Source organism: Lytechinus pictus, chromosome 4 (assembly GCF_037042905.1).
Source record: "Lytechinus pictus isolate F3 Inbred chromosome 4, Lp3.0, whole genome shotgun sequence".
Classification (NCBI taxonomy): Eukaryota; Metazoa; Echinodermata; class Echinoidea; order Temnopleuroida; family Toxopneustidae; genus Lytechinus; species Lytechinus pictus.
The window spans coordinates 27,175,855-27,297,750 of NC_087248.1; the positions used below are offsets into that span (position 1 = coordinate 27,175,855).

Below are 121,896 nucleotides of genomic sequence, written 5' to 3' on the forward strand. Positions count from 1 at the left end.
TGACTTTATCCCCAAGGAATCATACTGTCGTTACAATTATCCAAGATTACTGTTATCCCATGTATACAATTATTCTACTCTTCTCCTTTCTTGAATTTCAACATATAACATTTAGTTTATTACTTTTACATGTCATTTTATATAGTCATTGTTATTGCATATATTTTGTATTTTACCTTGTACAGAATTTCGCAATTCAGCCTTCGGCTGCGATGAAGTTTTCTTAATAAACCATTTCAATTTCAATGATTGCTGTTTTCTATGGTTATTTCTAATGTTGTGGTAAAAGTATTCTTTAAAAAAGACAATGTTTGCATTGACATAGTAACGCACGTTGCTCATTGCCTAAGCCATTGAACGTGATATTATTTTTCTTTGGAGCATGCACCCCCACCCCCCCCCCTATCCTCCCTGAGTTATTGCCGTCATAAGTTGCAGTAATCTGAAATCGGATTCATCATTCTGTACAGTCTACTATTCACACTCTACTGCAATCTGTCATTCAACCGTTGCGATTGTGTGCAACATAATATATTATGACCAAAAAAAGATGATTGTAAACGATGTCACGAGCCATTGTGAAAGAAGACCCCTGACTGAGCATTATTAAATCACTTTGCGGAGAAAGATTACGGCACTGCGGGTTTGAATGAAATTGTCTTGTTTACACTCATCCAAATCATATGAATATACTTTTATACTCGTAAAAAAATAATACAATAGGATAACCAGAAAGAGACAAATTCCTTGAGCTCTATATCAGAATTCGTCGTAAATAGACAGGCTACTTACCATAGTAATAATGAGACGACACGGTGGCTGAGATTGTTTTCGATTTCGATCTCCCGTTCCTCCAATCTGCTCACGCACAAAATGAACTCCGAATGGTGGATTTATTGATGATCCTCTGCTGGGTCCACTCTGTGTGTGTGTGTGTGTGTGCCACGGGGCGTGGGCGTTCGTTTCTTGTTTTTGTATTTAAGCGAACATCTCTCCCCCTCTCCCTCTTTCTCTCTTTGACATCGATATCCAAATCCTGTCAATGGTAATATTTTTGCAGGCAATTTTGCGATCTCATTACGACGAGAATGATTATCAAGGTCGGCGCAGAACGTTGAAACCGCCATGGTCATGAACATCCGTATCTATAGTAGTCAACAAATCGCAGTTTGAGGAAATATGGGGTAATTCACCGAAAAGCGACTTTTCATATGTCGCTTTGACAATAAGTATATTAGGGGAGACCGGGGACAATTGTAACAAAGGGCAAATGTAACAGAGGCTCCCATTGCTAGCAGAAACAAGATAGAAGAAGAAGACTTTTACAGAGCATGCGCATTTCATTGCTCCACATGCTAAGCAAATTATAACGGTTGGTGGAACTAAAATCTGCAGCAAAATAACTGTTTATCTTCTGGACAAATATGTAAATGAGCTATAGCTGTCATCTTTATATGTTTAGAAAGTAACTATGTTTTTAGGCATGTATTTGAGTATAGGTCCATGATTTGACTAACATTTCAACGACGAATAAACCTGCTACACTGTAAAAACTGTGGTGTTAAAACTGACACCAATTGGTGTTAATAGAGGACCACACCCTGAGGTGTTAAAATAACACCCTAGAGATTGAACATAACACCAAAGAGTGTAAATGTAACAACCATGGGTGTTGTAATAACACCTATAGGTGTAGAACTAACACCACCAATTTAACACCGGTGTAAAATAACTGGTGTGGTCCTCTATGTACACCGGTTAACACCACAGTTTTTGCAGTGTAAGATTGAAAAAGAATCTGTCCACTAATGTGGCCATCCTCCTCGGGGACAGGTGTAACACCACGTCACGATTGCCTCTAGCTCTTTATAAATTGTTAAACTAAAGCTCGGAAAAGCAAATTGCATAATTCGAAACGTATCTGTCAATCATTTATTTTGTTTACAGGGAAAAGCTCGCTTTCATTAATGCAGATCCACTGCGTGTACCAGGGGGGGGGGGCGTGTGTGTTCGTTTCTTGCTTTTGTATTTAAAGGTCAAGTCCACCCCAAAAAGAAGTTGATTCAAATATATAGAGAAAAATCAAACATGAACAACGCTGAAAACTTCATCGAAATCGGATTTAGAATAAGAAAGTTATGACTTCTATAATTTTCGCTTATTTTTCACAAAACAGTTCTACGCTCAACTCAGTTATATGCAAATGAGAGAGTTGATGATGTCACCCACTCACTTTTTCTTTTTCTTATTGTTTTAATTATACAATATTTCAATTTTGACGAATTTGACAAAATAGGACCCCCCTTGCTTGAACCACAAAATGTTCAAAAAATGGAATTCCATGTGTTCAGGGAAGAATGAAACTTTGTTTCACATGACAATGACGAGAAAATCAAAATATTTCATATTTCATGTAATAAAATACAAAAGAAATAGTGAGTGGGTAACGTCATCGGTCCCTGTATTTGCATACCGAACAGGATGTGCATATAACTGTCTTGAGAAATTAAGCGAAACTTTAAAATGTTATAACTTTCTTAGTTTACATCCGATTCTGATGAAATTATGTTTGTTTGATTGTTCTCTTTCTATTCAAATCAGTTGAGGTCCCCCCCCCCGGGGGTCCCCCCCCCCCCTGTCTCTCTCTCTCTCTCTGACATCAATATTCATGGTTAATCCTGTCAATGGTAATATTTTGCAGGCAGTTTTCATGGTTTTGCGAATTTGAGAATTATCAAGGTCGGCGCAGAACGTGGAAACCGCCGTGGTCATGATGAACATCCGTATCTAGTCAACAAATCGCCGTTTCGAGGAAACATGGGGTTCATCGAAAAGCGACTTTTCGTTATGTCGCATTGACAATAAGTAGGGGATACCGAGGACAATTGCAACACGGGGTAACTGTAACAGAGGCTCCCATTGCTAGCAGAAACAAACTAGAAGAATAACACTTTTACAGAGCATGCGCATTTTATCGATTCACATGCTAAATTATAACGGTTGGTGGAACTTTCTGCAGCAAAATAACTGGGTTTTTTTCTCACCTGCATAGCAGAGTGAGACTATATAGGCGCCGCTTTTCCGACGGCGACGGCGGCGGCGGCGTCAGCACCAAATCTCAACCTAAGGTTAAGTTTTTGAAATTACAGTATAACTTAGAAAGTATATGGGCATAGTTCATGAAACTTGGCCATGAGGTTTATCAAGTATTACTGAACATCTTGCCTGAGTTTCACGTCACATGACCAAGGTCAAAGGTCATTTAGGGTCAATGAACTTAGACCATGTTGGGGGAATCAACATCAAAATCTTAACCTAAGATTAAGTTTTTTGAATGTCATCATAACTTAAAAAATATATGGACCTAGTTCATGAAACTTGGACATAAGGGTAATCAAGTATTACTGAACATCCTGCTTGAGTTTCACGTCACATGGCCAAGGTCAAAAGTCATTTAAGTTCAATGAATTTTGGCCAAATCTGTTGAATTACCATCATAACTTTGAAAGGTTATGGATCTGATTCATGAAACTTGGACATAATAGTAATCAAGTATCACTGAACATCATGTGCGAATTTCAGGTCACATGACCAGCATGACCAGCATCAAAGGTCAATGAACTTTGGCCATGATGGGGTATCTGTTGAATAACCTTCATAACTTTGAAAGTTTGTGATCTGATTTATGAAACCTGGCCATAAGAGTTATCAAGTATCTTTGAACATCCCGTCCAAGTTTCAGGTCACATGACCAAGGTCAGAGGTCATATAGGTCAATGAACTATGGCCATGTTAGGGGTATTTGTTGAATTGCCATATCTCTGTAAGTGTATTGGTCTAGTTCATAAAACATGGACATAAGAATAACCAAGTATCACTGAACATCTTGTGCGAGTTTCAGGTCACATGACCAAGGTCAAAGGTCAATGGACTTTGGCCATGTTGTGGGTATTTGTTGAATTGCCATATCTCTGTAAGTATATTGGTCTAGTTCATAAAACTTGGACATAGGAGTCATCGAGTATTACTGAACATCTCATTCGAGTTTCAGGTCACATGACCAATGTCAAAGGTCATTTATATCTTGGTCACATTTGCTCTACGGCGACCGTACGGCGGCCGTAGATACCTGAAATCGAGAGATTTCTGCGGCGGCCGCAGAAAATCTGCAGTGGCCGCAGGGTCGACGTACGGCGAATTCCTACTTTTTACAGGCCGTAGAATTTTAACTCGGAGTTATAACATTTTTTCTTTTCTACGCTCGCCGTAGAAATTAGACTAGCCGTAGGCATGGCGTAGAACGGTCTACGGCGGCCGTACGTCGAGCGTACGGTGGCCGTGCGGCTGCCCTCGTGTTTTTCTTCCCTCCTTTCCCCTTCTCCTTTTGTGTTATCTGCTCGGGAGCCACCAGGCGCGTATTTAGAATTTTGCACCTCGGGGCCCGACCTATAATTTTGGCCAATATGCATGTGTACTTTTCAGAAAAAAAATGGCGACCCTTCCTCGTCAGGCAAACAGGTGCCTTAAATACTAGTTGAATTATCTTATTTGATAATCACATGAAAAAGGGCAACTGCAGACCACTTTTTTAATGACTTGATAAAAAGTAATCTATCCACGAATATGATGTAATACGACTTTTTTAAAAAGAACAAATGTGTCCAGGAAGCACAGATATTGCCCTTTCACCAGCGGCTAACTTGGGTAAAATATGACGTTATTATTATTATTATTAGTATTATCATTGGGAGTTAAATGCTGATTTTTGTTGTTTCCTAGGGTGCAGTTCTTACTTAAGACTAACGCGTTTCTTAACATCTTAACTTTATTCATACAAACAAGTTAACATGGTTAAGGGAGATTTATTTCATAAGTCCAAATAAATAATGCGAACGCGATTTTGATAGCTTGTGTATAAACCTGAAAATAGAATATTCTGAGAAGTTTTGTAAGCATGAGCAGGATTGGTATCTCTCTATCTGTCAGGGCGAGCTGAAAATTGTCTATATTCCAAAATGACCCAAAGTTTGGAGATTCTAAGCATTATTGGTAATCATGAACAGGATGGGCACTTAAAAATTATTCGATCCGAACGCGAAGCGCGAGCTGGACCTTTTTTATATTCCGTTCCAAAACTAGACATTCTACGCAATTTAGGTAATCATTATGTAATCATTAACAGGATGTCCATCTAACTAATCATTCGATGCGAGCGCGAAGCACAAATCACCCCCAAAGGTTGATTTGCCCCCCCCCCCTTCCTAGATCGAACATTACTGATCGTATAATATTCAGATCAGTGTCTAACATTAATTTGGCGACCCCCCCCCTTCCTAGGTCGAACATCAATTTGCCCCCCCCCCCCCACACTTTTATTACTCCCCCTTTTCTCTTCTCTCCTTTTCTCTTCTTGTTTCCTTCTCTCTTTCTTTTCTCCCTTTTCTCTTTCTCTTCTTTCCCCCTCATTTCTTATCTCACTTTTCTTTCCCTTTCTTTCCTCCCTCTTTTTTGCGCCCCCTTTTCGCCTACCCGGGGGCCCGGGCCCCGAACCCCCCCCCCTCCCTCCCACCCAGAATACGCGCATGGGCATGGTGCGACACTTTGAAAACTTTCTGAAATGAAATGTCTAATGTAAAATATCATGAGTGTGACAAGCAATTCATGGTATACTCACTGTATAGTCCCCCTGCGGCCGCCGTGAGGGCGCCTTGCGACCACCTCGCGTCTGCCGTAGTATTTGTCAAAAACCTACGGCCAGCGCAGGGTCGCCCTAGGGCGACCGTACGTCATGATTTCAAGGACATCCGTCAGCCGCAGATTTTTTTTCTCCATAAATTAAAAAATACGCCGTGCGGCAACCGTAACATACGTGACCGCTAGAGTAAGTGGCCGTGGAAATTCTGAGGCGACCGTAGAATTGCTACTCGCCGTAGAAATTTTAGAATCTACGGCGGCCGTAGCAAATGTGACCAAGGTATTAAGGTCATTCAACTTTTGCAATTTTAGAGGTAATTATCATATTGCTGTCATAACTTTCAAAGTTTATAGATATAGTGTATAAAATGTGGATATAGGGGTAATCAAGTATCACTGACAAGTTTTAGGTCGCATGATCAAGGTTAAATGTCAATGAAAGCAGTATTGTATCATTATATGAATGGTGTTTTTTGTGAATAATTATTTTATAGTAGTCTTCAAAGTCAACACTGCTGCTATATTGAATCGCGTGATGCAGGTGAGACAGCCAGAGGCATTCCACTTGTTTAGTATTTCACTAACATTTCAAAGACGAATACCCATGCTAAGATTGAAAAAAAAATCTTTCCAAATGTGGCCACCCTCCTCGGGGCAGATGTAACACCATGTTAAGATTGCCCTTAGCACTTTATGAACTTTTAAATGCTCGGAAAAGAGAATTGCATAATTTGAAACGTATCTATCAATCATTTATTTTATTTACAGGAAAAAGCTAGACTTCATGGTTAACATAATTTATATAAGTTCAGAAATAAGGTCTACATAACAACATAATATCTGTCAAATCTGTTTTGTTACGATGCAAAATATCATTTTTTAATAAAGTTTGTGTATCATTAATTGTTTAATTGTAATCAGACTGACCTCAATCTGTTTTGTGTTTTTCTCAGGCTGTTTTTAGTAATCTATCATCACTGTACTAGGAAAGAAGAAGTTAAAAACACCAACAGAGTGTACTATTATTAGTTATTTTAATGTCAAAATTGTAAATCATTCTGTGCACCTGAATCTGAGTATACACTTTTAAAAAGGTTGGGCAAAACGGCTCAATTTTTAACCATCCCTTGGCAACATACCTGCATACTGTCCACACAACTATTGATTAAACTATGTCCAAGTTGGTTAATAAAAAATGATAATTGGGTAATACATTTGCTCAATTGGTTAATAATTGCCCATAATGTATATATATGTTTTACTAACATACATTACCCATCACAGTGAACAGCATGTTGCCCAACATTTAAGTGTGTAATCGAGCACAGAGTAGCCTCGTCGATAAGCTAAAACATTAGAACGTTTCGTCAATCATAATGCTTTGTTTACTAATCTTTCCGATTAGCTCAGACATGAGAAACAATTTTGAACACTTCTATTCATAGATATGGATAAACATATTTAATAATGAAATCAAATTCGAAGCGAAAGCCTGAATTACATTGATTTTTACAGATTAAAATTCAGTAAATAAACAAACGGGTAATAAGAATGCCTAATATCCTCATGTGAGGCATTGATATATTTTTTATTAATACATATAAGATATACAGAGAGGGTAACCTAAAGGGAGTAAATTGAAAGAGGGAACATGTCTTTCGTACAAATGATATCTGAATCAAACAGTAATTCGAATTTGATATACGTTTGTTATTAAACAAGGTAAAGAAATATCGATTTTGTCCAGAAAGGTGGCGTATGTATATTTTGGATTGACTTCAGAACAAGCTATCATATCCTGGTCATATTTTAAGAAATTAGATATCCCTGTATTAGGAATAGAATACATAAAAGCTTAAATGCACAACACTATCATGTCTTACCACAGTCGTCCATTTGAGATGCTGAGTAGGAACACTGTAAAAACTGTGGTTTTAAAACTGACACCAATTGGTGTTAATAGAGGACCACACCCTGGCGTGTTAAAATAACACCCTAGAGATTGAACATAACACCAAAGAGTGTAAATGTAACAACCATAGGTGTTGTAATAACACCTACAGGTGTAAAACTAACACCACCAATTTAACACCGGTGTAAAATAACTGGTGTGGTCCTCTATGTACACCGGTTGACACCACAGTTTTTGCTGTGTACATATTAATTATTCAAAGTAGATAGAACCCAAATAGAAATTGATGTGAAGTTCTACAGTTAGGGTGAAGCCGCAACAACCTTTAAAAAGTCGAAACGTTCCCCATAAATACTAAGTGGAAATCATAATGTAAATGAGTCAAGCACTGTCATGTTTTATTTACGTATGGGACTAGTGTTGTTTGAAATTAAATGTTAAAAATCTTGCATCTGTCAAATGCATGAACTTTGATGTAGAACAACAAATTGTTGCAATTTCATGTGTTACAATGGCCCCATAGATGTGTTACAATTACCCCGTGTTGTGGGGCAATTGTGACACTAGTTGACCTCTTAGCTTCTAAATTGATTAACTAACATGACTAAATCCAAACCTATTTATATTTCAAGCCAAGATGTGCATTTTTTTGTATTTAGCTTAAATAAGGTGATACACCGTTCATTCCTATGTAATAATAATTCTTATCAAAATATATGAATCTTTGTTCATTTTACTTCAAATGTTCATCTAATTCATTCCAATGTGGTATATACACATGTTTGCATACTAACAACCGGTGTGTTGGCTCAGTTGGTAGCAGCTTTCGTCTCACAACCGGGAGGTTGGGGGGTTCAAACCCCGGCTGCGTCAGACCAAAAGACGTTAAAAGATGGGAGTTGCTGCTACCCTGTTTGGCGTTCAACAATTAAAGGATAGAGCCTCGTCGATCTGGCGCTGCACAGCGGCTACCAGGCACTTGATCAATTGGGCAAAACAAATTTTCGGAGTATTTCATTTCTTGTGTCTATTTCGAACAATAAAATATGGATGGACTTGTCTGACTTCTTCATTCATCCACGCAGTCTCTCAAATCACTTTATTTTATGGCTATTGACAATTCAATGTATATTTGCAATTCTCTGACATTAAAATAAACAAATGGAAAAAACATTTGAATTAATACAACCATTTAATAGGAATAACAGAACAATTAGATAAATATATCATACACAACTTTTTTCAATTATAAAGATTTATTCATCTTGTTGATACAAGGATAAAATTGGTTTGAGAAATAAGTGTATTTCATAAGAGTCGCCCAGTTTCTGAAATATGTGTAATGTCAGACACTGGGTCTTATCTAAAGGCTAGATGGCAAATAATCAATGACGTAGGCTATTGAATTGAAGGTATCACAGGCCTAATTCAACCCCCATAGACTCGTGTGTTAAAGTGGTACCTAAAAAAAATTCCTTAAAAATAAGGAGGAAATTCGAGGGTTGAATGTTTACTATCAGTGGATAGGATAAATGTCTGACATTCCATATCTGACCAGAAAAGGGTACCTCGACTGGCTCATTTTAAAAATAAATCAGCATTTATGAAGACTACACCTGACGGGATCAACTTCATCACTTGAGAGAGTCAAATGGCCCTATTTCTTCCGCCAGTAAAAATTTAGTTCCATAGTGGTGATATATCTTTCCAATTTGGAAAAAAGAAGTTCAGTAGGTACCCTCCCTAGAATCAGTGTTAGATTGTCAATCATATTCATTCATTTTTGTCAATCAGCAATATCAAATTATCGCGCTCGGAATCGCGCTCGGAATCTTATGATCAGGAATAGGAAACGACTGAGAGGAAAGAGAAAAGGTATTGAAGAAGATCTCACAGCGGCGAATCGACTGTTACTGAAGGAAGCCAAAAAGGAAGTTGAACAAAATGAAAGATTGGATGCTGCTTGGTCATCAGATGGACGGATAATAATTCTTGTCAAAGCCACAAACGGAAGGACAATTCGTAAAAGGATTCAGTCTGCAAGTGATTTGAGGAAATTGTGATGTCTGAACTATAAATAAACTCAATCTTGACATGGAACTGTATTGTTCTCTCTCGATGATAATGTATATATTATTGCCAATGCCCATTACTTACAATTCTCATATTTGTATTATCTTTTACCCCCATTTTATAGAGTGATTGTTTTATTGAACTATAGGATTTATTTTGTGTGAATGAGTGTGTGTGTTCATTGTGAGAGCTCTACTCTTTTCTCTACTCAGTCATGGCTATGTCAGTATTGTTGTGCTACTATTTTTCCATTCAATCATGTTGAAGATGATAGTGAATTTCATTGGACCTTATTTGATTATTTCAATTTAAACAAGACGATTGATATCGAGCATTTGTTGAAATTGAAATTAAATCCCTTTTCAATGAACAAAACTGATACTAATGAATTTTCTGATCCAGACATTCGTCTTGACAGTGCATGTGAATATATATTTTGTGAAGAATTCAGTAGACAGTTTAGCAATGTTAAGTCAAAACTTTCTATCTTTCACTTAAATGCTCGAAGCCTAAATAAAAATTTCGATGAAATGGAAATTGTTTTATCATCTTTAAACTTTGAATTTGATATAATTGCTGTTACTGAAACTTGGTTTAGTACTTCTACAAATATAGAAATGTATAAATTAGATGGTTATTCACTTGTTTCTAAATGTAGACCTTCCAAGACTGGTGGTGGAGTTGCTCTATACTTGAAAGATAATCTTACTTATACTTTGTTGTCTGAATATACTTGTTCTGAACCTAATTATGAAATGGTATTTGTTGAAATTGCCAACAACCCCAAACCTACCGTTATTGCTTGTGTTTATCGTCCACCAGACTCTGATATATCTTGCTTTAATGACAAATTACAGAATGTTCTAGAAACACTGGGGAGAGAAAGAAATGATATCTATATTTGTGGTGACTTTAATATAAACTTATTGAACTATGGTTCCCACAATAAAACAAATGAATTTTTAGATACTATGTTTTCATTTAATCTATATCCTTTAATATCAAAACCATCTCGAATTACTGACAAAAAAGCATCAATGATCGATAATATTTTTACAAATACTATACAAGATGAAAAACACAAAGGTCTTATTTATAGTGAAATTTCGGATCACTTTCCAGTGTTTTCGATATCATGTGATAATCATGCAAAGCCTGTTGTAAAAAATATTAAGAAGCGTGTTATTAATGATTCAACTTTGTCAATATTTGAAGAATGTTTATCATGTACTGATTGGAGTGATGTTTATATTTGTGAAAATGCCAATGAATCATATGACTTGTTTTTTGATAGATTTAATGCAATGTATAACAAATGTTTTCCTATTAAATCAATGAATCAAAATAGAAAATCACATAAACCTTGGATTACACAAGGGATATTGAAATCGGTTAAGCATAAACATAGATTATATGTAAAAAGTATAAAGAGACCTAGTTCTAGTCATAAAAACAAATATTTAGAGTATAAAAATAAGTTAACAAATATCATCAGAACATCAAAAATGAAATATTATGAGTCTTTATTTTGTAACTTAAAAAATTATATGAAAAAAACATGGTCTCAAATTAATATAATACTTGGTCGAAATAAACATAATAAACTACCTCAAACCATGTATGATAGAAATGTGAAAATAAGTGGTAAGAAAAATATTGCACAACATTTTAACAACTTTTTTATTAGTGTAGGTAAAAAACTTACCTCATCGTTTCAAAATCAAAGTTACTCTTTTGAAAAATACCTGTCAAAACCAAACTTAAGTTCATTTTTTGCTAGGTCAACAACTACTCATGAAATTGTCCAATTATCTCATCTTTTAAACATTGATAAATCAAGTGGACCTGATTCTTTTTCCCCTAAAGTTGTTAAAAAATGTATAAATAGCTTTGTTAATCCACTATGTGACATATTTAATAAGTCTTTGTATAGTGGAATAGTCCCAAACAGACTAAAGGTGGCAAAGATTGTACCCCTTCACAAGAAAAATGATATTAATGATGTAGAAAATTACAGACCCATTGCCCTTTTATCAGTTTTTGCAAAATTATTAGAAAAGGTTATGCATAAAAGACTATATGATTTTTTACTTAAATGTGACATTTTGACTTCAAAACAATTTGGCTTTCGTCGAAACTATAGTACTGATTTGAGCCTAATTAATTTTACAAATGATATCCTCCGTGAAATTTCTAATGATATGTTTTGCTATGGAGTATTTATGGACTTATCCAAAGCATTTGACACCATCGACCACCATATTTTACTTAAAAAATTATATCATTATGGTATTCGTGGCGTTCCACACCAATGGTTTTCTGATTATTTACTTAACAGAAAACAGTATGTGGTGGTCGATGGTGTTGAATCTGATTATATGAATGTTGACATTGGAGTACCACAGGGATCAGTACTTGGACCGCTTCTTTTTATTATTTATATTAATGATATTGTCAATTCGTCTAAATTACTTAATTGTTCATTATTTGCAGATGACACTGTCGTGTATCATTCAAATTCTAACATACTACAACTGGTTTCCCTTTTAAATGAAGAATTAGATAAATTGAATGTTTGGTTTAAATGTAATAAGCTGTTTTTAAATAATGATAAGACAAAATATGTTATTTTTCATAAGAAGAAAAAAAAAATACCTAATTCAATTGAATCTGTTAAAATAGACAACGTTTTTATTGAACGTAAGCAAAATATATTTTTCTTGGGTATTTACATCGAGGAGTGTCTTGATTGGAAATGTCATATTGATTATGTCTGTTCTAAAATTTCTCGTAGTACTGGTGTCTTGTATAAATTAAAAAATATTCTCCCAAGGAACATATTAATGAAAATTTATAATTCAACAATCCTTCCACATTTAAATTATTGCAATGTTATTTGGGGAAATACATACAAAACAAAACTAGACAAAATTTACAAGTTACAGAAACGCATAGCTCGGTTAATTACAAATAGTCATCATTTATCCTCAAGTTTGCCACTGTTTTTAAAAATGAAAATTATTCCTGTAACTTACTTAATAAAGCTTAATACATCCATGTTCATGTTCAAATTTCACAAAAACCTTTTACCGCCTGTTTTTATTGGTATGTTCCAACAAAATTCTGCATTTCATAATTATCCAACTCGTCAAAGCAAAAACTTACACATTCCTCTTTGCCATTCAACATTACTCTATAATTCTTTATCTTCTGTTGGGGTACGTGAATGGAATAATCTAAATTTCGATATAAGATCCAGTACTACGATAAATCGATTTAAGTGTCTGTATAAGAAACTTATATTTAGTAAAATGTTTTCCATGGCTGAGTAGGATACTTATCTATTTCATCTTCTAAAGTTTTTTGTTAATTTATTTATTTTTACTTGCTTGTATCACTCTCTTTCCTTTCCTACTTTTCTCTATGATCTCGAGCTATGTGTTTGCTGTGTTTGGATTGATGCGTGGATGTACATGTATTAGGATGGGTATGTACGTGAGTGTATGGGTGCATGGGTGTGTGTATGTGTACAGACTAATATTTTACATGTATTTTTATGTAGGGCCCAGTTTACAAGCAGTTTTGCTTCTTTTGGGTCCTGGCCATTTTTGAATTGTTATCTTGTTTGTCAATGATTGATTTGTATGATACTTATTTTATGATGTTCATGTATTATGTTGATTTTAAATGGTCAAATAAATGAAATGAAATGAAATGAAAAAAAAAAAAAAAAATTACAAAATTTAGAATGGGTTGGGTCGAATGAATATTTTTTGCCTGCCAGTTGTAATTAGGCCCGTGTGACCTGAACCGTCAGTATTGAGGGGGCCACAAATAGCACTTTGGACAAAAGTTTTGAACTTTTTAATACACAAATCTAGTACCGTGATTGATTTTGACAAAAATATTCAGAAAAATATCATATTTCACCCCTTTTCCCTTCCAGTTTCTTCATTTTTTTCTTCGCAATTATTATTTTTTATTTATTTATTTGGGGGGGAGGTGGGGTCCATGGCCTCCATCTTTACATCAAAGGTAATTACAAGTAAAACCACGCAATTGAACATTAACAAGGATAATTAATCAAAGTTTTTTTACAACACGAATCTGAAACACATCGTTGTATAACTATTGAGCAGGCGGCTGCGATTTGATTTGATTTTCCAAGTACCGTTTTCATTCTTTTTTTACCTTAACAACGGACAAAATTCCTTAAAGGTCAAGTCCACCTCAGAAAAATGTTGATTTTAATCAATAGAGAAAAATCAGACAAGCACTATGCTGAAAATTTCATCAAAATCGGATGTAAAATAAGAAAGTTATGACATCTCAAAGTTTCGCTTATTTTCAACAAAATAGTTATATGAACGAGCCAGTTACATCCAAATGAGAGAGTCGATGATGTCACTCACTCACTATTTCTTTTGTTTTTTATTGTTTGAATTACACAATATTTCAATTTTTACGAATTTGACAATTAGGACCTCCTTGCCTGAACCACAAAATGTTAAAATGATGGAATTCCACGTGTTCAGGGAATGAAAACTTCATTTCACATGACAATGACGAGAAAATCAAAATATTTCATATTTCATATAATAAAATCCAAAAGAAATAGTGAGTGAGTGATGTCATCAGTTCCCTCATCTGCATACTGACCGAGATGTGCATATAACTGTTTTGTGAAATGAAGCGAAACTTTAAAATTTCATAACTTTCTTATTTTACATCCGATTTTGATGAATTTTTCAGTGTTATGCTTGTTGAATTTTTCTCTTTTTATTCGAATTTTGTTGGGGTGGACTTGTCCTTTAAGAGATCTGTTGAATATAAAGGTACCAATTTATATAATGCCCTACCTTTGGACTTAAAAGTGTCTCCTACTGTAAACTATGGAAGCTTAAAAGTGCCTACGAGATGTTGAGATAATTATCTTGGGAAGTCGACATCATGATAGCAAAAGATCAGATGACGAGATCCTGGATCTCATCATGTCGACATCTTTTAGAAGAGATGATCAGATGACAAGATCCCGGATCTCGTCATGTCGAAATCTGTTAGAAGAGATGATCAGATGACAAGATCCCGGATCTCGTCATGTCGACATCTTTTAGAAGAGATGATCAGATGACAAGATCCCGGATCTCGTCATGTCGACATCTTTTAGAAGAGATGATCAGATGACAAGATCTTCGATCGATGATCTTGTCATCTGATCATCTCTTCTAAAAGATGTCGACATGACGAGATCCGGGATCTCGTCATCTGATCTTTTGCTATCATGATGTCGACTTCCCAAGATACTTATCTCAACATCTCGGTGGCACTTTTAAGCTTCCATAGTAAACAGTATCAAAACCAGATTATGACCTCACCTGCTTACCTTGTCATAAAGTCGATATTGTATGCTTTCTTTTCCCCTTTCTTCTCCTGTTTCCTTAACCATGTTAACAGACTTTAAATTACAAAACGATTCTGATCTAATTCGTCTGAATAGTTCCACAATGCATTCTCTTTTTTATTGTTTTACTCCTTATATTATATGAATCCAATCAGTTTATATACCGGTACATGTTTCTACATATTTATTACGACGTTGTCTCAATGCAATGTGTATTTTTATACTGAACCCTCTTCAATATTTTTACCCTCTTACTTTAGTTGTCCTCTTAAAGTCGTATGCGTAAACCAAAATCTTGTGTGACAGTTTACAATCATCCTTACCCACAACAGACGTTTGTTCCTTGTGTGGAGTGTTGTGGCCCAGTGGATTAGTCTTCTGACTTTGAAACAGAGAGTCGAGGGTTCGAATCCCAGCCATGGCATAATTTCCTTCAGCAAGAAATTTATCCACATTGTGCTGCACTCAACTAAGGTGAGGTGAATGGGTACCCGGTAGGAAGAAATTCCTTGAATGCTTTGAGCACCTAGGCAGCCCAGCTAAAGCTGGTGTAATAATAATAGCAGGGCCCGCTGGTAGAACAGTTTTCGAAACTGAAGTGGCTACCCTGGGTAAATATTCCTATATTATTATTATTAAACTTATTTCAATAATTATGGCATCCTAATTCATTCATTCTTAAATTCTTGCCAAACTAATAAATTTTATAATCTTGTCCTATAGTAACAGATTATATTATTTCACTTTTGCTATTTTGTTTGTTTTACTGTATAGGCCTATGTTGTGCTTCTTTCATATGTGTTTATTATTTTATTGTTAATGGACCCTATGGAAGAACATGTTGACAAAACTGAATATGGGCTATCCATCCATTTTGTATTTTTATACGGAAAATAAATACTATACGATACTATACTATTTACACTTCACATAATTTTACGTACATGATAAACAACGAACAAAGAATTATAATTCATAATATTAATAATGATGAATAACAAAAATAATTGGATTACAATATAAAGTTAAAAAACACTAACAAAGTATTCAAAGGCCAAGCACAATAAGTTGGAAAAGAGGTTTTTTTCTGATGAATGTGAATATTGACAGTCCGAATTTTGAATTCAAATCTCAATCTTACACGATTTGAATGCAAAGTTGTTAATTTATGTATAAAATATTGAATATTGACACGCAACCACTGGCGAATAGATGGGGGCCATGACCACACCTCCCCCTCCCCCCATAAAAGTTTCATGATCAAGAACAAAAAAGGGAAACGAAAATAATGAAACATAACATTTTTGTAAAGTCAAACTCTCTCACAAGCGTCGAAATTTATGAAAATCTTGTACCATAGACCATGACTGGTCCCCTTCAATTTTGGAGCTCATTATGCGCTACTGCATAGAAAAATCAAAGGGATTTGTTTCGGAATGGGGATTTTGTTTCCGTTATGCGAATAATCCTTTTCGTCCTATATTTGTCACGGTGTTTGAAATTAGAATTTTCAAGGTCATCTATATAGAGTGTTTCATAGCTCTCTCTGGACCCAACGTAAATAAGGATAAAATAAAAAAAAATTGTCGGAATCCTACAAGGTAAATCTTATCCAATGTCCGTATGTCCACAAGTAGATTTTATGAAGATAATAATAATAATAATAATAGTAGTCAGTTCTTGTATAGCGCATAACACATTATAAATAACGTCTCTATGTGCTTCCAAAGGACTTTGGATCCCGGGGGGGGCACTCAGTATATAATGCATAGTGGGTATGTGCCGCGGAGGGGACCCCCATTTTTACACTCAAATTTCCGTTCCAAGGCATAGCATTTTTTTCTTTTTGAGAAAAAGAACAAAGAAAGCCGCTCCAAGGCATAGCATTTCCTTCTTATCGAGAAAAAAGAAGAAAGGAATCCGTTCCAAAGCTTCGCATATTTTTCGTTACGCCGTTCCGGTCGCATTGATCTGCTATAAGGAGCTGCAATTTTGGTGAAAAGCGGCCGTAGAGCGCTTTTCGCCCATCGCCTAAGCGCGAGCGCACCCGGCGGAGGCCGCGCTAGCTGCGTCATGCACGATTGCCCGTTCCATAGGGATGTATACGCACTCACAGAGATACGGAGATCCGTTCCGAGGACCCCCGTTTTCACAAACATTTGTAGTTCCGAAGCCCGTTCCGAGGACCCTCCTTTTTACAATAAGCCCGCTCCAAGGCCCCCGTTTTTTGCCTCGCCCGCGGCACACCCCTACCACTTTTTTGGTCGAGTGCCCCCCCCCCCCCCGGCTTTGGATATTAATACCCCGGCTGTAGCTCAAGCAGCTAGCTTCCAGCGCTCGGCATTTCAAGGAATAAATTCCTGCCAGGTACCCATTCACCTCACCTGGGTTGAGTGCAGCACAATGTGGATAAATTTTCGATGTGGATCAATATAGGGATGGAGTTTACCTTAAATGAATAGAAGTAAACCGAAATAAACAGAATCTTATTATTTTTTGTTTGCGTTTATGCACATTTTTATTTATTCAGATAAGTAAGACCATGGAGTTAATGTTTGATCTGGGTCCTGTCTTATAAAGAGTTGCGATTGATCCGATCAACTACAACTCTGGAAAGCCAGCAACTTAACACTGTAAAAACTGTGGTGTTAAAACTGACACCAATTGGTGTTAATAGAGGACCACACCCTGAGGTGTTAAAATAACACCCTAGAGATTGAACATAACACAACAGAGTGTAAATGTAACAACCTTATGTGTTGTAATAACACCTATAGGTGTAAAACTAACACCACCAATTTAACACCGGTGTAAAATAACTGGTGTGGTCCTCTATGTACACCGGTTAACACCACAGTTTTTGCTGTGTTTAACTTCTAAAATGCATGTTTACTCATGCATTCATCATTTACTGTACAATTCAGTGTGCTTTCTCTTTGTTCACAAATGATATTGTGCGAATTTATTTTGGAAAAATATGACAATAATATATATTCTCATGCACAGCAAAAACTGTGGTTGTCACCGGTGTACATCGGAGGACCACCCCAGTTATTTTACACCGGTGTTGAATTGGTGGTGTTAGTTTTACACCTGTAGGTGTTATTACAACACATATGGTTGTTACATTTACACTCTTTGGTGTTATGTTCAATCTCTAGGGTGTTATTTAAACACCTCAGGGTGTGGTCCTCTATTAACACCAATTGGTGTCAGTTTTAACACCACAGTTCTTACAGTGTGTAGTTGAGGTTGATCGGATCAATTACAACTCTTTGTAAGACGGGACCCCGATGATAACTTTTTGGTAAAACATGTCAAGCAAAACATGACATTATTTTTTCATCGATCAAAACAGAAATACTTTCCAGACTTGGTCACATTTAGATCCTGGCAATCCATTATAAGGGGACACTTTTAAGATACCAATTATTATTGCTGTGTTCTTGGACGAAAATTAATTATCTACTTCATTGGGGTACAGATGGGAGCTTGGGGGCGTTTGCCCCCCCCCCCCCAAAAAAAATAATAATAATAATAAAAATAATAAAATTACATAAAATAAAATAAAAAATCACGATGAAAAACAAAAAAGGAAAGAAAATGAAAGAGAAAAGGTGAAATATGATATCATTTTCTGAATATTATTGGATTTTTGTATTAAAAACGTGTCTTAATTTTTGTTCACTTGCTTCGCTCACTCGCAGCTTTCCATTTATTTAACCCGCTACGCCATGTCTAGCCTCCTCAAGATTCTTGGCTCATTATACGCCTCAGCTGCGCTCCATCTACTCACCAGACATCCGTTAATCTAATTTGTCCGTAATTACTACAGAAGATAATTGCCATCCAAAACTCGACTATTTTCCTGTATTGTTTGTTTGTTGTTGAATATCAGATGGCGCTCTTCAATCTCTCCAGATTATACGCGCCAGTCGCTTTCGTAAGTAGGACGTCGTCGGCAAAGGAGATCCATACGACGTCAAACCATTGGTGACGATTATATGACATATTAATGTAGATTAGTCACCCATCCGGTGTGTTGTGTGTTGGCTCAGGTTGGCTCAGGTGGTAGAGCGTCCGTCTCACAACCGGGAGGTCGGGGGTTCAAAACCCGGCCGCGTCAGACCAAAAGACGTTAAAAGATGGGAGTTGCTGCTACCCTGTTTGGCGTTCAACGATTAAAGGGATAGAGCCTCGTCGATCTGGCGCTGCACAGCGGCTGCCGGGCCCACGATCAAATGGGCAAAGCAAATTTTCGGAGTATTTCATTTCATGTCTATTTCGAACAATAAATTATGGATTTTCATTTTCATCCACCTATTATATTAGTAGGTCCTACAAAATTAAACATCTTCGGGGAATAACAGTTTAATCCAAATAGAGAAATTAAATATCGCGCGTGCTGAATGATTGTTCGTGGAAAAGGGGACACCAGTTTACCAATCGGCTACTAGTTATATATTTATTGAATTTCTTACTAATTTCGTTAAGAAAAAAAAATCACGTCCTTCTTATTCTTTTGTTTTTTTTTTTTCTTAGTTTCTTATTGATAAGAATTATAAGATCGTGTCTTGTGTTTGAAAAAAAAAAAACACACACACACCACACCTAACTGTCAAAACGGTTAGTGGCATATATAAAACATAGTAGTTCCCGTGTATAATCGGGATTAATTAACAAATGTTTAAGATTCGGGTCATTCATCTTAAGTTTATTAAACATAATGCGTCTCTCCTTTACATATTTTGAACAAAATAAAACATAATGTTCAATAGTCTCAAATACATTGCACACCTCACATAGGCCTGAAAGAGTGCTGTTTAATTTGAAACATATAATAGTTCAATTTGCACTTACCTACTGTGATTTGATGAAGGAGGCATTCCTCTTTCCGAGAAAAACCTTTTCTATATACCTGCTTAAAAACATTATCATGAATAGCATATAAAAATCTACCCTTTCTAGACGCATTCCAATCAGCTTGCCAGATAACTTTATAAAATGTCATGTGTGAGCATGTAAGTTCATTTATAGTGTTTGGTAAAACGATGTCTCTAACAATTTTCGCAGCTCCTTTCTTGGCAGCTTTATCAACGATCTCATTGCCGTTAACATCACAATGTGAGGAAATCCATTCAAAATTAATACAGATATCTTTCAAACTGAGTTTATGAATTTTAAATAAAATTTCATTAACAATAGTGCATTTTATGAAATATGAATCAATCATATTCAGTGCTGACAAAGAGTCGCAAAAAATTACAACTGAACATGGTTTATCAAAGGAGTCTAAACACTCAAGTGCCATTAAAATGGCCATGAGTTCCGCTCTCATGATACTTACATTGGATAACCTGAAATACTTATTTGTTTTATATTGAGGAACATAAAATGCTGCCCCCGTTCTAAAATTTTCCTGTTTGGATCCATCAGTATATATATATGTAAATAACTATTCCACACAATTCCAATTTTTTCTAGAACGATAGATTTCATATCGGCCGTTAGCATATCCTTTTTTTCTAATTATCCGATGAGCATAAAACGACACAGGAGGGCGGGACAAACGCCATTCCGGGATTTTTGTCTTGCTTCTCTACAAGTACCTCATCACTATAGGCTCGAAGTTTGAAAGGTCTTTCCCCTTCCTTCCATTCGTGTCTGTTCGTATGTTCAATGAAAATTTCTCTACTTGGATGGCATGAAGTGCTAAACAACAAATAATATCTAAATTTATCTTTAAACAGTTTTCTCCGAAGATACAACGGTAATTCACCGGTCAAAACTTGTAGAGACTCTAATGATACATTGTATATCGTTCCTGTAATGATTTTCAAAGCTCTATACTGTATAGAGTCAAGCTTTTTCTTAAGAGATGTACAGGCAGCATCATACATTTCACTTCCATAGTCTAAAACAGATAAAATAAGACCTTTGTATATCATCAAAATTTCATACCTATTCCTCCAGGATGTACCCGAAACGCAACGTAATAAATTTAATCTTTTCTTACATTTATCAATAATCGCATTAATGTGGCTAGACCAAGTTAGTTTCGAGTCTAACCATATACCAAGAAATTCGAACTGCTCACAATGAGGCAAAACATGCCCATTTATTTTCAAAGTAATATCTTTCTTTTGTTTATTGGTAAAAACTAAAACTACAGACTTTGTGTGAGAAATATTTAATTTCCATCTCCAGCACCAGATTTCGATTTCATGGAGGGCTTCTTGCAGCTTTTGGCGAACCAGATCTAAGTTTGAGCTAGTAAACCAAATCGCGATATCATCTGCATAACATGATAGTTTTACTCCACTTTCTTTAATCTTTAAGTCATTTAACATCAATGTAAAAATGACAGGACTTAATGAGCTCCTTTGCGGGATTCCGTGCTCTAATACATACTTTTCTGACATACTATTGTTAACTTTCACGTTACAATATCTATTTCTTAAGAAAGCTCTAATAAAGAAAAATAATTTTCCACTAATATCTAACATTGACATTTTTTTCATGAGACCTCCTTTCCATAACGAATCATACGCCTTTTCCAGGTCTAGAAAAACTGCCACGGTATATTTTTTCTCCTTCAATGCTAAATGAACATCTGTTTCAAGCCTGACTAAATGATCTTTGACACTACGATATTTGCGGAATCCTGATTGAAGTGGGTTTAACGTTTTCTTATTATCTAAAAACTAATTCAGACGGTTTTTAATCATTTTCTCCATGACTTTAAACAGGGTTGATAATAAAGAAATAGGTCTATAGGACGACACTAAACTAGGATCCTTTCCAGGTTTCGAAATAGGTACTAGTATTTGAACAACTTCATACCACTGGCTGATGTGGTTTACGGTACACCATGTGAAGTGTTTTAGAAACAGTGGATAGGAGAAGAGAAGAAATGGATAGGCGAGAAAGTGGAGATTTGAGAGTAGAGTATTCTTTCTTGAAAGTAGTCCTGAAAAGGACTGTAAACCAGGAAAGATTGATGAGTTGAGAACAGCTTGAGTAGTAGAGCTAGTGAGGAGATGCTGGCTTGAGTCGGCGAGTAGAGATGATGAGTAGTAGAGAGACATCAGGAAAGAATACTCTACTCTAAAATCTCCACTTTCTCGCCTATCCATTTCTTCTCTTCTCATATCCACTGTTTCTACAACACTTCACATGGTGTACCGTAAACCACATCAGCGATTGTACATACCACCATGCAAACCTTCAAACAACTTCATACCACTGATAAGGGAAATGTGAAGTTTTCCATATGTCGTTGTACAGATCTAATATGACATCAAGCGCTTTTTGGGGTAAGTTTTTAACATAATCGCATGAATATCATCCTTACCTGGCGCTGAGTTTTTCAAATCTTGGAAAACACTTTTCATTTCATTCCTGTTAAAATCGTCATTAATACAGTCATCATTCGACATTTCTTTACATAAATTATCTTCATTTTCACCATCATTATTATAAAAAGATCTGTCTATAGACTTGAAAAAACGGGCAACCGCATTAGCCTTATCTTTAGATTCACTAACGATATTGCCGTCAACGATTAAATTGTGGAAAATATGAGTGTTCATTGCGCTATTTCGCATTCCTTTTACTTGTTTCCATACTTTTCCGATGTCTGTAAATCTATTCATTTTACCGCAGTATTTAGACCAATAGTCATATCGTGCTCGCCGTTGCACCTTCTGAGCAAACGCTTTCTTTTTCAAGTATAGTTGAACATCATTTACATCATAATATCTTCGTAATCTGTTTTTAATATGATTTCTCTCCGCCACCGCTTTTTGACATGCTTCGTTCCACCAGGGAGTTATTTTACCTCTGTTCTCTCCTCCTATTCGCACTCGACGAATACACCTCTTCGAAGCATTCAAGATTACCTTAACTATCATATCATATCGTCCTTGAATATCCAAATTGCATGCCGAGTGATGTCTCTTGTAATTTAGATTAAGTGTTTCATTTTTAATTGCTTTTCTATACTCTTCCCAGTTTACGTTTCTAAAACTCCATCTACAACCTATATCTGCGTTTTCTTTAATATTTGCGTTATTTGTCTGTATTAATTTCATCACGATTGCATTGTGGTCGCTGCCAAAGTTATTTGTCAATACTCGCCACTCCATACTACAAGCTAGTTCCTTGGAGACAAAAGATAAATCCAACATGGAATAAGAACCAAAGTGTGGGTCTAGTCTTGTTGGTGATCCGTCATATGCTAGATCATTAACCTCCATGAAAGATTCAACAGTTCTTCCGTTCGAATCAAGCTTGCTGCTCCCCCATAGAGGATTGTGGCTATTAAAGTCACCTAAAATAATAAGCTTCCCTGGCACATTTCTAATCATGAAGTTTGATTCTTCTCGTTCAATCTTTTTACAGGGATTATAATAATTGATAATGGAAATAATTCCTTTCTTTGAAAAAATATCTACCCTTTGATATTCGATAAACTCTTGAACTTTCATAACCTGGAAAGCGATGTCCTTTTTAAAATACATAGCCAGACCACCTCTCCTACCATCATGTCTGTTTCTACAAACACAAAAGTAATTAGGAATGAACGACACATTAAAATAATTAAATCATGTTTCCTGAATACAAATAATGTCTGGGTTGGAACCCAATAAATTATTATCAACAAGAGAAGTTAGAAAGTCCGACCCATGCGAAATCATGCCTTGAGCATTCCACTGGACTATTACTAGATCAGAGACAGACTGTTTTATTTAAGGTGGCACTTGACCATTTCCATGGTTATGTCTGTCTTTAAGCAATTACGACTAGCTTGTACAACAGATTCCAAAAAATGATCATCGTTTTCAGACTGTTGTAACTTACGTATCACAAATAGAATAAACATAATGAAATCCAGGGGTGCTACACTCATTAATGTGTTGACAGTATCTTTCTTTTACGTATCACAAATAGAATATACATAATGAAATCCAGGGGTGCTACACTCATTAATGTGTTGACAGTATCTTTCTTTTTGTTATTCGAATCCTTTCCTTGCCTTGACTCCTTATCTCTTTCCCGCCTTCCTTCATTGTTCCTTTGTACTCGGATTGGGCGCGGAATCTTTGATTGTTGGATTGATTCGTGGTCAGATGCCATTGAATTTGAAATGGGACCAACATTCTTTAGTTTCTTTTGAGCGTTTTCTTTAGTGTCGCTAGTACTAATGGTCTTACTTGCTTCTTCTACTATTTCATTGTTTTGAGTGCGATACACCCTAGTCGCTTGTGCGTATGTTATGTTTTCCTTCAATTTAACCTTTTGTATTTGTTTTGCCTCTATGTAAATTTTGCAACCTTGATACGCAGCCGAGTGTTTATCTCCACATCTAAAGCATTTTCGATTTTCCTTTTGTGTGCACTCTTCAAAATCATGTTCCCCTCCACATCTCACACAGCGCAGTTTACCCTTGCAATTTTCCTTCATGTGCCCACAAGGTTGACATTTGTGACACCTTGGCACCGGTGGACTAAAGTTGTCCACAGTCACGTTTAAGCTCATACAAAAAGTTTACTGTCTCGGGTTTATTCTTGCCTTTGAAGGTGATGAGAACTGATGGGGTTGGTACTATTTCACCATTGATCTTCCTCATAAAACGCTTAGCATGAATTACCTTCTGATCTTTCAATACTTCTGCTATTTCCTCATTACTTATCTGTGTATCTATTCTATGAATAACACATTTCGTTGTGAAATCATGATTATCTTCATAACGCGTTGCTTTAACGTCTATACCAGCAAGCTTGGTTAGTTCCAACAATTTCATGACTTGTATGTCATTCTCACATTTCAAAATCATCATATTTTTCACTTTCTCTTTCCCATTCAGATTGCCTACGATATTATGAATTTCTTTGAACACCTGTACTGGGTTTGCTCTGCAAATATTCTTATTTTCCAGGCCAACAATGACTACCCTCCTGTTTGAATGCGTGGGAGTAGAGAATTTAGGCATTTTACTAGCTGTTCTTCGTATTTTAGTACTATCGCTATTGCTCCTAACCCTTGCCCTTTTCTTAGCCGATCGGATAGAATTTCTATTGATCGCCGTTTTCCAAGAACAATTCGATTCATCATACCTGTCCCCATCATGGACAGTATGATCATCGGAAGATACCACTAATTCATCTGGCGCTTGCCTAAATCTATTACTCGCTGCTGCTAAATAATCCTCTTCGCCCGAGGACATCGAAGAGGTATTCGCCATAATTACTTATTTTACAAGAACATTATAATCTGTAGGCATATTGATAAATTGAAATTAGTCTCTTACCCGTTAACGTAGTGTTAATAATGTGAGTATATGAATGAAAATGAGTGCATATCACCATGGGAACGACTATGATGGTTACCCAAGCCTCCAACTCCGCTCACTATGGCAACTGGGCTGTTCAATCCTCGATCTACTACAACTGGAAAGTCAGTCAGAAATCAATTCCATTCCACGGAAAAGGGAGAGCAGGCCGATGGACTGGAGGTGGCTAGGAAGCGGCACAGATGCCGGTGAGGAGTAGGGTGTAGCCGACTTGAATTTCCCGCCAAAACGTCTATCACATCTGTAGAATAACTGAACGTCTGTAGAATAACTGAACGGAGTAATCGTTGAGGGCACCATACAGATCACGAGGGAATAACATTGAGCTCTTGTACCCTTTTTACACAGGATTTTCTTAGCCCCGGACTATCGCTAACGGCTTATTATATTCACTCGCGTTCGTAATCACTCGCGTCGGGTTGGTAATCACACGCGTTTTTTATTTTTGGCGATTTTTTTTTTTTCGGTGCGATTTTTTTTCTAACGGTGTCTTCAATGGGACAAACGTACTGGAAAAATAAAATGAAATTGAAATTCGAGTTTCGTTTTATTTTAAGCTGGTAAGTGCCTTAAATAAAACGTTCTCGACCACTGTTTTAAGATAACAAACAAATTTTGACTACTGTTTTAACATAATCACATTCCACATCTTAAATCTTAGAGCCATAGGCGGCGGAAGCGGGGGGGGGGCTCCCCCTAAAAAAAGAGAGAGGGGGAGAAAGGAAGGGAAAGAGGGAGAAAAGAGAAAGAAAAAAAAGACAGACAGAAAGAAAGAAGCAAGGAAAAAAGGAGAAAGAAAGGAGAAAAGGAATAAAGAAGAAAAAGGAGGAAAGGCTACTCTCGATTTAGCTTTGCCTTTGGAGGATTTTCCTGAAGTCTGTGGTATTCTTTATAAAGCATAGCGAGGTGCTACAATTTCATAATATCACTATTTATTTGCTTCTCCCTTTCTTTGTGAATTATTCTACACTAACGTAAAAATCAGGGAGGAAAAAAGTGCTGAAGAAGAAAAGCAAGAAGGAAGGAGGAGGAGAAGTAGAAGAAGAAAAAAGAAGATGGAGGACATAAGGGGGTAAAAATGAAACTAAAAAGAGAAAATTGAGGGGAGGATGTAGAAGAAGAGAAAGAGAAGATAAAATAAGGGGAAGACTGAGAAGAGAAAAGGAAGAAGTGAGAAGGGAGATGAACAATAAGGAGAAAGGGAAGAAATGGAGAAGTAGAAGAACAGGGAGAAGAATAAGATGACATAATAATGGGAATAAAAAGAAGACTGAGAAGAAAGAGAAGTAGGAGGGGGAGTAAAGTGCACTCTGGTTATAAAGAAGTCCGAGGGACCAACAAAATTGTTCCTTTATACAAATAATCGTGTGTGTGTGTGTGATATAAGTTTTTTTTATATAATGATGGTGCACTGAACAAAATTTAAAAATGGTAAAATGGATTTTCATTAATCTTGCAGGACGTTGCAGGGTGAAAAATATGAAAAAAATTGGGGGTTATCAAGGACAAGAAATCTACACTGTATTGTAATTTGTATTGTAATGTATTTACAAGTGTATATTTGTTGTTGATCACAATGTTTTATTTATGTTTATGTATCCAGCCTACTGTGACTCCCTGAAGCCATGTCTTCTGTTTTCCAATCCATTATTTCTGACTCAATCTGAGTTACCTCGGTTGTTTAAGGGGATAAATGACGTAGCCGACAACTTCTGTTTTTAGGAAGGCACCGGGACGGTACGGTACCTTGGCTTTGATCGTCGCGCGAATTTTTACCGTGAGAGCGCGCACAGCCACAGGGGCGGATCTTGACCAAAAGCTTCGGTCTTTGTGTCTATTAATTATTATGTTGGTTGTTCCGCTGAACTCCGTTGGCTCCACTCACCAAATACAGAGAAATTTATAAAAAAAAAAAAATGTTTGAAAAAAACTCCTCGAAACAGACTGCTGCCAGCTGTCTGGGGCGGATCAAGCATGTTTTCTATTCTTTAATTGCCGGCTTAAAACGAAACTCAAATTTCCCTGCATGTCTGTCCCATTGAAGACACCGTTAAAAAAAAATCGCACCGAAATAAAAAAAAATCGCCAAAAATTCAAAACGCGAGTGATTACGAACCAGAACGCGACGCGAGTGATTATAAACTGCCATCGCTAACCCCGTACTATCCTTAACCCCGTACTATTTGTTTTCCTTTTCACACATGACAAATTGTTATTGCTAACCCCGGATAAGAAATGCTTGCTGTTCACACACGAAACTCGCTAACCCCGGACTAGTGGTTTTTGTCGATCATTCGTAGTACAAGTACTTCACTCGTACCTTTTTTACACACGCTAAATTTAGCCCCACCTTATGGTTATGGAAATTTTAGCGTGTGTAAAATGGGTACAATTGGTGAACTAAGTTGGTTCACTCGCGGCTGGTGCTACTATAGTAATCGCTGCGGAAAGTGAATTCCAAGGTTATTGCACAAATCCCATAAAAAAACATAAATACTTGCCGCGTTATGCAGCTGTCCGGAAAAAATAACAGGCGAATACTATTGAACGAATACAATATTCCAGAAATATATAAAATCCAAAGACAAGCCTTAGAAGTAACGTTTGAACTCCAAAAGTATGAATCCAAATCAGATGTAGGCCTTCAAATATAAGAATCCAAGATAAAATCCCATGAAGTGTTTAGCAAAAAGATATTTAAAGCTCAAGTCCACCCCAGGAAAATGCTGACTTGAATAAATAGAGAAAAATTGAACTAGCATAGTGCTGAAAATTTCATCAAAATCGGATGTAAAATAAAAAAGTTATGACATTTCAAAGTTTCGCTTATTTTTAACAAAATAGTTATATGAACGAGCCAGTAACATCCAAATGAGAGAGTCGATGATGTCACTCACTCACTATTTCTTTTGTTTTTTATTGTTTGAATTATACAATATTTCATTTTTTATAGATTTGACAATAAAGACCAACTTGACTGAACCATATAGTATTAAACAATGCTAATTCCACATGTTCAGGGAGGAATCAATCGTTGTATCACTTGACAATGAGGAGAAAATGAGAATATTTCATATTTTAAATAATAAAATACAAAAGAAATAGTGAGTGGATGACATCATCAGTCTCCTCATTTGCATACCAGCCAGGATGTGCATATAACTGTTTTGTGAAATTAAGCGAAACTTTAAAATGTCATAACTTTCTTATTTTACATCCGATTTTGATGAAATTTTCAGTGTTTTGCTTGTTGGATTTTTCTCTTTTTATTCAAATCAACTTTTTGTTGGGGTGGACTTGTCCTTTAATGTGGATATTATGTCGAAATCTATCAGAAAAGTTAGATTATATGTCAAAACAACAAGGTCAATTTCTCCATCCGCCATATATCTGCCCCCTCAAAAGTGTTTCCTCATCACGTCACTCCATGCTGTATGAAACATTCCTTTCTTAATACCAAAAAAGAAAAATGATTTGCAATCAACATTTTTTTGGTTTTTTATTGTTTGAATTGTACAACACTAATGCTTTACAGATTTGGCAATAAGGACAAACTTAATTGAACCATAACAAGTTGCATAAATAGTAATGATCAGGGGGAATAAAACTATGATTCATATGACAATGAGAAGAACATTTGAATATTTCATATTTCATATATCACAAAAGAACTAGCGAGAGGGTGATGTCATCAGTGTCCTAATTTGCATACCGATCGGGATGTGAATATAATTGTTTTATGAAATTAAGCGAAATTTCAAAATGTCATAACTTTATTTATTTTATATGCGATTTTGATAAAATTTGTCAGTGTTTTCAGTTATGCTTGTTTGAATTGTCTCTTTTTATTCAAATCAACTTTTTGTTGGGGTGAACTTGTCCTTTAAGACTACAGTTTTACATACAATTCAATCAATGCGAGTGTAAAGCGCGAGCTGTTTTATTTTAACAGACATGGAAATGAGCCATTTTGATGAATTTGTGTCGGTTTTCATGGTTACTTCCCTTCTATACACTCTTTTAAATCAAAATTCTCATTTCATATGTTCTCCATTTATTTTACATCGTAAATCGGGATGAAAAAAACTGACAAAAAATAAAGTTACATTCTAAAGGGTGCTGAAATAAACGGACATGGGCAAAGGGCTTGATTTAGTGGGGGGTAATTAGATAAAGGATAATATCATGTATACAAACATTAATATGCTATTTTATTTCATACTGGAGTTTTTTAATCCATCTGTTTCTAAATATATATGAAAGGAATGGTTTAATTTACTAACAATGTAAATAAGTAAATTTAAAGAGAGAGAGGGAGAGAGAGGGAAATTGTCCTCAAGCGTATGTATTTTCGACAATCAATGTTACCATTGATAACACGTACAGCTGTTCCTACACCTGAAATGGGGAGATATACCCCCCCCCCCCCATCCCGTGATTGATGCCCATTAATGAGTTTATTAGACCTATAGGCCTATGGGTATTGCTAATAATATCAATAATAATAATGATAATAATAAAAATAATAGTAGTAGTATTGATATTAGTATTATGATCACACTGATTCATAGTATCAAAATATGATGTTCGACCTTAAATTATGGGGTATAACCATAACACAGGCCACCCCACCTGAAATATAGGGGGTAGGTCTACCCCATCCCCCGGGATCGACACCCATTTGATGTTGTAAGCCTAATTGTAGATTTTTGTATCGAACGGAACGGAAGTGAAACATATGACACCACCTGCCGTTCGTGCAAATGGGGATTCCCACGTCTCTGTGTCGCAATACCGTTGACGTTGAAAGCTTCGTGTTGCATATAGGATGACGTGTCACTTGTATCAGTTGTTAGGTTGTTTACATCTCAGCGTCAAATATGGCAACAACGTCATAGCTTGTTTTGCAGTTGTGATTCCTACATAATATTTATCACTGCTCAGCCGAACGTTCATCGGTAAGTTGATGGTTGTCAGTATACTTGATATTAAAAAGTAATTAAGAGTCTACATGTATATAATCTGCTTGTTAATGGCATTTAGTTATCGAGCCCGATTACCACCATGCAGGCCTGAGTTTATCCCTCCTGGTGGGTGTTTCACCCTTTCTTGTGGTAGATGGTATATTGAATTGGCGATGGTTTAGCGCGTAAGATGGGTTCACCAGTCGTTCGTAAAGTCGCTCTTAACTTACGAACAGCTTTATGAAACGGCCCTCAGAACTCACAAGGTTAGGAGCAATATTAGACAAGCGGACCCGATCCTGATCAATGTGTTTACTGATCTTAATCATGTTCATGAATGCTATATCTTTGTGATAACATATATAATTGTCAATAGTGACAAATCTAATTTTGAAATAAAAGGGGTGCAGATGACATTTTTAAATGTAGCCAAGGATTCGTGATTCTCACTGATTCATGCAGGCCGGCGCACCGCCACTGCATGGTGCTATAGTATAATTAACATGTATATGTTATTTTCAAATAATTTATGAAATGCATTTGAATGTATGTTATAACCTCATGAATTAACATTAAAAAATTGATATTTGATGGATCATTGACGAAAGGGCTGTTCTTGACAGAGACGGCACCACAAATTTAGGGAGCCAGAAATGACCGTCCTGTGAGCAGGGGCGGAAATCTCTCGCAAAGGGTAGGGGGACACAGGGGCGGATCCAGCCTTCGCCAATAGGGGGGACGGAAATTTGTTTCAGCCATATTTTCCCGATCGGCAGCTCGAAGATGATTTTTGTTTGTTTCTTTGAAGGGGTAGTCCTCATTAGTCACTTCTGAGCTTCATTCTTATAAAATTAATATACAATATCATAATCCTTATTTATATGGTGTGAGCGCGAAGCGCGAGCAAATTTTTTGGAAATTTTATGTATTTTTTCCTAAAATTTGAACTGATTCTGGGAAATGTTTTTTATCCTGAAAAAGATGTGTATCCAACTTAATAATTACCACGAACGCAAAGTGCGAGCAGAAATGAACTGATGGAAAAGATACCTGTTAAAGTAGCATTTAACATTCAAATAATGCGAGCGCGAAGCGCGAGCTGATTTTTTTTTTACATTTTCACCTAAAGAATGGAAATTCTAAGCACTTTTTGTAACTCAAGCAGAAAAGGTATATAAATAAGCAATTAATGCGAACGCGAAGCGCGAGCGGAAAATTTCGAGATTTAGTCCAATAATATTTACTGAACGAGACACTCTATTCATGTTTTGTAAATCCTGAAAAGGATGAGTATCAATAATGCGAGCGCAAAGTGCGAGCAGAAAATGTTTATATACGTTTTGAACTGGTACCTGTTGAAAAGGTACGTGGTAAGTACTGCTTGCACTTAGCCATGAAGGCGTTACATATTTCAACAATCAAAAAATGCGAGCGCGAAGCGCGAGCTGAAAATTTTTGAACTTTCTAAAGAAAGAATGGAAAATTTTAATCAGTTTTTGTAATCGTGAACAGGATAGCTATATAATTTAACGATTGATGCGAGCGCGAAGCGCGAGCAGAAAAAAAATCGAGATTTAGACCTAAAAATTGGCCACTCTATTCATGTTTTGTAAATCATCAAAAGGATGAGTAATATGGGGTCTTCCTACATTAATAATGCGTGCACAAAGCGCGAGCAGAAAATTTTTGATATTGTGATCGGAAACTGGATAATGATTTAAATTAGAGAACAAGTTGAGTATCTGAATAAACATGCGCGAGCGTGTTTCATATTTAGACCTAGAATCTAGGCATTTTAAATACAACTTTAATGATGAAAATCATGAAACTTTGATATTCCGATCTGAAAAAAGAGTCAATTTCAGCTTTATATTTCACGCACTTTGTAGAAAAATTTTAAGGTGGATATGGATCGCACTTAAAAATTATTATTACTTTGAGTTTTGACATAGGACCGGGACATCCTTACGACATGTCATCATATGAAAATGATGACTATCTTCCTATTCCTCTTGTTAAGCGCGAGATGAAACAAAAGGGACAATTTAATTATTAAATTAATATATTTATTAATGCCTAATGAGGGCGCGAAATCTGATGATATCATGGCATAAAAACTGGACATTTCACTTTTGTGATTATGAATAGGATGCATCAGTAAATATATTTTTAACCATTAATGCGAGCGCAAATCGCGAGCTAAAATTTTTGATAAACTGTCATGAAAGGGGATTTTAAGTATTTTGTTGTATAATCAATATTGAAACATTCATATCACTCGCCAATCAAAATGCGGGCGTGCAGCGCGCTAGCTGATACGTCTTGACAATCAGACCTGAAGAAGGGATATTTTGAAAACTTTACCCTTACAAAAAATTCCTGTAGTACTCTGTGATATGTACTGCAGGAAGTATCGCAGGAAAGTACTGCAGGAATTACGTGCACGTAATTTGGGACGGTACTACAGAAATGTACAACAGGAGTACAACAGGTCCGTGTCCTGTGATACTTCCTGTGGTAATAACCGCATAAGTATGGCAGGAAGTATGACAGGACACGATCACCACAACCGCTACAACCGCTACAACCACTACCACACTACTATTAGTACTACAGGACAGTATCACAGGATAGTATCACAGGATAGTATCACATGATAGTATGACAGGACAGTATGACAGGATAGTATGACAGGACAGTATGACAGGACAGTACTACAGGAATACCGCAGACCAGTATCACAGGGAAGTACTACAGAACAGTATCGCAGGACAGTACTACAGGAGTACCGCAGGCTTCTGGTACTGTGTCCTGTAGTACTGTCCTGTGATACTGGTCTGGTATTCCTGTAGTACTGTCCTGTGATACTGGTCTGGTATTCCTGTAGTACTGTCCTGTGATACTGGTCTGGTATTCCTGTAGTACTGTCCTGTGATACTGGTCTGGTATTCCTGTAGTACTGTCCTGTGATACTGGTCTCGTATTCCTGTAGTACTGTCCTGTGATACTGGTCTGGTATTCCTGTAGTACTGTCCTGTGATACTATCCTGTGGTGATAAATAGTATCACAGGACAGTATGACAGGACAGTACTTTAGGAATTCCGCAGACCAGTATCACAGGAAAGTACTACAGAACAGTACTACAGGACAGTACTGCAGGAATACCAAGAGACCTTACCGCAGGACAATTCCTGCAGTACTGTCCTGTGGTATTCCTGTGATACTGATCTTTGATATCTTCTGTGGCATTATTGGTCTCATCCTGCAGCCTTCTTGTGATACTTTACTGTGGTAATCCTGCAGGGGTATTCTTGTTGATTTCCTGTGACAATCCTATGGTATTGTCCTGTAGTAGTCTGTGCGATTTTCTCACGACACCGTCCTGCACTGGTTTGTTAGGCGTAGTAGTTTGTAAGAATTTCCTGTGATCCAGCACAACAACTTTGACATCTTGACTAATGAAAAGAGGCGTGAAAAAACCCACAAATTTGCAAAGACGTTAAAAGCATATTCACATACCTTTATTATGTATGAGCTGTACTATGCACAGTATAGAACATCTTTGATATCATAAATGACTGCTAGAATAATGCAGTAACATTTCATCTTTAGGATAAGACATGTACAAAGATTTATATCCATGAACATTGAGATGCCACATGAACTACTTTCACTATTCATACATTGCTGCCATTTTGAGATCACATAAAGAAAGCTAGATTCGACCCAGAATCCTTCCCTCTAACACAACAATAAGCGATTATTATTAATACCTTGGTCACATTCCTTGACCGGTTGCCTTACGGCGAGACAAAATCAGCAGTTTTAGGTATTCCTGTACAAACCACCCACGTGTAGCTGGTAGTAGCTGGTACAAGGATGATTAAGACTGTTAATTTTGACTCGACGTAAGGCCACGAGCCGGCGAATGTAACCAAGGCTTAACCAGTATTATGGTTGCAAAAAAAACTGTAATAGCTGAGCAATTGCATTTTCCCCTTCTTGTCAACACCCGATTGGCTTAATACTAAAAGCAGAACATCCTTTACTCAACCATGTTATGAAACAATGGATAACCACTTCTGCATGTACAGATAATGCATGGTGCACATACAGTAAGGGATGAAATTATGATGTGTTGATCACCAGTATAAACTTAAAGTACATGAACGTAATCATAATCACTTCATTTTGCTCAGAATTCACTTAAGTCCATAAATACTGAAAGATATTTTTGAATGAATTTCACATGATTTAGAACGTTCACCATAGGTTAGAAAAAATATGAACATAAGATTACTTTGCCAAAACGTAGATCAAATCTATTGAGACATTAACCTTTTTGACATTGAATAGGCATATCATTTTACACAGTCTTCTTGTCTAAGAATTGCTCCAACTACGTATTGAAGGGTTATATATGAATGTAAGCATGAGCCCATCATAAACACGAAATTGCGGCATGTAATTTGATTTGCTACATGTCATAATTGATAACTAAATGACGTTCAATACTTGATGTTGCTACATAAAATAATTAAGGTCATGTGGCAATGTGAATTCATACCTACTCGAGTCATTTAGTAATTTCAATTAGTATATGACCTAATTAATTATGACATATAGCTCAAAATTGACTTGAATAATTATGACCAATTTGATTGACCTCAATTATTTGAAGTAGCAACATCAATTATTTAACATAAGCACTCTCAATCGAGGTGGAGTAACTCTTCTTTAGGTCATGTTACTATTCGAATTGGAACATGTCATTGTTTAGGTCATGCAGCAATTCAAATTACTTGCTCAAGTAAACAATTACAATTGTAATATCACGCAAAATGAATTAGCTGTACATGACATAATTCTGTTCTTTGATGGGCTTATGCTTCCATATATCAAGTAAATGGCTTTAATTCTTAATGATTATCCAAAAATTCATATACATAAAATAAACCAATATGAAGAGCATCATATCCAAAGTGATCACCAGTTCACCCAATGTTACAGTACAAAAATAAAAAGCTGATTTTCTTATGTACTTTCACACATGTTATACATGTGCACTGTATGTCACTTGACCCTGGCAGACAATAGAATTGACAAGCAGTGAGTCCTACATGTACATGTAGCTGCCTGGTTTGCATACTTTAATGTTATATGAATTTCAATCATGGCCATGTGCTGTTTATACACTAAATGGAGGGATCTTGTCATAATGTTATGTCAATTAAAAACTGAATAAAATCCCAATTATCCTGAATAGCTAGACTAGCCCCCTTGCAATGGACATTGTAATCTTGTTTTCTTTTACCTTTCATTATTTTTGAAAATTTTCATACAACTAGGGCTGGGACTAAAACCCGGGTACCCGAGTAGAAAAATCAATACCCGATACCCGAAAATTGCTCACCAGTATAATGTACATGTATTTGATTTGTATTGCGTAGTGTAAGACATGATTGTAACTCATTACAAAAGTACACAAGCCTCATTTTGAATTTCACCAATTACCCTCTAAATATCCATAAATATACAAGTTTTCAAGTGATGATGATGTGACCGAGATCGTTCAATCATCGCCATGTTTCTTTTGCAGCGCAGTGACGTCATCCAGCCACTGCGACGCAAACCAATTTATGAATGAAAATATAGTAAGCATGCGCATTGCAAGCCTCAGCCCCACGCAGTATTACGTCAAAACAAGTCTGCAATACTCTGTCACCTCATACCAAAATCGACCTACGAAGCACCAGCCAATCACGTTCTTGTTACCATTTTTAGTTCATCATAAACCGAAAATGGGAACACGATCGTGATTGGCTGGCGCATTTGACGCTCCGAAACCCGGAAATCAATTGACTTTGTTCACGTAGCGATACAAACTCACAAACACGATGTAATATCGATGCTACTTCGTAAGATTTTGACGGAAAAGCAAGAATAAAAATTTGCTTACCTGTGCAGTATCGGTAAGAAAACCTTTTATAATTCATATGATATATAGGAAAGTGGAATTCTAGGTCGATTTTGGTACGAGGTGACAGAGTATTGAAACTTGTTTCGATGGAATACTGCGTGGGGCACGGGAGGCTTGCAATGCGCATGCTTACTATATTTTCATTCATAAATTGGCTTGCATCGCATTGGCTTGATGACGTCACCTATGGGGTTTTTCCACCAGTCATATTTCAAGTGACATGATTTTCAGGTACCCGAAAATTACCACGGGTACCCGAAGAGAAAAAACCCGAAAGTCCCAGGCCTACATACAACTCTTTGTTTTTTTTTTATACTTTATCAAAGCTTTTATGATTATAAATGTGATTAAATAATTTGACTTGATAAATGTATATTACTGGTATACTAATTGTGAATTTTTAGCAAGAAACAGTATTTGTGTTGGATTAATACATAAAAATGTTGCGAAATTTCGGAACAGCGTACCCAGGCATCACAAATTTGGTCTCAAAAGATGTGCAAGACTTGAAAGTAAAAAGGCAGCTAACAGCCTCCCAGTTATTAACCCTTAGTTAAATTGGACCAATTTGACCCCCCCCCCTTCCAAAAATTTTGCGACCATGCTGTCGCACAATTTTTTTAAAACATGCCTCTTTCTAGTCTTGTGCATCTTTTGAGACCAATCTTGTGTCACCCGGTACGTGGTTCTGTAATAACGTGACATTATGTAAGTACATGTCATACCAAAAATTGCTCAAAAACGTGATTTTGTGTACAAAGTCAATGCAATAGAGGAAAAAGTATGATTTTGTATTCTAATTACGCATAAATTAGTATTATCACTTACTAACAATTTGCGTGAAATAATTTACAATTTAATTTTGTAAATTATGCCCTAGACAACCCATGTGCCAATGTTAGACGCGATTGTGCGGTCAAGATCTCAAGGAAGGGGGGGCCCTGGAAACCCCCCCTCCCCCCTTCCCCAGCCATATCAACTCCCAAAATACCCTGGCTTTAGTTGACTTTCTGGCTCCTCTTGAGTAGTCACCATTCATTGGACAGCTTGTTTTTATCCAAGTCTGTATAGCACGAGGCAGCTTAATCTGTAGAAAAAAAAACACATACCATTACGATAACATGAACAACATAAAAATACAAGAAATAAGGTGTTTTGCCCCCATCTAGATCTCTTTTCACAAGTACATATCTATCGGATAATGAGGTCCTTGCGGCTATCTCTCTTAGCATATTCTTGCTTATAAAAGCAAACTAAGCCGAAGAGTGACAAACAATTTATAATGCAAACAAATTGTCATAAGCACATATTGAAACTCTTTAATAAAACAATGAAGAATAAATCTACATCTTCTAACAAGGATTACACTGTATGCCACTGCATGAATACAATCTGCTTAATTTTGTAATTATAATATCTACTGAAGTGAATGCCTATATAATCACCTTTTATGAATTCCAACCGTGTCTTGTACAAGAACATGGCCTTTTCTGTGTACACCTGTAGTATCTTTCCCACATAATGCTGGACTTGCTGCTCGATCATCCAGAGATCCCTCTTTGAATCTTTAATGAAATGAAATGAATTTGAGTGACATAGTAAAATTTTATTTGCAGGTTAATACAAATACATGATGTAATAAAAATACATGATAAAACTTCTTCATTTCCATATTTCAGTGTTACAATTCAGGTGCAAAGAGTCATATTCTTTAATAATATTCAACATAAAATCAATGAAAACTAGTGCTGTTGTCGATAGGCCTCATATCGACATTGATGTCGACATACGAAGGATTTTCAAAATTCCGACATGTCGACATGCACGCACCCACATCGACATGTAAACATAAAATAAAAAGGGGTCTAGCCTACAATCACGAGTGTAAAGATTAGCTGAAAAGTTAGAAGCATTTATCCACAGTAATTGGCGCGATTAAAAGGTTTATTCAGCTTAGCAGCGCATTAAATGAAAAAAGAATATCTGCGAGCTGTGCGGCAGTAGAAATACGTCAGTACAGGGCCGGCCTGCCCGATCGAGCCGCCCTCGATATCCCGTTATAGCGAGAGTAGCATTCACCGTACCCATCCACGGAAATATGTACCCATCGCGCGCTATTCACCGTGCTTGATAATACGTTGCTCCTCAATGCATTATTTTTCACATAAACGTGAGCAGCAGCGAACACGTGTTTTTGTCAAAGTTGTGACTGCCGCAATTGAGCGCTTACTTCATATCACGAAGTCACAGAAAACTTCCCTTCATTCGTTTGGAGATCGTTGCACGGATCGCCGCGGAAGTGATACTGAAATTATCGGTCGATTTTCATTACTTTTCATTGTCAAATTGAGGAGCTTGTGTTTGCAGCAATGATCACTGTTGTAATTGGTGATTCTCAAATTGGCTACGAGTGTTATTGAGCAATGCTTTCGAAACCGGATCCTGGTACAAAAACTTGATTCTCCAGAAAAAAAATGTGGATTAAATCGGTGATTTTGGAAGCTCAATTCCCGAACTGAGCCTGTATTGTATAGATCTAGTGTGGGGATATCACTCGTGTCAAGGTGAATATATTTGATTGAGAGTGTTGTTCCACGATCGAATGCTTTTTTTTTATGTTAGGGAGCCCAGGCTAAATTACGGTCCCTTTTTCATGTCGACATTGTCGATGTCGGGATTAATTTTTAAGCGACATGTCGACATGGATTTTTGTTCCCGACAACAGCACTAATGAAAACATTAAAAGTAGAGGAGCATTTTAACCTTACTCACAGTCTGTTATTGTCGCTAAAGTCTTTACAATAAGAAGATTGGGCACTTTGCCGACATCGCGTAATGCTTTGCATCGATTTACATGTATAATAGTCTTTGTGCCTAGTCTTTTCTATGTAGTGTCTTTAATATGTAGATAAAACATGCGTCCTTTAGCTAGTTAGACGAACAATTTTGGAAATTAAAGACGGATCCATATTTTATCAACCGGAAGAGAAATTAGTGCTTAAATGAAGCTATTTGAGGGATATTGATGATATTTAGGGTGAATTGACTTCACATCTTTTCGTAAGTTTGTCATGTTCATAGAAGGCCGGACTTGATTTTATAGAAACCTCTTTTAAATTTGTGGGATTGCCTACCTCGAGTGAAGTTTGTGCAGGCTCCACTCCACTTCACTATTGCTACACTACGCTCCACCTACCCAAACTTTGAGACCGTGAACTGGATCTGTCGATCTGATATTCCGAGTGACAAAAAGTGGGATCTTATGGGGGGGGGGGATATCAAATTCATGCAACATCACGCTCTTTAAAAAAATTAAAACTAATATTCTTCCTGCACACAAAGTTTCAGTTCTTCTCCATGCCTCTATCCGTCTCAAAATTGATGATTTAGAGCCAACATGAAGTTTCTCACATAGATGGCGGCGTAAACATCGGGCAAGTCTCTTCCGTCTAATCATGATACTTTTCACATTTTTTGGAATGAATTTCTTCTTCAAAAATAACGACGAGAGCGTAGAAATGTTGGAAATTAAGTTTTATCCCATGTACATGATTTAGGTCTAACGTTAGGCTAGATCTTTTAGAAGGAAAGTAGAAATCTCGGGGCCGGGGGTGAAAGTTTCAAGTTTTGGCTTCCTCTGTGTGGGTATATGAGAAAGGATCCCTGGCTTCATATGAGAGTGACCTTACGAAGTTACGTTAGTAAATGATTTTCACTCTCTAGAAGCCGCCTGGCTAGGCCTACAGCCATTCCCGATCACGATATTTTGAAAAGTGGTGGATATTATTGACTTCAAATGTGACTGAGAGACTTGTCATGACATTTGGGAACAAATATTGGTGATGAGGTATGCTGGTATTAATCGGCCGGTGCGAAACTGCATTAGCGCCCACCCCTGACCTGGCTACAATCATGACAATACAAACATCCTCACCGCCGCCATCAATATACTACTAACTTAGCCAGCCGTTGGCCGTCCCCGGCCGCGCACACCGCAGATCAGCCCCCACCCGATAAGCGATCGGGAACAACGGCAGTGCAGTGGCCGTACGGTAATGATTAAAAAGTCGAAGAAATTTAAGTGCATGCCGCGCCAAACTACGAAAAATGGATCTAACTTACTGTTTAGCCTGTTGTGTGAATGTCTTAAGAAGTCGTTGTCCGAATCTGATCCATATTCTGTTAGTTTTTGTTGAAATATTGACGGCCTTCTTCATCAAGCTTCGGGTTCAGCTGAGCAGTTACGAACGTTTTTTTTCAAATGGCGGAACCGGAAACACGTATACGGTACAGTCCGTGCGTTTGTACTGTACGTTTGTACGGGGAGCTCGGAGGGGGGGGGGGGTCTTACTTTTTACTTGGAAACCAGACAATTTGACTATTTTCGCCATCATTTATATATCATATTATTAACGTAAAGGAATTGAATAAAGTAAAATTCAAATATTTATTTCTTCTTCCTTTCTTTTTCTTTTCTATGTCTTTTAATTTTTTTCTTTCTCTTTATTCTTTTTTTTAATATAAGGATAGGATTTAAAAACATGTCTCACAATTTTACTGAAAATATGTTATATAGGCCTACTAGTATGCAAGTAGGATGACAAAGAAAGCAATGAGGAAAATCACAGCTCCAATCCTATGTATTTTTAATTTTATTTCTTTTCAAAAACACACATTTTATCCTTTCTTGCGATCGAAGGAAAGATCCCTTTATAAGGTTCAAGTATAGTAAAAGAAAATAATCTTAGATCAAGTGCCGGCAGGGTATTTTGATAAGGGGTGGAGGAGCAAGACAAGCAAATATAAAGATACCATTTTGAAGCGAAACATAAGAAAAGATAATAACTTTGCCAACGAGGTAAAAAATAATATGATATCGGTTTTGACACTTTAAGGATGGAAAATAGTTTGAAAATATATAGATACAAACTTCATACAAATTAGAAAAAAAGAAGCAAAATAAACTGCCATCATATGTGAACAGAGATACAAGATTGTTCTTGCAATTAAAAAACATATTTACAAACTATATATAGCTTCGCATCATAAAAATAGATTGAAAATATCCAAATTTATTTGATTTAAAAAGAAATAGATATAAACCAGCCTGGCTAACATATTGCAAGGTGGCAAAGATATAAACCGGGGATATAAAGCAAAAAATAGGCCTTAAAATGGAAATTAAATATCCTATTTTTAGTTTATCCTATTCCACCTGTAAAAAATATTGTGAATAGGAGAACAAATATTGAAGTAATTTTATTTATAATAATATATTTGTAAGAAAATAGGTCCTTTTTACTAAAAAAAAATAAATAAAAAAATAGATGGGAAACTTGGAAAAATGTATTTTCTCGCAATAAAAACTTTAAGGGGCCAGAATCGCATTAAAACTTGGTTATGAAACGTGTAAAACAAAATCTTAGATAGCATTTTAACTGAGATTTATTTTTTAATCAACATTCAATGCTGAACTTTCTTATGTTAATTGTTTATCAATATTTTGTGAAAACAGATAGTGTGCACATCGTCATGAATATTCATTTGGTGGGCTGATGATGTGACATTCCCATTTTTCTTTTTTAATGTTAGATATGAAATTATGATTATCTATTTTTTCAATACATGTGTAAATAATGTGTCCCCATTGTAAAGTTGCTGCATTAAATAACTAATGCGGTTAATTAGTCGTCATTCCAATTGTTTAAGTTCTTGGTAGAAATATGTTGAATAAATCTAATTTCATATATTGTACAAAAGAACATGGGATATGACATCATCAGCCCACCTAATGAATATTCATGAGACATGCCTAAATAAAACTGTTTCATGGGAATATTGCAAATCCTTAAAATTCAACTTAACTTCGTTATTTGTCATCCGATTTTGAATAAATTTTAAGCATTTTGTTTTGTGAATTTTACTCTATTTATTGATTATCTCTAGCGTTGACCTCCCCTTCAATTATTTTCTTGTATTGTTAGAAAGAGATGGATGAAGTAGAATAATACGTTCATGCTTATATTTTTATTCATTACAATATCTCTTTGAAATTCAACCCGGCTTCCTCACAACCATTAAGCTCTAAGAGTGTTAGGTGTGTCCTGTATATTTCAACACGTACCCTTTTAAATATAGTCATTTTTTTATTATTCATCCTGTTTTTTATGAAAAAAAGGTGGCGAACAAACAAAACAAAAATGATAATTGAAATTTAAAAGAGCGCATGAAAAAGAAATAACCCTGAAAACGAACAATAGTCCTCAAAATATAAGTTGCCCATTTTGGGGTCAATAATTTTTCGCATTTTTCAGTTCGCGCTTTGCTCCTAGTTTTGATCTAGTACGTATAGTACCCTTTCTCGTAGAAATAGAAGCTATCAAACTTAAAACCTCTGAGTCTCAGTAGGCATAACCCCCCCCTCGCTGATATAGACCTACACAATGGGACAGGGTGAAATATAATTTTGAAATAGGGCCTATATGTCACAATCTAGCTATCACAAAATTAAATTTTCATATAAAAAATTGTACTTTTTAAAATGAATGGTGCCCTTTTAAGCCATATGGCCTTCTAAAAATATAAGACTCAATACGCTACTGACCTCTCCCGAAACTGAAAAAAAAGATAAATCCCTCACTGGAAATAAAAAAATTAGTCTGTGGTACAAACAGGGCTTCCATACAAGTACTGAAGGAAACTAATTTTTTCATGTACTGTACCACAGAAAATACACCAGTAGCGTCTGTGATACAGTTTCAGTCATATTTCTGGGGTGGCTGCATGAGAAGTACCGCAGGAAATTTTGAAAGTATAGCACTGGGGTTGCCATAGAATTTTAGAAGTGCCTATATTGAGTCCTGCAGGAAATTTCAAAATTTTCATTTACCACAGAAGTATCACAGGGTTTTCATAGAAGTGTCTTTAATAGGATCGAGTACTGCAGGAAATTTCAAAATGTTCATGTACCACAGAAGTATCACAGGGTTTCCATAGAAGTGCTTAGTAATAGGAGTACTGCAGGAAATTTAAAAAATGTTCATATACAACAGAAGTATCGCAGGGTTGTCATAGAAGTACTGCAGGATATTTTAGAATTTTCATGTACAACAGAAGTACGACATAACTATCACAGAGTGATATTGTATACAGTTATGTACAACAGAAGTATTACACAGGTACGACAGAGTACCATTAAGGTATTGCATGAAATTTTCATATTTTTATGTACCACAGAAGTAGAACTATCACAGAGTGATACCACAGGAGTCCTGTAGTAATTCCTTATACAGTTTTGTACAACAGAAGTATCACACAGGTACGACAGAGTACCATTAAGGTATTGCATGAAATTTTCATATTTTTATGTACCACAGAAGTATGACAGAACTATCACAGAGTGATACCACAGAAGTCCTGTTGTAATTCTATATACAGTTTTGTACAACAGCAGTATCACACAGGTACGACAGAGTACCATTAAGGTATTGCATGAAATTTTCATATTTTCCTGTACCACAGAAGTATGACAGAACTATCACAGAGTGATACCACAGAAGTCCTGTTGTAATTCTATATACAGTTTTGTACAACAGAAGTATCACACAGGTACGACAGAGTACCATTAAGGTATTGCAGGAAATTTTCATATTTTCCTGTACCACAGAAGTATGACAGAACTATCACAGAGTGATACCACAGAAGTCCTGTGGTAATTCTGAGGTACCGTTGTGTATGACAGAAGTATCACACAGGTACAACAGAGTACCACTAAAGTACTGCAGGAATTTTTTGTAAGGGTATGGAATACACGAAAATAATAGGTACCTGATAAATCAAAATTTGCGAGCGCGCAGCGCAAGCAGCAAATGTTAACATTCAGACCATAACACTGACATTTTACAGAGCACTTTTTAAAAACCAATTTGTAAATTGCACAAAATAATGAAAGTTTGATTTCCGAGGTGAAATATGTTTTGTATATTGACTTCCAAACTTGATATTCGAACTCCATATTGAACAAGATATGTAAATCACCTAACTGGCAATGCGAGCGCGAAGCGCGATCGAAAATTTTATATAGTGGCACGATAGATTCTTTTTATTTTCCAAGTCTTCCCCTCATCTGATTTTATGCACTCGTCGTCCTTCTCTTCTTTTTCTCCTTTCCCCTCCTTTTTTCCTTCTTTCTTTCCCTTTTTTCTTTTTTTGCTCCGCCAAGAGGGGGGGGGGGGGGGGCGGGCCCCTCGGCCCCCTGGATCCGCCTATGGGGACAAGGGGTGGGAAAATTTGACAAGCAAAAAAAAGGTTATCATCGCCAAAGTAAGGTCATCTCGTCCCAAAATTCATGTTTTATTTCGATTTAGAATGATGTATTTCTTACCATCATATAAAAAGACCAAAATAGTACGGGGGACATTTGATATTGTGTCCCCCCTACTATGTTGAGTAGGGGGGACACGTCCCCCCTGTCCCCCCTGGGATTTCCGCCCATGCATGTGAGATCTCTAAGGAAGGAATGAAAAAAACAGACAAATATACTGAAAGTGACCTTTAAAAATGGAAAAGAAATGGTGAAAGAAGAGTAGGCCCTATTGAAGACAGACGGAGGTCTTGCGGTCATGTAACTCTGTAATAACCCCTATCATCATCCAATTAAAGGTCATTACGGTCGCTTTGCCTGCCCCACCCTAATTAAAACACTCTGGAACAGGGCTGGTTCCATTCTGAAACGGCTGCTCTTAAAGTGAGGACATACACTAGTACCATAGGTTCCCCGAGTTAGTACTCATTAATTTTCTATTTAATACTAATAATGGCAAAGATTCAATCTTGAAAGATTGAAATCTCACTCAATCAGGACTGGTCCCTCATCTCACTCTGAGAGGAGTGGAATTAGGAACCTTTGCATATAGAGGGGGCATTTTTTTAAAGAGGAAAGTACTTGTTTTGTTAATTTGTAACGAAATTAGTGTGGTATGAAATGAATGTATTGAATGGTGAATTGGAATTTTATCATTCAAGTTGGCTTATTTCAAAAGACTAAGTTCAGAATGTTGCATTATGCTGGCCAGATATGAGTATACGGTAGTTGATGACTTGAGTTTCTCTTGGATCTTGTAAAATCTTATTATTTTATCTTATGTTTCTTTGTTTTTGATGATGATCCTTAAATGTCAGGATTTTATATCAATAAACTTTTGAATTGAATTGTAAAACTAAACGGCCAAAAATCTGGGAGCTTTTTAATTTTTAAGGGGATGCATACGAAACATGGTCAACAGTGCCCTGGGAACGATTTTTTTGAGTGGGGGTAAATCATTTGACAAAGCCAAAAAAACACAAAACAATAGTTTCACTATAAACGAAGGTCATTTTCAATACATTTCTCCAATTTTACACACCTACCAGAATTCCAGGGGGTGCAGCCTATGGAAAATAATACACGCAGCTAGCACCCCCGCTTCCCATGGCCATGTTGGTCAGTATACTATTTGGGCTTTGAGAGAGCGTATCATTTGAGCTGTTATAATAATAATGAAAATAGGCCAACTCAATTTTATAGCTCAAATTAAATCTCATCTCGCGCTCTAAAAATGTAGAAATAGAAAAACAATCATATTGAATCTAAATACATCATTGTATAGATCTGAGACTGAATTTAGAGTTATGGTCGGACTCTGACTATAATAATCTGGGGTGTGAAATGACTCCATGTAACAATGTTATTAAAGCTTATTTTTAATATTCAAAAGGTGTATCAAGATTCTCATTAGAAAATAAGAACTTTCTGAATATAAAATGAGTCACCAAAAGTATGCACGAGTTATTAAAGCTGTATTAAAGCATTAGCTGATTTAAGAAAAGAAAAAGAAAATGCGTTTTTCTAATGTAAATGATCGATTGAGTGATGAAATTACCTGCAACAACAGCAAATAATTATTTAAAACAAATGGTCAAGAATATCTCTTCTATCCTGTTGTTTTTCTTGTTGCTATCAGTTGCCATCACAAGCATCGGGACATTCATCTTTTAAGAGGCTTCTCTCTGCATTTGTGGTGCTCATTTGTTCATCCAACTGCTTCTAGAAAGAAAAACGCTCAATATGGCATCATCATTTGACAATTCTGTGGCGCCCTCTACGTGTGACCAGTGCGGCAACCCTGCAGAGGACATCGTGCAATGCTCTGTTCGAGACAACAAGAACTTGTGCCGGCCTTGCTTCCGGGATCTGCCAGGCCGAGAAGATATCGGAGAGCCAGAATGGGTTTGCGACATCCACGCTACCCGGAAGGTGGATTTTTTTTGCGAACGCTGCAAGATTGGTTGCTGCAAAGAATGCGCGGGCGATGTCCACAATGATCATAAGGTGGTGGATGTTGTAAAGCTTACAGTAGAAATCCGACAGAAACTGCAAGCGCAGCTGGAAGAGGTTAACACCAGTGCAGAGGTGTTGTCAGAACTGCGAAATAAGGTAAACGATACAATGAATAAGATCAAAGAAGCTCCTATGGTAGTCGAGAAAGTTGTACGTGAAATCAAGGAAGAAGTGCAAAGTAACTTAGATGAAGAAATACACCGAATCATAGCCGAGGCACATGAAAAGTTGAAAAATAGGAAAGAAAAGGCAGATTGCGCTATCCAGAGAATTCTCGCAATTCGGCATGATATATATACCGATCCCTATATGCTTGGCAAAGTCGCAGAATGGTCAAATAAGATGGAGAAGACAGAATCGACACTACTGGAGAGAGAGCAGGCTTGCGAAAGCGCAAATGAAGAGATTAAATCAATGTTTGATGCATGTCCAGAAAAAGTTATTCGACGGGGAAGGCAACTAAGCAGCTTGGTAAAGACGTCATCGGCGTTAAGAAATGGTCATATGGATATCATTGCCACCTGCAAAGCAGCTGTCAAGGCTGAAATCCCGGAATTCAAAATGGAAAAAGACATTTTTTTTCACATTAATTCTTTTTTTATCTTCGAACCATTTTTGGTATATCTTAGGATCGCTTTAACACTCTGTCTTGTATTTGACTCTGCGTGGGTAGCGAGAGAGAATTACATAAATGAATACAACCAGACTTTGCTTTCATCTGAATCAATGTCTAGCCTGTCTAGCTTGATTTGGTCATGTTTATCATTTCCTAAATACAATTTTCTGAATTTTTTCTTGTTGGTTGCAGTTTTCGTCCCCTACAGTTTAGACTATCCTATCAAAATTAAATTTGGAAAATTGCATGTATGCAGAGTTATATTACGCATGATTCTAGAATTTTGGCTTTTAACCACTCTTTTTGTCTTTATTGTGAGTTCTCCTATTTATATCTTCCAAGTAAAGAATGTTAGTAAAGATGTGTTATTTGTCATGTCAGTCTTGCAGTCATGTTTGTGTATTTATAGCATCCATTATTCAACGTCTTTCAAAACCTTTTATAGTTATACGAAGGGTACTAAGTTTGAAGATTATAGAAGTGCATATTTATTCATGTACATCATGTACGCGACGTACAAAACATTTTTAATAGATTATGTTCGATAGACCAGAACATGATAGAGTATTCTGTATCTATGACCGCGTATCTGGTTACAACATCTGTCACAGATGTCTATAAACCTCATTGTACTCATTGCAACTATTGAAGTTTGAAATGCATTGTTTATCTTTACTTGCTGTCAATTTTCTAAACGATTTAACCTAATAAACCCGGGCGCATCCCGACATTTTTTTTAATAAATCGACAGCTTAGGAGTTTCCCGCCACGTTGTTTCATGACCAATTCCTTTCAAGTCTTTCATGATTTTTTAGACTAAATTTACGATGTCCGGGTACTCTCTAAAAATCAAGGATTTAAGATAAATCCAGATCGGCTGTGAATAGTGACCAGTCGAATATTAGATTAAGCCTTAAACCTTGTAGATTTAAATATGAATCTAAAAGATTTTAATTGAAATCTTTCGAGATTTAATAGTTAATCCTAAAGAATTAAAATAAATCAAAAGTTTTGCTGGCCACTATCCACACAGTCAATCTGGATTTATTCTGAATCCTTTATTTAGAGTGTATACGGTTACGAAATTACTGAACATTATGTAAGTCACCTGTCACTCTCAGAACCCAAATTGATCACCCCCCCCCCTCAAAAAAAACGTAAGAAAAATAAGGCCCTGTTTTGAAAATGAAATGCCCTTTTTGATGTAAAACATAATACATTATATGTTATAAAATCATATCTTTTTTTTTGCCCGCGCTTCGCATCAATTATTGTTTAATAAGGTATTCATTTTGTTCCTGATTACAAAAATGCTTAGAATGCCCAGTATTCAGGTTGGGACATCACATTTTTGAAGCTCGCGATTCCCCCTCACATTATTCGATTGGTGAGATATGTAACCACCTATCTGGTCAGAATATTAAACATTTCAGCTCGCAGTTCGAGCTCGCGTTAATTTATTTTTAGTTAGATACAAATCTATTTCATGATTACAACAAACTGCTCGGAATGTTTAATTCTTGTGTTACAATGAAATGTCAAAAAACTTGAGCTCGCATGTCGCGCTCGCAACTTTTTACGAGGATATGCCCGTTTAACAGTAAGTAACGCAATAATTGATCAAAAAGCAAGTTTAACAACTTCAGATTTGATATTTTTCCAAACCTCTCGTTCGCTACGCTCCCTCCCAGAAAAAAAATTATTCATAGATTATGATAGATATATATTTCATCAATCAGAAATCACTCTAAAAGGGCTTTTTGCTCAACTAAATTACTACATTAACACAACTACTTCACGCAGATAATAATCTTATGGAGAAACTGTCCGTTTGCACCAAAATTCCCATTTTAAGTGTCCTTTTTTGGCAGAAAAAAAAACGAACATATGTTCCGCCGCCCTGGCTCAAAACGTGATGTACGAATGCAATGCCAATTTCTGTTTCACTCCAGAACTTGTATCTGTACCATTCTTTTAAATAGGAATAAGCAGCTAAAGGGCTTTATTTATAGAAATGTATACAAATTTTGGATAATGTGATTAATACTTTGTATTTCCACTTGTTTGATATGGTATCTGGAGGAGATTTCTTATTGAAATATATAGGCTTATTACTACGGCTCATTGCTTTTATGTACAATGTTATTAATAAATTGTGTATTCAGTATAAAATCCAATGCATTATGCTTTCGTTTTGTTTAAGTGATAATTAGATGTAAAAAAATGGAGAATGCTATGTATATTCCTTAGTTGAAGAAAGAAAACAATTTTTGTAAACCTAAATTCCTTATATTGCTTGTTAAAATGTTGGCCGTACATGATCGTATTGAGGCCTGTGATTTGTAGAGCACTTGCCAGGGCCCTATGGGATTGGGAACTATTTATTTTACAGTGGGTGCTGAATAGATGTTAATTTGACAAGCAAAAAGAAACAAAAAAGGGGGTTTACTACAAAATGTAGGCTATTTTGGTCACATTCATCCATTTTTGGCACAACTATAGAATTCCAGTGGGTGCTGCCTATATACGGAAAATAACACACGCATCACCCCCAGGGAATTGCTGGGGGTGATATATCCCCACTTCTCATGGCGGCCATGGCACTTGCGTTGTCTTTTCGTACATTATGATTTTTATTATGAAGAGCTTGATTCCAAAAGGAGCTAAATCCACTTTTGACCAAAATTGATTTTTTGATAGAAATATATGTATCTTAGACGTGGGAATCAAATGCAACATACCGCATTTGAAAAAAAAATTGGAAAGGTTGGTGAAAATTGATTGCAAATTTGAGCTTTGTTCCAAAAGGAGCTAAGTCGAAAACAGTTTTGTTCCAAAAGAAACTAAATCCACTATGCGGTTATTTAAAATTTGTTATTTTTCCTATTTAAAAAAAAGTTATGCAATCAATTTTTAGGTACATGTTGTGGGTACAAGCTCACACCATCTGTGCGAATTTTGCTGAAAATAAAAGAATTTTACAAATTTTATGAATATTTTTGGATTTAGCTCCTTTTGGAATTGGATATCGAAAAGTTACCGTCCTTAGAAAAAATGGCAAAATATCATTTTTGGTTCTTTTGGTAATTTTCAATGTATGAATATCAAAAAAAGATGTAAAAATGTACTCTGCTAGCCATATGTATGTGTTTCGTGTTCAATTTCCAATATAAAACATGTTTAATTAGGCAAAAAAATTATATTTTCCTAGGGTTTTGTTCCAAAAGGAGCTAAATCCATGAAAAATAAGATTTCAAAAATTCTTTAGAAATTGATAATGAATGCTAGATTCTTAAAATTATGATTTAATTAATCTAAGACGGTAATACCATCATCTATATCAAAATTAAACAGCAGTGGCTAAGGGAAAGTGGTGAATAAAAGAGCCTTGATTTACAGAAAAATACCAAAAGTGGATTTAGCTCCTTTTGGAACAAAAATCTTCATTTACAGTTTATATATAATATATATGTATATATATATAACGAATTTTGATTATTCTAGCTATTCACACGGAATGAATTGCGAAGTCCAACCGTATTAATGCAATGTAAATATTTGTAAATAAACCATAAGATGAGATAGACTGCAGCTTTAAAAAAAAAATAGAAAAAAAACCCCTCAGACCATGGACCTACAAGGTCCATGCTCAGACATTAAAAGGAAGAGAAGGAGGAAAAGAAGAAGAAAAGAAGACACTTCTGAATCATTGAAATTCATTCGATTCATTTCGCTTTTTTGCATCTTATTTCATTTCAAAATGCTGTACATAAAATCATTTTCGTTGGTGCTGGGCCAATTTTAAAAGTCATCATGCTATTTAGCATACTATACACTAAAAGGCTTGTACAATGATCGCAAAAAAATATATGATTAAACTAGTTTAGTGATAGATCATATACCTTTTCTGATATTTTCTTCTCTTAATATAATGATGAGTACGCGATGTGGTTAATTTTATTTCATTTCAAAATGCTGTACATGCAACCATTTCCGTTGGAGCTGGGCCAATTATAAAAGTAGTCATGCTTAATGTGAAATAATGGTATAATGTGATTAAACTAGATTCATGACAAATCCGATAATAATTCTGATATTTTCTTCTTTTCATTTCTTATATGAGTGGGTGATGATAACATGACTGATATGGAAAGAACGATTAGATAGACGTATGACGTGGAGGGGGGTGGATAGATGTGTGGGGGTGTGTGCAGATGATTAAAGGTCAAGTCCACCTCAGAAAAATGTTGATTTGAATCAATAGAGAAAAATCAGACAAGCACAATGCTGAAAATTTCATCAAAATCGGATGTGAAGAAAGTTATGACATTTCAAAGTTTCGCTTATTTTTCACAAAATAGTTACATGTATATGAACGAGTCAGTTACATCCAAATGAGAGAGTCGATGATGTCACTCACTCACTATTTCTTTTGTTTTTTATTGTTTGAATTATACAATATTTCAATTTTTACGAATTTGACAATTAGGACCTCCTTGCCTGAACCACACAATGTTAAAATAATGGAATTCCACGTGTTCAGGGAGGAATGAAACTTCATTTCACATGAAAATGACGAGAAAATCAAAATATTTCATATTTCATATAATAAAATACAAAATAAATAGTTAGTGAGTGATTCCATCAGTTCCCTCATTTGCATACCGACCGAGATGTGCATATAACTGTTTTGTGAAATGAAGCAAAAATTTAAAATGTCATAACTTTCTTATTTTACATCCGATTTTTATGAAATTTTGAACGTAATGCTTATTGGAATTTTCTCTTTTTATTCAAATCAAGTGTTTGTTGGGGTGGACTTGTCCTTTAAAGGAGAAGTTCACCATGACAACATGTTTATTGTAAAAATAGCAGGAAAATTATGAAATATATTGGAAAAGGTTTGAGGAAAATCCATCAAAGGATTAAAATAAGTTATTATAATTTTAAGTATTTGATTTTTGACGTCATGTGAGCAGTTTTCTAGCTACATATCGTATGGTAAAAAGTCAATGAAATGTCATTTTCTCAATAAAATTGAAAAACGCTCATAAAAGAAATGAAAAATAAGTCATAACGAACCATTAAAAATGAAATTTATATTACATAACGTATTTGGCAGCTGCTCGTTTATGACGTCACAGATCAAAAACTTAGAATTTTAATAACTTCCTTAATCTTGAGAGAATTTCCCTCAAACCTTCACCAGTATTTTTTAAATAAATATATATAGAGAGAGAGAGAGAGAGAGAGAGAACAGTGGCGGCACCAAAAATGGTGGGGCTTGGGTCGTGCGTCATTTGCATCCCGCCCATGCCCATTTTTTCTCTTTTTTTAATCAGTTCATTATAATTTACGTTGTTATATGGTTATTAATGAATTGAAATACCTAAGTTACGAGTTTCGATTTCCGGAAAATGGGCAACTTCTTTCATTAAGCAGTACCCACATAGATTTAGATTTATTTATTTCCGTTCAACATTTTTTTCAAAATATAATCAAAGTATCAATACATATTCAATATAATCGATAATACAGACAAATGTTGAATATAAATTAAACAAAACTACAATTTGTTGCAGTAATTTTATCAATGAAAAGAAACAAGAAATGAACGGAGGGACTTGCCAAGAAAAGTAAAAGCTTGTAGAGAAGGCAAGCCCCTAAACTTAGTTTCAATACTAACTATAAACAAACTATATATACAACTCTATACAAAAATCGAGACGGACACAGAATTCAATTCAATTCATTTTATTTCCACAATTCAATAAAAATTACATCAAAATTGCACAAAGTGATTCAAAGAACAATGAATAATACAATACATAGACTTACTTGGTACAAAAACAAAAGGATAAACAAAGTACGGAACATTAACAGAATATTAAAAAGTGGAGGGACAAACAAAGGCCCGGGGCCTATCAAGGGCTTGTCCCCAACATATAAAGATAACATATGACTGATCATAAACAAACAAGCAAATACAAAAAAAAAAAAAAAAAAAAAAACATAAAGCAATAAAGTTATTCAAAAATTAAAAATAGAAGTAAAATCAGGGAGTATAAGAATTAATTAGATTATTTATATACATCTTCTTAAACCTAGACAATGTAGGGCAACTCTTCATATCAGGATCTAAACAGTTCCATAGCTTTGGACCAATGAAAATTATTGTGGACCGAGAAAACTCATATTTTAATTTAGGGACACGGATGTGATTTGACTGCCTGGTTGTGTAAGGAACAGTTAAATTATTCTCATGAAAACAGTCATTTAAAAATTTAGGTAGTATATTGTGTAAATAAGAAAACATAAAGATTGCAACTTGTAATTTATGAATATCCTGAATTTTCAGTTGTCTGAATTTGAAAAATAAAGGACTGGTATGTGAAAAGGGAGCTGAGTCTGTGATGACGCGTATTACCCGTTTCTGCAACAAAAAGAGTCGATTGAGATGTGTTGAGGAACATCCTCCCCACACAATATTACAATATATCAAATGAGAAGACAAACTTAAAACAAGTAATACACAAATATCAAAATAAAACGAATAAGTGACAACAAAAATAAGAGAAAGCAATTTAAATAATAATAAACCCACGTCAAAAAATTGAACTCCGCGCAAATTTTTTTTTTTTTACCGTGTTAATAGTTTCAATAAGATTTGCATGTTTGATGAAACTAAATTATAATTCAATATTTACCCTTTAGCAAACTTAAGCCGGGCTATAAGTTTTAAGTTACCACGTATATAAGTCCTACAATTCTTCTACCATATAGGACCTACATGCTTTCTTATTAATTATTTCGTGTTTAGGATGTTTAACTAACTTAATGCCCCCACTCCTGAAGGCAATTTAGCTGTATCAGCATAAACTCATTCCCTCGACTGAACAGTAAAATATGCATGCGCATCGAGGGATAGACCTTTAATATATATCCCCAATCATTTGTTCCCTAAAAATCAAATTAAAAGGTAGAAAATCAATAAATCAGTCATACAAGTAATAAAAAATAAATGAATTAATCAATTGATAAATTGATAAACAAAAATATTAAAAAATAAGAAGTAATAGAAAATAAGATAAAATACATGACGAATAATGTATGAATAAATTAGAATATGAATAAATAAATGAGTAGATAAATAAATAATTAAATAAATATATTTAAAAAAAATTATAAATGAAAATAAATAAATAAATGTAAAAAACTGAATAAATGAAAAAATAGAATGAATGATGAATGAAAGGATGCTGGATGAATGAATGAATGAATTAAGAAAATGAATTAGTAAATCAAGAAAATTGCAAAGAAAATTAAAACTAATAAAACAAACGGGGTAAAACGATTTCATAAAAAAAGAGTATCTGCTCATCAGCCAAGACAAGTCATAGGCCTACTCCGAAAAAATGCTGTTTTGGCCTACGTGCAAAACTGATCATCTCGGTTTACATGCTTGCTCTCCTTGAACGCACCATGGACCTGCTAGTGGAGAGGTCCACGGGCCATGCATGCCATAGTCCATGCACGCACGCACGCACGTACGTGTGTGTGTCACTGAACTAGAGATTCAGTGGTGTGTGTGCGTGTGCAGACTAGACCGGAGACTAGACCCATATACAAATGACAACGGCTAGCTGAAAGTAGAATATTCTGCAAGTCTCTGGCCTGGGGCTAAATAAAACTAAAGTTAAAGGTGAGTATAGGCCTACACCCTTTCATAATTATTTTAAATGTATTTTGTTGAATTAATGAAACTCTAATCTTGATGTATGTGTGTGCATGTGTGATTTTTTTTCAACGACTAACGACGTTAGGTTATCACTGACACTGAGAGAGTTAGAAATGTAGCTAACTTTAGACTCCTCGAGCTAGCTAGCTGATCACAGATTGCCGATACCGGTCCCACCTATTAGTAAATGTGTTGGCCTAGATAAGTCTTAACCATAGAGATGTATACTAACTACGCTAGAGTGCGGAGTCGCCATAGGCGCGCGTACTTAACGTCTGTGATTGTGTGGAGCGTGGCGGCCATTGCTCGATAGGTATAGATTCGCAAAAGTACCCGGATGTACCCATAGCTCGTGCGTTGTAACGCTGTGAAAAGGGGTGCCGTCTCCGGCCTTTATCTTGAAGAAAAGAACACAACCTCATAAAAATCGAAAATATGAATGACAAATTGCATCTCAATACACTATTAGAGTGATTACATGGGGATTATGCTATTAATTTGGCATTTTAAAAACCTGATTTCTCGGGATGAAATTCTAAATAATTTGCATTTACCTGTCCGTTTATAGGCCTGTAATAGATAACAATGTTGATATACTATCATATAAACAATCATATAAAAATAAAAACATACAGCGGACATATTAATAGAAAGATTGACAATTAATTCAAAAGACTGCCATGACTGCAGTGAATTAGCCCTTCTCTGGATTTCCCTACCTTTAACTGCATCGTCCTCCTTCCATCCTTCCCACATATACGTCCTTTGATTCTATGTTTATGTTGGATATAATTTTGTAATTTCTATATAGGCCTACAATGATATGTAACTTGCTTTAATTTGTATGAAATATAGGCCTATCATTTTTATATATTAAGTTGTACAATAATTCTGTATAAGTTAGTGTTTTGATCTACATGCGCTATTAAAGGGCATCTCATTATTGTTCTTGGTGAGCCTCCCGTTACACCATCAATGTTGAAATTTGTGTTATTTGGTGAACGTGCTGATTTTGTTCTTATAGGAACATAATAAATTCCCCAAAATCTGCAGGCCTATATGGCCCGAAAATAAAATATTGATTTAAAATGTCGAGAATATAGCCTAATTTGTTCAAACTTTTCAAAAATGACAGTTTTAATTCCCTTCACTTTAAGTTAGATTTGTTTTAATTCGCTTTTTAGGGGCCGTGTGTGCAATTAAAATAACAAACACACCTAAGCAAATTCGCTTTAACATACTGATCAAAATAAAATACAGGGGGCGCGACCGGACCCCTCCCTGAAATGAAAATGAACATTACACATAATAAATTATTGTGATTTTATACACCCCATCACTTTCAAAATCATTCCGCGACGCCGTAACATAATATAATAATTTTGTTCATCCATGGAAATCTTATTTAAAAAAAACTGATCGAATAACCAAACTCAGGTCCATAGGCCAGCAAATGACATTAAAGGAAGAAAACTAGAAAATCAAATTCAGTTATACTTTTAAAATGAAAAACAAAACTGGATATTCAAAACGCGTGTTTATCTGTTTATATGTTAGGCCGGTGCCAGTGATTACAAATATTTGCCATAAAGTTCATTTATTCAAGCGACACAGACACAGTTAATTAACACAATTTCAAGGCAGGTATCAAATTTGAGATTAAATTAGGATTTTTAATATCTTATTCCAAGTATTGTCACTTTTGCAATATTATTGTTTCATAATTATGTTTGGTTTTAGTACTCACAATTTTGCAACCGTTTTCATAATTATGATAAGTTTGCATTGATGTCTTTCATGATATTAGTTTTATACACTCTTGCAGTAGTAATAATATTCTTTATAGTATAATACAAATTATATATCATAATCCCGCCCCTTTTCTTCTCTCCTTCTCCCCCTTCTTCCTCTCCTTATTATTCTATCCTTGATTTGTTCACATGATATTGGTCCAATCATTATAGGATCAGAAACAACGGCGATAAACAAAATATTTCAGCCAGTTTGCCGATCATTATATTTTCAGCCGGGGAGAATCAAGTCTATACTTTCCAGAAAATTAAAGTAAAATTGTTTTGCGCATTGTGATTTGTTTACTCTCCGAAGTTTTAAAATGTTTGCAAGGCAATAACACTGTACATAAACATCCAACCCCCCATTAGGCCTCCTGTACATTGCAAAATTGTACGACTGCATGCGCGCATTTGATATGCAAATTTTGCTGTCCAGGGCTCGACTTTAGCGGGAGCCCGGTGGCAATTGGCTCCCTAAAACCTTGGCGGGCTCCTTAGAAAGTAAATCAAAAAGCCCGGCTTGCTCCTTAAGTTTTTCTAGTATCAGCCAAGAAAGTTCATTCATAAAAACAGTGAGTGACCTCATAACTGTCAACATTGAGCCTGTGTTGCTTGGTTACACTAGGCGGTGCTGCACCATCCCGAGTTTGCTCAATCTCGAGATTTTAGCCCGATCAGCCCTCTTCGCGATTAATCTCGAGATTCAAGAAACCCCGTCTGCACCATCCCACGAAGAGCGATTCCTGCTCGAGCGAGGCAACAAGCCCGATATTACGAGCATGCGCACTTTCGGATCTTGGAGTTTCAACGGCCCGCGCTTTTGAATAACTTCCCGCGATATGCAAGCAATGTACTCCTTTCACGTCACTAGCACTTTCGCCGAATTCAACCGGTGTTATGCAACAATCCTCTCAGCTCAGCGAGTGAAGAAGTGATGTATTCTTCGTTAAATATGATGGCGGAGTAGGAGGCAACGACAGAGAGAGAGAGGGGGAGAGAAGGAGGAAAGAAATGCTATTTGCTCACATTTTGCGAAGGAAGACAACACTGCTGTCAGTGTTGTTAACGAATATGACCATCGTCGATGAGCGCCTCCCCCTTCGGTCTGGTCTCTCCCAAAATCCATTCACTGGTGGGACACCATCGTTGCTTATGAACGCTATTCGCATGTATAAAGTTGACTTCCGCACGTGTTTATGTTTTGACCAAGGCGGAAGTGGAACGCGAATTGCATTATGGACTGACGTCATGAATAAATTACCCCGAGTCCAATCTCGAGTGCGTCTGCACCGACGAATTAGCGGGATAATTCGTAAAATAGCGCGCTATTTTGCAAATAAACCCGAGTTGACTTGGGATTGCAATCTCGAGATTAATCCTACGAACTAGCGCGATAATTGCGTCTGCACCGCCAACTATCTCGAGATTTTTCAGATCGGGATAATTTGCCGGATCAGAAATAGCGCGCTAATTTGAAAACTCGGGATGGTGCAGACGGCCCTACTGGTATGTCCATGGGGGGGGGAGGGTCATTGTATGAGCCCCTTGGGCATTCCTAGTGCCTGTGGCTGAGTTTAATGTAAACAAAGATGTCAGTTCTGAAATAATGGATGAGATGAATGTCCATTTTAGTGGAAATTGAATATGCAATGAAACAGATTGAGCAAAGGATGAAAATATCATATTTTGGGAAAGTTCTGAAAGAAAAGTGTATTCCTAGTGGTTAAACGCATTTTCAATAGTTTTTGTCATTTATTTTCCTCTCTGCAAATTATATTAATTATTGCTTGCTCAATCTGTTGAGCAATATTGACGATTGAATGAATATAAATTTGAACAGACGAAGCAAGGAAGAGTGACTTATCCAGTGCTATATCTCATTCTGATAAAACCTGAAGTCCAATGTTAGACTGTTACTGTAACAAAAGGGCTTCACAAAATTCAATTGCTGTAAGATTAATTCTTCAGTTCAGTTAATCCTCACATTTACTTAATAATAGTACACCTGGTATCGATGATTGTAAAAAAAAGGAATTTTGTTGGTGTGTTTTAATACTGACCATTGTTATGACCAAAAAAAAATGTGATAAACTTGGGCTCCCTGAACCCCTTGCGGGCTCCCTAAAAAAGTGGTTGAGGAGCCCGGCTGGCTCCCTAAAAAAAAAAGTAAAGGTCAGGCCCTGCTGTCAACAAACTTTTCTATACATTGATCGCAAGTAAGAAAGTATACTTTTATATACATATTTATAAATATGATGGGATGGTTGCCAGCAAAGGAAATCTAAATCATCAATTTTTAACTGAATCAATGCGTAAATCATTTCCAAATATCAATAAAAAGTCATTTTATGATTCGCGAGTTTTTGTGATGTTGGTTTACATCAGCGTGTAAGACATGGGGAAAAGGGATCGAGTTATTATAGGCCCTATTGTGTAGATATATATGGAAAATGAATTATAACAATTATCTAAAGTGAAGAAATAAATTATCAGCAATCAGCATAATAGTAATTAGGAAACTATGAACTATAAAAATACAATCGTGGTTTTTTTTTCGATACAGCGTCTCAGATGCATCAGACACTGTGATATGGCCTATGAATTTTCTTAGGTTAATGTACATCAAATCATATTAAAACACATTAAATTTATTTATCAGGACCTAGGCCTAAATGTTATTTTTGATATTCATCTCTTCCAAATCATTAGAAAATAGAAGTCATATTAATGTATCGAAATTTTACCTAAGCAAAAACAATTGGGACTTTAAATCGTTTGCCTGTATTATAGCTGTATCGGCCTATATTATGCGCTATAGATAGGCCTATATAGGCCTTTTGACCTCAGTTTTGCTAGATTTTTGTTGTATTTGAACTTTAATCCAGTGCAATATTTACAATTTTGCTTTTCCATATGCTTTCGTGCTCATATGTCATCAATTTGTCATGTTCTGTGCTCATCCGTGTACATGCCCCATAGGTACTGTACGCGCATGGCAGGCTGCGAATACCTATCGAGCAATGGCGGACGGTCTCCACGTAATCACAGCGATTTGACGAAGTACGCCCTCTAGCGTTACTAGTATACATCTCTATGGTCTTAACGTGGAACGATGGAATGCCCAAGATTCGACATGTTATTTGTTAAGCTTTTATGCAATATTTATTATCTAAAATTTCTTTTCACAAAACGTTATGTGCACCAATTTTTATTAAATATAATTTTGGGAAGAGTTCCTTTTTTTTGCGACATCCAAAGAAAGACCAAATCATCAAATGTAATAAAAAATATGGAGAATTAATTAGACAGTGTCGGTATGTTTGCTTTGATTTTGTTTTCTCTTTTATGTCATTGCAAATATAAATGTGAAGACGTTCAAATAAAAATTCTAGGATTTTAATTTGTCCACCCTACCATAATCTTGACTTCTTGTTATGAAACCCGATATGTTTACATTGACTAGCGCACCCGATTTGATGTCGGCACTTGACAGGTGAATGAACTTTCATAGATTTCTTATGTGGAGAAAACTGAGACAGTCCCTGTAAACTGGGACGATCCCAATTTTCTGACCAGCGCCTCTATCTACACTGTAGACCAATGACGGCCATTGGGCTCATAATGGAGAACCGCCACTTAAAGTGACCTTTCATTGACAAATCATGGGGAAATCAAGGCTTATCTCAGAACAGAGAAGGGATTCAAGTCTTTCACTCGGCTGCATGCCTGGGGGTGTTATGTAATAGACGCCGGCATGTCTGGGAGGTCTGGAGAGCAATAGACTAACCAACCAGATGTAAACTGCGTGTTTTCACTTTGAATTATGTAACTTCACAGTGCAGTGGTTATTTATTTTGGTTTAGCAATCAAGAGACCTGCTAGTATGGGTCTAGGAATTGGGATTGTTGGAAACTGGAACTGCGATGATCCGAAGTAAATAACCATCACGAGTTCGGTCAAATTCGTGCTGTCCGAACTTTTATAGCATTAGTCCAACGGGCGCTCATGACAGACGGATTATATTATGCAAGTCAATTGGCTTTTTGCAAATTTCGTATATTTTCAATTTCCCCATGATTTGTCAGTTGCTGGGCCCTTTAACTATACAACGTCTATGGAGAAAGGGTGAGCTTTTGCACCCTCCTTGATTACTCCTACATTTTGCTTTTTGACGGGGTAAAACAGGAAGAAATAATAAAGATAAATTTGTATTAGATACATTCAGCTTACCACCTTTCCGAAAAATATGCCAGAAAATAGTGAATTTTGATGACAAAGAGATCAGGATCAGCCAGGTTCTTCTATCATTCGATTGCTGTCAGTGCAGCTACAGCTGAGTGTACGAACATGCCAGCCAATCAATCCGCTGACATACATGTCCGTACGCTCAGCTGTAGCTGAGGGTGATCGAAGAAGAACCAGGCTGATTCCGATCTGTTTATCATCAAAATTCACTATTTTCCAGCCTACATGTATTTTTCAGAAAGGTGGTGAGCTGATTGTATTTGATATAAATTTATCTTTATTATTTCTTCCTATTTCCCTTGTCAAAAAGCAAAATTTAGGATGAATCAAGGAGGATGCAAAAGCGCACCCTTTCTCCATAAACGCTGTAGTTAAGCGGCAGTTGTTTGCTCCACCATTATGAGCCTAATGGCCATCATCCGTCTGTGTAGGAGGAGGACAAAACAAAAATCAGAAAATTTTGATAAACTCTTCCGAAATAGCGTGTTTATCAGTCTAGGATGTAGACAACATTGAAGGGGATGAGATGAGTATCTAAACAATTATTTCAGGGCCCCGTCTTGCAAAGAGTTACGATTGATCCAATCAATCGAAACTCTATGGAAATCCATCCGTGTCATAATATTTTTCTACGAAAAACTTGCACAATGTCCTCTGCAAAGAGAGGCACAGTGAATTTTCAAGAAAACAATGAATGAATGAATATATACATCATAGCTAAAAAAATACTTTGAACAAACATGCATAATCGATGTTGACGTTGCTGGCCGTCCGTAGTTATGATTGATCGGATCAATCGTAACTTTTTGTAAGACGGGGCCCAGGAGTTCCGTGTACTAACCCCATCACCTCAGCACACCCACACACTTTCACAAACTGTGAGACAATCGTAGAAATAATAGTGTGTTATTGATTAAAGGAGAATGAAACCCTTGAAACCAGCTGAATCCATATCAAAGAGAAAAATCAAAGAAACATATTGTTGAAAGTTTGAGGAAGATTGAATGAATAATAAGAAAGTTATGAGCATTTGAATATTGAGATCACTAGTGCCATGTAGATTCTCCCAACGGCAATGCGACCAAGATCTGTGATATCACACACGTACAACTCCCTCATTACTTTAGTACTTATTTCACTTATATTCTCACTTTTATAGAGTCTATCACAAGGTGAGGTGTTCTCTTTATGAGATGACAAGTACAGAGGTTTCAGAACATTATATCATTGATGAATCGTTTGTCATATGATTAGAATGAACAAAAAGAGATGTTTTGGGGTATATTTTCAGTGTCCAAAGGGGAAAGTTGTACGTGTGTGACATCACAGATCTTGGTCGCATTGCCAATGGGAGGATCTCCATAGCATTAGTGATCTCGACATTCAAATGCTCATAACTCTTTTATTGCTAGTCACTAGCGTACCGTGACTCGGAGGAGACAAAGCACAGGGGGGGCAAAGCATTGTTCACAGACAATGCAGTGCCCCCCCTGTGCTTTGTCTCCTGCGGTTCACGGTACGCTACTGTTGCTAGTCCTATTTTACTCAAAGTTTTGTTGATCTTATTCTTTGATTTTTCTGCTTTCACAAAAGCTAACTTGCTCCAAGAGTTTCATTCTCCTTTAATGTGAATGCCCCTTGCCTATTCCTCTCCTTTTCTGCATCATCAGGATGAGCCATGCATGATAATCACAATGGCAGGAGGCCTCTAAAAAAGGCAGAATTCATCCCTGCCTGAAATTGCACTAAGAAACTATCAAACAAATAATTGATAAGATTTAAACTGTAATATCTCTTTAACTGTTAAAGCTTCTCAAACAATTGAGCAAAATTAATAATCACAAAACAAACATGGATATCTTTCAGATATATCCATGTATCTCCAATACAGCAGTGTGAGAAATAAACAACATACCGTAGCTCAGCAGTCTGAAATTATCATCACTTTGTGAACTTTCTCCTAATCAGAATGTGCAATATGTTTAATGCCCCAATGGAGTTGGGTGGATCAGGGGTTATTTCTACCAGAGGATTACATCAGGACCCCGTCTTACAAAGAGTTGCGATCGATCTGATCAACCACAACTATGGACGGCCAGCAGGGTCAACATCTATTATGCATGTTTATTCAAAATATTTTCTAACTAGTGATGTATATTTTTTGAAAATTCACTGTGCTTCTCTTTGTTTACAAAAGAAATTGTGCAATTTTCCTGTAGAAAAAATTATGACAGTGATGGATTTCCATGGAGTTACGATTGATTGGATCAATCGTAACTCTTTGTAAGATGGGGCCCAGTTTTGCACCGTAATAGCAGATCGCTGTTTGATTTTCATGGGAAATTTGTGAAAATACAGAATATTTCTTCTATGTGACCTTGATCGATTCCAAAAAACAAACATTAAGGCAACTTCTTTGATATTTCCATTTAGACTGACTCGGATCCTCTTTGGCTTCACCGGCTGCCTGTAGGAGAAAGGATATAGCTTTAACTGCGTGTCTACTTGTAGAAGACGTCACTCACACAAAACATGGCAACAAGAATCGGACTTCTCCTAAAATATAGGTAAGATGGTTTCTCTATGAATTATTTCTGTAAACCATAATGCATTTCAAAGCCCAATTTAACTCTAACAACTGGTTACTTTTCTGAAATTTCGGAATTGAATTTTAGATAGGAATAGGTAGACAGTGTTGTGTAATTTTTGTTCATGCCATTTCCACCAAAATTTGCACAAAATTACTTACATGTAGGCCAAATATGAAGAAATATGAAGCTTAAAAAGGGTTTTAAATATGGAACTATTCAAGTTCATGTGCTTATATTTTCCTTAAGGTCTTTGAAGATTGCTGCATTGTCAATCATGAGGAATGACACAATCAAGAGACTTGGCCCTCTGATTACAACAATGGATCACAATATTAATTTACATCACCTTTGTTCCCTCAAAACCCATTTTAACATCATAAGAATAATAATAATAATAATACGACGTTGCTTGTATAGCGCATATCACTACCCATGGGGGTCTCTGTGCCTAGTGCAATACTGTACAGTAGTTCAGAAAAAGTATTCCGAAAATGAAGAAATATGTATATTCCAGCCACTGCATTCCTTTCTTAAGCCAGTTGTGCCATTGTATCAGAATTAAAAGAATTATGCAAATCGTCACCTTAAAAACACATTTGCCCATAGGTTGTAGTATTCGTAAAGACTAAATCAAATCTCATTCTTGATACATGTAATCACCCGTGCACTCTGAGTACATGTATTTGTAATGAGATGGATAAGGCGCCTAATAAATTGCATTTATTATTATTATCATTATATTTATGAAATAGAAAAGTTGGAGCTTTATGTGCTGTCGTTGGAGGAGGGATTATCTGCCATGGCATCTACAAGACAAAGGTACAGTATGCGACGGGCCACCCCATAACCACCAATAAGTTTTTTGATTGATTTATTTATTTATTCAATTATTTATTTAGTTATTCATTCATTCATTCATTCATTCATTCATTTATTTATTTATTTATTTATTTATTTATTTATTTATTCATTCATTCATTTATTCATTTATTTATTTATTCATTTCGGTAAAGAAAAACATTGCACATAGCAGCCTTACGGCTGAATTGCGAAAAATTCACAAAAATAATTGATACATACAATACACATACAATAGTTGATAAAAAATAAGATATTGAGATAAGACATATAAATAACTTAACTCTGATTTAGATTCAGTGGTAATAGGATTTAACAAATGAATTTACAAATGAATATTTTATAATATAATTCAAAATGGTTGCTTGAGGATGTACATGTTTATGTCAAATAGATATGCCATCTTTCGTATAATTCATGTACCCAATGCCAATCACGTCTGCTGCCATAATTATACTACATGTATATGATCATAGGAGAGGCAGCCAACTGGCCTGCGTGTATTAGGGCATTTTTTTTGGTGCCCAAAATGAATTGCGATTCTTAATATTAAGTTTGATAAAGCACATCCCGAGCTTTCAAAATGATACATAACTTGTCAAAATTGATCAACAATAACCCACATACAGTAGTGCTAACAAGTTTGGGAAACCCACCAGAAAATGCAGTCCTTCTTGCTGAGTGTTGAAGGTAGACAACAACACTGCAATATCCAGTGAGCCTTGAGAAACACACTTAATTGAATGTAATATTTTATCATCTGACTTCACAATTAAGTATCTAAAAGATGGTATAACGTGAACATTTTATTTCTGTTCATTTTCTGGTGGGGTTAATTCACTTTTTCGCACCACTATATTGAAAAAGCATGATATTCAAGAGTTTATGCATCAGCTCTACCTCATATTAAAGCCAAAGCATTTAATGCCTGAATAGGTTTGAGGTTTGGTGGAAATGGATTGACAACATTTGTGACAAGCCCACGCTTTCATTGTGTTCATGCCAGTCAGCTAGAACATTGCTTTACCTGAATAGCTGTGGGCCAATCATGACAACTAAAATAACTGAACAAAAGATATTAGGCAGCACAAAGAAAGCTTTGCCAAGGTAAAAAGCTATTGGCAAATCATGATGTCATAACTGTTATTACAGTTTTTGGCATACATGTATACTCAAAAGTTAAATCTGCACACATACAGTTAGGCCAAAAGTTTACATACACCCATGGAATCCAGTGAAATTTGTTCGCTTGCCAAACATCGTACAATTTACTCTATCTTAAATATAAATACTTGGGATGCCGTTGGGATTAAAGTATATTATATTTCAGATGAAATTTTCTTTGAAGGAAAAAATTAATAATCATGCTAAATGTATTCTATTGTTTGTTATTATATTTTCAAACATCATTTCATAGAAATATATAAATTCAAATCTATGATTCATATTACATTTTCTATCGTGATACGTCACCACTGAACAAAAAATTGTAATCTGGAATGTTTGTGTTGAGAAGTAACTAGCACAAATATGAAAAATTGTTGTCAAGTTTTTATTTTTAATTTGTCTAAAATATTAAGATTCTTGGGGGAAAATGACACCTAAATATTTTTCAGCTCCTGATGACAAAGCAATGTGATGAAGGGGCATGACATACTCATTTGTTTGATATCAAATTCGTCATAATAGCACAAATATTTCATAAAATGCAGTAAATTTTCTGATGTTTGGCAAGTGTCAACTTTTGTTTTAATTTCCTGGATTTATGTAAACTTCCGGCCTAAACTATATACATGTGTATACTGTGCATCTCAGTTTTTTAAAACCATACCAGTAGTCTAAGAACAGAAAATATGTACTGTGCATTTCATTTTTTCACATCATACATGTTTGTCACAAGGGTTTGTGGAATGTCATAGAATGGAAGAGGCATACTTTATCTCTCTATATATATATTTGAACTTAAGCATGTATTATTATTCCAAGACGAGACTATAATCTTTTATCTCTTTTTCCTCAAAGAATAACTTGGTACTGGCCAAGACAACGTTGGGATCATCTTCCGTCGCCCAGGCCAAGGAACTCATGGCAGATCCTATCACTGATATCAAAATTCTAGAAAAGGTAATATAAGTCTATAAACTAAAACAATGTTCATGTAAGTATTGTTGTAATTCAAATGGGGTATTAAATGCATTCAAAAGAATTGCACTTACTTGGATCATCTCTATTGGTGTTTTGGTGAATCGCCAACTTGTCTTCTGACAGCTCGCCCAATCACCACATGGCATAATTTATTTTAGCCTAATGCCATTCCGTCCATTAACATTCCGTCCAATAATCATTTGGTCCAATCATCACTTCATCTAAACGCCATTTCGTCTATGACCATTTTGACTTATAATCAGTTGGTCTAATATCCATTTCGTTTTCATTCATTTTGCGCAATTAACGCTGACCAATTAGACCAAATGGTATATGGACTAAATGGCTATTGGACCAACTGGTTATTTGACGAAAATGGTGAGTGGACGAATTGGCAATTAGACCATGACCATGTGGATAGTGGACGAACTGACAGTAGATCAAATGATAGTGACGAGTTGGCAATTGGACGAATTGGCATCAGACCAATTAAAAATAAACCAATGTTTTGGCATGCACTTTTATAGCAGCAATAAATTTTATCTGGCATGGCACATTTGATACTGTGATTACCTAGACATTTTTTTTTTTGGTGTGGGTTTCATGTGGTGCAAAGGTCAAATGCATAGATAGGGGCATTTACGAAAAGTATTGAGCAAGATTATGTGTGTCAACCTCTACTGTTGAACCTCATACAGTTAGTTGCATCCAGAATGAATATATTCTACGTGCAACGACATGTATATATGTACCGTATATATATTTGTGGACAAGTTTACAAACTTACATCATACAGACCTCGCAATTAGAATGATTTTATCCTTTTTAGTAGGATATTTTACGGGGAAATTGACAATAAGTAGAATTTCCACCTAGAAATATAATTTTTTAAACTTGGAGGGATGATGATTTTTGGGGTATATTTTTCAAAATTTTAAAGAACAAATGATTTTATGCTTAAAACTAGGATGAAATGAAATAACGAATGGGATATTTTCACAATTAAGTTTGGCAGCTCAGGTAATTCAAAGGTTATCAATGAATCGTACGTTTTTTTTTCACGATGGATTGTACATGGTGGCTAATGCAATCTATCGTAAAGATATTCTTATACAATGATTGCTAAGCTTTGTGTTACGTGCCCCAGATCTAGTTTGTAAATTACTTGATTTGAACATTTTCTTTTTAGACCTGTCTCCTTTATGCATGAACAAATCCCGGGATCAAATGGTCATTGGTCACATGTACTGAAATGTACAATTTATATATTCAGGATTAAAAGGTTTAAGGTGTACGGTGTGGAGCGTTGTGGCCCAGTGGATTAGTCTCCGGACTTTGAAATAGAGGGTCGTGGGTTCAAATCCTAGCAATGGCGTAGTTTCCTTCAGCAAGAAATTTATCCACATTGTGCTGCACTCGACCCAGGTGAAGTGAATGGGTACCTGGCAGGAATTTATTCCTTGAAATGCCGAGCACTGGAAGCTACATGTAGCTGCTTGAGCTACAGCCGGGGTGATAATTTTTAAGTCCTTTGCAAGCGCATAGAGACATTATTCATAATGTGTTATGCGCTATACAAGAACTGACTATTATTATTATTAAAAGTATACAGTTAAATCCTAAACCATATCTGTGTATGAAGCTATTGTTTGACATCTCAATTCTCTTTATATCGTTGTGAGGAAAAAAATAAGGCAAATTTATTTTTCAAGTGAGGAATGCTTTATTGCCAATGTTTGTCTTATCCCTCAATAATTTGTTTTTTCTTCAAGATTTGAAGTAAATAAAATGTGCAGCCTTACCAACATTCTAGTGAATAATGATAAAGTAATTACGATTTTTGCTTTATTTAATTTTGTATTTTTTTCCCCCAGGAGGACAAAATGAAAGCAAAGATGGAACTCTTCATTATGAAAACACAGGTATGTGAACAAAGTATGTTGCACATTATCAAGGAAGGAATGGTCCAGGGGTGGGGGCCTCTTGTTGTGTACATGCACTACCAGAAAAAGGTCATAAAAAGGTAATACCTGGGGCCCGTAACATAAAGCTTAGTAATGATCGTAGACACATTTTTCAACGATTGATTCCATTAACTACAATGTACGATCAATCGTGAAAATCAAGCGTACGATTAATCGCTAACCTTTGTGTTACGGGACCCTGGTTTTGAAAAGCAAATGGATGCATTTTCATCTATTGCCCCACCACTTTGGAACTCCCTTCTTAGGTCTGTGAATTGGAGGCATTGAACTCTTCTAATTGTCTCTTAAAACTGACTTATTTCTAGATTAATCCGATGTCCCTGCCCCGATGAATGTTTTCAACCGAAATATTGCGCAATACAAATGCTGTTCGAACCCCGGCCACGTCAGACCAAAAAGACGTCAAAAGTAGGGAGTTGCTGCTACCCTGTTTGGCGTAACAGAACAAGGGATAGAGATATGTCAATCTGGCGCTGCACGGTGGCTGCCGGACCCACAATCTATTGGGCGAAACAAATTTTTATGAGGATTTCTGTTTCTGATTTCTGTTTTTAACAATAAAATGTGTATTTTTTTTATTTCTAAACAGCGCAGCAAAAGAGGCATAGAGAGACTGGAGGGGTGAAGGTTTGAATAGGGATGGGAATAATATTCAGGGGGGGGGTGGTGAATGGCATAGCAAAAGAAACCGGATTGGTTGGGTACTGAAAATAACTGGTGAGACCTGCTATCTACCTCACATTTTTATGCACTCAAACATGACTTGTACTCTGTTTCAATTGTTGATACAGTATTTGGGGGGGTTCATTTTAATTGTGGTGTTTTCTTTATTGCTTTCAGGCCAAAATCTGCAAAGCTCTGGAGGAAATAGAAGGAGAGAAGAGGTTCAAGATTGACAGATGGGAAAGATCTGAGGTGAGTTTACCCTGTTTCATCCAACCCCCATTCACGGGGACAATTCCAGACTGAGAGCTTTGGCTTGATTGATGATGATGATAATGCTGATGATGACGGTGATGATGCTGATGTTGCTGATGATGATGATGAAATGGGGTGATTTGAATAAATTTCTCCCTCTTTTTATCTTTTTCACTACTTGAACAACCAAAGGGGCAAGGGTGATCACCCCTCCCTTCCCCCCCCCCCTTTTGTGGGGCCTGTTCCATGACATCTGCTCCAGTGACAATTGCTCCGATGGAAACTCTGCACGTTATTGCCCAACATAAAATCTCACCTCCAAAACTAAATAAACCATAATCCTTATCTTTACATTATTCTGAACCAAAAAGTCTATTATAATCCCACATGTAGCTCTAACCCTATGCCCTCTGCGATATTAACTCTTTGCCCACTTTGTTCGGCTAGAGTCACATACAGTAGGCTGCCAAGTTCCACTCAAGTCACAGTTTATTCACAATACACACAGAGTGTATTAAGTCTATTGTTCATGCACACATACAGAATAATGATGTGTGCATCGACAGCATCGCATCGTACTCTACACACACAACAAAAAAAGACCCCGCAATCTTATTCAACCCCCCCCCCCTCGACAATTGTATCAAAATTTTCATCGTGTACGACGGCCAAGATTATAAGGGGGGTTGAATCATCCCCCCCCCCCCCGCCGTCTTCTTAGGCGTCGAAATAGGCCAGTCCATTTAGAGTTTATGTTGCACCTTGAAATTAATGTGGCACAAGAGGGATTCTGTTAAGAGTTAAGACAGGAAGCAAATGTTGCAAAAGCATAATCATGCAACCTTGGGGGCACCACTAAACTCCCACTATAAATCCACTCTTGGTTATCCCTTCTCTTTTGGATGTTGTAGGGAGGAGGGGGTATCACGTGTATCATGGAGGACGGAGAGGTGTTTGAGAGAGCCGGTGTTAACATCTCGGTCGTACATGGCAAGCTGTCCTCCAAGGCCGCGGCACAAATGAGAGCAAGGTAGATATGGTCACCGGTCTCTATCCTACGGCTTATTTTCATTTGGTCTTACGCCAATTCTTCCAATTGCCAACTCGTCTACTATCCTTTGGTCTACCATCAGTTCGTCGACTATCCACATTGTCTACTTGCCATTTCGTCCACTCACCATTTCATCTAATAACCAGTTGGTCCAATAACCATTTAGTCCATATACATGTACCCTTGGTCTATTGGGGAAATGATTGGAAAAAAAATAGGTATTAGACCAACTGGGTATGAGACGAAATGGTCATAAACGAACTGGTGATTATACGAAGTGATGATTGGACCGAATGGTTATTGGACCATATGGTTCATAGACGAAATGTTGATGGACTGAATGGCATTAGACTAAATGAAGGTAGACCATATGATAAGTTAATAGTTGTCAATAGATTAATTGGCAATTTACCTACATGTATCCTACAGCACCGTTCAATGTAACATATTGGATGGTGGTGATCCTCATAAGTCAAGTTTGATTTATTTGTTAACATTGAGGCTTTGTAGTCTTGGTAAAGTTGCATTGTGTGACATTCTATGAATTGGCTGCATTGTAGGAAATAGAGAAGGGTGATGAGCAATTTCACCCGCATCATAGTCAAAATCACCCCTGAAATTCACCAAATGAGTGCTTTGGGGCAACTTTCATTTCTACAGTTGCCCCCTAAGACCTGCCATTAACATTCAAGAACCTTTAGAAAGTTGGTACTCTACAATACAAAAGACTGATAATATTTGTATTTCAATACCGCATGATTGCATGTTGCATAAAAGTAGCCCTTCAAATGAAAGGAATAGCCCCAACTATTCAGCAACTGCTCTAATGTGTAAAAGACTAGCCCCCCCCCACCCCCTCCACTGTAGGAAATATAAAAGAGTGATTTCGCCCTCATCATCGTCAAAATTGCCCCTAAAATTCCTCAAATGGAGACGGTGCTTTGCGGCAACCATCTTTCTCGAGCAGCCACCAAGATCTGCCCAAAATGTTCAAGAACATAATAGAAAATTAACATTCTGCATACAAAAGAATAATGATGTGTGTATTCTAATAGTGCATAATTGCATGTTTCACAAACAAGTAGCCCTTAAAGCAGAGCTGCCAAGTAGTACTGATTTTCAGTATTTAGTACTGAAAAATGAGAATAATACTGATAGTTTCATGTGAAATGCTGATCTCTAAAGTTTCAGTTGTATGTGTGGTCCTATGGTATTTTGTGAAAATACTGATTTCTTCACCGAAATACTGATTTTCAACTTTAAAAATACTGAAATGTTCCTTTTCAGGTTGGCAGCTCTGTTAAAGTGAAAAGAAATAGCCCCAACTATTCAGCAACTTCTCCACCGGTAAAAAATAAACCCAACCCCCAACCCCCCCCCCCAAAAAAAAAATCTATCCTGCTTGGTTTAATCAATGTTTGTATTAAAAAAAGCAGCAAAATGTAGTGATAATGCATTATCAAGAAGATTGATGAATAATTACAAAGATGCTGTAACACCTGATGCTATGTCAGATTAACCGGTGTGTTGGCTCAGTTGGTAGAGCGTCCGTCTCATAACCGGGAGGTCGGGGGTTCAAACGCCGGCCGTGTCAGACCAAAAGACGTTAAAAGATGGGAGTTGCTGCTACCCTGTTTGGCGTTCAACGATTAAAGGGATAGAGCCTCGTCGATCTGGCGCTGCACAGTGGCTGCCGAGCCCACGATCAATTGGGCGAAGCAAATTTTCGGAGTATTTCATTTCATGTCTATTTCGAACAATAAAATATGGATTTTCATTTTCATGGATTTTCAGATTGTGCTTGTTTATCTTTGGAGTAGTGTTGGCAACAATGTGCCCACAATGCTTTATCTATTCTTTTCATTTCATTTAGGGGGAAGCCCCTGACACCTGGCAAAGAGCTCCCATTCTTCGCTACAGGTATCAGCTCTGTCATTCACCCAGTAAGTACTCTTCTTGCTTCTCGGCTACCTGCTGTTTATTAGCCACTATGGCCCATAATCTGAAGTCTGGTTTAACTTAGGCCATGGTCTACCCCGGAGATAAAATTATTCGAAGCCAATGTAATCAAAATTTTGTTTACATGATAAGTTTCTTTTGCTTACTGTGCTCTTTTCTGATTCCTTAATGGCGAAAGACAACTATCTCTCATTTATCCTTTCCAGACAATTAATGATTTGAGAGTCAAACATTGTCAAAGAAGTTTATTCATTGAATCTCTACTTTTAGGGATCTATACCATGATTGGCTATCCATAGTTAAGCTTCAACTTTAGACCAGGGGCCCATAACTCAGAGCTTAGCAATGATCATAGAACATTTTTCTACGATTGATTCCATTGGCTACAATTTACAATCGATCATGAAAATCAACTGTACGATTAATCGCTAGCCATTGTGTTACGGGACCCAGTTTGTATTGAATCGGACTCCCCGGGGGGGGGGGGGGGGGGGGGGGCACTTACATTGACGAGTGGATACCATGCGCGACCAAAAAAACATGTAGAAAGGATGTCTTTTTCAAGATAGGGCACTAATAAGGGTGTCAAAAACACCAAAATAATGAAAAAAGGGTATTTTGCTAGGAAAGTTACGTGGTTAGGGTCAAATTTCTGAGGGTAAAAAGACTTAAAGGCCGTACTAAATCCAATGATGTAAGTAATGGTAAAACCGACGTCCGTGACATAACAATTAAAATATCGCTATACTTGACTTCTTGTTTAGGGGTTTCAATTCAGGAAATACTTGCCGAGGGTATCGTTTTGTTTCCAATGCTTGTTAAGGGTAGGGTTTCAAACGCCAATATTTGTTAAGGGGTGTATTTTCAGAACATGGAAAATACGTGTTTAGGGTACTTTTCGAGACCCCATGGTTGTGCATGGTATCTATCCACTCGTCAATGGAAGTGGCCCCTCCGGGATCAGACTGCAGAATATGGGCCTATAACTTCAGGAGAGCATATCATGAAAAAAATTGATATTCAACTTACTTTGTTTTGTTATGTTTCATTAGTGGACCCTTTCCACAAGCTCCGCTTCTATGGGGTCTCAACTCCTAAATCTATCATGCCTTAACATTTTTGTCAAACTGTGTAAATATATGTCTCTTGTTTGATTGGTTTAAATAAACTTGAACTTGATATGCTATTGACTGGCCTTGAGGGAGATACATGTACAACATACATTACATTTCCTTAAAGTGTCGTCTCATATTGCTTCGAGTCATGACAGGGCCTAGTGGGGGGGGGGGGGGGGGGGAACAGAATCCGATAAAATTACCACCCAAGTGTTTGTATGTATGAATAAAATATATGTGCCATTTGGCTCTGGGTAAAACTGTAATTGCTGAGAAATGAGCAAAATAAGCACAGAATTCCATAAAATGTCGGGTATTTTTCCAAACCATTAATACACAGTCCCACATATGCATATGCCCTTTTGTGTTAGTGATCATGAGAATTATCGGTTTTCAGCTAATATTTCATGATTTAACAAAGATAAGTTTATTTCAGTGTACCAGATCTAGATCTATAACAATATGGTGGCAATTAACCTTGTTTTTAAAGACTTTCTCATGAAATAATTGTTTGCTCAAACTACTTTCTTTTACCTTTAATCCACCCTCCACAGCGCAACCCCATGGTGCCTACACTGCATTTTAACTACCGTTACTTTGAAGTGGAGCAAGACGGAGAGTCCCAGTGGTGGTTTGGCGGGGGTACAGACTTGACCCCCTACTATCTAGATGAAGAGGTATGTATTGGAGCGATGTGGCCCAGTGGATAAGTCTTCTGAGTCAGTTCTGACTTTGAAACAGAGGGTCGTGGGTTCGAATCCCAGCCATGGCGTAATTTCCTTCAGCAAGAAATGTATCCACATTGTGCTGCACTCAACCCAGGTGAGGTGAATGGGTACCCGGTAGGATTAATTCCTTGAATGCATGAGCGCTGAAAGGCAGCTCGTACTAAAGCCGGGGTAATAATAATAATAACAACGCGCCTCGGAATAGAATATTTCTAGATAAATGGCGCTATATAAATGCCTATTATTATTATTGAAAGGGATCACTTTAGTGGTTCTTGATTTATGCTATCATTTCAGGGCCCCGTCTTACAAAGAATTACGATTGATCCAATCAATCGTAACTCTATGGAAATCCAATAGTGTCATAATTTTTTCTTACAGGAAATTTGCAAAATGTTCTTTGTAAACAAAACACACCAAATTGTCAAGAAATCAATGGAATTTATGGATATACATTCATATCTAGAATTTTTTTGTGAAACAAACATGCATTTTATATGTTGACTTTGCTGGATTTCCATAGTTGCGATTGATTGGATCGATCGCAACTCTTTGTTAGACGGAACCCAGATGTTTTAGAAGTGGTTGGAGGCAAAAAAGATTGCACTCTCAAGAATATGTGTGTAAATTTAGAGTAAGGTGCAAGGGATAATAAGTCTAAGTGGTTGTTTAAAGTTACTTTGGAGGGGCACAGACTTGGCCCACTTATGATGGAGATGAAGATGGAAAAGGCTCAAGTGGAATATGGGGGGGGGTACAGATAGACCCCCATTATCTAGATGAGGTATTAAGCATTAGGATAAAGAATCATTGTTGGTATGGAGGGGTTCGGGTACAGATTTGACCCCCTAGTAATATGTATAATGAAGAGGAAAAGCATTCAGAAAATATACTGATTTGTGATATGGAGGGGTACAAACTTGACCCTCAATTATCTACATGAAGAGGTCAAGCATTAGGAAAAAGGCTTTGTGTGGATATGGCGGGGTACAAACTTGACCCCCAATTATCTACATGAAGAGGTCATGCATTAGGAAAAAGGCTCAGTGGTGATATGAAGGGGTACAAATGTGACCCCATATTTACCATGTTATAATGTATATTTTGTATGTAAGGGGATCACTGTTTAGCAAGCCATAGGCTTTTGTTGTGATTCCCATACACATTTTATTGTATATACCTGTATGATCTGCTTTGCATTTTATGAATTATTTATAAATTGAATTGAATATTATCTTGATGAAGAGGTAAACCATAGGGAAAAGGCTCAATGGTACAAGTAATATGGAGGGGTACAAATGTGACCCCATATTATCTAGATGAAGAGGTAAACCATAGGGAAAAGGCTCAATGGTAATATGGAGGAGTACAGACCTGACCCCCTATTATGTTAACGAGGTGGTGAGGCGTTGGGGTAAATGATCGGTGATGGTATTGAGGGGTACAGACTTGACCCCCTATTAGCTACATGAAGCGGTAAGGCATCAGGGAAAAGCCTTATTTTTGGCTTATTAGGCGAGACAAAATGAGCAGATCATCTTGAATAAAAATGGATAAGTTATTTTGTACTCATTCAGAATCATTCTTCAAAACCATTTTAGAAGAAAAACAAAAATCCTGCTTATATTGTTCAGTCTTGATTGATATATCCTAAAATTTTACTTTGAAGCATGTAAATAGTGCTTTTAAGCAAACTAGAATTTCTAAATGAATTTCATAACTAAAAAAGAAATCAGTTGACCTCAAAGTTCAAACACATCAAAAGCTGGATGTCTCCCAGATATAGAGTTGACATTTTGAGAATCGATAAATATTTGATGAATATGTTCTAAAATTTTGGTTTGAAGTATGTTCATGTATATAGATAGTTGTGAAACTAGCCATCATTTTGAAATGCATTTCATGACTAGAAAAGGAATTGGTTTACCCAACAATTTGAACTCAAGATCAAAAGTTGAATGAATCCCAGATATAAGTACATACAGTCATGTCATTTTGAGAATCGATCTTGTATTTCCTCTCCCAGGATGCAACACATTTTCATCGAACGCTGAAGGCTGCCTGTGACCTTCACGACCCCGAGTACTATTCAAAGTTCAAAGAATGGTGCGACAACTACTTCGTCGTGGAATTCAGAGGTAAAACAGAAACTGTTCAGTTTAAAGGAGAATGAAACCCTTTAGATCAAGTTAGCTTGTATGAAAGCAGGAAATTGATAGTTTGAGAACAATTGGACAAATGATAAGAAAGTTGAGAGCATTTGAATGTTGAAATCACTAATTTTCATTTTCATTTATTGGTTTCTGCAACACTTTTTCATAAACACATTAACAAAGATAATAAAATAATGATATATGTATAACTGACAAGCAAAATATTGAACAAAATTGCATTATCTATTAATACATATTGACTAATGCTTTGGAGATCCTCCCATTGGCAATACACCTAGATTTGTGATGTCACAGAAGTACATGTACAACTCTCTTCCATTTGTTGAAAATGCTGAAAATATACCCTAAAACATCTATTTTTTCTTATTCTTATGATACAACAAACGCTTAATTTGTCCATGATATATTTTATGGAACCCCTCTAACATGCCTTCCTATGGGGGAAAAAAAACCACGATCGAACTATACACTTTATAAAAGTGGCAATTAACACTATGTTGAAAAGTAATTGGGGAATTGTACAACTGTGAAATAATACATGTTGGTTGTTTTGGCAATGTGAGGATATCTACACCATAGTGATCTCATCGTTCAAATGCTCATGAATGTCTTATCATTTGTTGAATTTTTCTCAAACTTTCGTTGTTTTGTGTTCTTTGATTTCTCTGTTTTCACACAAGGTAACTTCTTCCCAAGGTTTCATTATTCTTTCAAATGTAAGGCTCAACATTGGTATTTCCTCCCCTGGATCCTGTTGCAAAAAACACTGGTCCGTATTCTGAAGTCAGGTTTCACTTAAACCATGGTCTAAGTCTGGTCTCAAATTATGGGAAGCCAAAAGCTTAACAATTCTGCTTATATTGTATATTTCTTATATTTACTATTTTGATTCCCTTTGCTTTCATAATAAAGAAAATATTTCAGGTATCATTCTAGAAAAGTTATAAATGATTTGAGTGTCATAAGAGTTAATAAATTGAACATGTACTAATAGAGATTTGTGCCCTAATTGGCTCTCCATACTTAAACTACAACTTTAAAGCAGGGTTTAATTTAAACCCGAGTTCAGAATACGGGCCACTGGGATTTGCCCCAGGTAGTGGTAACAAGGTTTTGCTATGTATGAATGCAATGCTAAAAATTGTACAGGGTCCCGTAACACAGATGTTAGCGATCAATCGCTAATTTGAACGAACAATTCTGATTGGTTCCTAGTCAGTCTACTGAGCAAAATGTGCATGCAACAACGGTCTTGATAGGCCATTTCATCTGGCGATTAATCGCTAATCTTTGTGTTAAGGTGCCCAAATGATTGCATACAATTTTCTTCTTCTTTTATTCCTCTTATCTGTCATTTTATCCTGATATTATTCTCCCCTTCAAATCCTGTTTTTTGTTTCTGTTTTGTGTTCTACATGTACATGTATGCAGAGCTTACTGATTGATCTTGCAATGGAAAGTTATGATTGATTGTATTTAATAGTCAAAAGCAGTCAGTCATAAAAGTCAGTCTTACACTGTACGTTCATAGCTCAGCTTTCTGTTAAGGCCACCGCACACCTTACGACCCGACTGGTCTACGACTAACTTGCTACTGAGTGAGGGGAGATGTGACGTCACAGCTCTTGTCAGCTTGAGAGACGCAGACCGGTCAGAGACAAGTCACAAGGAAAATCGTAAGGATTTGCCATGTCGAATCCTTAATACTGGATCGCAAGCTCAATCCAACTTCCAGCCAAACAGAGAGCAGAGTTGCATGATGCGGATATGATAAACAACGTGCATACGCAGTAGTAAGCGCATTTTCTCAGTTGCTATGTCAAAAAGCAAAAAAAGCGAGGCTTATGACTACCTTGCGATTCATCTCCCCTCACTCAGTTGCAAGCCAGTCGCAGACCAGTCGGGTCGTAAGGTGTGCAGTGGCCTTTACAGAGCCCAGGGTTCCCTTTCATAAATTCTTGTTTAAATATAAATGCCTGCGGGCCATACTTCGGGAACCCCTGGGCCCCGTCTTACAAAGAGTTACGATTGATCCAATCAATTGTAACTCTATGGAAATCCATCAGTGTCGTAATTTTTTCGACAGGAAATTTGCACAATGTCCTTTCTAAACAAAGAGAAGCACAGTGAATTTTCCAGAAAGCAATGAATGCATGAATATAAATCATAGTAATATTTTCAACAAATGTGCACAATAGATGTTGACGTTGCTGGCCGTCCATAGTTGTGATTGATCGGATCAATCGCAACTCTTTTTAAGACGGGGGCCCTGGTCTATGCATTTATTAGTGGTGCAGAAACATGGTCGTGACGTCATCAGCTAGGACAAATCTGATTGGCTGAAATGATCAAAGTCGCAGGAAGATTTGACACGTCAAATGTGTGAGGTTTGGTCTGCGATTTTTCTGCAACAAGTCGGATCAGAGCTGCACAGCTGGGCCCCATCTCTCAAAGAGATGCGATTGATTCAATCAATCGCAACTATGGATGGCCAGCAATGTCAACATTTAAAATGCATGTTTGTTCAAAAAAAATTCTAGATATGAATGCATATCCATAAATTCATTTATTTCTTGACAATTTGGTGTGTTCTCCTTTGTTTACAGAGGACATTTTGCAAATTTCCTGTACAAAAAATTACGACGCTGATGGATTTCCATAGTGTTCAGATTGATTGGGTCAATCATAACTCTTTGTAAGATGAGGCCCAGGTTGGTGCATACTCTTCGAATTTGTTTCAGTTGGATCTGAGTGCAATCTTTGATTGTGATCAATTTCTTATCACTCCCTAGGTGAAAGGAGAGGTCTTGGTGGAATATTCTTTGATGATGTCGATCAACCAACTCAAGAAAAAGCATTTTCGTTTGTCAAAGTAAGTGTGAATTACCTTCTTTCCCTCGCTCTTTCTGTGAAATGACTGCTGATCATTTATTCATTTTGTGTTGATTAATGTGTCTTCATGTCCCCAACAGAGAAAATAACTGATGATTTATCAGTCACAGATAGCTTGAAAATGTCCGTAAATTTTATTTTCATTTCTTCCTGTTTGTTTTTGTTTTTGTTTAACCGTATGAAATATACTAAATGCCACATATATAGTTCTGGATTTTTTAAGAGGAATTATTAATAATAATAATAATAATGATGATGATGATGATGGGTTCTTGTATAGTGCCGGTATCCGCCTCAGCTGGGCGCTCATGGCGCTTGCTCAAAAATAGGAAATATGTCACAAATTTCAATGTCTTCAAACAGTGCTTAGGATCATCATTCAGTTCAAGTACTGTCCTAGTAATGCTACAATTGAGTTATACTTACAATAATGTAAGTATATTTACCCAGGGAAGCCACTTCAGTTCTGAAAACTGTTCTCCCAGCGGGCCCTGCTATTTTTATTGCCCCGGCTTTAGCTGGGCTGCCTAGGCACTCAAAGCATTCAGGGAATTTCTGCCTACCAGGTTCCCATTCACCTCACCTGGGTTGAGTGCAGCACAATTGCTGCATTAATTAATGTTGACCTATGTCTTTAATTCTATTTTATTTGGTTTGATTTATTGATTTGATTGCAGAGTTGTGCAACGGCAATCCTACCTTGTTACATTCCTATCGTTACCAAACACCTGAAAGATCCGTATGGATATAAAGAAAGGTAAGCACATTCGATTTCTTTCATCCATGGAGGTACAGAGCTTTCCGGAAGTCTAATTATCAACTTTGATCCTCAAATTGGCAACAGCTATAATTATTCCGCTCATACACAGTAAAAACGCTGTTTAAGATTTTATACAACGCTGTTTACTATATGAACCTTACAGTATTTGTTTAACCGTTTAAACAATCATATTTAATTTATTGAAAATTAAACTTTGTTGCTTAAGATTTAAACACTTGTTTAAACTGTTTAAACAATTACTGTAAGGTTTATATAGTAAACAGCGTTGCATATTTTTTTTTTACTGTGTACATGCAAATAAAAAGGAAAAAACAGTGAAGGGAGCAATCAAGGTGTGAGACCTCGCAAGACATGGGGGTGGGCTCTAAAAGAAGACAGAAAAGTGTCAGACATTAGCCAAATTAACCCAAATGACACGACAGTATGGAAGAGAGCCATCAAGGATATGATCAGTCCAGGGGCCCCGTCTTAACAAGTTTTGCGATTGATCCAATCAATCGCAACTATGGAAAGTCAGCAAAGTCAATATATGAAATGCATATTTGCTCAAAAATTTCTCTACTATATGAATGTATATGTTACTTGACAATTTGGTGTGTTCTCCTTTGTTTACAAAGGACATTCGCAAAATATCTTTTGTAAACAAAGCGAAGCACAGCAAATTTTCAAGAAAACAATGAATGCATGAATATACATCATAGTTAGAAAATAAATATGCATAATAGATATTGATGTTGCTGACTTTCCATAATTACGATTGATCAGATCAATTATAACTCTTTGTAAGACGGGGCCCAGATCCAGATTTAAGTAGTCAGATCGCTACAGGCAGGTGGCTGCTATAGAAAGGTGGGCCATGACTTGTGTTTGACTGTACAGATATCTATAGAAAAGGTAAATTTTCATTGTAAAATCAAGGCAAAGCTGGAATTCAAATTCAGAAAAGGTGATGATTTATTATTCATTGCTTTACAAATTATGTAACTACTCTGAAGATAACCACCGTATTAAATTCATCTAAGTCAGAGATGCAAGAAACAAAAATAGTAAAAAGAACTAAAATTTGATTATGTTGAATTAATTTGATTTTTAGAGTATATATGATGGGGATCTACCATTATGTCAGTCATTCTTTTCTGAATGTAAATCTAATTAATTTTTCAATTTGATTTCAGGCAATGGCAGCTTTTAAGGAGAGGAAGGTAAGAATATTTTTGCCAATAGAAAAAATTTAACAACCTCCATGCTTTGTAGCTTTTCTCTACAATTCTGACATCTCCTGATTTTTTCATGAAATATGTTAAGCATTTCTTTCTTATTACAAAGTAGTTTTAAACATGAAACAACATTTGCTCCTGCGACAATCACTGCTGGCTTCTTTTCATCTAAGATGTAGGGTTAGGATTACAAGAGGGTATTGTGTTATACCCAGTGTTGAAGTTGGTCATTTGATTAGTGTGTGGAATTTAGAGGAGAGCAATTGTCGCCAGAGCAAATGTCATTGAACCGTTAAACGCTTTTCTTCATTGGTCTCAGTGGAGATCATAGGGCACTGAATTCTTGCCTGTTGCTATGGATCGAGCCCACAGTGTAATTATGTTGATAGATTTAACGGTAAAAGAAAGTAATGGCAGTAGACATTTATTTCATCAGAACGCTTTCAAAACCAAGGTTAATTACCACTATATTATCATAGATCTAGATCTGGTAGATTGAAATCAACTCCTCTTTTCGAAATCATCAAATCTTAGCTGAAAACTGATCATTCTAATGACAACTAACACAAAAACGCATATATGGGACAGCGTATTAATATTGCTTGGAAAAATACCAGACAGTTTATGGAATTCAATCTGTACAGTGATAGGAGGAGGCATCTATGTGTATTATTGGACCAATTGATGAACAGCATCTGTATAGCATCATTTATCTGTTCAAAAAAACATTCAAATGGCCGATTCCCCAATATGTCACACATTATTCACTAAGTCGCTGGAAAAGGTGGGTCTTTAGTTCAGATATGAAGGTCTCAAAGTGGCGGAATGAGCCAAAAAATTCTAGGGGGCCCAATATGGCGTACCGCGCAAAATTAATGGGTTGCGAAAGAACGGAGCGAGTGAGCGAAAATTTCGACATTTTTCTTACAAACTTTCAAGTTTGTGATAGATTTTGACATTATATTCAGAGAGTAATATCATTTTTCATCCTTATCCCTTTTCTTTCCTTTTCTCTCTTTTTCTTCTTGGTCATTAACTTCTTTTTTTTTTTGGCGGGGTGGTCAAGAGCCCCTCGTCTATGCCAGTACTATAGCCCCTCACATCAATCGGTTTCAGAATTATAAATTCACAAAATGGCAGAAGAAAAGACCGATGAAAATGAGATTGGATCAAAGATGCGACAAAGATGTGTGATGTCTCTTGTGAACAACTCTCCCCATTTCTTCAGTATATATTTCTCTTTATCACATCTATAAGTAGATCATGTGTTCTTTCTCTAGGAGGGCATGTAATACAGAGTTTTAAAGAATACATCGTGGATAAAGAGTTTGTATCACCATAAGAAAAAGCAAAAAGAGACATTTCGGGGGTATTTTATAGTCCATCAAAGGGAAAGTTGTTCACATGTGACATCACGCATCCTTGTCGCATTGCCAATGGGAGGATCTCCATGGCATTAGTGATTGCAATATTCAAATGCTCATAAATTTCTCATTATTTGTCCGATATTTCTCAAACTTTCTTGTTCTTATTCTTTGATATTTCTGTTTTGACTCAGGCCTACTTGTTCCAAAGGTTTCATTCCCCTTTAAGGACTGTTTGATAACAATGTCATACATTCTCTCTTCTGGTTGGCATACAGGTATGTAGAGTTCAACCTTGTATATGACCGTGGTACCAAGTTTGGCCTGTTCACTCCAGGAGCAAGAATAGAGAGTATTCTCATGTCACTTCCTCAGACGGCTGTAAGTACCAATATTTTTTTTAGTAAATATGGGTATGGAAATGATGATAATTGTGGTGTTGTTGGTGGTAATGAGGTTAGTTTTGGTGATGATAATGATGATAGTGATGATGATGATGGTGATGATGATGATGATGAAGACGATGATGGTGATGATGATGGTGATGATGGTGAGGATGATGATGATGATGGTGATGATGATAGTGATGATGATGATGATGATGATGATGATGATAGTGATGATGATGATGATGATGGTAGTGGTGGTGATGATGATGATGATGATGATGATGATGATAGTGATGATGATGATGATGATGGTAGTGGTGGTGATGATGATGATGATGATGATAGTGATGATGACGATAGTGATGATGATAGTGATGATGATGATAGTGATGATGATGATAGTGATGATGATGATGACGGTGATGGTGATGATGATGACGGTGATGATGATGATGATAGTGATGATGATAGTGATGATGATGAGGAGGATGATAATGATGATAGTGGTGGTGGAAGATGATGAGGATGGTAGTGGTGGTGATGACAATCATGTCACTTGCTCAGACGGCTGTAAGTACCAATATTATTTTAGGAAATTAGGGTATGGTGATGATGATAATGGTGATGGTGGTGGTAGTAATGAGATTGGTGGTGATGATGATGAGGAGGATGGTAGTGTTGGGGATGACGACAGTGTTGGAAGTGGTGATGATAACGATATGGAGGTGGTGGGGGTGACAACGATGATGCTGGGGGTTATGATGTTGAGATGATGGTGGGGATGGTGATGGAAATTATGATGATGTTGGTGGTTGCGAAGATAATGATGATGAGGAGGAGAATGGTGATGATGACGATGGTGGTGATGGTGTGGTAATGATGTTGATAGTGAAGAATGCTTTCAGTGTACTTGGCCTCCACCCGCTTACATCATTAATTATTGCTATGAATGTCTTTACAAAACCTGTAGTAACTTTGATTTCAATTGCTTTGTGCAATACGCAGTCAATTATAGGAAGACTATTATTACTCGATCAGTTCATATGATGCATGATAAATGTGATTCTGTATCATCCTGGAGTGAATTCCGTTATTAGCATATGTCAAGTCTGTCCAATTAGAAGAATACAAATTTAAAATGAATCTGAAATTTCCCCATCTTTGTGTCTGAACAGAGACCGCAGAAGGAAAGCTAAGCTATAAATAACTTTTCATATCGAAAACCGGCAATTTGAATTATGTTGAAGATTACAACTTTAAAGTATATCTCAACCTTTCTTGTTGTCTCAACAGAAATGGCAATACAAGCACTCGCCACAAGAGGGCAGCAGAGAGGCGAAGCTGATGGAGATCTTAAAGAATCCAAAGGATTGGGTCTGAGTGTAATTTGTATCAAATCTTTGTGCAATCATGATTCCAAGACAGTGCTGGGCGATATTTCGATATTATCAAAATTATGCGATATTGAAGAAATATTTAATAATGGTTTTATGATTATGTTGATATGTTGCGGGAATATGCCCAATATTGGCAATTATGACAAGTTAATCACTATTTTATTGACCAAAAATGCTGTTCAGTACCAACTCAGAACGTATAATGAATTTTCAGACACAGCAATGTGTTGTGTTATCAACAATATTTTGCTGCTGATAATTGATTAACTTTGAAATTGAATATCGACCAGCACTACCTAGACATTATCATTTAAACCTTGTTCATTAAATGATTTGTTAAATGGGCCTTTTCACACGTGAATCTTGAATCATTATTGTAATGATGATTGCAATTCATCTTTAGAATCATCGGACCTTTCACACGCTCACTCGAAAACTGAATTCGCGAGCAAAGGCGGTAAGTGTCCTTGGTGACTTGTCGACCAAAGCACTGCATCGCAAATACAAACTACGACGAGTGCATGACAATCGTATTATCTACAGAAGTGCTTAAAAGGTCACGTAAGCTCCGCCCCCAAATGATGTTTTTGAGGTCAAGCCTTTCACACGCAAAATTTATAATTTGAGTGAAACATGGAATTACCTTTGGAGGAGAATTTGAATTTGTGATTGTGATTAGCGTTTGTGATTCGAGTTTGGTTTCACACGTGCTAAAAATTTGTCCTAAGCCTTATTTTTCACTGGCATCATAATTCAAGTTATGATTTTTTTTTACCGTGTGAAAGGGCGGTTAGTATGATGTAGAGTAGTTTCAGTTGATGTCACAGGGGAGGGCATAACAATGGGGAAACCTGTGCATTAAACCTTAATACCTCAGTCTCATTCGCTCTACGACAGCCGCACGGCTAGTAGAAAACAGCCATTTTAGCAGTACCAGCTACAATTACTTTAGGTTATTTGAATAGAAATGAATAAAATGGCTGTTTTCGACTTGCTGGATGCATGGCTAGCCATGCGTTGGTAATTACTTATGCATGGTTGTAAAGAAATGATTTAGCCCCAAAAAATCCAACATTTTATAAAACAAATGATACTACGTGCGGCCGCTGTAGAAAAATGTGACAGGTATTAAGTTCAAGTCCACCCCAGCAAAATGTTGCTTTGAATAAAAAGAGAGATTTCAAACAAGCATAAAACTGAAAATGTCATCAAAATCGGGTGTAAATTAAAGTTCTGACATTTTTAAGTTTTGCGTGAGTTCACAAAACAGTTTTATGCACATCCTGGTCAGCATGAAAATGAGGGGACTGATGTCGTCAACTACTCAGTATTTCTTTGGTATTTTATTACAATTACGTCAGCACCCCCAGTTTAAAAAAAAATGAGAATGAGGTCTAAAATCCATGTTGGCGTTCACGATTAATGGTCCACTGAAAGTTATCATTGGTCTATTGATATTTGTATGTTAGAAAATGTTGTAGATTCTCATAATACTGAAATGCTCCCTAACTAAAATTGAGCGTGCAAACGTTTGCATTTCTGTCTAACAGTTTGACTCTCAATTTACACAGATTTTACCATGTAACCTCTTGGTCTTGCTCTGTTTTTAATAATAATTATAGAATGGGTATCATGCGTGTATTATCAACGCATGGCCAGCTATGCACCCTGTAAATTTGCCATGCGTCCGTTAATTCATTATGCATGGCAAATTTACCGGATGCATGGCTAGCCATGCGTCGGTAATTACTTATGCATGGTTGTAAAAAAGATGATTTTAGCCAAAAAAAATTCCACCATTCTATAAAACAAATAATACACAGGATTGTTGGTGCATCGGTAGGACTAGTGAGCATGGGGTAACCATGGAAACTAGTCCAAACCAAATCGGCTGTGCCTCATGGGTTTAACAATAACAGTTCCATAGTTACCTTATGCTCACAAAGCCTACCGACGCACTCACATCTATGCATCATTTGTAATACTGTTCGAGGATAATCAGTACAATATATTTGCTTTCACAGAACACTCTTCTAAACAAATAGCAATGTGCTTTTTGCATAAATGATGTTTTGCTATTATTGTCACATTTTATTTTACTTTACCATGTCAGTGTAATAGTTCATTGTCTTCTATTTCAACTCGTGTGAATAAATCGATTTTGTGAATTTGGGCTTCCAAAAATTAGCTTTGATGCAAACACATTGAATGTGGTTTAATCATTTTGGGTAGGCTAAATTTAAGGAGGCCTATAGAGCTAATCAATGTGCTTTACTAAACATACAGCTGAATTTTATATTCTATATGCTCATGGTAAAACCATACTTTCTTTTAAGCTACCTTTGTGAATTGGTTTCTGTGTTGTATCACTTTACCCTCAGGCAAAAGCTAGATCTGGTGTGTGACCAGAAAAAAACAAAAAAACACAGGTTACCCTTAAAATTTGACTTTATGTTGTGAATTGTAATGCAATATCTTTACTTTCATATTATTGTTGTTAGTAATGTAATACTAATTATTATTATTATCATCATCGTTATTATTGTGGTTAATATTAATTTAATAATTTCGGCAAATAGATATATATCCAATTTGTACAATGCAATACAACATAATAATGAATATAGCAGAGCATAGATTGAGCACCCACTGGACTACCAGGGTCAAATAAAGTAATATGCATTACTGTAGTCAGTGAAGATCATTTGAACCTATCCAGTGGGTGCTTGATAAAAGATAAAGTTGATTAAAAAAATTAAGTACGAACAACAACGTTGGTGAACAATATAATAGAAGATTAACATCTTAATGTAATAAATGTTAACTTCACTTTGACTTAACTTAGCTATACATGAATTACATTGTTTAGTTTTATTCCTTGATATATATATATATATAGTGCTGGTTGATAGTATACCCTTAATAGTTATTATTAAAGTTATGCCATGTATGTAAATATCAATATAATTTTTTAGGATATGTTTCTTTCGGCTGCTAAGCATGAACTCTTATGAATAATAATTAAATAAGGAATCAGTAATACAGGATGTAAATATAAATGAATAAAAGGGTGAATAAATAAATGAATAATTTAATACATAAATAAATGAAAAGATAAATTACCAGATGAAAATAGGAAACCTAAGACAGAAATGAATTGATTTTGAATGAATTGAAGAAGGAAAAGATACTGCCATGTAAAATAACAAAAATAAAGAATGGAGGAATGTTAAAATGAGCAAAAAATAGAAAGCCATCTTTTTGTTAGCCAACATCGTATTTTGGATATTGTTGTTTGACAAGTTTCTGTAGTGTATTATATTATTAGGATTGACTTTACCAAAAAGATGCCTTAAGAAAATATAGGGCATTAATCAAGACTCGTATGTCATTAAAAACAGTTTTGTAGTGTTTTTTTTTTTACTTTCACAAAGATGCAATGAAATATGTTGTACTACTACTACGTAGTAATTGAAACGTAAATTGAAAATTTATATTTTAAACAAATATCTAAATGACAATTCATCGGCTCCCTAGACAAACGTTCCTCTTAACTATTGTTAGTCCACCTCCCTTTGTATTTTTTTTCTTTTTGTCTCCTTCCTTTTCTCGTTTTTTATTATTTTTTTTCTTCACATATTGATATTGAAACAAGTTGACAATTACTTATATTTAATTATTAGGGAAACTATAAATTACAAGCTCTGCTTTTTAAATAGTTTTGCCCTTCATATTCTCATCTTATTGATATATCTGTCTCCAATCCAAACGTTCAATTGTATAACATTTGTCTGATTTATTATGAATTATGTTGATGTATTGTACAATGATTTACTGTCTTTCGATGGACGTTACATTGTACAATGTATTTGATATTTTATGAGATATGAAAATAAACCAAACTGAACTGAACTGTACTACTACTAATAATAATAATGTGTGACACACATGATGTAATGATACAAAATAAATTATGAATAAAAAAATAAACGTCTTGTTTATCTTTCTAATTAATCTGTATTGCCATTTTTCAATGAAATTGAAAATAGAATTCTTGACCCTGGTGAAAATATTTGATTCCCACATTCATTTTTTCCAGAAAATTTGCAAGTACATGTACTACCTGTAAAAAATATTTTTATTCCCTTTCATGCAAATGTTGTAGAGAATGTTACAATTGATGTGAATATTTTACTAACATAATATGTGTACATGTAGATACAATATAAGTATATATGAACAATGTCAACCAGGTATCAACCGCCCACCCCCCCCCCGCTTTTTTTTTTCAACTAAATTTGTTTTAACTTTGTATTTTCAATGAGAAAGGAAAACATATTTGTTTGGCGTCACCTGTGCCTGGGAGGCGAAAAGGGAACAGAATCACTGTATGACCCACATGTCTCTCCTCCATAATTATGATGCCATGACACTTGCTCCGGCAACAACTGCTCCGCGGTAAATTCCACTCACAAATCGAATGACCAACTTTTCAATCCTAGGTTTAACACTATACCCTACCCGAAGCCTAACATGAAACCATATTAAATCTTAATCTTAGACGAAGTCCGGAGCAATTGATGCAGGAGCCAATATCGTGTCACCCCTTCGGATAGCGATCTCCCCCCCCCCCCCCTTGTTAGTACTTGTGCAGACATACCAACCGTTCCCTTTTTAGAGTATTTGTTCCTCTCTTTTTTTGCTATGAATACACCAATACTTTTTTGTATTATTTGTTACTTTTTTCTGATCATGGAGTATGTATTATACACAACGTGTGACACTATAGCGCCGGTCCGACAGTCCCAGACCAGTAAAAATCACTGTCGGGCCAGTATTAAACTTGTTGCATGGAAAGAACAAGTAAATTCTCGTCTATGAGCACATGTTTAAAAGGGTTAATTATCAAGTTTTCAAGTAGAGTAATTTCACATGTTTTTTCACCAATCTCACTACAACAGGCTGGCGATTTTTATGTTGAGCCAAATGTTTAAAATTACTCTTCTTTTTGTCAAATTTTTTTTTTTTTTCTTCTAAGAATACTTTTGTTGGTTGTAGGTTGGCAGGTATGCTTGTGTACCCGACGCGAGAGGGCAGTCGACCACCACACCGGGGTTTCCCCCGATAAGGTCAGAAGAGAAGTAAGAAACAGAGAATGAAAACACCTAAATTCTGGGGCCTCTCCCCCGTCCCTTAACCCCCCCCCCCTCAATCCCTTTCCCTTCGCATCCGTTTATATGGTGTTAATAATGTATTAATAAGGTAATATCTTGGGGTCCTAATGGCCTAGCTGATTCCCACAAAATGTGGGTCGTGTTTTTCATCATGCCCCGTCCATGTTTTGTATAAAGACGCTGAAATGAAAAACAATGTGACATCACTTCGGTGATATATTGTCTTTTATTCAGCATGCCTGGCTCTAGCGAAACCCTCCCTCCTACACTTTCCATAAAACAAGAAGTATGATGAGAAGAGGAGGAAGAGGTAGAGAATGAATCTGAATAATATGAAGGAAAAATTAAAAGAACGATGAGAAGAAGAACAGAGAGAAGCAGAAAAATAGACAAACAGGGACAGGAAAGGAGATTAAAAGGAAGGGAGGGAAAAGAGCAAGATGAAATATACCGTAGAAATGAAGAGGGTGGGAACGAGTCTGGGATAGATAGAATTTAATGAGAAAGGCGAACGAAAGGGAAGGGAGACCAAAGTCCATGGGGAGACAAAGATGAATCCAACAAATTATGTCAAAGAACTCATGATCTAGTAGGCCTACGATGCAAAAATATATGCTTAAATTGCCAAAATACAACTTAATTCATATCACACTGTGTACTATGTGCAATATCAAGTGGCACAATGAACCAAAAATTTTGAGGGGCCAGTTACACCGTATCGTAAAATTTGAAAAAAGCTACGAGCGAGTGAAGCGAGCGAGTAAAAAAATCAACATTTTTTATTACAAAACTCTAATTTTGTGATAGATTTTGACATTAAAAAAAAAAATAATAATATAATATATCACCCTTCTATCTTTCCTTTTCTTTCTTTTTCTCTTTTCATTTCTTGTCGTAGATTTTTTTTGGGGGGTGGGGGGGGGGGCTTGGGGGCCATGCCATCTGTTCGCCAGTTTTTTAATTGTTGTTTGGTCTTCAACGAGTGTATTTCAAAATGTAACCAATATTTATGGAAGAAAATCCCGAAGAAAATGCATTTACTCAAGCCGTTGAAAACCATGAAAATCCTCAGAGATCAAACATACCTTGCAGCTCAAATATAACACAATTCTAATAAATTTCTAAAATTATAAGGGATTTTCCTCAAGCCTTTACCAGTATTTTTTTATTATGTTTTGATATTTTTACAACATTTTTTTTTTCTTCAGGATGAACTTCCTCTTCTACTCCCATGCCTGTATTCATCTCTGTCCCCCAAGCATACATCTCTTTTATATTATCTCTTGCCAACTCGGGTAGTGTTTTACAATCACAGTTCGTTCCATTTCAATCTCCCTTGTGGCACAAAGTTCATGATTAAGGTCAACATCTTCATTGGCAGACCGTTGATCGGTCCCATTTTACTCCTTTCTACCAAGATTTTCCATTTTGACCAAAAAACCACATCCCCTTCTTTCCCTCTTTCTTTTTGATTCGAGAGGTACGAGAGAGAGGGAGAGAGAGAGAGTCAATATTGCGGAAACAAATGGAAACAAAATGACAACAAAGGGTAACAAAGTAGCGGTCAAGGCGCTTGTACGCCGAAAATTGGGTTAAATTGATAACTTGGAAAAAGATACGGCGCCGATTTGAGGAGCCGTTTGGGAGAGAAGGGCTGTCGGCTGCGCCGGGCTCCTGGTTGGTGTTAACAGCGGATGACGTCGAGAGTGGGGCGCGGCGAACATCAAAAGCCCCGCGCAAAGAGGGCTGTCGTTGCATGTAGCACCGATATCCCGGGCAACAGTTGTCGGGGGAAAGCCTTTGATAGATAGAGCCATTCCATTAATGATGTTTTAAATTGAGCCAAGTTTGTTTACTGCTCGAGTAGAATAGAGATATATCATGCCCATGAAATTGAGAGATATGTAGTTCAACCAGGATGCTACTGATGTATTTTAAAGAGGTTAAAGTGATCAGGAAGGTAGAAATATTTGATTCTTATTTCAGATACTGCCCGTGGCGTAAAGACAAAATAAGGGGCAGACATGGCGCATGGGGCAAAGGTTAAAGATAAAAACGGCTGCGAGAGAGCGAAGCGAGCGATTGATCAGAAATTTTGACCTTTCGGATTTGCAATAATAATTTTATGATAGATTTTGACATAATATTCTTGAATCATGTCATATTTCACCCTTTTCCCCTTTGCTTTTATTTCTCTCCCCCCCCCCCCCCCCCGTTTGGGCGGCTGAAAATTTTGGAATCCGTGGCCTTAAAAGCCCCCGCCCCCTGAAACAAGACTGCTAGGTAGGCCTAATCATCCCGAATTATTTATAGCAACAATGATACAATATTCAGGATCAATAATCATACGAGTAGCAGATGGCAATAAGAGGGGGCTGGCGAAACCCTCACTTGCCTTGGGGGAGGCGCCAATTAATATGGCGTTAGGTTGAACGGAAAATAAAGCAGACAACCATAACCTTATCAAAATTTAAGATAAAATAAGAAAGTTAAGACATTTTAAAGCTCGCTTCTTTTTCGCAAAACCAATATGATAATTTTCATGCACGAATTGACGATGTAACTCATTATTCTATTTTTGTTTATTGTAGGAATAATACAATATTTCGGAGTTTTTTTCAGATTTGACAATGAACAAGCTCATCACCGAATCACAATCGGCTCCAAAAATGGAATTTCCACCTGTTGAGGTATTTTTCTGTTATTCATGGTCATGGACCTGGCCACGGAGGATTATATATTTTTATTTGAGTTACTGTGACAATGCCCAGCACCCCCCGTAACCATGGTAACAATATAATAATTCTTCGTGGACAGGGCCCTGTTCTTAATTTGAACCCCCACCTAAATTTTACTGAAACCGAGGCTCTCCTTTATCACCAAAATATCACCAATCTCTTTTTCACAGGTACAGTTAGTCTTGCTGGCATACAGATGAGGGATTCTACTACCAACGAAGGGGATAAAAGGAAATAAAAGGAGAACAAATGTTGAAACGTGGTATTTACTTAAAGTTAAAATCTATGATAAAATTTGTTATTTTTTTCCGATTTTTTTTTCGATTTTTTTTTTTTTTGGCTACCTATAGTTGTAAACAAACAAGGATAAGACCATGTGGGGGTAAGACGAAAAGGTGAGTAGACGAAATGGATGTTGACCAATCGGCAGTTTACCATCTTCTTTAAATATTGGGCTGCATTACCATCACAGTCATATCCCATTTCTTTAGATATTGGCCATGCAGCGTGGGGTTCAACGACCTCGACTTTCCCCCGTGATCACCCTCATTCATCGACGTACCGTGATATTTCATCACGGTATTTCTGGCGATGACAAACATTTTAACGTGGCAGTGACAAGCATCACGATGCCAGTGGGAATATTAAGAGGATCCACCCAGGATGTGGCGTATCTTAAGGTGGGGCTGCATGCAAAGGGGCCCGGGACTTGGGGCGCTGACGACAACGGGTGTAAAAAAAAAAACACGATGTAAATGTAGAGGGGGGGGGGGCATGAGAAAAAAATCAAAAAGGCCCTTGAAAGATGGTAATCTGCATAGTGAGCAGTGGCATAACGAGTCAAATATTTTGAAGGAGAAACACATATAGTAGGGCATATAACTCTCTATAGCCGCGAGCGAGCGAACCGAGCAAGCAACAAATTTGACCTTTTCATAAAGAAAAAAAATAGTTACAGATTTGATTGAAAATAATATCCGGCCAGAAGATCATTTCATATTTATCATTTAATTTTTATTCTTCTTTATTCTTGGTTGTGGAACTTGGTTGTGGCAGGGGGGTCCCTCCCTTAGACCCATATAGTAGGGCATATAACTCTCTATAGCCGCGAGCGAGCGAACCGAGCAAGCAACAAATTTGACCTTTTCATAAAGAAAAAAAATAGTTACAGATTTGATTGAAAATAATATCCGGCCAGAAGATCATTTCATATTTATCATTTAATTTTTATTCTTCTTTATTCTTGGTTGTGGAACTTGGTTGTGGCAGGGGGTCCCTCCCTTAGACCCCTCCCCCTCCCCTCTGGTACTGTTGAGCATTCAATGGAGCCACTAGCGCAAAAAAAATATGGGAAAGGGTTGTGATTTTCGGCGCTCGTCGGGACAGATAATGCAAGGGGGCGGCCCTGCTTCCAACAAAAGTCTCTAGCGTTAAAAATGCATGTTAAATGGGCGCAATTCTCGTAATATCCCCGGGTGTTGGTTTTCCTAGATACGTCAGGCTCGATTCAGGCTCTCTCCCTCACTCTGATGTAGGATGGAGTCCCAGGGGGGGGGGGGGGGCAGTCACATGTATTGCTGTACACATGCGCAAACAAATTATTTCCAAACACCTCCTAAATGAGTTTTTTCTCTGTGTGCAAAATAACCCCCTGAACAAGTTTTTCGCGGGCTTACACATTTTGGCCCCTAAACCAGTTGTCGCCAGAATATGACCCTGGGGAAAAGGCTTGGGCAAAAAACATACCCTAAACACGTTTGGCTAGTCTTTAAAAAAAGTTTCATAGACCATTCTTTCAAAACCCTTTTCTTGAAAATCGGTGTTTTTGATATCCTTATCGAGCGCACGCGCGGCCGGCCCTCGTCCAAAACTGAAAACACCCCCTTTAAACGCGTTTTTTTTTTTGTCATACATGTGTACAGCAATATATTTGACTGCCCCCCCCCCCCCCGGGGGGAAGATGGAGTCATGACGATTCAGTAAAATCGGGTTTCATCTTTATAGACATTAGCTAATTGATGAAAGCAAATCTGAAGAGTAGGCCTATACGAGAACCAGTTGACCAGTTCGTAAAATCGTTTATTGAGTTGAATCGCATTTATAAAACACTACATCACATATATAAACAAAATTATGGCAATGGGCTTATATATTAGGAAAATGCTTACAAAGGTTAGCACCAAATAATGCAATTTTCATGATGATTAAACAATAATTTAAACCAAATCACAATATTTGTACATCAAATGCAGTAATTATTCTTCGCATTACTGATTCAGATAACTGAAGTCGCATTTAGTGAACGTAACACTATTTACAGAAAAAAAATAATTACAAAATCTTTAGAAGTGAATATTTGTTTTAGGCAATATGTGATTATTCATATTCTATAGCCGCGTTCTTTAAAAAAAAAAACCTCCAAAATAGCTTTGAATCACCGCCAAGGTGTCGAATTGATGCTATTTTATTATGGCACACTGCGCCCAAAGACTAATGAGTATAAGAGGAATTGATTGTACAGCGCTTATCAAAAAATATGTCTCTAAGCGCTGAGGAGAAAATAGAAAGAGCGAAGGAATGTCAGCGAAAGAAATGAATAAAAATAAATAAGTTAATTGTACAGTTCACAGTAGACTGTACTGTAGACAGGGGCCGCGGAACGATTTTCAAAGTGGGGGGGGGGGGGCTGACCATGCTAAACATCACAATCATTCAATTTTACGTTTTTGTACACTGTTTTGGAAAAAAGTGGGGGGCTGAAGCCCCCCCCCCCCCCGGTTCCACGGCACCTGGTAGACAGTTGAGGGGCTTCAAATGCGAAGGGAAATGTTTTTTTAACAAAAAAGGTAGATTTTTAACATGGATTTGAATGTCTCTGTTGAATCCGCTTGTTACTTTGTGGTAGATTGTTCCAGAGTTGATATGAGGGGATGCGGAATAAAACGATCGTGAACCAGTATTGGTGGCAGGAACTATTAAGAGTGACTTGTTTCGTTTCTTCAGCGCAAGTTGCGGGAGGGTGAATATTCTGATATTGACTCTTGACTACTGGGTCAAGTTGACTGCTACTTGACCCCCAAACTTGTAGTTTGTTGGCAAAGCATTTTGGAATAAAAGAATGTAAACAATTTCAGAACAGAAGTTTCCGCTTGCGATCATGGTAAATAGACCTTAACCCCCGAATAAGTATGAACCTGGGTCCCGTCTTGATTATACTTACACTGCAAAAACACCGGTGTTGATTTAACACCAGCCCGGTATCGACATCGGTCCACACCAGCTAGAGAAGCGCTGAAACAAAACCAGTTAATAATCAAACCGTTATTGGTATAACACCATTGCTTAAATGCCAAATTGGTGTTAGCCTAAAACCAAACCGGTGTTGTTTCAACACCTCTCTGGTGTGGACCGATATAGATACCAGGGGCCGATTGCACGAAAGGGTCTTCCCAAGGACCGTCTTTCGTGTCGCCCATCTTTTATGATGCGCTATAAGCGGGGTGTTTCTGAAATTTATGATAAACAAATAAAATTCGTAAGCTTGCTTTTTAATCAAATTTTATACAATTTCATGAGATATCACATCATTTTATAAACAAATATTTTGTTTATTTTAACGGACAAATAAAATATATTTGCAGATAATTTATTTGAAATGCGTTTCACATGGCGTATCATAAAAGATGGGCGACACGAAAGACGGTCCTTGGAAAGACCCTTTCGTGCAATCGGCCCCTGGGCCCGTATTCCATAAACGAGATAAGCATGCTTAAGTCAAAAATCTAAGCATTTTGTCTTAGTTTTCTGTCTAAGACAAAATTCTTAGCCAAAACGCGTATTCCATAAAGAATTGGCTAAGAATTTTGTCTAAGAATTTGGCTAAGAATTTTTGCGCGACTAAGACAGATTTAGGATGAATGGCTAAGTAACTTTTCTTATATATGCAGAGTCTGTATTTCATAAATTCTACATGGCTAAGAATTTTGCCCTAACTTTAAGACAGTTGTGAGTTGTCTTAATTGCTTTAAGACAACGTTTAAATCCAACAAATCATGGCCAATTTTTTTAAAGAATTTATACCTATATTGCATTTCGAGCTACTTCCTCAGTTTTTAACCAATTTTCATGAAATTTGGAACACATATTGGTCTTAAGGTAAGGAGGTGTAAGAATTTTTTTTTTGCTTTTTCAGAAATTGTGTTGCCATGGTAACAGTATATTATGGCCAAAATTTAAAATTTAAATTACTTCATCGGTTTTCTACCAATTCTCATGAAAGTTGGCTCACACATTGGATTTGAGGAAAAGATGTGCAAGACACAATTTTGCATGTGTCGGAAATTGTGTTGCCATGGTAACAGTATATTATGACAAAAATTATGTATAAATCTTGCTATTCCATCTACTTCCTCAGTTTTTAACCAATTCTCATGAAATGTGGCACAAACATTAGTCTTGATGTGAAGATGTGCAAAACATATTTTATGCCTATATACAAAAATTGCGTTGCCATGGTAACAACATATTAAATAACGAAAATTAGGTGAAAAATTTGTGGTTTTAACAAGTTTACAATATTTTAACCACTTCTCATGATGTTTGCCACAGACATAAGTCTTGAGGTAAAGATGTGCAAGACACATTTTCGCATGTGTCGGAAATTGTGTTGCCATGGTAACGGTATATTAGGGCAAAAATTATGTAAAAATCTTGCAGTTCCAACGACTTCTTCAGTTTTTAATCAATTCTCATGAAATGTGGCACAAACGTTAGTCTTGATGTGAAGATGTGCAAAGTATATTTTATGCCTTTATAAAAAATTGCGTTGCCATGGCAACAAATAAAATAACAAAAACTAGATGAAAATCTTGTAATTTGAATTACTTTATCAGTTTTCAACTGGTCAATTCTCCTAAAATGTTGGCGCACACAATAGTCTTGAGTTGAAGATGTCTAAGATATACTTTTGCCTGTATCAGAATTCGTGTTGCTATGGTAACAACATATTATATAAAGAAATTAGGTGAAAATCTTGTGGTTTGAATCCCTTTATTAGTTTTACCAATTCTTATAAAAGTTGGCTCACACATTGATTTTGAGGTGTAGATCTGCAAGACATTTATTTGAAAATTTGTTGCCATGGTAACAGCATATCAGATCAATAAATGTGTAAACAGCATGATGTGTATTGAACTACTTCTTCATTTTATGACATTGGCCTAGGGGCCTATATGTCCATGAAATGTAGGTTTTGAGCTAAAATAATCTGCAAGACACATTTTCTCATTCATCAAAATATGTGTTTGTATGATATATAACTACATGTATACGCCAAAAAAGATTAAGACAATGGTCAATGCTAACTTTTGTTTGGCTACATAGAGAACTACATGTAGCTGAGGGCTTAGTTCTAGTTTTTTTTTTTTTTTTTTTTTTTTTTTTTTGGGGGGGGGGGGGCTAGACCTCAAGATTTCGAACTACAGCCCCTAGTTTAGATCTAAGCCTAGATCAAGATTCTTTAGTCCTAGAAATAACCCAATGCTAGATCCCTAGCCTACTTCCTTTCTCAGGCCTAACGTTAGATGAGTAGAACTAGACTAGATCTAGCCTACATTTACTATTTTTAGATCTAGAATCTACATTGAGATAGAGTCTACAAGTCTCTAGATCTACACCTATTACTATGACCCTATGTACACCTAGATTGGTATAGGCCTAGTTCTAGATCTAGATAGGGTCTAACTTTTAGTCTAAGTGAGTAAGTCATTTAGTCTAGATCTAGGCCTAGGTTAGAGATTTCTAGATCAAACAGTAGACTAGATCAGCCAGTCCTAACGTTAGGGCTACCGGATAGGCTAGAAATAAAATCTAGAATGAATAGAAGAAAGCACAGGCTAGGCCGCCTAGCCCTAGGCCCTAGAATTAGATCTAAATTCTTATATAAATCTAGGCCCTAGTCTAGACTGAGCTGTTGCCAGTGTTGGTCTAGGTTTAGGCCTGTTTTCTAGTCCTGGAAACCTAGATCTAAACAAGTCCTCAAAATGTATAAAATAAAAACTCCAAACAAACAGATGGACCTAAAGGCTTAAAGCAGGAGTAGATCTAGATAGATATCTAGACTACTACTAGGACTAGGCCTAGATCTAACTTTAGGCATAGTTGGCAAGCAATGCATAGCGATATATCTAGCACTGTTGACAGGAATAACCGTCGTTTCTGGGGATTTATTTAAAAGTTTCTGACATTTACTGTCATATCACATTGGTGAGACTAGGCCAACGTAACGTTAGACTGTTTAGTGTCGTACCGTATGGGTACTAGTATTCAACCCGGCATAATTCAAAGATTTTGACATATTCCCCAAAATATTTAGAAATAGGGAATTTATCTTACTTTCATACCTTTGTTATTTCCAGGGTAATCTGTTGTCGATATTTTCTTTGTCAATCTGTCGACTGTATGCGCGGAGGATTGAATTATGCGGCGATGGCCTTTTGCACTGAATGGTACTAGTATTCAACCTAGTGAGGATTGATAGCAAATCTCAAAAGGGTTTAGATTGCTAAATTAGATGTAGATCTATGTAAGTCTCTGGCTTTGATTAATTCCCTGTTTGGTCTCATCTCAAATGGTCTAGTCCATAGTCGGATGGGACAAGGGCAGATTGAGAGACAGGGCCATCTTTCATCGCTAGGTTGAATACTAGTACCGACGGGTTGAATACTAGTACCAAAATTCGTCGCCGTATAATTCGATCGCCCGCGCAGACAGTCAACTGGTTGAAGAAAAAAATAACGGAAAAAGAATCACCAGCATTTGCTCTTGGAAATAAGACGGGTCTGAAATTCAGGTAAATTCTATATTTCTATATATTTGAGGAAACTCTCCAAACGGGTTGAATACTAGTGCCCTTACGGTACTCGTAATACTAAAATAGCGGAACAACCAAAATACAGTCGGAGACTGAAGCTTTTGGTCTAAGTCAGATCTATTCTAGACCTACATGTAGATCTAGATAGATCTATCCCTGTCTTAAGGCTAAGCCAGGCTAAGTCCTGCATGTTCTAGGCCTAGACCAATACTAATATAGGTCTATCGTTAGATCTAGGCCGAGTATGTAGCTTCAGTCTCAGTTGCTCCACTACGGCACTAGACTAACAAAGTTACGTTTTGCTTCAGCCTTCAGGAAAGTAAAAAGTAAAAACAATGTTCAATTCTCCTCCAAACAGACGGATATTAGTTGTAGATCTTGGGCCTAGGCTAGATCTAGGCCTAATGTTAGACCCAAGACTAGTCTCAAAAGTTACAAATGTTTTCCCTTAGACCCTAGGTCTACTTCAACTGAAGTAGAATAAAGATGTCGAGAGGAATCTACCCTATCCCATTTAGATTTTGACAAACAATACATGAAAAGTAATGAATGGGACTGATACATAAAAAACTGTGCAAGTCACTCGGTTTGGGATTGAAATGTTTTGGTAATTAACAAAATATAGAATACTCTGAATAAAGAATTCTTACCATATATGGGTGATGAATGCTCTTCTTTTACTACAATAGTTGTAATTAGTTTCAATAAAATCAAACTTGTTAAGAAAAAACAACTTCAATGACATTTTTGCTATTTTGTTGCAGTCACCCCTGCAGCAGTTTAGAAGGTCATAGAATTTGACTTTGAGACTTTGGCTTAGCCATATCGTCTGACTTGAGACAAATGTCTTAAAGTTTATAGAATATCGTTAGGGAAGATTTCTTAGACAAGCAAAATGCTAAGACAAATTGCTAAGACTTAAGCAAAAAGCTTATCTCGTTTATGGAATACGGGCCCAGGCTCATAAACACCGGCGTTTTTGCAGTGTAGTTTCCATTTTCACGATTCGCCCCACGATTTAAACTGTGCTCTTGATCGTAGTGATCGTATTTGATCATATCAGATCAGTCGTGGCAATCGTATTGATCGTATAGAATAAAATGTTGAATGGTCCCAAAAAAAAATCGCGATCAGTAACGAAAGGCAAATCGTGGCGTTGATCGCAACTGATCGCACGGCAGTGAGAAACGAGTCATTATCGATCGGATCATCTGACTCACGAGGCTGATCTAAAATTCTTAATACCATGCTAACTTGGATCAATTTTGAGTCGAATCTGTATACTCTTTGCGTGCTTATTGTGTAAGAAGTATGGTGGTCCTGAAGGGACATCGCAAATAGACAAAATCGCGAATATTGACGACGAAATTTGCGACGAAATCAACGACGTCGCCAATTCCGCGATATTCACGATGTCACCAAGTTTCGTCGTGAATTTCGTTTCGAATTTCGCCGCAAATTTCGTCGTGAATTAGTTTTGCTTGCTTGGGCGGTACGTGCATATCGAACTCTTGCCGAGACTTTTAACCATGCTTTCTGTGAAAATGGTAGGTTTTAACTTCAAATTATGATCCTTTTGTACAAAGTGGAATAAGTATGCAGATTTGTTAGATCTAAGGCTGCCACCGCCTAGACTATCTAATTCTACGTAAGTCGAAGACTACCGGTAGGCTAGGTCGATAGGTCTCGTTTCTTAATTCAGTGCCAAGCCCATGTCAACATGCACGTGTTCGACTCGAAATCATAGTCGTCTTCTGGCGCTTGTATACCCCTTGTAAAAAAAAACCATGGTTTGATGTTAAGGTAAAACCATGGTTTTGCATTGGATCCATCGTACAGTAATTTCATAGTTTAACCATAGTAAGATATGGTTTAATTATGGTGAAATCATGGTGCACTAGTGTTTAACCATAGTTAAACTATAGCTTTAGCATGGGTAAACCATGGTAACCATGGTTAAATGGTGTTAAATTGGAACGCACTTACCATGACATTACTATGGCATAACCATGGTCACAACTGTGTTTTTACCATATTTTAACAATGGTTAAGAAAGTATAAAACCATGGTAAAGAGAAGGTGAAACCATGGTTAGAAAAAGGTGAAACCATTGTTTTACAGCTGCCAAACCACATAATTACAACCCGAATCACGGTAAAACCATAATCAATTGTATGGTAGACCCACCTTTTGACCATAGTGCAATATTGTATGATGATGGTTAAACCATGTCAAAGTACTGTCTAGCCATGGTTTAACCATGGTTTACCACGGTTAAACTATAGGTTTAGCATGGGTAAACCATGGTAACCATGGTTAAAAGGTGTTAAATTGGAACGCACTTACCATGACATTACTATGGCATAACCATGGTCACAATTATGTTTTTACCATAGTTTAACCATGGTTAAGAAAGTATAAAACCATGGTAAAGAGAAGGTGAAACCATGGTTAGAAAAAGGTGAAACCATTGTTTTACAGCTGCCAAACCACATAATTACAACCCAAATCACGGTAAAACCATAATCAATTGTATGGTAGACCCACCTTTTGACCATAGTGCAATATTGTATGATGATGGTTAAACCATGTCAAAGTACTGTCTAGCCATGGTTTAACTATGGTTTACCACGGTTAAACTATAGGTTTAGCATGGGTAAACCATGGTAACCATGGTTAAAAGGTGTTAAATTGGAACGCACTTACCATGACATTACTATGGCATAACCATGGTCACAATTATGTTTTTACCATAGTTTAACCATGGTTAAGAAAGTATAAAACCATGGTAAAGAGAAGGTGAAACCATGGTTAGAAAAAGGTGAAACCATTGTTTTACAGCTGCCAAACCACATAATTACAACCCAAATCACGGTAAAACCATAATCAATTGTATGGTAAACCCACCTTTTAACCATAGTGCAATATTGTATGATGATGGTTGAACCATGTCAAAGTACTGTCTAGCCATGGTTTAACTATGGTGTACCACGGTTAAACTATAGGTTTAGCATGGGTAAACCATGGTAACCATGGTTAAAAGGTGTTAAATTGGAACGCACTTACCATGACATTACCATGGCATAACCATGGTCACAACTGTGTTTTTACCGTACTATAACCACGGTTAAGAAAAGGTGAAACTATGGTTAAGAAAGTATAAAACCATGGTAAAGGGTAGGTAAAACCATGGTAAAGCGAAGGTGAAACCATGGTTAGAAAACGGTGAAACCATTGTTTTACAGCAGCCAAACCACATAATTACAACCCAAATCACGGTAAAACCATGATCAATCATATGGTATATAAAACCACCTTTTAACCATTAGTGCAATATTGTATGATGATGGTTAAACCATGTCAAAGTACTGTCTAACCATGGTTTAACCATTGTATACCACGGTTTAACCATAATGTGCCACAGTTAATCGATGGTTTCATTGTAGATAAACCATGGCTACCATGGTTTAACCGTGGTTACAACCTTGTTTTTATTGTGGTAAATCCATCGTTTCAAAGTGTCTTTACTATGGTTAAGAAAAGGTGAAACAATGATTTAAAAACAGAAACAGCGATAACAAAAGGACCTTGGACCAGCAAATTTGACTGTTATATTGGGAATCTCTGTATATTGAGTTTCTAGTGTATCAGCGAAAGAAAAGAGTCAATTAAAATACAGTTACAATGTACACATTCGGCTACATCATCAAAGAGCCACATTGGTGATGGTATAATAAGAAATTACATTTAAAATTGTAGGTCAGTCAGACAGATAATATGACAGAGGTCATATTCCACACTACACATCGCCACTTATTGTATCAATCAGTGAGTGATCACACAATGACCTAAAAAGGGACAAAATGCAAATCAGTGTTAAGAACAACGCAATGAAAACTTTTAATAAAAATAAAGTCAAACACATCTAATACAGTACTACATGTACAGCTCTGGAAACATTACCCAAGTTAGCTGACAAAAGAGGCAAGTCTTTATACATGGCAGGTTTGAATACATATCTATAAAAGAACCCACATAAATTTTAATACATTCTTTATAAATTTTGTACTTTTCACACAAACAGTTAGCACAGATATGGCAAGCTAAACTAAGTAAGGAATGTATACATGTACTCCTGAAAACTGTTTTATTACTGCTGATTTCATATAACTGATTTGGCCAAGAAGACATGTTAGAAAGACTTTATACAAAAAACAAAAGAAAATAACTAGATGGATTCTCGACTGCACACAGTCGAAATTTATGCCTCCGCCATTGCCACTAGATCAGAAATATGTTGCACAGGTAATTTCCCATAAATCTTCAAATTTGTTCTATTCTTTTTATATTAAATAATTTATGCCTTATCCCAACATAAATAAACACTGAATGTTCAGTGCATGTTTGAGCTGCTAAGAAAAAATTTTACAGGCCGGCTCGGGTAGGAATCGAACCCACGACCTTCTGGTTATCAGACAGGCGTCATACCACTTGACCACCGAGAAGCCCGATGGCTTGTAGCTGGTTTGATTCACATAATAGCAGCAGGTACAGTACTGTGTTGATATATCACATAATAGCAGACAATAGCCATCGGGCTTAATTCCTGGTGGTCTAGTTGTATGACGCCTGTCTAGTAACCAGGAGATCGTGAGTTCGATTCCTACCATAGCTGGCCTGAACATTTGGTGTTCACTTATATTTGGATAAGGCAAAAATTATTCAATAAAATTAAATCTACCCAACGGAAAACCTTGATTGATATTTTCTATTATCATATTGATCACTCTCATATATGCATCCAAGAACCATTAATATTGAATCTACAAGCAATTGTGACAAGAGACATGAACTCTTAGACCTTTGAACTTCTCAAGTCAATGTCATAATGGTTGCATTGTCCATATTTGAAATTGATCTATCGAAGTCTTTGGTTTATCACAAGAACAATTTCATGCATACACTGACCTACAATCAAACTTGATATATGAAAATAATTTTTAGTATTCATAAAACACAAGAAAATTACTAAATGGATAAAAAAGTTGTAAGTATATGACCTTTATGACCTTTGAACTTGGCCCTGCAACCCCCCCAAATTACCCCCCCCCTATATCAAGCATATATGTACCAAGTTTGGAGTTACTTCCTCTAACATTCCTTTAGTTACACAAGAACAAGATATATTAAGGCATACTGACCTCTGTGACCTTTGACCATGTGACCCCAAAATCCAATCAGATCATTCTCCCTCTATTATGTATATAAAGAATGTACCAAGTTTGAAGTTATTAGCTCCAATGGTTAAGTTATCACAAGAACAGGACATTTTAAGGTATATAACGACCTCTGTGACCTTTCACCCGTGACCATAAAATCAAAACAAAGTATTATCCCCCCAGGATATACCCTCATACCAAGTTTGATGTAAAACCACTCCACGGTTCTTGAGATTTCGACAAAACAAAACGGGACGGACGTACGGACGACCCGAAAACGTAATGCCTCCGGCCACTTCATTGGCGGAGGCATAAAAAATCATAAATATTCTAAATAAATTAAGAGTTAGCACAGATATGTCAAGCTTAATTAAGTATGGAATGCAGAATGATGTCATATACTCCTGAAAACTGTTTTTTTTTTGCTGTTGATCTTATAAGATTTGGTTTGACTGAGAAGACAAGGTAGAAAGACTATATGTATATACAAAAAAAAATCCCTGAATAAACTAAATAAATTAATGTACTTTTCACACACAGAGGTAGCACAGATATGGCAAGATTAAAGGACAAGTCCACCCCCCCCAAAAAAAAACCCCAAAAAACCTTGATTTGAATAAAAAGAGAAAAATTCAACAAGCATAACACTGAAAATTTCATCAAAATCGGATGTAAAATAAGAAAGTTATGACATTTTAAAGTTTTGCTTCATTTCACAAAACGCTTATATGCACACCTCAGTCGGTATGCAAATGAGGGAACTGATGACATCACTCACCCACTATTTCTTTTGTATTTTATTATATGAAGTATGAAATATTTTGATTTTCTCGTCATTGTCATGTGAAATGAAGTTTCATTCGTCCCTGAACACGTGGAATTCAATTATTTTAACATTTTGTGCTTCAGGCAAGGAGGTCCTAATCATCAAATTCGTAAAAATTGAAATATTGTATAATTCAAACAATAAAAAACAAAAGAAATAGTGAGTGACATCATTGGCTCACCTAGTTGTGCATATCACTGTTTTGTTGAAAATAAGCGAAACTTTAAAATTTCATGCTAGTTAGATTTTTCTCTATTTATTCAAATCAGCATTTTCCTGGGGTGGACTAGACCTTTAATTTGAAGATTAGAGACATTGAGTCAAATTTTCAAAAACAGTCAATGAAACATACACTACTCAATGCATCCTCTTCCCAGTGATACATGCTAGCAGGTTTTACATCCATATTTCATACTGTTAAGGTGACATTGCATTAACAATGATATTACCTGAATTTCACAAATTTACTTTCGAGCTACATATTCCAAAATATATCCAGATCATCTCCTATAGTGGTACATGTTAGCACCAAGTTTCACATTTATATTTCAAATTGTTAAGGTGACAATGTGTTTAAACAAATAAATTTCACAAATTGACCTTTGACCTACATATTCCAAAATCCATTCAAATCGTCTTCCTAATGATGGTACATGTTAAACACCAAGTTTTTACATCCATACCTCAAGCTGTTTAGGTGATATTGCTTTGACAAGAAAATAACCTGAATTTTACATACAAGGACCACATATGAAGTTCACACCTTACGCAGTCTTGAATAAATTAAGTTTATGAGCAAGTTTGGATAATCCATGTGGAGTTAGAAGTTTCCAATACATTCTGTAAATCACTGTAATAGGGAAACATTGAGTAAGCAACTCTATCAACGTCCGTCAGCATTCAATCAATCTCGGGATATTCAGTATATTTCAAAATCTGGTGAGAAAACTCTGCATAGATTACCTGATCCTCATCAAAGAGCCAAGGATACTTCAGTCGGTCATCAGTGATCCTTGGCCGAGGGACAGAATTTATGATCCATGCCCTTCTGTCTGCCAGTGTCTTCTGCATGCAGAACTCAACTCTCTTGAAGTCTGGCTGCCTTTTTTTCAGTGCTCATCCACTCTATGTGCCTTGCAACAGTGTCAGATTTGGAAAGAATAAAAAATTATACTTAAAAAAAGAAAAAACAAAGAATAAAAAATTATACTTAAAAAAGAAAAAACAAATAGATTTAGAATCCTCATTCATTTAGTTTCTGTCAAATCACTTTTCATCCGAGTCCTTAATAGATATTTAAAGCAAATTTTACTATAATAGCAAGTTTTATGCAACGACACGCCAGTCTTGTTGCCAAAGACAAGAACAGAAAAGCTCCACTTGGTCACACTTTGCGACTATCTGTCACAAACACACTGTACCAGTTAACATTTGGTGAAAGACCATAGCAGAACCATATACATGCGAATTAGACTAAAAAATTAACTTTAGGTAAAATCTAACAGAGAAATGCATTACAAAATGTCACAACAATTTAGCCACTGTAAGATTCCTGCATCAATAGTGATACTCAAACATTAGTAAGTTATAATGCAAGAAATATTCTCATATTTTATGCATTTACTCACATTTACTTAATTCATCAACTCTTAAGGTGCCCCATACACGTTTAAAGCGTTTTTACTGGCCAAGTTCTAATCCTCTTTAATAATCCTTCTGGTTGAGTCTCATATATAACTATGTCATGTGAAAAAGAGAAATGCCTTTAAGTTTGGCCATTATCAAGTAATATATTTATCTAGAAGGATGAATCAATTGCCAAAGAAATTAAATGGCATGCACTTGGGCAAGACTATGGCACATTGAGAGTTAATTGGGGTTTCTGTTTGGTACCAGATACTTACTCTCCACCATTCACCAGTTGCTGTGCACCGAGGACCACAGGTAGTTTGTAATTTTTACTCTCAATGGCCCTGTCACAAGTTCGTCCTCTTCCATGTCTGCAAAATCGTAGAATTTGTCTTGCCATGTCTACAGGAAAAATATCTTCTTCTTTCACTCCAAATGTTGTGCACACCACCCTAAGCAGCTCCTGTTTTGAGGTCTCCTCTGACTTGTTGGTTACCAACACCCTTCTTTGATTTTGGCCATATATCAATAAAAATTTGTACCTGGAATGAAAAGTAATTGATTTTCTTACTAAACCTGAATTTTGAATAAATAATGTATGCAAAGAGCTTTCAGGATAAATGTGTGTAATCAAAAGATATTGCATGTACATGGACACAAATATTCAGTTTTTGCCTCGATGCAAGAGGCAAACAAGACATATTCCAATGTTTGTCTGGGTTTGGTGATACATATTCCATTCATTTATCTTTTTTTCTAGTATTAGTTTCCTGTCTTCGAATATTAGTAAAATTGAAGGGATGGTCCAGGCTGGAAATATTTATATCTCAATAAATAGAAGAAAATTTACAGAGCAAAATGCTAAAAATTTAATCAAAATCGAATAACAAATAAAGTTTTTGAATTTCAAATGATATTATTCCGGTGAAACAGTTCTAGGCATGTCTTTATGAATATTCATTAGGTTGGCTGGTGATGTCATATCCCCACTTGTTCTTTTGTGTTTTATTATGTGAAATTTGGTTTAATAAAAAAAATTGCTACCAAGAACTAAAACAATTGGATTGACAACTGATTAAGTGGACTAGTTATTTATTGCCTCAACTTATTTCATCATAATGGAGACACATCATTTACACATGTATGAAAAAATGAAACATTTACGATGTCATGTAATGACATAAGAAAAAATTGAGATGTGACATCATCAGCCCACCTATTGAATATTCATGATGATGTGCATATTCCAAAAAATATTGATAAACTTTGAAAATCAATAACTTTGTTATTTGATATCCAAGTTTGATGAAATTTTCAGCATTTTACTCTGTGAATTTTACTCCATTTATATACTTTTAGATATAAATATTTTCAGCCTGGACCATCCCTTTAACTTCCCGCTACCAGGAAAGAAAATTGTATTGTAGTCTATTAAAAATTTTGATTTGAAATTAAGATACAGTACTATTACGACACAACGGTCCAGCGATGGTATTTCCATTTTTCATCACATGAAATTTAATTCATTTCATAATAACCAACCATACTTAAAATTCATACAAATTTCAGACAATTCCACTATTAGTGACACATATGGAACAACACTTCCTAAATTAATAACTTAACCCATTTGTGACGAAATTCCACATTACGTGGTTTGGCCTCGGATTTTTCATGAATAGTTGTAGCCTGTAGGGCCTATATATGAAAATACCAAGGAGACTCGAAAGTAAACACTAGAACTATTGGCATTACTTTTCTTTTGGTAACAATCATCGCCGCTATGGCTAGGGAAATGCGCATATCTTTCAGTTGTGTACAACTGTGTAGATCTACTATCGTAATGTGTATGCATGCTGTAGAAATCGTCGAAACAAGGAGCCAGCCACGTTCCCACAACCACACTCTGAACTTACCAAAAAAAAAAACAGATTTTCACATGGAAAAACATATACAGACATATGAATTGTACTCCCGCTTAAAAATAAAGGATTTATTAAAACATACTACTTTGCAGCTAGCTGATCCATTGATCAAGTATTACTAATTAAATGAGGACTAATTAACCCGCAGTAGCAGAGTCTGTAGCCTAGGCCTAGAGACTAGACCCATCAAAAAAAAAAGAATACAGACCAGTGGACTGAATGCTGTTGCCGTTCAAAAGTATAACATTAATTAGGACCACCGACACCGTACTCTAACCGTTAACGTAAACTTTAAAAAGTTAAAGTATAGATCTAGATCTAGACCCTAGTCGATAGTCTAACGTTAATTAAGCCAGTAGGAGATCTAGTACAAAATTTTTCTTCATACTCGATGGCAGCCAACAAGTTTTTTTTTTCAGGTAGGCCAAGCGCTAGCCTAAGTTAGGCCTAGGCTAGGGCCAGGACTAGGCTACGAGTACGACGTGTTCCACCATAATAATAAATCTAGTCCAAAGGCAAAGTCCAAGGCAAGCTCAAGCCTATAATATATAGCCATAACTTTTAGGCCCTACATGTAGCCAGCCCCAATGCCTGGCTTCAACTTCAAGTTGAAGTCAGAATACATTTCTAGACCCATGCAACACTCCTAATCAAAATAAATGCAGCAACATTACAGACTAAGCCTAGGCAAACTCTTGAAATAATCCACTGCACTGACAGTGACACTGCACTGCCTGCTGCAGAGTGCAGTACAGTACGGTACTACTAGGGCTTGGTACGGTACGCGCACAATCCGCCGATCGTGTTCAATTTCCGAGTCATGCAAGGCCAAGGAGGTGCCAGGAGTGGACTAATTCACGAGAATGCCCAACAGATTACTGATTAGATAAGCTTACTTACCGTTAACTATCTCCTGACAGTTCCATAATTTGTCTGTTCTCCTATAGTTTCAGTTAAAAAATTAGTTGAATGCAGTTAATTGCCTGAATTTCATGAACTTGAAGCTTAGCTAGCCCTTGGCCTTCGAAGCATTAAGCTGATTGTATCTGCACGGCGTACGTGTGTGTGTGCATTTGTCTATGGTGTGTATAGCATACATGTGCGGGTTGTGCGTTACACATGTGGTACTCGGTGGTACTGGTACTAGTACATCGACGCGACGCGCATAAAAAAAGGCGCGAAAATGAGCGGGAGGGGTGGGGGGGGGGGGGCAGGCGGGGAATGCGCGAAATTCGTGTTGAACACAATTATAAAGTAGACAGGTTCAAAATGACAAATGATATATATGTACGTATAGACAGACAATGTTTAGTGACTGGGCAGACATATTTTGAAATTATACAAAAAGATAATAGTCCTATTAAAAAAAAAAAAAACCACCAGCGGCCACCCCCGGCCCGACTACCTTCAAGATCAACAACAACGGCCCTGCTTAGTTAGTAATTCAGGTCGCAGGCCTTTATAATTTTAGTCATGCCTTTGGATGGCCGAAAGTTAGTCGTACAACATTATGAGGTGCACGTATGCCTCATTTAGTCAGAAACCACAAATGGTGTTAGTCAAGCCTGTCTTTTTACGAAATACGAGTAATGAAAAACCTTCGTTAGTCCACAGCTGAGTTAGTCGTGACAAGCTTTATAGGCCCAGACTAACAAAGTTAGTACCTTGGTAAAACGGGAATTTAATCATGGTTTTGTAACCAATGTTTTTACACTTTCATTAAACCACGGTTAAAACCATGGTTATATAACAATCATTTTCAAACTATCATAAAACCATGGTTAAAATCATGGTGTATAACCGTCGTTTTCAACCTTGGTAAAACGCAAATTTAACCATGGTTTTGTAACCACTGTTTTTACACTTTCATTAAACCACGGTTAAAACCATGGTTATATAACCATCATTTTCAAACTATCTTAAAACCATGGTTAAAATCATGGTTTATAACCGTCGTTTTCAACCTTGCTAAGACGAATGTTTAACCATGGTTTTGTAACCACTGTTTTGACACTTTCATTAAACCACGGTTAAAACCATGGTTATATAACCATAATTTTCAAACTATCATAAAACCATGGTTAAAATCATGGTGTATAACCGTCGTTTTCAACCATGGTAAAACGGAAATTTAACCATGGTATTGTAACCACTGTTTTTACACTTTCATAAAACCACGGTTAAAACCATGGTTATATAACCATAATTTTCAAACTATTATAAAACCATGGTTAAAATCATGGTGTATAACCATCGTTTTCAACCATGGTAAAACGGAAATTTAACCATGGTATTAATTGTAACCACTGTTTTTACACTTTCATTGAACCACGGATAAAACCATGGTTATATAACAATCATTTTCAAACTATCATAAAACAATGGTTAAAATCATGGTGTATAACCATCGTTTTCAACCATGGTAAAACGGAAATTTAACCATGGTATTGTAACCACTGTTTTTACACTTTCATTAAACCATGGTTAAAACCATGGCTATATAACAATCATTTTCAAACTATCATAAAACCATGGTTAAAATCATGGTGTATAACCGTCGTTTTCAACCTTGGTAAAACGGAAATTTAACCATGGTTTTATAACCACTGTTTTTACACTTTCATTAAACCACGGTTAAAACCATGGTTATATAACCATCGTTTTCAAACTATCTTAAAACCATATGGTTAAAATCTTGGTTTATAACCGTTGTTTTCAACCTTGCTAAGACGAATGTTTAACCATGGTCTTGTAACCACTGTTTTTACACTTTCATTAAACCACGGTTAAAACCATAATTATATAACCATCATTTTCAAACTATCATAAAACCATGGTTAAAATCATGGTGTATAACCGTCGTTTTCAACCATGGTAAAACGGAAATTTAACCATGGTATTGTATACTGTTTTTACACTTTCATAAAACCACGGTTAAAACCATGGTTATATAACCATAATTTTCAAACTATTATAAAACCATGGTTAAAATCATGGTGTATAACCATCGTTTTCAACCATGGTAAAACGGAAATTTAACCATGGTTTTGTAACCACTGTTTTTACACTCTCATTAAACCACGGTTAAAACCATGGTTATATAACCATCATTTTCAAACTATCTTAAAACCATGGTTAAAATCATGGTGTATAACCGTCGTTTTCAACCTTGGTAAAACGGAATTTTAACCATGGTATTATAAATACTGTTTTTATGCTATCATAAAACCATGGTTTAAATTATGGTTTTATAACATTGATTTCCAACCTTAGTAGAACGGGAGTTAAACCAAGGTTTCCTAACCATTGTTTTTATACTACTGTGAAACCATGGTTACAACCATGGTTAAATTACTATGGCTTTTTCACCAAAGTAGAACGATGATTTTGTCATGGTTTTATAACTATTGTTTTTTAACTTTCTTAAAACTGTGGTATAATGATGGTTTTTATAACCATGGTTTTAAAATCGTCATAAAATGACATTTTTATCATGTTATTATTACTATGGTATTTTAACAATGGTATTACCACACTTCCGCCACACATTTACCTTGGTTATGAATTTAAAACCATGGACTACCATCGATCCATTGTAAAACCGCCCCTAACCATGGTTATACCATGATTACGGTTGTAAAACCATGTTTTTTTTTTATAAGGGACGAGGACCGCCCAAGCAAGCAAAATAAATTCGCGACGTCGTGAATAATTCGCGACGAAATTGGCGACGAGCGACGAAATTCATGTTCTTTTGAAATTAACGATGTCGTGAATTTCGTCATCATTATTCGCGATTTGGTCTGTTTGCAACGTCCCTTCATGGCACCATAAAGAAGGGGTCATAGTGTTGTGTCGGTTACCTGTCTTGATCTTCTTTTTTTTTTAAAGGTTTAATAGGTTTATCGCTTAATGAATCGCTTGATTTATATTTGTTTGTTTGGGGGTTTTTTTTTTCGCCCGTTCTCTTTAAAGATTAAAAGTTGATGTCTCCCACAATAACAAAAATGAAATGAATTATTAAAAAAAAAAAAAAAAAAAAAATTGGAGATCCAATTTCTTGAAAACTTAATATTGCCTCGTGTTCTTTTGAGATTGGGAAAATGCTTAGTCGACTTCTGTTCTTGACCATATTTTAGCTGTCATTACAAAACGACTACGGCTCTCACAACAAACTTTTCAAAATTTTCGTGAATGTCTTTCCTCACCATCGCAATGAACCGTGCTTGCAGTTGCATTTATTTTGTGAAAACTATGCATCCAAAATAATTTTTTTTTTCTGAGAATGGGTCTGTTTAATTTTAGATCAATTCCATGATCAGCCACAGCGCGTTGAAATAAAACACTCGCCGTTAAATTGGCCCCTGGTTTGGACACCAATGGGAAAATTGAGAGTGATTTTAATAGTTTCAGAGAAATTAAACACTAACACTGCCAAAGGGCAAGACAATTTCAAAAAAAAAGATCGGTTTGTGTTATAATAGCAACACAGACTTTGGACATCACTCACGTCACTCCTTTTGTTATTTTATTTGTTTACAATGTTAACTATAAATGCTGTTCATTCGAGTTCGAAGAAAACTTTTATTATTTGTGTGTATTTAGAATAAATTGATCACTGGGATTGGGGTAATTAAGCAGAGTAAATAATGATGAAAAAAACTTCAAATAATCGGGAGTGATCAATCAAAGAGAAAATATGACCAAGTTCGTTCGCTAAAATGGGTAAAATATATAGTATATCTTACAAGAGAGTGAAGCGGCCGGGCGTATCATGGGGCAGTTCTTCATTTACCCTATTTCGAACCGAACCTGAGCGCATACGAATCGCTCGAGTCGTTGCAAGATGCTGTCGTGCAAGTTTTCAATTTCATTCCTTTTTTGTCCCCCCAAAAAGTTTTATTCAAAGGACGTCAACAAGGGTTATCTGGGGTAAGGAAAGAAAATAAGACTCCAAGGTAAATCAAATTCGTAAGTCGGGAGGCGGCGGGAGGGGAGGGGGGGGGGTGAGAAGGTCGATCGACGCAATGAGGAGTAATGGCGTATTTAAGTTTTCGCAATCACTACGTAGCCCGCTACGCAGACGCTTTTTAAAACGCACCAATTCCTTACAAATGCAAGTCAAATCGTACAGCTTGGAGGTTTTTGTCGACTCAAGTTGGTGGATCGTGACAGCAGATCGTCCGAAGATTCGGACACAGGGGAAAAAATGCAAATAGGTCATTTGTACAGAGTCCAAAAAGCATGACGACACTGCTGTTTTGACTCACTGATTTTCGTCAACAGCTGTATTTTGTCATTGAAGGTCTTTTGACAAAAGATTCTCTGCGATACACAAAGCATCTGCGTAGTGATTGCAAAATTTCCCTAATTAGAAGAAGACACCTCAAGGAAACAATGTCAAGTTGAATGTTTCCTATAACCGCAACCTCCTTTAGAAGTCGCCGCGCTGTTTTGCACTAGGCATCCACCATGTCTGCCCGACTTGCTTCGTCTCGTGCCAGTGATTGCCAGCCCCCTATACCGACCATTAGCGGGGTCTGGCGGCCAATCCCGCTGCTGCTACCCTTATGTTTCCCATTCACTCGCCCACGCCCGTATCGGACCTCAGTCACACTCTGAATATAATCTCAGAATCGATAATGAACTGCGCTTTTACGCAATGACAATGTTTGTATCGGTATTGACTGTCGAACAAGAGTCGGGGCGCTTGATGTAAGCATGACCTATTTTTTTAATAGGTCCATGGTGTGAGTTAAAGGGATAGTCCGGGCTGAAAGGATTTATAGCTTAATAAATAGAGTAGAATTCTCTGAGCAAAATGCCAAAATTTCCTCAAAATCGGATAACAAATAACAAAGTTATTAAATTTTTAAGTTTAACAATATTTTGTGAAAACAGTCGTCATGAATTTTCATTAGGTGGGCTGATGATGTCACATCCCCACTTGTTCTTTTGTATTTTATTATAATATGATATTAGGTTTTATTCAATTTTTTTCCTCCAAGAACTAGAAAAATTGGATTGACAACTGAATTAGTGCATAAGATATTTATAGCTGCAACTTATTTCATTATAAGGGAAACATATTATTCGCACAAGTATGAAATAATGAAAAAAATACGATTTTATGTAATAACGTAAGAAAACGGAAAGTGGGGATGTGACATCATCAGCCCACCTAATGAATATTCATGACGTCTGTTTTCACAAAATATTGCTAAACTTTAAACTTCAATAACTTTATTATTTGTTATCCGATTTTAATGATTTTTTCGGCATTTTGCTCAGTGAATTCTACTCTATTTATTAAGAAATAAATATTTTCAGCCCGGACCATCCCTTTAAGCTAGGGTTACACCAATGCCGAATTCTTCCGAATACATTCGGACCGATCCTGCCCGAATATGGCCTGATTCGATGGATTCGGTGGTTTCGGAACTTGCCCGTTTTTTATTCGGGGAGCTCCCCGAATCAGAGGTGAATAGGTCTGGAATAGGTCCCAAGTTAGAGCAGTATCGCCTAGAAATGACTGCCGAGAATAGTCCGGATGCCCCTTAGAATCAAACCGCATTCAATCCGAATACATCCCGAATCTTAACATTTCAAATCGAGCCAAAGCTCTCCACGAATATTCCCGAATCCTTCCAGAATTCTTTCGCATTCGGGGAGGGAGAACAGAATACTCACGAATCTTTCCGAATTCGGATTGATTGATTGAAAACGAATTTATTTCATTCCAAAATTTCAACAAAGTTACAGAGTAAAGTCAAAAATAATATAACGTTACGAAATGAAATAGAAACCCTTCTGAAAAGCAAAGCTTGTTATTTAAGGGTTTCTTCAATAAATAAGACATATTAAATGGATGGATTCGCAGCTGATTCGGTTTCGCTGTAACACAGGCTTTAGCCGATAGTGGCACGGCGTAGGTCCTCGATCTAGCTCGAGTTAAGGTCAGAACGAAACCGGACGAGGCCAGGAATTACCTAAAAATAATGATGGACAGGTATTGATAAATCAATAGATATTGACAATCGTGTTTATATCAATATTGTGATTCTCGTGCGAGGTCTTCGCCGTACATGCCGTAGGCCTACCTTATAGTCAAGAACAAACGGATCCTTTTTATCGGTTTTATAAACACCTTCCTATAAGAGCTTTAATTTATTCAAATAATTTTTTCGTTGGCGTGGATTTGGCAGTGAACAGCTTTATGAACCACAACATTGGATCATTGAACTATTAGGAGTGGAAATATATTATGTTTGAATTTTACGGAACCCCCCCCCCCTCCCGTCCCTCTCTCTCTCTCTCTCTCCCTTTATCTTAATTTGCATGACACGCCCTTTGCTAGTCTACTGTGCAAATCCTGCAGTTAAAAGAGTTTGATTGCGCAGCCTATGGCTTGTAACAGCAAGTTTTATATGTGCTATAGTCTTGTGTGAAGACCACTTGTTGATGAATGTTTTAGTCAGGGTCTTTGCCCGCAGACTAGCCCTTTGCTGCGCAACTCTTTCAACTTCGAGCCAACGAGGGCATTCGCTGATTGAAATAAGATGTAATTTATACTCGGGGACATCAAATATTTGATTCCTCGCTCTTTAGACCGATTTCTTCCTCTTTTACTCTGTACAAATCTGTCTGCCCATAACCTTGTGCCTCTATCCATGACTATCTCTCTTCGAAATGTCACCAATCTTCTTTAATCTCCTCTCTTTGTCCATTAATACGAGACGTTTTCCATCCTTTCAATCCATTTTCCCTGTTTTGAGGGAGGGCACCCTTCTGCGTTAACTGGCAATTTTAATCAGTGAATCTCCGGGAAGCTTTCGGTATAGCTGGGCTGTCAGAAGCCGCTATCTGACCGCGGCACGAGTTCAAGAGGTTCTGTTGGCATGCCGCGCATTGCTGAATAGCTGGGATTGCTCAAGAATATCCCATAACATATCGGTGGCTCACAACGTAAACAGAGCTGGATTCGATAACTGGTTCGCCTAAGCACTTCGGCACGTGTTCCAACCCCGATTCCCGCGTAAAACAAAACTCCATTTTCTCCGAATATGTCGTCTGCTCTGATATGATCCTTGCCTGATTGACTAAGTATCTAGATTCACGCGAGATGTACGTCTAACTACACCTGGACTTGGCGAAAAGGATGAGGTACCAAATCTTTTGAGCTTTCCGAAAGTAAACAGGCGGTGTCCTCTTTCATCTCTAAAGGGCGGGACCCCCCCCCCCCCCCCCACACACACACACACACACACACACACACACACACGCACACGTACACTCAGTCGAATCCAGCAAGCTCTCATTTTCTTTGCTCCAATCCAACTTTGTAATTGGATTCATGCACGCGTGTACATGCATTGCATTTTATGATTTTGTTTCGAGTCCTGATGTTCCTGAACCATGTGTGTAACATCTTTGGATAAACTTTATTTTACATTTACGAACATCTCAGCAGCATTTACTTGGCAGCAGTAGATCAACTCGTCGATGGTCCAAAGAAAATCTTCTAAGAACTACTAACACTCTTCGGTAAGTATAATTCTACAGTATTCTGCCATTCATAAAGTTTTGGTTAGATTAAAGTACTGAATGATAGAACTGATCAGTGCAGTCAAAAGGAAATTGGTGCGTTCAAACTCATGTAATAAGCCTTCGAATGCACGAAACAAATCAAGATGTTTTGAAGGGGGGACTGAAGCCTCCCACCCACTTCTTTTGGTTGCGCGGCTCCTGCCAAACAGGCCCAGTATCTTATGGAGTTTCTAACATGTCTCGACTGGAACACAAAATATATGCACTAAGTCGAAAGGATAATCATGTAACAAGTTCAACTATATCATAATTAGATAATATGGACACGCAACATTAAAGGGATGGTCCAGACTGAAAGTATTTATAGCTTAATAAATAGAGTAGAATTCACTGAGCAAAATGCCGAAAATTTCATCAAAATCTGATAACAAATAACAAAGTTATTGAATTTTAAAGTTTAGCAATATTTTGTGAAAAAAGTCGTCATGAATATTCATTAGGTGGGCTGATGATGTCACATTTCCACTTGTTCTTTTGTATTTTATTATATGAAATTAGGTTTATTCAAATGTTTTCCTCCAAGAACTAGAAAAATTGGATTGACAACTGATTAAGTGCATTAGATATTTATTGCTGCAACTTATTTCATTACTTATTTCATTATAAGGGAGACATAGTATTCACACAAGTATGAAATATTGAAAAAAATATGATTTTATGTAATAACATAAGAAAACGGAAAGTGGAGATGTGACATCATCATCCCGCCTAATGAGTATTCATGACGACTGTTTTCATAAAATATTGCTAAACTTTAAACTTCAATTACTTTATTATTTGTTATCCGATTTTAATGGGATTTTGGGCATTTTGCTCAGTGAAATCTACTCTATGTGAATTCTACTCTATGTTTTAAGATATAAATATTTTCAGCCCGGACCAGCCCTTTAACAGAAGTAGAGACAAAATGATTTTAGAAAGTTCTATAAATTGTCCCTGTTTTATAGCTGATTCTTATATAATGGCGTGATTCAGGTTCAGTCCCTTCGTCATTTTCATTGATCAGTTAATATTCCATTCGCACTCCTCACATTCTCCGTAGTCCATCCGATAAGATACTGCACTCCTGTTTTCAAATGGCGTCAAAATGACGATTTTGTCTGAATGTATTACGCCATACATACTTCGAGTCACGCGGAAAGCTCCTTTCTGATTGGACGTGCGCTCTACATTCTCGCTGCCCATTGAGAATGTAGAGCGTCTGGGTGTTGTGGCGTGCGCCTGTAATCCAAGCTATGCGGGGAGGTTACAAATTGATGCAGAGGTTCGAGCCCTGGTCACGTCTTTCGGATGGTGACGTTAAAGGTCGGTCCCAGACGTAAATAATCATATCTGATTGATACACGTCTGACAAAACTCAAATACACACACGAGTAATCCGGTCTGATTGTTCACTCGGGCGTGACACGTGATTGATCACGTAGGCTTACGTCACTGACAGTACGGGAAAGCAACGACGACATTGTTTTCCCAGTCACTGCGCAGACATTTTCTTCAACGCACCAATTCCTTTGAAAATGCGAGTCGAATCACGATGGACGGCTGAGAGTTTTTGTCGAAAGTTGGTGGAACTGGACAGCTGGGCTCCGTAACACAAAGGTTTGCGATGGATTGCAAATATGAAGAACCGCACTGATTGGTCCCTGCTCAGTATTTTATACCAAATGCGCGTGTAACATTGATATTGATTCGTCAGTTCATTTAGCGATTGATCGCTATTCTTTGTGTTACGGAGCCCAGATCGTCCTAAGGTTGGGACCGGACGAAAAATTGCAAATCTAGTTTGTACAGAGTCCAGGGCTCCGTAACACAAAGGTTTACGATGAATTGCAAATATGAAAGAACACTTCTGATTGGTATGTTGCGCCAAATGCGCGTGTAACATTGATACTGATTGGTCAGTTTATTTAGAGATTGATCGCTAATCTTTGTGTTACGGAGCCCTGGACGACGCAGCTGCTTTGATTCGACAAAGGCTATCTTGTCATAGAAGGGCTTTTTACAAAATATTATCTGCGTTAGTGGAAGCGTCTGCATAGTGATTGCTAAAACTCCACATTTCCACGGGTACGGGAATGTTTTGGGAATAATAAATATATACTAAAGAATCGTCAAAATAACAAACACCCCTTATCCAAAATTATTATACTCCGAGGTATTTTGAAGATGATATTTTTTTTTACTGCAAAAGATTCTGTACGTGCTGAAGAATGATTTCTATACAGAACCTTAAAGGACTCCAAGGTGGATGTTCAAGGTAATTCAGAATCTATCAGTAAACCTTTAAGAGATCCAAACACTGGACAAGGATAGAACCCCCTATGAACCATTTTGCTAAGAGTCAATTATTTGACAAAATATCAGGGAAAACATTTGAGCTAACTTTTGACCCATCTTATTCTCCAGTCACCATAATATCATTGGTAAAGTCATGCATAAAGTCATTGATATCTTTGTGAAACAGTCCCTGTAGTGTGGTACCCATGCTGACATGATTAGATGTATATAAACCCACGATTCGGTAAGGTTCTTCTTTTTCTGGTTTGCTGGAAAACAGTCCAAACGCGGATACTTTCTGAAGTTCAAGGAGGCTTCGACGAAAAGTGTGAGTATAGTAGTAGTAGTAGTATAGTAGTAGTAGAGGGTAGTAATAGTAGTAGTAGTAGTAGTGTATTTGTAGTGGTATTTGCTTTAGTAGTAGAAGTAGTAGTAGTAGTAGTAGTAGTAGTAGTAGTAGTAGTAGTATAGTAGTAGTAGAAGTAGTAATAGTAGTAGTAGTAGTAGTAGTATATTTGTAGTAGTATTTGCTTTAGTAGTAATGGAAGTAGTAGTAGTAGTAGTAGTAGTAGTAGTAGTAGTAGTAGTAGTAGTAGAAGTAGTAGTAGTTGTAGTAGTTGTAGTAGTAGCATCAGTTTATAGTAGAAGTTGTGGTATCGATTTCAATTCAATTCAACATTTATTTTTCTTCCGATTGACATTTCATCCATTTTTCATGTAAAGTATATACAAATCAATAATAACATGTGAATATTGTACAAAAACAATGAATGTAAAATAACAGTATGGAAATTATGTACATGGAAGAAGGCGTAAAACCCAGAAAGCGGGTGCTTGTGTCTGGATACACCTGTAAAACTACAGGACTAAATTAGTATTCCTCTTGCACTTTCACTCAATTAATATAAATTTACAATTATAAAAACGTAAGTAACCTATAATTAAAATGCATAGCTTCATTTTTTCCCCTTGATTTCCTGATAATTTCCAATACTGGTCCTTTTTTATCTACTCAAATCATTCTCCCTATTCTAATTGTATTGCAATTTAATAATGCCGACTTCATATGTGTTGTATGTAAGGTGTTCTTTTGATTGTATTGTGCAGGGCCCTGGTTGACAATAGTGTTTCAATCACTGAACATGCTACCCTGGGTAAAGAAGACCAAAAAAGTAGTTGTAGTAGTAGTAGTAGTAGTAGTAGTAGTAGTAGTAGTAGTAGTAGTAGTAGTAGTAGTAGTAGTAGTCACAGTAGTAGTAGAAGTAGTAGTAGTAGTAGTAGTAGAAGTAGCACTAAATGGTAGAAGTGGCAGCAGGAGACTGTTGTCGATTAATGTTGCATTGAGTATTGTTGTTTGCATCATTACCATCATCTTACGATTATTTTAGGGGGTTCCCCTTACTTTAAATTTGACATAAACTATTAAATCATCACTAAATTTCATACTTAATTTGAGCATTGTGGCCCAGTGGATTAGTCTCCGGACTTTGAAACAGAGAGTCGCGAGTTCGAATCCCAAGCAGCTATTGCGTAATTTCCTTCAACAAGAAATTGATCCACATTGTGCTGCACTCAACCCAGGTGGGAACCTGACAGTAATTTATTCCTTGAAACGCTTAGAACGCGTCACATATAGCTTGGCTAATGCCACGGTGATTATATTTCATTTATTGTTGAGCACTAAGAGACTTTTGATAAAGAAATATTATGCGCTATAATATGAGCAAGTATAATTATTATCATTTATAATTGAGTACTCCATTTAGCCTTTTGAAATTATGCTACTATTACTAATCTCCAATCGCCGATGTCTAACGGCTCCTTGAGGGATAATTCATAACTAATTCCTTTGTAAACCAGTTGCAGTTTGCTTATGATTGATATGATTTCAGATGGCCTTTCATTCTTCTATACTTG

General features: G+C 36.5%; 2 protein-coding genes and 2 long non-coding RNA genes across 5 annotated transcripts in view; 1 reads left to right on the top strand and 3 right to left on the bottom strand.

The window, feature by feature from the left end:
- LOC129258758 (uncharacterized) overlaps nucleotides 1-1,019 on the bottom strand; it is a 20,060-nt gene extending 19,041 nt beyond the window's left edge. The window contains exon 1 of one of the 2 annotated variants that reach the window (XM_054896987.2): nucleotides 793-1,019. In XM_054896987.2, coding sequence (XP_054752962.2) covers nucleotides 793-795 — 3 coding nt within the window. In that variant the 5' untranslated portion in view covers nucleotides 796-1,019. The remainder of the gene's footprint in view (nucleotides 1-792) is intronic. The other variant, XM_064098755.1, reaches the window with a different exon arrangement.
- Nucleotides 1,020-33,898: 32,879 nt separating this feature from the next.
- LOC135153910 (uncharacterized) lies at nucleotides 33,899-41,318 on the bottom strand. Its single transcript, XR_010293424.1, has 3 exons — nucleotides 40,502-41,318; nucleotides 37,825-37,944; nucleotides 33,899-37,466 (listed from the first exon to the last, which is right to left on the bottom strand). It is a non-coding gene; the product is annotated as an uncharacterized LOC135153910 (long non-coding RNA).
- Nucleotides 41,319-54,829: 13,511 nt separating this feature from the next.
- LOC129258756 (oxygen-dependent coproporphyrinogen-III oxidase-like) lies at nucleotides 54,830-88,703 on the top strand. The gene is made up of 15 exons (XM_064098756.1): nucleotides 54,830-55,075; nucleotides 63,583-63,716; nucleotides 64,493-64,559; nucleotides 66,621-66,722; nucleotides 68,618-68,665; nucleotides 69,569-69,643; nucleotides 70,558-70,676; nucleotides 72,571-72,640; nucleotides 74,326-74,448; nucleotides 76,526-76,637; nucleotides 79,466-79,545; nucleotides 80,243-80,322; nucleotides 81,522-81,548; nucleotides 83,206-83,308; nucleotides 84,610-88,703. Exons 2-15 carry the CDS (start codon nucleotides 63,682-63,684, stop codon nucleotides 84,694-84,696), a joined length of 1,128 nt encoding a protein of 375 aa, XP_063954826.1. The 5' UTR covers nucleotides 54,830-55,075; nucleotides 63,583-63,681; the 3' UTR covers nucleotides 84,697-88,703.
- Nucleotides 88,704-105,309: 16,606 nt separating this feature from the next.
- On the bottom strand, nucleotides 105,310-110,155 carry LOC129259951 (uncharacterized). The gene is made up of 3 exons (XR_010293425.1): nucleotides 109,996-110,155; nucleotides 107,446-107,712; nucleotides 105,310-106,674 (listed from the first exon to the last, which is right to left on the bottom strand). It is a non-coding gene; the product is annotated as an uncharacterized LOC129259951 (long non-coding RNA).
- Nucleotides 110,156-121,896: the final 11,741 nt, after the last annotated feature.

What these genes read in the sequence shown, in the direction of transcription:
- LOC129258756 (XM_064098756.1), top strand. Translation starts at nt 63,682, where the DNA reads ATGGCAACAAGAATCGGACTTCTCCTAAAATATAG. An exon ending in CCTACTATCTAGATGAAGAG is followed by an intron (nt 74,449 to 76,525) that starts GTATGTATTGGA and finishes TTCCTCTCCCAG; the next exon opens with GATGCAACACATTTTCATCG. An exon ending in TGTCACTTCCTCAGACGGCT is followed by an intron (nt 83,309 to 84,609) that starts GTAAGTACCAAT and finishes TTGTCTCAACAG; the next exon opens with AAATGGCAATACAAGCACTC.